The sequence below is a fragment of the Hippoglossus stenolepis genome, chromosome 18 (genome assembly GCF_022539355.2).
Source record: "Hippoglossus stenolepis isolate QCI-W04-F060 chromosome 18, HSTE1.2, whole genome shotgun sequence".
NCBI lineage: Eukaryota > Metazoa > Chordata > Actinopteri > Pleuronectiformes > Pleuronectidae > Hippoglossus > Hippoglossus stenolepis.
In genome coordinates this window covers 7,981,962-8,126,140 of record NC_061500.1, presented here as the reverse complement: position 1 = coordinate 8,126,140, position 144,179 = coordinate 7,981,962, and the positions used below count along the sequence as shown (strand labels likewise).

Genomic DNA, 144,179 nt, shown 5'->3' with positions numbered 1-144,179 from the left:
AGCTGAGGAGTAAATGAAAAATGTGTAAATTGCAGACAACCGCCAAAGCACTTTGACTGCAAACAGAACTCCCGCCGTGTCAGGCCTGTGAAATGTTTTGACAGAAACTGGCAGCTTTGCCACTTTATCGTGTTACAAAGTCAACTGTGTAATCACAATATCTCAGGTGGTTATATGTTTTGTTTCTCCTCTTTTTTCTCTCCTTTCGGTCAAATCACTGTGAATTTCTGTCGGTTTCCTCCCAGCTTCTCACAAACGCATGTGACATAACTCGCTGCGGTCTCGCTGCGCTCGGAAAAGTGAGCTTAAATTATGCGGACTGGAATGATGAGCCACGCAGACGAAACTTAACGCTATCTGTTGGCTAGACCTCCGGTATTTTAAACACTCAGGTGATCTGTTTTGTTTGATTCCAGAATAATCTGGGTTTGTTTTTCTTAAGGAACCTCAAGCCAGTTCCGAAATAACACACAGCCTGAACACTGTGCGGTTATGGCTATTTCTGAGGGAGACGGTGATGTGAGTGCTCCTGTCAGGAGAGGAAATAAAACCATTATGGGGCAAGAATAAGCTAAATAACACTGTGAGTACACGTCAAATATAAATGGAAAATATACTTGAGAAGAAACCCAGTCAATGAAGCGAACAAAAACACTCCTTTATCTACTCGATATGATTTATAAACCCAAAAATTTAATAAATACAAAATAAATTTTGAAAAAATAAATTACTTTACCAAAAAATTGCATTTGTGAAAATATTTTGACCGTGTTAAAATCAGAAACAGGCCTGTGTTTTCTCAGCTTCAGTCGTCCACATGGGCTTTGATGTGGCCACTTAACACAGGATGATACTGTTGTCCACCACATCAAGTCTAAACCAATACCTCAACGCTCCTCAGAACACATGATATACAGCAGTTTCTACTCCAACCCAATATCTTCACCAGCGCTGGCCAAGCAAACTGCACAAGCAAGAAGTGTTTGTTCTCTCTCAAACATCATAAAGGGCCGGAAATATTCAACCAAACTCGAGGACAAGAACAAAATGTAAAGGAAATAGTCTGATCCTTTCAAAACCACAAGTGGCCTTAAACGCAGCAGCCAAGAAGACTTATTTGTTTTTGAATGACTTTTTTTTTTATGCGTTGGGTCATTGTGTTTTGTAGTTGTATGGTCAAATAGAAGACTTTAATATTTTCACTTCATATCTGATTTTAACATTGGTGGTTTGTATTTTTTGAATTCCTCTATTTTTCTTTTGTATCTTTTATTTATTTTATCGATTATTTTACTGGAATGGATTTCGGCTGTTGCGACCACGTAAACTGTCATGTCACAGTGAATTCAACACGTCGTCAGTCACTCTGTTGCCATGGTTTCAATGAGAAAACTGATCTTCATGTTCAGACCTCAACCGATGCAAATCAGACATTAAATCATAAAAACAATACATAACAGGGCTGCTTGTGCTTTATGAATTTTATGTCTTGAATGTTGCATTCATTTTTCACATTAAAAAGAAAGAGAATTGGTCGGGTTGAAAAAAACACAGGAAATTCGAGGGCGCGTCCAAATACCTTCGCTAGGGACGTAGAATAAAAAGAACCATAAACCATCTCACTGAGGAACCGGAGTTCATGACACAAGCTTGTCCACAAGTGACAACATTACACAATACAGAGCGAGACCTCAGCGGGTCTGCAGGCCAACAGTAGACCCACTCACAGCTGGTCACCGCGTCGAGGTCACGATGTGAACAACCGCAGTATAATCTTCAAAAAAGCCCCCGGATAAACAGTGGAAACATTTTCACAACCTCTTTTAACCTTTAGGTTCAGCTGGAGTCTCACGGACCGTGTTTCCAAAGGGGCTAGCCGGGGGATGACGGGAGGGGCTGTGTACGTCCCTCTGTGTGAGGTAGTTGGGAAGATTATTTAGTTAACGAAGCCAACGTCTACTTCTCATCGTCTCCATTTGGCTCCAAACTGACCATTTGTTTTAATATCAACTTGTGTTTGTTGCACTTTGAAAGACGTACAATGGTGGTTTATTTCAGAAAGTGTCAAAGCACAAATACTGAACTAGCATGGTTTCCGTCGCCCTACGGGACCTTCTTCCTGTATCTCTGTTCTTGTTCCCGTCCCAAATGCTTCCAACCAATAAGCAGAGTGAACATTTCTCCTGTGGTTTGTAGTGGTGCAATTTGGTTTGTTAGGATTTTTGTGTGAAACGAAACCGAAACAAGTAAAAAAACTGTCCAAGTTTAGAAACTCATCAGCCGACTTGGACCAGAACAAATAAACTGTGGGTGTGAAACCGCCCTGAGAATCAGATGACAAAATCAGACAAACAATAGATGAGGAGCATAAACTACAGCAACCACCACAACACTATCATCCAATAAAACCATCACTATGATCCATAAAAGCTGTAGATCATAAAATGTTGTATTTCTGAGTTGAAATGTACTCTAATGGTAGATTTTCATGTACATTATGGATACGAGTCCCAGTGGAGTTCCATAACAAACCCAGTAAACAACGTAGTGGTCTTTATGAAGTGGTTAATAAACAGTTTCTTACAGTTGGGAGGCCAGACTGTGTTTATATGAACTCTGAGCTCTGTTAGTGTTCTGGTTTGAGTTTGAATGGAAAAAGACTCTTTTGGCTCGTTTTCACCAAAGTTATTGAGTTGTTACACACAGGTGTTTGCCCTTGGTAGTTTCTTAAAATATGTTGATATCAGAAAATGTCCGTGCCTTTTACATTAAATGGACCGTGTGCAATTTGCGCTTTCAGTGTTGGGTCATAAAAGTTTTTTCTTTGCACGTGCAAACATAAATTCATAATAAATATGCTGGGCTGAGATCCAGGGCGGCGCATGAAGGGAGAAAAAAAAGAGCATTTGACAAATATGTAACCTAAAATATTGATATGGAAAATTGTTGGATTAAAAAGTAGTTTTAAAAAGTTATAATTGCAATTTAGGACAAGTACAAGAGACCTAATTGTTTGTATGTGTGTACATGTCTACATCTGCGTCCTGACGTGTGTGTGTCTGCAGTGACACAAGGCAGGCTGCGGTTTCTCTCCATCCCACTTGCCATAAACTCTGTTGCCATCTAAGCCTTTTGTTGCAGCCTGGCCTTTTAACTGGCAGGCAGACAGGCTGCTTCTTGTAACTGGTAAAGGGGCCATAAAAGAGCCTTGCGCTTTTATATTGACAAACCACATCAAACAGGAGGAGGGAAAACGGTTTGAACAGGTGGACCGGCCGTAAGCGCAGCACAGACCGATCTTATTTTGACCAATCGCAGCTCAGAAATGTTGACTGTGGTGCAGGGAGATGGACCGTTTGGAATCTGATTGATCAGTTTTGCCCTGAGGTACATGCCTCTGTGAGTAATGCTCTCAACATCCCAAGCCAACATGATGCACTGGGAGCAACAGAAATCTTCTTGAAATTTAGAGGTTCAGCAACAGCTTTTATCAACCAAATGTGGGAACTGTTGGGACGGATTAATGCCTGTAATCTTCGGCCAATGACTACATTTAACAAAAAGAAACGAGGCCAAAGACCATTTAAAAGACAATACATACAAGATGGCAGATTGTTTGTCACTGCAAAACATTAAAAACGTATAAAAGCAAAATTATTTTAATCAAATGCAAAACTGTTTCTCACTGCGCTTGCAAAGAAATGAGAAGAAGCACTGGGACACAAAAGTGGAAATATACGTGTTAATGCAGTGAGAGACAGTTTCTGCGTAAAGAGGTTCAGAATGAAGATTCACAGCTTCACTCCTTCATCTTCATCACTCTGACCATCATAAAAATCACACCAGGGCTGTAGAATGTGGCAAATCTGTCTGAGGATGAGGGAGTTGGAGTAAGGGCAGGGAAAGGCCATCTTGTCTAAAAGCAGGTATGATTTATATCAGCATTGAAGCTTAAAGAACAAAGTGAGGGTCAATTGCTTGGTCTTTTAGTTCACTTCTATATCTATAATTTCCAAGCTCTTCCTGATCCACTGTTTCTTCCATAACATCTTATCCATGTGTCTGAGCTGCATCCACCTGCAGTTATTCTTGGTAAACCTTCCACTATATGTCTATGTGTTTGTGGTTTTTAAAGTTGTCCATTCCTCATTACTCCAATAGAAAACTGTCTAAGAAAAGCTCTAGCAATACTCTGTGTAAACGGTCTCCCGTTCTCACTTTATCCTTTTGACTATTCCTGCAACCAGGCCCCACTTCCCTCTGGCCCCTTTAGCTAATCCTCTCAAAACCCCTGATAGTTTTATGGCTTGGTGTAACTGACTTTAGGATGAGAGAAGAAAGAGCCGGCGACCACAGCTTAAACCAGTAATTGGTTCAGGCTTGAAAACTGATACGGATGCCTTGACCTCTTGCCAGTCTGGCAGCCAAAAAGCCTCTCTCCGTCCTGTCCGTGTGCCTGCCTGCAGCTCCCCTGGTCAGAAAAAACAAACAGAGCGGAGAATTTTTTTTTCCTGGCTTACACCTCGGTCCCAGGGCATGCAGCCCACAAGCTAACCAGCAAATGAACAGGGGGCAAGAGGCCAGTCTGAGGTCTGACAGTCGCACAGTGAAGAAAAGGGGCAGACAGGACTGGGGTTCACTTGTGAGGAAGAAAGTGTAGGTTTCTGCTGCAGGATTTAAGGGGTTTGAAGCCATTTAGCAAAATTATGAAATGCAATTTTTTGTGATGCATGCAAATGTAAAACTTCATATTCCATGATAAGTCTTTGCACATTATAAACTGGCAAGGTTTTCTTGCACGGTTAAGGAAATCTTTTTGATACGATTTTGTGCTTCCCTCGGGTTTGTATCAGGATTGTCATGGGTCGATGAACAAGAAAATTATAATTTGTCGGAGCACTAAACTGGACCCTAAATATTTGTCTGGTATGAGAAAAAGAAAATGCCAGCAGATCAGAAAGAAATCTACAACATACATGAATGCAAATGTATCGGAGGAACTGATCCTCACAACATTTTGACATGGTTTTTCTCTCTGTCCCCTGCTTTAACAGGTATTTTGGAGATCAAGTCAGTGGATGTGGGAGTGGTGGCCATCAGGGGCCTCAGCAGTAACCACTACCTGGCAATCAGCAAGAAGGGATTGCTATACGGAGCGGTGAGTCACAGTTTGTCGCCTTCTTCTACCTGATACTTGTGCATCCACAGTCTCCTCTACTTTTCACAAGAACACTCACATGACTATTGAATTCATCTGCTGTCGTTGTCAATAGAAGTGATTCAAAGTCCTGCAAAGGACAGTTTTCACTCTGCAGCTTCTCCTCAATGCTTTTTAAAACAATGGCTGCAAGACTCTATTCCAGAAATAGGAACCGCAGTTAGTCAGTGTGAGCTCTCCTCTCTGCTACCTACCTTTCCTCCCCTCTCCATTCAGAAACAGGAAACACAATCCTTCAGTTTCTCTATTCTGCTTCAGTCCCTCTGGGGAGAGCAGCCCTTGTTTCATCCCTTTTCTATCACTCTCTTTCTCCCTCCTTTTCTTCAGCTCAGTCTCTCATCCCTCCTTTTTACCCCCCCTCTTTTCCTGGCTTTGAAAGGACCCAAACTTTCAGCATGTCTCTCTGGGGCCACACCACAGATGAAATGACACACGGTAGAAAAAGAAAGAAAAAGAGGCATTCTGTTGCATGGCCTGAAACTGAATTCCCATGACGTCTTCTGCCCGGTGCAACACAAACCACAGTAGCACGGCGGTGAAGGGCTGGCGTTCGATTTCACCTGATGGGTTTACACAGTAACTTCTTTATCCAGTGGTAATCAAATGAAATCATTGTTTCATTATATCGCCAGATTAATACATGTGTGACACAAAGGATTATAACTGGATTTAGGTTTTTACCATGATTCACTTTGTACAAAACTCTCAAAGATATTAACAGTGAAGGATATTCACCGAGTAATCTGGGATATACATTGTATTTTAAAAGTCTATTAGATGTAAAGATGTTTTACTTTTTTACATCCGTAACGTGATTAATCTGCTTTACTAGCACTTTAATTGAAAGGCAGCCAGCTCCCACTTGTTGTTTGGTCATACCGAGCACCAGAGTTAGTTAAAAGGCTGCACAGCGTCTGTGAAATATTCTCATTTTGCTTCGGGAACATTCAGTTTTACTTCTGGAACCAATTTGAACAGCTGTGGCCAGAGAGAGAAAGAGAGGGAGACTTAAAGTGTGTGTGTGTTTGTGTGTGCGCGCGAGCGAGCAGGAAAAGTACAATTTTACTTATGAATATCAACTGCATATAGTTAACTCGCTGTTTATACGATATTCGCCTTAAGCACCACTGCAGCTTTGAGTGAACTGACTCTCAGATCATTTTCTCTTCACTTACCAGTGGGTGGTCACTGTGGTAAAGCTCACAAACATGGTGTCATGATGCTCTTTGTTGGCATCGAGCCTGAAACCTTTGAGACACCACATCTCATGGTAACCTCTCTGGCCCTGTCCCATTCCTCACATTGGATACTGGTCTTAAGCAATGTCTGGGCCATTTGTTGATCCCTGTTGTCACAAAGTAAATTATCAACAGGATATTGTCGTATGACAAGATGAAGAACTACAATGAAATAAACATTAGCGCACATGAAAAATATCTTACTTTCCAACAAATAATCACAAATTTCTTGGTGAATTTGGGACAGTGTTAATGAAATTTAAAGATCAAGAAGAACCCACAAAACGCACGGATATAGGAGAAGAAAATAGGAACACTGCGGCTCCATTACAGAAACAAGTTTATTCACTTTCATTTCAGTGAACCAAACTGTTCAAGTGATGTTTAACAAATAAGAAGCCACAGATGTAACTAAGCCTCCTGTTTTAAAAACAGATCAAGTGTTTTTTTACAAACACTGTCTGATAAATATTTGGCAGTAGCCATTCCAGACAGATCTGTTATTTTTAGTTTCTCTACTCTGATTTTCACGTCTCCCGTGTTTCTCCTCCACAGAGGGACTTTGGTCCGGACTGTCGTCTGATTGAACGCATTGAGGAGAACAAGTACAACACCTATGCTTCGGCAGAATGGCGCAACAAGAAGAAGCACATGTTTGTGGGATTGAACGCCAACGGAAAGCCAATGAAGGGGAGGAAGACGCGGAGGAAAAACACAGCCACTCACTTCCTGCCCATCGTGGTACAACCACGGTGATTGGACGTGGGAGAACTCTGCAGACTGTAGGGTACTGGACTTATCTGGAGTTATAGTGGTGGCTTTATTGGACAGATCTGAGCGGGATCTTAATGATGCACTGAGGAGGACAAGAATGGAAACCTAGAGACATTTATCTCTGTTGGATAAAGACATTTCTATTTTTAAAGAAAGAAATAAAATATATTGGTATACAATGTATATATTATTTTCTGTTTTAAGTTATAAAGTACATAGGCACAGTAGAAAATATGAAAAGAAACTGACTTCTGTGCCAAAATGTGATTTAGTAACTCACATTTCTAGATTTGTGTATATGTGAAGCGCTTGACTGGCAAGAGATGAAAATGAAATGACAGGAGGCAAAGATGCAAGAGAGGAGAAGAAAGAGGAAAGAAGAGGAAGTAGTGATCGAGAACTGAGTGATGGAAAAAGAGAAAAGACAAGAAAGGAGGGGAAGAAGGAAATGGCAGAGCTGAGAGGATTGAGTCAAGAAAGCACCACCACAGCAGCAAGTCTAACGCTATCATGGTTTTCCTTTAAATTTATTTATTTTGTGTAATATTTAACAAAAAAAATCAAACACACAAAAAGGACAAAGTCTTGTCTTTTTTTTTTACCATTTATGCTTCTCTTTTTGAATACTAATCATTTAAACCTGAATAAATATAAAAAAATAACATATTTGTCTTTAACTTGTTTGACTGCGTTTGAATCTTTTGCTCATATTTTAAACTAGAAGGGCGCTCCGAGAGCACGTACATCTGCCAAGGCTAATTCCACTTGATCGCCTGGTAAAAACAGTGTTTCCAATTAATTATCTAGATTGGCAGTGTCACAGTTGCATGATGAACTTAAAAACGTTATTACGTCTTCTCATAATAATCCATCCACAGCGCAATTTGACGCATGCTCCCGCTTTCGTCCATGAAGTTTTTACCATCTATACAGACAGTCCGACCTCATAGTTACAACTCTATCACACAAGAATTTGTCCTTCACCCTGTAGCTGTCACACAGAATCTGTTGAGTGTGTTCATACATACGCCATAGATTATCGCCATAAAGTGAATGGAATCTGTGGGAAACTTCCTGGATCCGCACAAGAAAATAGGCGCTTTCCTGATCCATACTTCATTGTTCCAACAAGTTTCAAGGTTATCCCTCCAGTAGTTTTTGTGTAATCCTGCTCACTAACTGACAAACTAAACAAAAACATCACCACTTTTGTGGAGGTGTTAAAAAGCAAAGAGAAACAAACACATTAACAAGATTAATAAAGTTTTCCAATTACTTGTAGGGGTTCCTGTTTTCTTTAAATATTACCAGCCCTGTGTTGATGCTGTACTGGAGGTCATTAAACAAAGCAGTGCAGATTACATGTCTAGATTACGTACAATTATTGAAGTTAAAATCTTAACTCAAGGTCCGTTTAAAATAAGCCTTTTCCCAAAGCTTTCAGCCACATGGAATTAATCATTTAATGCCATTACCTTCGTCTGGGCAAACTAAGCAAATACCATCTGCTGATGAAGACCATACAAGCTTTTTCTCAAGCTTCTAACAACATCTGACAGTCTTCGTCAGCAGAGGGGCTTTGCTTAATTTGCCTAGATGCAGAAAACTCCATTCAGTGATGAAACCAGTGTGATTGAAAGCCTCAGAGCTACTAGAGGAACAATCAGTTAAGATTATATTGTCAAAGTATTATAAGGTCAAGAAAGGCCTTTTATGTGCAAATACTCAAATATATTGGCTATTCCAAAACATCAGAGTTGTCCTTATCCAAGTAATCAGGGTTTACAACGAACTGAGTAAGGCAGTGAGGAACTTTTATAAAACCAAGACGTGAATCTGTAAGAGATTAAGACTTTTGAAAGAAGCCCAGCAGACAACCTGGTTGATGAGCTCAGGGGGGTTTAATTTCTCGCTGCAAAAAAAACTCTCTTACAAGTACACACAGCAAACATGGCTTCCTGGAGGATAAACACTGTCTTCATGTGATAACAACAAAGATTAAACAGGCTTTGGAAATGGCCGACAAACACACTCACATACACGGGCGGCTGGGTAAAGAGGTGTGTGCATCAGTGTGGTCTAGCAGCTGGGAAAAGCCTCCTCCTTGACCTTACTTGTCTGAAACCTGTTGCTGTGCCCCCCGAGACAGAAAGACACATGGAGCAGGGCATATGGTATAACGTAAATATCACTCCCTTGTTTATCACCTGATTCTAATTAACTATGATGTCATGTTTTCTTTATTCCTCTCTCGTTTTCCCCCTTTTTCCTTTAAACTCCTTCTCTCGTGTTGTTGCTGTCCAGGTCCTGCAATTTTACCCCCCCCACCACTGTGTTTTTTGTCATGTCTTGGTAAAGTTCAGATAGATTCCAGAAATAGGGGGATCAGAGCGAGAGCAAGGTTATCTCACACACACACACACACACACACACACACACACACACACACACACACACACACACACACACACACACACACACACACACACACACACACACACACACACACACACACACACACACACACACACACACACACACACACACACACACAACCCTGCTATGCCCAGGGCTGCAACTGTTGCAATTTGTTCATTGAATCCATCACTTTCAACTCTCTGCCATCTGTTTGTGTGTGCGCGCGCGTGTACATGTTAATTTCCGAGTATGATGGAGCCCTCCAGAGTTGGTCTATCCCGCTGTGTTTATTACAAAAAGGTCCTTGATCCTCTTTTTGTGCTCAGGAATCCTCGGTGTCTCGCGCTCATGTCAAAACGTGAGTAAGTATGATGCATCAGGGGGATATTCAAATTTCCTTTCATCCTCCCAGGGCATCTAGTCCTTTGTTTATATGATTACTTGGGTGTTCTGTAAACGACATATCAAGTACAATTACTTTGAAATGTGTTCAAGACACTGATCCACCCCCTTCTCCCTCCCTCATAAAGTTCAAGGGCTGGCATTCCTGAGCCAAGATGTCTTTATTATTTGGTGGTACAATGGCAGAGATCTAAATATCAAAAACCTCCCATTTACATCTTTATTGGAACATTGGGAGTCTGGGTTCAAACTAGAGATATCTGAGACAAATTCGTCCACTTGTTCATTCAGAAAACTTGGAATCAAGTCTGCATATATATCATGTGTAGACCTCTTGGAAAAGCTTGATGTATTTTTATTGCAACTTTAACATGACTTAATGTGCTCTTGCCTTTACCCGTAATGCATAACAAGGCCAGACTTTAAAAGCGGGGGATTTATTCAAGACAGATGTTTCACACTGATTATCAACCCCAGTGACATCTGAGTTAGTCTGCTCAGCGGCACCGAGCCACACATCGTTTCTCCCGTTTCTACAGTGCGCCTAACATGTTTCTAAAAACTGTTTGCCAATGTCATTTTTTAGTGTTGTGCTTGGGTATGTTTGGTTAGTGTTTGGTTTGTTGAGGCATGTGGCGAGGCTCAGTATGCGGTTTCTGTTTTGACTACATCAGGATCTATCGGACCTGTGTCGGACCTCAAATGAAACATACACCATTGGCTTCACACGTTCACAGCTCCTCTGTTTGCTCAGAGAGTCTTGTGGCCGTGCGACCTGACCGCAGCAGCAGCTGTGAATATTTTACATCCCGGAGAGAGAGAGAGAGAGAGAGAGAGAGAGAGAGAGAGAGAGAGAGAGAGAGAGAGAGAGCCAGTGAAGGGGGGAGAGAGGGAGAGAAAGAGTGAGAGAGAGAGAGCAGGGTTGTAAGCTTTGAATGGGTGGGTTTGGAGGGGAGGTGAATAACAGAAAGAGCTGCAGTCCTGGGGGCATTTACAGCAGTGGGGCGGTGGTGGGTGGGAGGGGGTGTTTGCTGAGAGGGCAACGGTATGGACGAGATGCCAAAGGGTGAGAGGAGGGGGTGAGTGGTTGAGAGGAAGAAGGGGTGATGGGGGCGATTAAAGGAGTTGCCAGAAAATTTGGGGTTGGAAGGTGGGGGGATGGTTTAAAGAGGTATTTGCAGAGGTAAAGAGGGTTGGGGTGGGTTGGCTTGGGGGCAATCATTGGAAGCAGACCAAGGGAGTTCCTGGAACCAAGGAGGTGAACCAGGAGTCCTCCTCCTCCTCATGTTGAGTACTTTTACTTAATTTCTTGTCCTCTGCAGGCCGACTACTTGTCATTGTCTCTATTCCTCACCGTCAAATAACGTAACCTCTTTAGCCTTAAGTGATACTATTTAACATGTTTTTATATTTGATCATGATTCAAGTTAAAGCCATCAAAAAACCCTATTAGCTTTTTGTCTTGATGTGGTGGTAATGTCACAGCCTTCAAAAACACCATGTAAGGGAGTTGTAAGCTGCCATTTCCACTTAGACTGTATATGAAGATGGCCGACACGTCTCCATTTCCTCCCATTGTACAAACATTTAGCTAAACTACCCCTGATACTGGTGTCGCAATCTTGCACTCAGGCATTATTTGGAGTCTGTGCAACAGTGATTGTGGTGTGACCCATACACATGATCGCCAGACAGTCTCAGCTGTCAATCATAACATTTCAGCCATTTTTCTTATTAATACCATATTTAATGGAAAACTAAGAACTTGAACATACATCAGTGTGATTAGAACGAGCTGAAATGATTTGGTTCATGTCCAATCCACTAACATGAAGGAGGTGGGATTTATGATCTGTGCTACAGCCAGCCACCAGGGGCTTTTGGCTTCACTATTGGGGAGCTGTCATGTCGTCCATTTTTAAATACAGTCTATACTTCCTCCAAAAAGACTGTTTCAACCTGCTGGCTGCTTTGCACTAAACAGCAGACGAAAAAAAGAGCGATTAGACGACTAAATGTTTAACTTTCTCCAGGGGCTATAGAGCCTGAAATTTCACTTAGAAGTCGGAAATCAAAACGAGGCTGAAAAGACAATAATTCATTGACAAATGCATGTCTACAATTGGACAGAAATGCAGCTCAGTCTGCATCTGCAAGAGGTGTGAACATTTAATCATGATTTTGTTGTGCAAACCTCTAAGTTATCCGCAGATGCAAAAGCATAACAAGCTGAAAGCTTAGAAGTAAAAACTTAATTTTTCCCTTTTCCCCAAAGGATCCCTTTTTTTTCCTTTTACTTACGTGCCAGCAGATTAAACACACTTCAGTTTAAATACATAAATATTGTTCCCTCCATCTTATTAGTGAATGTGCTTTAACACACAAACACACGTACAAACACGCCGTGTAAATTGTATTTACATAGCGCTATATCATAACAGAAGTTATCTCGGAGCACTTTTTATATAGAGCTATTCAGGACCGTACCTATTTACAATATTATTTACACAGACCAAATATTCCCCTGTGAACAAGCACTTGGCGACAGGGCTTGACAGCTCTGGGCCGGGCGGGTTGAGAGAGACCGAGAGGGGGAGGACATTCAACTGAAGTGAAACCTGACAGCTGAACGCTCCATCTCCTCTTCTACTTTTGGAGACTCTGGGAAACACAAGCAAAGCTGCATACTGGTAGCACAGTGCTCGAGCGGGGTACTAACTACTGTCACATCTATAGCTCACCCCCCCGGCTGTCCCTTGACACAAACGCACTCGCTGCTCAGCTTTTTCCATACCCCTTTCTGTCCTGGTTCAGAAGCGACCCGTACCTGGAGCGCAGCCTATAGCCCCAGCTCCATCTTCACATCTCCTGAGAGCTTCAAGTTTCCTGCAACAGGTGGCTCAAACATTTGCCTTGGCGTGCACTGAGGTGAGGCCTCTGTTTATCGATTCCGAAAGAGTGAGGAGAGTCAGGAGCGGGAGGGAAAGACAGAAATCAAGACAGAGTGGAAAAAGAGCCCAGATAAAGTTAAAGCATGTCGGCAGGAGAGAGGAATATTCTAAGTGACTGACACAGGCGCCCTGAAATGTGAGTCACTTAAGTAGCGCGTTTCATCTAAATGCATTTGCTACGTGGAGATAGAAACAAGAATGTAAACATGTATTTTGTACTAATATGTTAGTCAAGGCTTTGATAAACCCCTAAAACATTTTCCAGAGACTGAGCCAGAGCAGGGGCCAAAACCCCCAAAATCAGTCTCCTCTCCTCCTCCCTCCTCCTTTTTTCTATTTTTTATAAACTCTCATATCTGCCTCACTTAATCAATTTTGTTTCTCCTTTCTCTCCTCGGTTCTGTTTTACTTCTCAACTCCTTTCCTCACCTTTACTCCTCCACCCCTCGACTCTCCAGAGGAATATGCCTGCAGTCTAAATGAAAATATATTTGTTGTTTTTGTTGGCCTTCTCTCCTCCAACTCCGCTGGCATGATTTAGCCATAGACCCAGGGTCGCTGGAAGCGGCTGTGGCAGCAGAAAGCCTCTATTAGTCCTTGATCACTGGCTGCCTGACAGCAGAGTCAACATGCAGGGCATTAGGGCCTGACATGGGATCAAATAAAGACTAATTTATTGGGTGCCTGTACATAGTAAAACCACATTAACCGTTCCTCTTCCCTGTTTAGGTTTTTAATAATTAAATTATCTGAAATGAATAAATTTTTCTAATTAGGTGAATGGGGACTTTTTTTGTACTCTAGCAGAACATGAAAATTGAATTAGTGGTATATTTTTATAAGGTTTGAGAGACAGGCAGCTGATTAGAAATAATAACGAGAATGTTACTCAGTAGAGCCCATAACCTGCCAAGGCCCAACAGTCCCCTTATATTCAATCAAGCCTCACAGATCAGCACCCTAAATATGCCAGATCTTTTTTTTCATCAAGATCCATGAATTATACCCTGGTGAATCTGTAAAAATGTTTAAAAAGTGAAAAAAAACAAGTTCGAGAGCTTTTGGGGATAAGGGCCAACACTGGTGTCAATGTGCCGTAAACAAAAACATGTGATTTGTGCAGCAGAATTTGTCATTTCTTGCCTCCTGCATGCTCTGGTGCAACCCATCGCCTTCATTTTCCAGATATTTTCTTTTCGTTGTGAACACGTCTGGCCTGGACAATCTACTGCTGTGTTTTTAGGTATGAAAACGGACCCAAATTTACAGACATTTTCCAGAGGCCACGTCTGAAAACGGCTTTGGATGAAGATTCTTGCATTATCGCCATTCAGAGCAGGTAGTAACAATTACAATAGACACTTTTTAATGTATATCAAATTATGTAAATGTTTCTTTCAGGTTTTGCATTGGAAGGTATTTGCTGATTTTAAAACTATCAGGTGGATTTGGCTGGATGTCATGTTTACATAGCAGGGTGCAGAGTTTGATACAGAGCACTGGAAGCTGTTATGATAGAAAATACCTTCACCATCTGCTGCTGATTCATACAGATTTAGCAAAGTGTTTAAATTAAGAGGATAACTCTTCCTGAGGGCTTTTTTAACAAATCAAACATCCAACCAATAATGTGAAGGTGTTTGGAGGACGGATTAAAGCATTTAGACGTCACTGCTATGAACCAAAATTACTACACACTCAAACTGATGACAGAAATATAAAAGCCAAGGTTATTATAATTGTTCTCTGTTCCTAATTATGTGCCACACGTACCTCAGTACCTCCAGTGCACCTCATGATTCACACTTTTTTTTCCACAGACTAAACTTGTTATCCTCACTGAAGAGGTTGTTTTAAATAGATTTATTAGTTTGCAGGATTTTTCAAACAGTTACTAAACAAACTTAAATGATACTTGGTTGAACATCAAGTAATGGGACGGGGGTAAACTGATTTTGATGAGGATGGCGCGGGTATGTGATCATTTAGATTTTATTCAAAACCACAGAGCTATAATTGGGCCAGGATGTTTCAACATGTGCATAGTCATTCTCATATTTAACAATTATCACCTCTCACACTTTTGTGTTCCCCAAAAGACATTTCAGCGCGTACTTTGATGCAGATCCACATCAATAAAATCTAAAAATAGCTTGGCTTTTAAGTTCTTGGCTTGTTTTTTTTTTTTCCTCATACACATGAAGTTAGAAAATTATAACAACCGATGCAATTTATCTGGTCAGTGCATTGGAAATTTAAGGAGTAATAGTTGTGTGGTGAGCGTGAGTTAAGTAGGAACAGAGTAAATGTGCTCAACATGGCAGAAGGAGTGAGTGAGTGGGTTTTCTGTGGTATCGTGGTGAGTTTAAAGACTCAAGTACATAAATGAAGTATGTATTAAAAGGGTAGAAAACTATGTTAATTTTAAACAAACTTTATTGCAAAGGTTCAGACATTCAGTTTCATTCAGAGTCAAGTTTATAATGTGTGTAATGTGCCAACCCTAATACTGCATCCAAAATGCTCCCTCAATTAACCACTAACTCATTAATACTGATCAGCTATGACTGCAGCAGCTGTCAATGCAACAGTAAGAAAAGTAACTGGCTGAAGAAGGCAGAGCGGCTGGCAGAAAGCTCTGCATCATCTCTAAGCCTGATGGTACTGTTACTGTCAACTTCTTAACAGGAATGATAACCACATGGAGATGATGATACCACAGTGAAGTCTCTGGGTCTTGAACGTAATATTTTGATTTCTGTCCAAATGTGAATTATAATGTCTCATGTTCCCCATCACATATTTTGCTGGCAATTACATCATGTCCTTTGGAATCTTCCCTATTTACCAATACTCCTGAGTGGGAGTTATTAAAGTGATTTCTTCTCTCAGTTTGCTCTCATTGACCCCCCCTCCAAGCTCACCTCCTACTGACTTGCTACAACTGAGCTTATTCTTGGAGACTCTTGGACTCTTTCATGACACACAAGCCAAGAAAATCAACAAATCTAAAAACGGAGCGTCTCAGGGACCACAAATCTTAAAACTTGTCATATAGTACATGATCATTTACACAGACTGTCGGGCCTGACAGTCGGTATTGAATCAGAGTAAAAATAGCCTGGTATGATTTCTTGGTAATAAGAAATGAGTGCTTTTGCATTGAGAAGGTCTGCGAGTGGTTTTGATGGCATAGTGCAGCCGACAGCTCCAAACCTCAGCTTCAGGACTGTGTTACATCACATAGCTATGAACACCAGGAGTGTTTCATGAGTCAGGTTTAACAGGATTTTACCCATTCATGGCACTGCCAAACAGCAGATGGATATTTAGACTTATTTTTGGAGTACGACTATTCCACACAGTCATCCTCTTTACATTGTTTCTTGACAGGTATAAGACATTTGCAGGAGAATACACAACCTGTGCAAGCTGAAGTCTTAAACTATATGCATCTCTGAATTTACCCTTTCCTAGCCTTCTAGTTTGAAGGTAGTTTGATTTTTGGTCTGTGTAATACTGTCAAATAGTGGGATTTGTTTCAATTTAAAAAACAGACCAAGAAAGGTCAAAGTTGATTGGAATACAATCAGTGTATGAAGATGTTCTCAGGCCTTTGCATTTTCCCTTATAATAAATCAATTCTCTGACTTAAAAACTCTTTATAATCCATTTTGCAGTGTCCCCTAAATATAAATTGTTTCATCAGAGACACAGATTAAGTTGCAAACATGTCTCATGTTACTAACAGGACCATAGACCAGACAAAATCATGTCAACCAAAGTCCTGCTGGGCCCCAAACAGAGGTAATCATGAAGAAGAGGAGTCCTGTGAGGGTTTGTTTTTGTCGTCTATCTGAGCGCACACATGCATGACTATGCTTGTGATCCCATCTGCAAGGAGCCCACAGAAACACTGATGAGGATTTCAGTGATGCACTTTGGCTTTCAGCACTGCAGAAGAATCCCACTGATGTCATATTCGGCAAGTGCTTCATGCCAGTGTATCATTACCGGACTGGAGCGTCAACTGATCTCTGTTATAATACAGGTTCAAGATGCTTCAAGGAACAGCACCACTCACGTCCAAAGCAGTAATTCATGAGGACAGAATGTTTTGGGATCCTGAACTAGATTTATTTGTGTAAACTGAAATAATAGTTAAATCCTAATCAAAAGCAGCCAAATAAATGTGTTTGATGAATTGCAAACAGAAAACCACCATCTCCACGCAGAGGAGCCACACACTATTCTAATGCTACACTTGCAGTTGCATCTATCAAACTCTGATCTGCACCAGTTACTAAACAAAACCGTGTAATCCATTTATATTGTAGCAGCACAGTTCATTTGACTGGCTTTTGTTTTCATCCATTAGTTGTAGTTTTAATAAATGATAAAGGTGCAGTAGAGGCAATGTGATGATGATGTCTCAATGGTAAGAGCACCCAAAGTGTACATATTACAGTAAAAAAAAAAATAAGGCCCCCTCCTGGCAAATGTGAAACACATGTTGGCTCCATATGAAAGCAATAAACAGCTTCTGGCCCCATGTCTTCAATTCCAGCCATCACACAAGGAAAGCATAGATAATAGCAATGATGACTGCCCAAAACACATTTATTGCATTTAATTATTTAGTATATGGCGCTTTCCAGCCCCTAAGGTTACACGAGACAGTCGTTTGCCATTGATCACACAGTTTGAAATCCTAATCAGAGTCATATGCGACACCTCAGTGTAATGAGTCAATCTCAGAAGTTGTTTATTGTCATACTGGCTTATGTTGAGAAACTGAAATGCGATATTATGAATTCATTTGACATTTTTATTAGCTTGGGTTCAATAATGTAGTTTATATTTTAAAAGTTCAAATGTTAAAAGCAGACATACACTTGTACAAAAGAATATCAATTATGCATCATATTCTTCCATGCATGTGTCCACTAGAGTTAGCATGCTTGCTGCTACAGTAGCTATATCGCGACCTTAGCTAACACTGGCTAGCTAGTGCCCCTCGGGTGTCCCCACAGTCTGGCAACCCAGTTCACACATGGACACACAAAACATGCTACAGCTTTAACAAATAAAACTGAAGACAAACCGTTCAACAATACATTCTTGCTCATATTTTTCTAGACACTGTGGACAATAGCACCAGACATTAAAACTTCAAAACTAAATAGCACAACGAGAGAAAACAAAAGGAAAAGACCTTCCTGAAAAGATCGGGCTTTATTAGACTGTCAGAAATGATGGCCGGCTAATAGGAACCGCGGGTCGCTGGAGAGTTGTGGCCCGAGGATAATGGAGTTCGCTTCACAATCATTTTTTTTTTTACTGCAGAGACAACAGTGGTTATGGCAGAACAAGAGTAGGATCGGCAACCACAATGTCACTCAAAGCACTGTGTCCAGACTCTGTTTGGGTGCATGTGTGTGTGCAAAAAGGCATTTTTATTTGTTGTAAAAGTGCCTGAGATTCATGTCCTTCTGCGAGCATCAACAGTGTGTGTGCCTGTGTGTGTTTTGTCTCTAATCCGTCAACTAACCACCCCACTGTTTGATCACTACAGCATCGGGACTGCGTGAGGACAGCGGTGGTTTAGACTGGTATTCTTTGTCTATCCCCTCAGGTCACCTACAGATCCAGATGTGAGATAGCTTGTAACCTACAGTGACTCTGGTGGAGACCTCCAGCAGTTCAAAGTGTTTTGAGTTTGCAGCTGCCGAATTTGGCGGGAAGTGTAATTTCGCTGGAACTGGTTAAAGTCGGTTGTACTTGCGTGTCAAAGTCGTTTTTTAAACTTGGGAATGCTCGTGTGTGTGCTTGTGTGTGTCCCATAAAGGATGTCAGACTATTTCATAAAGGACTCCTAAACGCTGCGCAGCCGCCGGCTGTTTGTTTAGAGAGAAAACAAGCCGAAAGAGACAGAGGAAAGACTCTTCAATTTCCTTATCTCTGAATATCCCTGGTAAGTGTCCAATATCCTTAGTGTGTGTGTGTGTGTGTGTGTGTGTGTGTGTGTGTGCATCTGTCTTCTCCTGCAGAGTCCAGTCTATGTGACCTGCATTCACTAGCAGCCTCTTTTGCTTTGCTTTCCATAGTAACAACCTCCATATGGCGAGTGTTATGATGTTGTGCTTTATCTTGTATGAAATGGATCAGATAGAGCTGATGACTGCCTGAGCGGTTCCACTCTACACAGCCCTTTACGTCATACACACAGAGTTACTGATATGCTGTACATAGTACTGGTATAGACACTTTACTGAGAGCACACGCACACACACACACACGAAAACAGCTTAAAACTCACCGACTTTTCTGCTGCTGACCAAGACACCAACAAAAAAAGTGGTAGACAAAACAATACAAAATCAGTCCAACAGCCACAACTAAAAAACAGCCCACAACATACTGGCTAAAAACAGTAAAAAAAACATTAATGATTAAGATTGTTTAATATACACTAGCCCGTCACAGTAAATCATAAAAACCACTGTATGTAACTATTGCTCCATAGGTTTTTGTATATGCTTTCCACCTGGATGTATTTTGGTTGGAGAACATACAGCTGTAGCTACAGCATGGTATGTACACTTCTAAACATACTTTCCCGTTTAAATTTCAATCCTTCATCCTGCTCTTTACATCGAGCTCATGTCTGTACCAATCTCTCTGCTTTAGTGTCCTGCTCATCGTGCTCGGTCTGCAGCTGCCCTCACCCTGACATCGCACTGGCCTGCTCTCCTCCTCCTCCTCTCTCTCACTACGGTTGTTTTATTAGCAGAGCTCTCCAAGCCAGATGTAGTCTACAGTCAAGAGTTTATCTTACCTTGGCTTTAAATACTCAGGTCCTCCACATGATTACAAAGTCAGGGACAGAACAGACTTCAAACAAGGAAGGAGAGAAGAAGAGATTAACTGAGCACCTAAAGATGACACTGCATTTATTTTCATGTGCGTACACCCTGAGGTTATTCTACTAGTGATGAACCCTCAAGATCAAATGACGATCACCACTTTGGAAACAGTGTAGATGCGTGAGGAGAAAAAATATTGTGAACAGCTTTGTAGTCCCTCATGTCATGACACTATCATGTAGGAGGCCCAGATAAACTCTGAGTTTCCCACGACAGGAACAGGACTACATTGCCAAAACTATATGAATTCAAAATATTATGTGACATGCTAGCCTGCACACAGTAGACATGTTTGTTTGATTAAGATAATAAGACAGAAAAGGCGTGTTGGTCATCAAAAGCTGGTGCAGTCTCTGCTGCATGCCACTGCAAAAGAAATCTGTATCATTCTGCTCCACAGTCACTCCACAAACTGGACAGAACACTGACTGTTAGATTAGCTTGTGTTTCCCACCCTCAGAGGTGGTGGAGTGTTTCAACAAATAACTCCACAAAACTATTTATGGTTCACTGCAGTGATCCATAAATCAATGCACAAAGACATCCAGAGAAAAATTGTAGGATAACGTGATTTACGATGCGGGAGGTACCCTCCAGGGGGTTTCCCTCTTTGGATTGTTACATGTTTGTGGCCAAAAACCTTGAGGTGTCTTTGACCTGTAATTAAACAAAGCTGGCTGAATGAAAGGTCCGAGCGCTGCTGCCACACTGAAACTCCCCACAGGGTTGTGATGTGGTTGTGCTCCCAATTCCTGTTCAAACACAAGCTAAAAGTTGTTCTGGCTGAATGGAGGCAAAGCCGAACATGGGAGTAATAGATGAATCCCACAGTGACTGTTGCAGCTGTGTCTTTGTACTTATGAATGGAATATACACAATGCCGTGAGAAACATGCAGTATGTAGAAAAAACAAACTCATACAAGATACAGCGAATCATTGACAGGCCACGAATACCATGTTAAATCTGTAGATATCCAACATGCAGCTGCAACTACAGTATAAAACTATAGCTTTTACACCACATGTGAATAATCAGGGCCAGCAGGCTGATTAAGCATCAGAGATGAGATGATGATTGACCTAATGCATCAGTTTGTGTCCCAAGTAAACATGCATGCGTTTAAATGACGCAAATGAAACCGTATACATGTTTGAGATGGTAAAAATAATGCAATATTTTGGCAATGCCATTTTTTGTGTTTTAAGTTACATAAATATCTATTATTACAAAAGAAAACCAAATTATAGACAAAGTGTAAACCATTATATCTAATTAGAATTATATCCAGATGCATAATTATATATTGTCTGCTTTCATTCAGTTTGTAACAGAACCAGATTGGAAAAATAAAGGGGATTTTCAGTGATGTTTTGTTCATCCAAAAACCCTGAAACTTTACATTTCAACATAATACTTTAATTTGTGTGGAATGTGTCAATGCGTCACACGGTTTCTGTTAATCCTCAATTATGGAGACGCTGAAAAGGCAGGCGTGTTGATAATTACACTTTATCCCAAAAAGCCCAAACTTGATTATGAAGAGTGTGGAAATTCTTTAAACAGAGACCTAATAAAACGGTGCTCTGGACTTGTGGTGCTCTTCAACACAGAACCCGTCTGGAGGCAGCGTTTTATGGCTCACAGCACTCTCCCTCTCAATAACTGTCCATTTGCTTAGAATTAAGGGCAAAGTTATATTAACAATCATGAAAAAAGAAAATCAAGTAGAGTAAGAAACCAACATGTTCTCTGTGACGATCCTGGGCTCTGTTTCAGTATCAGTGGGGAACCTACACACAACCAATGGCTGCATTGTTGAACGTGTGTGTGCGCGCATTTGGGGATGTCTGTGTTGGAAGTGTTGGGTACATGTATAATAACATTTAATATGAATGCTTCTATGAATATTAACTTAGCAAATCAGACTAAAACTTTTAACTTCACTGATTAATAGGTAAAAGTTCAAGTTTTAAATGTTCCTTTATTCATAGATTTCATGTTAAAATATTTTCACTGAGGAAAATAGAATAAAAAAATCGATAGAATAATAAAACAAATATTGTTGGACTAATTGACCAATCGAAAACACAATCACAGCACTAAGCATAATCTCCAACTCTACTAACCTCTTTTTATCAACTCTGCAAGAATCATGTGAAACAGTTGGAGTCTATAAATGAGCCATAAAAGTACAGTTGATCGCTCAAAACAAACCTGTGACACATCAGAGAAACACGAAGACATGAGATACAAGCTGCTGTTGCAACTTACACCTGCAAATACATTTACTCCAAATTCTTCAGTTGAGAAAATGAATAACTAATAATACTAATGATGCATATGTTATTTGGACATATTACCTCAATTGTTGTTTTTTTTACTTTGGTCATATCGTACAGACCCAACAACCACAAAAAATAACTGGCATTTCAATAACTAAAGAAATGTCAGTAACAAATGGATCACTGGTTTAACAGACCCCTTCATGTACTCTGTAGTGTCGATTGAGAGGAAATAGAGAGGCCAGAGAAGTGATGACAGGTGACAAATCTCACAAGCATCTCACAACAACATGGGCATGCCTCCATACATTTGTGTTCCTTCGAATTGACTGCAGTCCCACTATGGACGTGACACATGAGACAGAAGCAATGCGTGGAAAACTACAAACACCGGCGTATCATCCAAGTGTGAAGCATCCTACAGTTCTCAGCCCAGAGCCTTGGACCAACCTGCTCATCAAAGACAGACCGGGAATTACCCTGGCCTGGTGAACACACACACATATACACACATACACAGGTCTAATGAGTCCCAGCTGTGAATGGTTGCGTGATCCAGCAAGACAACAACTAATGTGGAGAGGAGGCAGGACATGTTGACCTACTAAAGAGAGAGAGAGAGAGAGCCGGAGAGAATGAGAGGGAGATGGAAAGATGGAGGGAAGGTGAGAGGGATGAGAAAGAGTGAGGAAGTAGAAAGTGCAAAAGACGAAAACACAGTTAAAGCGATTTACTACAGAAGTACCAGTGCTGACAGATCAAATGAAAATACTTCATTCCACAATATTTTCTCAATATTGACAATGAAATATCAATAAATAAATAAAACACATGCATATAGTCTCATCCCTCAGCAGCGGTTGGAGGGAAGTGCATCGATGTCAGTTTAACTGCTCCTGACAAGCACCGTAGTGAGGAGAAAAACCACTTCGCATTTCCATGTGAAGATCTTACATGACTCGGATAATCATTGTGAACAGGAATATGTCTCTCGCAAAGCTTTAAACCAGAGAAATTAAGGAAGAAATGGAGGCTGAATGTTTGTGTTTGAACTTTACATCCTTTATTTCATTGTGGTGTTGACGTCTCTGCACCAGAGAATGTGCCCATATCCCCATAAAACTTCCCAGTACTGAGTGTTACTGCCTGTAAAGTCAGTTTTTCATTATCTGTCAAAGGAGCAACTGTAGAGTTTGTAAGTTAAAGTCTACAAATCTTGACTTAACGTTAAAACAAAGCACGTTTGTTGGGAATTTGACTTTAGTGTGTTTAACCTCTGTCTGAGAAGGCGTAGTGAAGAAAAGCTTCAGAAGCCAAAGAACAGAATCTCTACTGGGTCTGTGCGATATGACCTGAACCTCATCTCAACAGAGGCCATTTCAAATCAAGGAGACAATACATATCATTGCTTGTTACGTGTTACTTATTCTCTTCCATGTCCTTGCAGATGCAAGTTACTTCCTTCCACCTTCATGAATCATGATCATTTGCCATAGTACCATGAGTGGAAGCCTCTTATTACGTCCGACTCTGGGCTTAAAAATCAGCCGAAGACTTTCTCTGTACTGTTTGACATGATTCTTCTCTTCTTTCTGTTGTGGGGACCAGTATTAGCATTACTTTAAAAGTATGGTTTTCTGGTCCGTGTCAGACTTGTCATACCAGACCAGACCACATGCTAGAGAAGCAGCCCCTGTTTTATTTATGAGCTCCTTGTTCATCTGTGTAGAAGAACTCCAAGTGTCATCTGGAAAATATCACTGCTAAGAGTGTGATAACATGAAATAGACAATGGAGCTTAATATGGAAGACGTTCAATTTTCACATGATATACATCCTCATATCGCACAGCCATAATCTCAACCAGGTTTTTTGTCTAAGAAATTAGTTGTTCATATTACATCTGTGCATGCAAGGAACAGAGAGTTTGAAAAGTCATTCTTGACCTCAGACAATAAAATCTTGTTAGAAAGCCTGGGAAAAGCAATATGTTGAATTTTATTTTAGACAATTATTATTGCATTTTGTTACTGCAAACATCAAGTAACCCCCCCATATGGGACAATGGTTGATATGAAGTGCAGAATTAGTATTCCAATGGACAAAAAAAGTTATTTCAGTAATTAAGAACGTATGTTCAAACTTTAAAAGCCTGATAACTGAATTCCATGCATCTGCAATTCATGACAAAGCAAAAACCAGAACGGAATTTTATGAAAATGTAGGACGTGTTATCTCAAGAAATATCTCATGTAATAGTCTTACTTGGTCACGAGGACCACTATCAACAAGGAATACAATTTCAGGTGAGATCATGATGACCACATGACAATGTAATCTCTCAAAACCCACAGCTCTATTCATCTCTCTCCTTATCACTGCATGTATCCGTCCATACAAGTTATATAAGAATAGTTCTTACTCTCAAACTGGCCTGTGGAGAATAAAAGTTAATCCATTTCGACTGCGATAAAACAGAAATGTGTCAACGCATACACGTTATTCTCAGCGAGTAGACTGGACGTCGACTACTCAGCCAGCAGAGCTGATGATGTTTAACTGGCAAACTGCTCAAGAAGGGAAACCTGAGAATGTGAAGCTTACACTAAAACAACGACTGTGCAATGCACTTTATTTGAGTTTGGGTGTATTTACATTTGAAAGTTATCAGATGATTAATCCTCCATTGACCTAGATGACTAATGTATATCAAACATGTAGGTCACAAGTATGAAACTGGGAAGCTGGAAGATAAATGTACTTTTCCCAGAGTGAAGGAGTTGTTTGAAAAGACCTGTTGATATTATTATACTAGATACTGGTACTAAGTGACTTACATAAACTTACTGATGCTATCAGGCTATACACCATTTAAAAGTCATTCAAATGTTAGCGCATCTGTAAAACCTCTGGTTGTCCTGTAAACAATTAAAAATAAATATCATTGCTTCGGCCTGTTAGATACAAGATCTGGTGCCACTTTGGCAACGTTTTTCTCAGTTTTCTTGCCATATATATATATTAACGATTCCGTTACCATACCATTCTTTGTGAAAAACTCCAAAAGCACGAGTAATAGTGGTCAATATCTTGCAGAGCTGCGTCGCACCTGTCAGCAGGTGAAAACAGCTGGCTGAGATAAATACGTGTAGACTCTGTAAAACAAAAACAAATAATGCAATAATCACCTCCCCGCTAACATTTTAAGAGGTGAAGTCAACCACACCACAGCAACTGGTCAAAAGTGGTCTAAAACATACACTCGCACACAAACAGGTATGCACATAAATATATAAACTCCCTGTTACAGTTGTGCATGTGCGCACACATGATTAGCAAACAGTCACGCTTTCAGATTTGGCCACCCAACACTTATCTAGCTAATAAAGCGTTTGGGTCGCAGCCCAGAGAGGGCCTGGGTTTGAGGGGCTGTTCAGAGTAAACAGAGCTTTAAAAACAATAACAAGTCACTTGTGAAAGATTCTGATTTTGCCGCTCTGTGGACTAATAAACTTTGTATTAGCAGGCAACTTTATTGGGACCTTAGGGGAATCGTGTGGAGGAGTTTGCTTGAGGAATGAGGCCGGGATCAGATGGCCTGGTGTCAAACATGCCCACAGATGCGTAATCCCGAACACATAAAGCACATTTCTAAAAAGCTAAAGATCACTGTTAAACAAACTTAGAGGTCACGTGTAGAACAAGTCAAAAGTTGTTTTTTTTTGCCGAAGAAAACGAGAAGTGCTGATGCAGCTAAACGTTTACCACACAATGTGTAATCCTTGTGTTTGGATTAGTTTGTAATATCAACAGCTTGACTCCGCTGTTTATCTAGTATTAGTCAGTGTTTTCTAAATCTCTAAAGTTCTACATCGAAAGCTGGTGAAAGAAGCGCCAACATAATTTGGTCACTTATTGTCCTTAGTTGTGGCGCCTGTGCTGCCTTTATGAGCAACAAGCGAAATTTGTCTTCAGATTTGTTGCAATTTGTTTCCTCCAGTGACGAGGTTTAGTTTTCACCCGTGTCTATTTGTCAGTTTGCTTGTTAGTTGGTTTATTGGTTTGCTGGATTATGCAAAAACTACAATTCCGAATAAGGAATTGTTTAAATCACTTTCTGTAACTAGGATTTCTGTTAGCAGGATTTCGCAAAAGTTCCTTGGAACTAGGAAAGATGGAGTTTGGGTCAATGACGCATCCCATAACTAAAGAGATAACATTTTATTTATTGCAATTTTCAAATGAAAGTTAAAATTCTGAAGAACAAGCAAGAGCCCTAGTAAACACAGACGCACTTACAAACAAGCACACACAGCAATGTTCTCTCCTTCGGGTCACCCCGCCTCACCCCAGTCTCCACAAACCAGGGAAAATTTAAATGAAATAATGTTCACACTGACATAGAATAAACACATTCTCCATCCAAAGAATGAGCTGGGAAAACAGGCAAGAGGCGCAGCTAGTGAGGTGGAGAAGGATTCTTCACACAGAGAATCGCCACAAAAGGCCAGGCAAGCTGGAGGCTGGAAGATGTAGCCACAAAATCCTGGCTACACAAAAAACAATCATATGGGTAGAAACAAAAATCTGCCTCGATTAGTTTCAATGCAGAGCTGTAAAATTAGAATGTCTGCCTAGAAACATCTGCTGTGTTTTTCCTAATCCAAGACAGCAATGCCAATATTAATACACCACTTAGAACACAGAGGCAATGTTATTTCAACTGGATATTGAGTATCTGTATGTGTGTTTGCGTGTGTGAAATTATATCTAGAATTCCAAAACGACCCCGAAAGGCCAAGTTAAAAACCACACACACAATGGAATCTGCACTATGTTGGTTTTGTTTTGTTTAATACCAGATCCCCAGTATGAGGGCTGACAGGACAGTGAAACAGGAGCTGAACAAGAGCCAGACAGAACCAGGAATGAGACCAAAACTTTCTCACTCACACCTTCCTAAGTCTCCGCCGAGGTGCACTTCATCCGTCATATTTACAGCGATCTTGAAACCATCTCTCAACAGAGGAGAGGAACCTGGGTGTACACTAAAAGGAGGTCGTCTTAGGGTCTACTCGCGGTACCTTGTACCATAGAAGAACATCTACACAGGGGACAACGTTTGAGGATCTATTAAATCAGCAAGTAAACGTTACCACAGAAACTACTATATTTGGGCTCTTAATAAATTGATTAAAATAAAGTGTTTCTGTAAATAGTAAAGATCACCACTTGAGTTTGACCAATTAATCTGTTGGCTAATTAAAAACAGGCCGAAAGGAACTTTGTTTGCTGACGTGTCAATATGAAGACTTATTTCATGGAATAAACAATGATGCCTATATGAGACAATACTGCTGAATATGGAAGAAAGAAGGCTCTGCAATATTATGTTCAGTGACGCATTACAGCCAAAGTTTATCATTGAATATTTCTTGTGTTTTGATTTCAGTTCTTATAGCTCCGTGTTCGACTAGGTCTCCATTTTGGACAACTGCCTCATGCAAACAACTTTGATATCATTTCAGGAAGTAACCTTAGGAAATGACCTTCTGTAAAGGGCTATACAAACAATGCTGATTTTGATTTTATGTGAATGGCATGAACCGTGGTCACTGATGGGAGAGCAGAAATGATCTGTGCCTCTCCACATCCAAACAGACAGGCAGGTAATTTTAGATGCCGGGAGAACAAATTGGCCTGTTCACCCACACAAGTCAATCAAGGGGATTGAGGGGGAAGGGAGAAGGAGTCCGAAACTAAGAGAGAAAGAAGGCAAAATGAGGGATAGCAAAATGATTTAGTTCAAACGAGAAAAAATGGGTGATCATAGACAAAACGAGGAAGGAAAAAATTTAAAATCTCTCTCCATCCTCCCACTGGTGGTCCATGTTCCCACTGTCCGCGCTCTTGATTTAATTACCCAGGTAGGAGTGAGATCAGAGCAGCAGTTCAGCACTAAGCTTCTATCAGACCTGAGAAACAATAACAAATAAGAAATTAAAGAGTTGAGAGAGGAAGGAAAAAAACTACAACAAGTACGAGGAGGAAGACTGAGTGAAGGAAGGAGAGAGAGAGAGGAAAAGCAGAAACAAGGAGAGCCGGTGGTCCATTTCCCTGGTTCCAGATATATTTAATTACCCAAGTAGGAGTAAGTTCAGTAGATCAGCAGTAGGAGTAGCAGGCCTTCATCAAAGCAGCAGTCACTGCTTATTAGAATATTATTACAGAACAGCAGCAGCCAGCCAGTGGGCTGATTACTGACTGGGCCCAATGGGAGGCCTCATTTGACTGGAATGTATGGAGGCTGAAATGGAGAACAGGGATAAACACAGAAATACCATTTATAGACCAGACGTTTTGATATGCTCTTATAAAGCTTTGCGTCAGGAGGAGTGGGAGTTAAAGAGCGGGTGTGCTTTTCAATTACGCAATGAACTCTCAATGGTTTTGAAAATGCGCGAAACTACAAAATTAACAAGATACACAACTTATATTTAGAAGATGATTAAAAGATATTACTGTTTGTAAAATGGTTGATGGGTGATTTCATGATGACTTGCACAACTTTATTAAAAGACTCACGATTGCTTTAAACACCTGATTAATAAAGTGACTCAGCTTCAAAACTACAATTAGCGAAGCCTATATAAAAGATTAAATATAAGAATTAGGTAAAGGTAACAGAGTGCAGTGTGGTACAGTATCCATCTTTCGGATTCATTTACTTTCATTTCTGGAGCATGACCTGGACCAAAATGTAATGCATGGCTTAGATAATTGGATGGAAAACTGTTAACAAGTAGATCCTTGAACATGGTTGTTAAAAAGTCTGGTTTTTGCTCAAATCATTCTGCTTTGTTAGTTAAATGGTCAAAGTCATGAACAAGGTAAATATGATTTAACTTTAATTAGACATTGAGCCTAAACTCTGAGTAGGTGAACAACAGAACTGATCTATGAATACCAATTCTAGGATTAAACACAAGTAGAACAGCATGCTTGGTAATTAGCATAACCTTCAGGAATTCAGATTACATCCCCTCCACCAATCAGCACAGAGACTGCAGGTTGATTGGTTGGGTGAAATTAGGCAAAGCGATGCCAGATATTTATCCTCAGATTTGATATGGCTAGTTGATATGGTCCTCCACTGCAAAACCCACACACATACACACAAGTAAGCATGCAAGCCGACACATTACATCCCTCCAAACTCACGCACATGTAGAAAACATAACACACCTAGTGTGGTCCAACCGACGACCACCGTGACTGAATGAGACACAAACACACCAACCACAAGCAGTCAGGCTTTCCTGACTGGGACTGGGTCAGATAAAAGTTTGATTTGGTAAAATGCAAAAAGTGAGTGAGCAAGAAATTAACACATGGAGCAGAACACCAGTAAATAGGGTTAGGGTTAGGTGTTCATTTCTGAAGTCCTATGATTAAACTCAAATAAATAGAACAATGAAGCACAGATGAAACTTCCAATGAACTGAATCCAATGTCTCCTCACTCCTTTCCTTTATCTCCCCCTTTAATCTGCCCCATGCAAACACAAACGGCACCAACATGAGCACATACCAAATATGAGGCACATCATGTGTGTAAAGCCCAGGCATGGAGCGAGTCAAGGTTGGCCTAATTGGAGGTTGTTTGTATGTCTGGGAGAACGTGTAAATGATGGAGGTAAGAAGAAAATGAAGGAAAGGGAGGGAGCAGGTGGCCTCCTTCATCTGGACCACAGCTGTACACAGCATGACTCACACACTCCTACCTTGACCAAAAGACACACACACACACACACACACACACACACACACACACTTGGATGTACAACACACGGAGGCATATGCAGACATGCGCGTTCCAACAAATTTGTAAGAGCACAACACTAAAGAACCTGGAGACATCTTGAACCGGTCTACAAGGATCTCCATGTCACCCGCTGACGCACGCTTTGATGTGGAAGACAACACATTAAATGAAACATTCAATTACACAAACAAATATTCACATGTAGTGTTTTTGCTGCATCACTGCTCATTACACAACAGGAAATGTCTAACTACCCTAAACATTTTAACCATGTTTACTACTAAAGCTCCAGAGCGTTAGGAGGAAGTAGTCTACTTTTAATTTATCCGACATTATCACATTTACCATCAACCTTAACCGTCTCCACTCTGCATCGTCATGGAGGACTTGTGATGAGGAAATTTAGATCTCAATTTAAATGCCTGAAAATTATTCATCTCATCACTGGATGAGAAAATTGTTTAAAACATATCAAAGTACAGAACAGAAAATCGTCATATATCTGCTCTGTTGTCTTTCTGGGGTTCAACTATGGGCAACAGGTTATTTTGATGTGTGTGCGTACATGTGGGGGAGAGATGGGAAGGCTCACCCTCCAGGGTGTAGTTAACGTCCTTTGGAGCTCTAACCTTTTTTCCCCCCTCTCATTTCACTCCGATTCCTGGAACACTTAACGTAGCACACGCATGAGCACGCATACACGCGCACGCACACGCACACACACACGCACACGCACACACACACACACTTACCTAGACCACAGCGCTTACGGACAACAAGTTGGGCAACAGCTCAAAATGCTGTATTCAATTGAACCGGCAAATGACACTGACTCACCCCTGTCTCTCTCACTCTGAATCACTACAAACCATGTGAATGTTTCTTTGATTTTAATCAAATTTGGAGCAGTATGAAATCAAGAAGGCATATAGAGCTAATGGTTATTCCAATACTGTGTTTATTTGAAACTTAAGATGAAACTGTATTTTTTTCCCCATTTAAAATGAGCCAATGGAAGATATTTGTTCTCTCAAGGATCCCTTTATCATAAAATCAATCATAGCACCTCTGGTCAAAATGTCAGTTACTGTTAACAGGTAATTGGATTGGAATATATTAGCTAAGGGCAGTTTTATTTTCTAATTTAATGGTCTGCCTCCTTAAGAACTTAAATTGGTGTATAATTCAAAGTGTGTGTTAATATGGGAGCTGGCAGTTGGAGTTTAGCCACACACCCGTTGGCAAGGGCAGGCAATGTGGGTGCAGGTGAGTCAGCTGTGTCCACCCTGCATGAGCCTCCATCCTTGAAGTAAGAGTCGCACCAGTTGGCCCAAAGGTAATGGAATATAAATATTAGACGTTTCTTCAGGAAAAACTGCAGCAGGGTCGTCAGAAGAGAGTCACAGATCGGAGGTCCGGTAAATCTAAGACCAAACCTAAGGCATTTCGACTACTTAAACTTTCATGCCACATTGAAAGCTTCTCGATGGGTTATGCGGTTCACCACAGATACATGAGGGTTCATGCTGGTGTTTTGAAAAACAACTTAAAGTTAATTATTGTGTTTGGTCTTCGGCCGGCTGAATTTTAATAACCAAACATTTCTGCATTTTACAGATTCACAAAAAAATGCACAGTTGTCTCAGTTTTGTCTCAGGGGGGCCTCAGTGCCAGACGTTGAAAACCACTGGGTCAGGGCAGTGGTTGGGGCAAACTTGAGTTTTCCCTGATGAATTAATTTCTTCAGAACTTTGCTAAACCAACATGTGTGTTGAATCTTTAGTGTAAACCAGGGAAAAGTGCATTTTAGACCTCCGCTGAAGATTCCTTTCCTTCTCCTTGTAGACTTTTTGTCTACGTTTTTTTACACTCACTTTTCCACATTCTTCATGGCTTGTTGAGATTCCATGTCTTATATTGTGGTTTTCCCCTTGTCGAGATCGTTATTTGACTGAAACATGGCATTGCTCACATTCTGAATTCTTAACATGCCCTTTTTATGCTTGGATAAGAATTGTATTTTCCATTGTAAAAGGAAGCCAATGCATGTTTGTTTTGAAATTAGTTTGGCACTAAATCAAATCAGTTTGAACATGTTTTTTTTTATTATGGGCATCTTTATGATCTCATTTAAACAATGTTGGGGTTAGGGATTAAATTTCAATTTATTGTAATTGAGGCCGCATTTGTTATTTTATTGATTAATCTAATAGTTGTCCATCTGTCAGGATGTGGCTTTAGTATTTGGAGAACAAATTCCGGCTTCACATTTGGAATGTGTGTTGGAGAGGGCCCAAGGAAGTGCAGTCAGGTGGAATTTGAACAGGCAATCAGTTCAATATTGTTAAACTTATTGCCAACCAGCACTATGTAGCAATGGCAGGTCACTTTAAAGTTTCCACAAAAAAAGCGGCAGCCAGCATCACCACAGGCCAGACAAACAGCCCATTCCAAACAGGCACATTCAAAACAGGCACTGCACTAATATGACACATACGTCAAAAAAAAAGGTTTGAGTGATGCTCTAATACTGATTAAACTTAAGGAGAAGCTGCCTCTTGTAATTGATTGGGTAAAAAAAAATGAGAAAGATGACATGTTGAGCAACACAAACAAGACAATTAAAACTGATACAAAGCAGATTCATAGAAGAGCATAAATGTGTGGTGGCAGGAGAAAGCTGCATGGCAACATACTTGAAGAAAGTATGTAGAGTGTAACAGTGTTATAGTAGCTCCACAACCAAATACTCTACGCAGGCCTGGATACAGTCAAGTTATAGACAGCAACATTAAGGAACACAAACAGGCCAGAAGAGAAACAGCACCATGAAGAAAGATGCAGAACAGAGAGCCACCATCCTCCAAATGTCACGGATATTAGTCCAAGATAAAAGAGTATGCTGCTTTGCATAGAATGTTCTCCTCCTTTTAAGGGAAAGAGTTCTACTCTTACCGCGTACTGTGCCCATTTCAAACTACATAATGACTCTAGTTTGCTGTTTTGTCTTGGAGAAGCTTGTGGCCAATAATTGTAGTGTGGGGATGGGTGGATGGAGTCCAACATTGAGTGTGTGAATAACAGCAGAGATAGATAATCAGGCTGGCAGATGTGCTTTTTAAGATTCCTGAAACCTGACTCCAGTACTAATATCTAAACATTTCTCAGAAGCTGGTTCGAGAACAAATATTGCTGAAACAAAAATTGAGAGATTAAAAAGATTAAGTGATCTTAAGGCCAAATTCTGCTCTGACCTCTCTTTTGTTAATAGAAGTGCTTGTAATCATTATCACTCAAAAGCAGAAACATTGCTACATCTCAGTAATCAAAATGTATGGGACTCTATTGTTATCCAGGAGACAGACTTTCCAACAGCCTTGGTATTGAATTGTTTATTAGATAGCAGCAGTCACCTCCTCCCTGTTGTTCATTTCTCAGAAAGTAAAGGTAATCTGCCTGTAATCAGTGTTACAGACAGTTTTATCAATATTGATATAATCTTAAACTAAACACTAGTGCTAGAATGGAAAGTTTTCCCCTTGCTGCCTCCTATCCCTTCATTTCTTCCTTTCCACTCATCAAAACGAAACTGCAGCATACACTCAAATCAGGGGAAAATGAGACATTAACGACTGAACAAGTTGTATTTTACTTTAAATTCAATTTTCCAATGAAGGATTTAAATGAGTGAATTTCAGATCATGTGATTGTGGTTTTCAGTTTGGTTTTGCTCAGTTTTTTGATTCAGAAAAGGCACCAAACTATCCTCTTCAGTTCATGAGTTTCCATCTGGGTTTCTCCCACCTGCCTTCACCTCTTTCCCACCACACAATCTGTCCCCCCAACTCTCCCCTCGGTTACATCACTCCTCCCTCCTTTACACCTCCCACTCCCCTCTCAATGTCTCGACTCTTTGTCCTTTACCACGTTTCCATCCTTCCCTCCACCACCCTTCCAATAGCTTCCCCCCCCCTGCCCCCATCCTTTTCTTGATCACTCCCACAGTCCCATCAGTGCTTTCTTGAGTCCAGGCTTGCATATCCATTAGTCAGTGTTATCTTCATGTCAACAGTTCCTCTCAAATATTTACAATAGTCCCTGGTGGGGAGACATCCAGCCAGAGGTGGGATGATTCACCCCAAAGTAGCTCTGTGCCACTCACAAACACATGCATATGAGTAATGGGCCCCAAAGTGTCCCAAAACATGTTTGGTACACTGAAGCATTTGACCTTTGAGAAAGGTTTTATAATGTAATTTAAAAGACGGGAAAGAACAAATGACTCATCTACGATTGAACGGTAGCAGAAGAAACAATCATAAACCCGCAGTCTGGATTTCCTTACGATAATGAGGAAAATGTCAATAATGATAGAAAACAATGGAGTCTGTACATTTAACAACACAAATAAATATATGGACCTAGACCAATTAATGCACTGTCGTCAGGTGTCAATTTATTAGGACCACCTAGCTAAAGCTAATGCTAACAGTTATCCAATAAATCCTCCTTTATGAAGGTTATAATGTGCAGTTCCTGTGAAAACACTGATCATTCAACTGCATTAAATTATAATTATTCATACACAATTCAATTCAACGGAACAATTCTCAAAACTTGAATAGTAATCAGTAGAGTGCATAACTTTGCCGGGGCCAAACAGTCACCTTATGAAATCGCAATTCAAATTCACTAGATCAGAATTTTATTTAGTTTGACACTTGTACTCACTTATCAGTCCTGTAAACATGCCTAATTCTTTCCATCAAGATCCATGAATTATGAGAAATGAACAAATGTAGAACAATTTTGAAGATGGTGATAAAAACAATCCTGGATCTGCACTCAAGTTTAATGGGTTCTTCCCTGACTCATCCTGCATTCTTCCACCGAGTTTCATGGTAATCCATCAAGTAGTTTCTGCGTAATCCTGCTTACAAACAAGCAACCAACAAATGGCCTGGGAAGAAAACATAACCTCCTGGTGTTGGTAATGACGACTGTTGAATCAACACCTTTTAAGCGGTTTCAAGAACTTAATTATAACCTTCACGAATCTACGATGTATTTTGCAGGACTGTTGTATTAATTGGCTGAACCGAGTTATACACTGGAAAGTTTTAGAACCACTGTTGTCAACTAAAGCTCAGGTCCCTTTTTTTCCCCAGTAAACGCATCAGTGTCGTGTTCTCTGTATGATTCTGCAAAAATAATAGTCATTATAAATTTATGTCAACATAAAGTCATATAAAAGTCTGAGACAAACTAACATTCACAAATTCAGGAAGGAATCCTTCATCCAAGTCTTACATCACTGTTCTCGTCAGGCCAAGAGAATACGCACAAGGCATCAGTGACACACTTTTTCTAACCACATGTGGGGCAGTAGCAGTAGCTGAAGCAAAAGACAAAACAAAACTAAAACATACAGTTTGAAGTGTAGACCGGCAGTGGCAGATAGGCCACCCCAGGTTTACCACAGTTATGTTGCACATGTACACATGTAACACGTACATTCAGGGACACCCACTGCCAAACGTACACAGAAGACATGAAAATAACAATATTTAAAATGTACAGACAGGCAAATGTGAACTTGTGCTTACACACGTATACACACACACACACAGATGCACAAACGCATACACAGGCACGCAACAAAAATATATCCAGAGTGAGTCGGCAATAAACTCATAGATAAACAAGATGTTGGAGGCCAAAGAGTTTATTTAACTCTCCCCTCTTCTCTTTGTGGTGTCTAATTGGCCCATGTTTGACCTCCTGCCCTACTTTTTACTTGCGAGGTTGAACTGTAGGGCTGTCCACTACACACACACACACACACACACACACACACACACACACACACACACACACACACACACACACACACACACACACACACACACACACACACACACACACACACACACACACACACACACACACACACACACACACACACACACACAGTTTAAGAATCAGTCTCTTTATCGTCAGATCATCAGTTGACTGGTGTTTCTTGTATACGAATTTAAAGATAACACAAACCAACATGTGATCAGAAGCTTGGAAACACTATGGAAATATAACATTTAGATTATTTTTTAATAACTATAATTCTCCTTTGTTATACACCTCTACCAAGGACGTATATTATGTATGTTGGTTTGTTTGCTGGCAGGATTGCACAAAAACTACTGAACAGATTTCCACGAAACTTGGTAGACGAATGAGACATGGGGCATAAAAGGACCCATGGAATGTTGATGCAGATCCTGACAATGGGGCAGATCCAGGGCTTCCATTACCATGTTTAGGTTTTACATTTTTTCCAGAGAATAATTCATGGCTCTCGATAAAAAGAAAATTAGGCCTATTTAGGGGACTGATGTGATTGAACTGAAGGGGACTGTTGGGCCTTGGCAGAGGTATGTGCTGTACTGAGTGCCATTCTAGTTTTTTTATTCTTTTTTCTTTCTGACAGGGCAAAACAAATGTCATTCCTCAAATGATCATAAACAACCCCTTGGTTAGCCCAACTTCTGTGAGGAAAAGAAAAATAAACGTTAAAATTATTACCAAACTGTCCATTGGAGGCACAACAAAACTGTTTGTCCATCTCCTGGCAAAACTCCAATCAGACCATAGAGTTTCAAAGCATGTGCTCATGGGATTGTATAAATAGATGGGTTTGTTTTTTATATAATCACATCCAGAATTTGGAAGAGAATGCAGAAACAGATGAAGACGACCGAAGGTACAAAGTCAGTCTTTTTGTATTACGGTCATTATGAAGTCATCAGCTCAGTTTTGATGATGATGATGCACCTTTCAGGGTAGTCTTTCAGTAAATGCTGCACTGGTAGTTAACCTTATACCTTCATAGACTACAGAGTAATCAAGGAACACCCACACATCAACGTGCACGTGCACGTGCACACACACACACACACACACACACACACACACACACACACGCACGCACACTCTCCAGGCCTGGTGATGAGCTGGCATGTGGAGCGATCCATGTGCATGCTGGGGTGTGAGGGGTAAAGTTTCAAACACACGGCCAACTCTGTTCAGACACACCTGCGTGGAAAATTTGGAATGAATATCCAGAAGTGATGTGAGCAGATGACAGAAGAAATTATCTGGCAGCAAATAAAAGAGCTTAGCTTTGACTATTGCTTATTCGACTTTATTGATAGTCCTTATATTTACCAACAGCTGAATGCATTTTGTATACAAGAGCACTTTTGGAATTAATAAATCATGCATGTGAGCCAGTGTACAGTATGAAGGGGAACCGTCTCCTGTTTCACTCTTAATTCAGATTAAAAACTGCTTGCTCAAAGACTTGGAGTTTGTACCTTCTCCATTTTTGGCTCAGTCAGTCTTCATACTGTTCATCAATTCTCTGACCACATACGGTGCAATGTCATATTCCTGTTTCTTAACAATTTAGAACCATTCTCTTGAAAATTGTGCCAGCAAAATCATGCCGATATTGTTTCTAGACTGCATCACCGACACGTGTAGACTGAACTGTCCAACATCATCGCAATACCAGATTTTATTTGGAGAGGATTTTCCAATTTACAGAGTTACAACATTCTGCTTGAGCCATTTCCAACTGATTACGCAAATGTGATCAAATATGCTGCATCTGCAATTGTTAATACTCATATACTCAATACTAATCATCCATTGCATGGTATTACTTGCCATTTGCATTGTGGATGGGTTGCACGCAAACTGTTGAATGCAAGCTTGGCCAATGTGTCTTTGGGCCAACATAATTGATTGTGGTCTCTATCTATCACTCAAAAAGACGAGAGTTTCATGATTCGGTGCATATTTTAATCAGGCACAGAATCAAACACGCATTGTGCTGAACAATATATTGCACTCTCTGGAAACACCACATTAATTAAGAGTTTAAGATCCTAAGCTGCAGATTCAGATGCTTGATGTGCCAGGTTTTGGCAGCAATAGAGCAAAAATAGAAGACAAAGTATTAGAATTCATCCTCTGTGGACAATCAATGCCTCTGCGAATAAAGTAAAATTCAAGAAACTCTGCACAAACTTTGCACATAGCTCTTCTGCTCTATGACCATGATGCTTCGACTGAAAGAACTAAGGAACATCTCATACTGATGCTAGAACACACATCTGAAAATGGCCACTTAATATTTCCTATTCTGCAGCATTCTCTTGGCAGACTGAGTTGCAGCAGTGTGTGGCCCCTGCTGCACAAACACATCCGAAATTCACAAAAGCCCTGCAAATTAAAATGTATGACCATTCCATATAGTGAGTCATCAAATGAGGGCTCCCCCAACTCTATTGCATTTTTCTCTTGCTGTTTTTGTTTCTGTATTCTGGTGATGGGCTTATGTAAATGTTTACATAGCAAATAGCAATATCAAGCTAAATACTGGACTGGTATACCAAATGTTACCACTGGGTGTCACACCCAGATGTTCCCTAAAGGGTTGGGTGGTAAGCAATTTCTGACACCATTATAGCTTCCCCAAAGGTTTACTATGATATAACCAATGTTAAAACAAATTGTAGGGCTTTAAGGGAGTTGCCAATCGCTGCTATACTGTTTCTCACCACAAGTCAGCAGCAGTGCACTAACCTGCTGATTTCCGTCTAATTTGAATTAACATCAATATGTTTTTGTTCATTTTGTGCAAAGCACGTATGCATGCAATCTGTGTGTTGTGAGACATTTTGAGACACAACTGTGGTCGGTCAGCTACGTTGTTACTGAATTTCTTCAAATAGTGACCAGAGCATTTAGTTACCTTGGCTACAGAAGGTAACAGGACTCTTTGATTTCATGTTTGTGTTCCCTTGACTCATTTCGGTCACTGCTGCTGTCCATTTCCATGCAGCATTCATCTGCATTCTCCATCTTCATTGTTTCCATACAAGACTTAATCTTACCTCCCTTTGCATTTTCTTTGCTATAAAACAAAACTTTTGTTTTAAATAGGACATTATGCCAAAACAACATCTTAGTCTGTACGGAGCAGAGCTCAGTGGCATTTGCCATCAGCACTTTCTATAATATCAGTTATCACAATAAATCCCAGATGACATGTTTTTTTCTGATTAAAGTATGTAAAACATAAGTTTTCTCAGGGGGGAAACTCTTTTGTTCATATAATGTTATGTATTTTGTTTGATGTCTTCTGAATCTGTCAGTGATTGGATGGATTGCTGAAATTCCCATATAGCACAACAAACAATAGAAACTTTGAAACCTTTAACAGAAACAAAGTGGACTTAAATAAATTGAAGTACTTAACAATATGCTGATCAATGTTTTGTTAAAAACGATTATACAATTACCAACTAAACAAAATCAGTCCAACATGTGCGTGACAATTAAGCAAGACGGCCTTGTACCATCTCCTCTTGTTCCGTCTTTTCACCCCTCTGCTGGCACGGGAAATCTATTGTCCATCCCTCACACGAGGACACGAAACACCCACAACTGCATCATCTTCTTTTATGTGCTTTAAGAACTCATGATGATGTGGGTATCACAAGTTTCCATCCACACCCTGATCAACCATTCACACGATTATATTGAAGACGTCATCAAACCCCGCCCCCAACTGCATCTTACTGTCATTCCTTTACTGATATAGTGCTGCCCAAATAGAGATCTTTGTATACACGGTGTCTAGCCACTTAATACACATGGTTAAGACTGAAGTGCTGGGCTTGGTCAATCTAAACATTACAACCGGTGCATGTATAAACAGTTAAAATGAAAACAGCAAGTATTTTGTCAAACCCAAATTGCTGTATGTAACTTATGCATCCCAGCACACATACAGAGAGTAATTTAGTAATGATAGATTTATCTTTTGACTATATTCATGTGGTGCAAAGCTGCAGTCCTATTATTTGTTCGTACAGTTGGATAGACAAGGGAAACGCTTGCTTTGACGCAACAAATTTCATTCGGATGCAAATTAGGCAGAATCGCTGCAAGAATGAGATTGTTTAGTGGTGTGAATAAAGATTGTGATTAAAAAATAACAATCATGCATCCCATTAATATTGTAAAATGATTACTCAATAAGCATGAAGTCCAACTAAACGAGGGACTGTCGTCACATTTTAGTGGTTGGCTTATGTCCAATGTGAGGTAAAACACAAGTCCAAAATATCAGCATCAGTGTCTCCCTGGCAAACAAACAGGTTCCATCAGATACCCATTGAGACTGTGTGATCAAACACTTCATGCAAGCCACTGATCACTGAATGGGCCACCATACAGCTGGGGAGCGTTCAAAGACTCTCAGGTAGGTAGGCCAGTGAGGTATGCTGGCTCCTGCCGTTTCCCCTCATTCAAACACCCAAACAAACACGCACATTCAGCTGCACACACACAAGCGGCACATTCCTTCTATGACATTAGCGCTGCCGAAATAAGGTGCTCAGGTGTTTTCCCTTTGTAGTTTTACAAACACTAAGAAAGAGACAGAAAGTGAGTGAGGCAGAAAAAGAAAGGTATCTGATGTTTTCCTTTTTCGGCCTCGGCTGTGAAACCTCATCCCCCTTTCATTCCCTCCTTCATTGTGTCAGTCGCTCTTTTGTGTGTGTTCCTATGAGGCCCCCCTCGACACTGAAGAGGTCATCCAGTTGATACCTGAATCCCATTGAAGACACTTTTCTCCAAAACACACACACTATCCTCTGTCTCTCATTTTCTCCCCTTCTGCTTTGTTCTTTTAGTCACCTCTGTGCCACCCTAACACAGATACACAAGTCACACCACAAAAAAATACACCACAGAAAACGTGTCAGAAAACACTTACATCACCATTGAGAGGGGGCGAGGGAGAAAAGAAGAGTGGGAGTGAGGGAACAGACATCAATCTGCATCTTTTTCCCCCTTGTTCCTGCCTCTTGTTTGCATTAGCAGTAATAATAGTACAGCTGTTAGTCATAGTGGCAGTTCTAACAGTGGTAGAAAATATATTCATTAGCAGCAGCAGAGCAGTCAGTTGTTCAGAGCAAAAATAGTGGTGGTTATGATAGAAGTGTTTGTAGTCACAGTAATCAAGGTTTTTCTGACTGAAGTTGTACATCCTTGGTTTAAAGATGAGCTCCAAAATGTTCCAGCAGGTTTTTATTAAGAGAACTGTAAAAACAGATCCTCAAGGAACCTTTTTATTTTAGGGTGCACTGTCCTAGAATGCCCTGCTGCAAATGTAAAAGCAATCTGTTGCCAAGTCCATACACTAAACATGGAGGATTAGACTTAATCCACAGCCAGCTAAAAATGGCCATAAAAAGGCTTGAATGTAAACATTAAGGGCCCCTTTTTACACCAGGCGCAAAGCTGTCTTTGTAGTTGTAGACAGGTCATTTTCCCACTGTCCACTTTGTTTAAATAGCAAATGCACATGCACCCATGGGCCTGTTGGTCTCTTAAAAATGGAGATGTGGTCAGGCACTTTGTTGATGCATTACAATCTTGAGGCAGCAGAAAGTGACAAAACCTGGTCTCAAGCCAGAAGCAGATTTATTATATCTTCATCGGCGGGTACACAGCATGTTTACACTGTTCTCGCTACACAGATAGGTAGCGATTTTTCACTTTGATCCGTCTGCTCTGCAGAGACCCAGACAAATCTACCATTATAAAATGTATTTGTCAAGGTGAAAGCATACCTGACTTTTAAAAAGGCAATGGAGGATGGCATTCTGGTTTGGTGAAAAATATGCCCTGAAAGCACCAATGATTACTAGACTTTTGAACCATGCCTCTGGTGCAGAGACCTTTGCTCCACTGTTAAACCAGCAAAAGGGGATTATGGCAGACACATTTGCTTAAGAACATGTGCTTACATTGTTAAAATAGAGTCCTATGTGTATATCTGAGCTGAAAATAAAATATCTTACGACACAAAGTACAGCCCATGTTGTTAGAATGAAGGCAGACACCGGAACATCGATGAGCATATGCGAGTCTGTGTAAACCGGTATAAATCCACAAGTAAGCGACAGTGCGGTGCTTTTGCGTCACATCATCGAGGATCAATAAACATTCAAACAGACCAATGAGACGGGGTGTTTAAAAATAACAAAAAAGACCATGGCAGCTTTTACTGAACCACCATTTCTACACAAAGTTTAAACACACAAACCCCTTGCTGAGACAGAGCTATTCAAACTACCAGCCTATAGATGATGCATTTTACAACCCGACAGGCCCAATTACACACAGTGGGGACTTGGCAAAGTTAGTGAAGGTTTGACCCCAACCTCAGACTAAGCTGTCTGTGTTGCTTTGTGGGTAAATCTAAAACCTTTATGCAATAAATATAAAAAGGAAATATGTTTTCTCACAATAAACATTAAACAAAAGGAAACTGAGCATTACGACCACATTCAGCATGAAACACTGGCAAGTCAAATTGGCCTTGTTACTGTTTTACTTAGTCAGCATACAGGACACCTTCGGTACCTTTACCTAATACAACAGCTGCTAGTTTGCAATGTTAGCTCTTTTCTTTCCCACTATAGGCTATCTTGAAAAACAAGGTCAAGGAGGTCCCTGTAATTAATGTTAGCCGAGTAGCTAACTTGTTAAATAACTCAAGTGAATGACTTCATGTGCAGCACCATGATGGACAGCCACTGTTGAGTGGTGGCGTGGTCACACTACATAGGTCACATAGCTGTTCGTCAGATGATGTCCAAGGATAAAAAGCATTGAAATACAAGTGCAATACAATTCTCTAGATCCCTGCATCATACTTTAGTGGATTCAGTTGTCTGTCTGGTTTGTTAACATTATTGAAGAATCATTGTGTTGAGTAAACATTTTGTTGTATCGACAATATAACAAACCCAGCTATCCACACACATTAATGATCGAATGAGAGTCGATGTTCGTAACATTGTAATCTCTTTGCAGTGGATATTTAGGGAAATTATTTCTTTGCTTTTATCAAATGCACCTCAGAAAAAAAAAAGTTTCAGGGTTACCCGAGTGGAAAGTACTTTTCTCTTCCACTTGCCCTATTACAGAATCCACTTGTCTTGGACATGTGGACAAGTTTTAAAGTTTAAGTCTGGTATGTAGTGACTTAACTCAAAACGTCTCATACTGGAGGACATCAGTGGTTGAGCATAACAGCGACAGCGAGTCTAAATTCACATCAAAGACATGCAGCGTAATTCACCCCTTAATGTGCATATATTTGGTTTCCGAACAATTCAGCGTAAATACGTTTTGCATTTCTTTTTTGCCCCAACAACTCTCGCCTGGCCACCAGACAATAACAAACTGATGTGAAGTGGTCTGGGAAGATGTTTCAATGAGCTTTGTCATGCCTCTGCTTAAATGGCACATATGCTCACTCACACACACGAAAACCACTCTAAATGATTCCCTTCCTCACTTCAGAGAAATTCTGATCCCCTCACTTCTTACCAATACATTAACCACCCCCTCACCTCTTTTCCACTTTTTCTCTCATTCATCCCTCCTAACTTCAACAATTTACATCCAGAGTTTGGGAAGCAGCTGGACAATAAAAGCAGCTTAAAAGGACACACTCCCACCATGTTTATGTTAGCCAGCCCTAAGCAGCAATGAAATGGTAAAGAGGCCAGTTGTGTTGCTCGCTGGTCAGGTTCGTGGGTCTACACTTATCTCTGGCTGTCACAGTCAAAACAACTTCAGGACAGTCAGGGCCAGACAGTGTACGTTTGTGTGTGTGTCCTCAGGACGATGTATCCAAGACGCCTGGATCTGGGGGTTTTAAGGCTTCTCCAAACAAGCTGTTAAGACGATCAGATTAGACATTAAGGAAGGGAACTTACCCGAGATCAAGGATGAAAGATTCCTCTTGTTTAGAGGTCCACAGTTTTTAACCACAGACCGATGGCACACCATCTCTCCACCTGTAGAACAAGAATAGTAGTGCTGTAGTGATTGATTAAAATGTGGGTATAGCCTACTATTTCATCCTTAGAACCTTTATTGCGATAATGGTGGATTACAGAAAGACATGTTTTTACTTATAATCTGTCATAAATACACACAGTATAATATCTCAATGTTGGATTTTCATACTAAACATGGCTTAGTGGCAGGGATACACTTTAATTAACAAGGTGTAAAAATTAATCCCTGCGAGACTGACCAGCTGAGTCAGTTTGGTTTGCAGCCAGAGAATCTTACATAGTCAGATGTTATGGGAGGATCATAAAACCGCAGTAAAAATCCAATCACTAAATCTTTATTTGCCAATGTTCTTCTTAAATGGCACACAGAGTGAATATTCAAGAATACAGACTCCCAGACTGGAATTATTGGTACTGAAAAACAACCTGTGTTGTGTCAAGAAATATTCGAATGACAATGGTGTAAAATGATGCGACAATGTACCCAGTCCCAAGAAAACCCCTGAAATACTGCTTGCTTCAACCAGAGGCTAAACCGAGGGGCTGCATAGCAGACACAACATAAAAAAGGACTTTATGTGACCTGTAAATCATGGAAAGCTTCTCTGGTGGAAACAGAGCTGGAATGAGCACAATAGGTCAACCTTCATAACAGTAAAGCATACAAGAGGGCTTTAGTTTTTGGCAAATGCAATACGGTACATCCAAATTAGGCAGGAGAAGTCTACTGTAAGACAGCATCATGATGACACTAAAACATATAGACAAAGCAAAGATGAAGAGTTGCAGTGTACATGCATTTTTAGACTTCTTGTGCAAGACGAGTCTGAAAAAGAAATGGAGTAGAACAAACAAGTTTTACAGTGCTAATCCCAAGGCCTCACATTTAGCCTAAATAAACTGCCAACAGGGGACACACTGTACTAAACTTAAATTATAGTGGGTTATTAATCCTGTTTAATATTTATTATAGTGACATCAATATGGCATCTTTAAGTTCATGATATAATGCGCTTGGGGTTGTAACATTACAGATGTTAATTCCTTTAAATCTAGCAACTTTAGCCTGATGCCTTTCAAACTATAATGTGGGCATATTTTTCAGTTGAGCATAAATAAAAAGAGCAACGGGCTCTAATGAGCCACTGCTGTGAGGGTACGAGAACAGATTTGTCTGATTTGGGACCACGGTTTAAAATGTCTAATAAGACCTCCTGTGGTGAGGTCAGGCTGTACATCTCCATATCGCATGTGAGCAGAGCAGCAGAGATACAGCACGTAGTTCATGTTTACCCTGACAACTGGTTGGAAGGCATGTTAAACACATGTTGTTCCTGGTATAAAGATTTGTTGGGGAAGTTTCATCTCGTACTAAAGCCACATTTTCTGGTTTGATTTTGACACACACACGCACACACACCCACACCAAATCTACATCATCTGTGATGGGGGAGCATCTACAAATCTCTCCAATCACACATGGTTTCATCTGTACGGCTTTCAGCGAGGATTACTTCATGTACACAGGGACATGTGCGCTCCCTTTCAACTGTGGGTTTGTCGCAGTGATGGTTTTAAGTGCTGCTGGGAAGCTCCCTGCATAATACTCCAGACCAAGCGTTGACTTAAATAGTCCTGGTTGAACCAACAGTGCTGGGAAAACCACTTGGTTCTTACTGTGGCGAGTGAGGGAAGTTGTTGCTGTAGCAAGCCGCGTGTGGTTCCAGGGGATTTAGCAGCAGGGTTTGTTAAGACAACTCACGAGGAAACATTTGTACGTGAATTCAGAAAGTGTATACGTTCATATTTGGTGTGTAGACTAGCATACAACAACATAAGCATGGCACAGATTAGACAGTAGAACATCTTTCCAAAATCCACTTGTTATGCAGCATCAGAGCGCAAAGCTACACAGACTTGAATTAAAAATGATATACAATTAATTCTCCAAAATCCTAGGTTAGTCGACTGGAACACTTAACGATGGGAATTGGTGTAATTTGGTGGAAACAGTAGTAAACAGCAGAAGGAGCATAATGAGATGTAGTGAAGTAACAGTTTCACATATTTCTTCAGTGTTCAGCTGAATGTAAGGTGCTCAGCATCATAACACAATAGTGTTTAAAGACTAAAACACAACGTTAACACAACTCACCAGCAGCAGTACTGACAGTGAGCAGACTTTAAAGACTAAACACAATGTTAACACAACTCACCAGCAGCAGCACTGACAGTGAGCAGAGTTTAAAGACTAAACACAATGTTAACACAACTCACCAGCAACAGCACTGACTAAACAATATTAACACAACTCACCAGCAGCAGCACTGACAGTGAGCAGAGTTTAAAGACTAAACAATATTAAACACACCTCACCAGCAGCAGTACTGACAGTGAGCAGAGTTTAAAAACTAAACAATATTAACACAACTCACCAGCAGCAGCACTGACAGTGAGCAGAGTTTAAAGACTAAACAATATTAAACAAAACTCACCAGCAACAGTACTGACAGTGAGCAGAGATTGAAGACTAAACACAATATTAACACAACTCACCAGCAGTACTGACAGTGAGCAGTTTAAAGACTAAACACAATATTAACACAACTCACCAGCAGCAGTATGAGCTCAGTGGAGAAAGTCCTTTAGTCCATTGTTAGTTAAAACATGGCAGTGAACACAAGTGATGTTTGAGGCCCACACCTGATACCATGACTCCTCACTTTAACACAGCAAATACACAAAAACTCCTTTTCTCACTTAAAGACGTAATTTAGTGATAAAACCCTTCCTGGTGGACGCTGGACTTCCGGATTAGCTTCTTCCCTCGATGCTACACAACAACAGCTGTGTTAGCATTTTGCTAATTGGCTAATTTATCACGCAAATCAGCATCACCTGCGCAAAATGCAGGTTGACATATGTACAAACTCTGTATTTACAATATACAATGTATACAAATCAATATTTCCATTTGTGTTATTTTACATATTATTACCTATTTTGTGGGTTTATTTGAATAAATTTAAGTTTATAGAATATGGTGCATTATGGAGAAGAAAAAATGTTTCTCGACTAACTACATTAAATGGTGCATGTCACTGCTGATAATGCATTTTTATTATTCAGTCATATAATATAATATAATATAATATAATTACCAACTGGGGAAAGTGAGCAATTCAAGTTAAATTCTCCGTTCATTGTTGTGTTCCTTCTTGATGTTAAAAGCCGATACCACTTGTGTACTTGCACTGAATTAAAGTTTTAAAAGCAGGATTAGCTTTTATGTTGCGATAATTCTACTTTTACATGAAGGAACCTGAATACCAGAACACCAAAACACATTCTTGGTATAAATAATTCAATCACATCAAATTGCATGCAAGGCCGGGCAAAACAAAGTGTGTTTTTCCAGGAATGACTGACTTTGCTTGTATGGAGGAGGGATGGAGGCGTATTGTGTCTGCAGCCTGCTGGTTATCTGGATAAATACTGGCTGTGTGACAATAGAGCAGCTTGAGCTGAGGAGGCTGTCACCTCAGCCCTTATCAGATCATGGATCTTCATGCTCTCACACACCACAGACACACACATGACCTTTGACAGCACTTCAGACCCTCTTCGTGTTTATTTATCAGAAATAAAAGGAAAATTAGATTAGAAATTACTCATTTTCAAGAAAACAACAATTTCAGATGGACGATGCACATAAAATAAGTCGTCATACACACAACAGACACAAAGTCCTTGGTGGTAATTCCTCCAGCTGATCTTTTTGTATCACTATCGCTGCATCTCATCTCTGCTGCGGGAGTGACAGCTCTCTGATCTGCTCCCGGCCTGAGAGCAGATAACAGCCCGTCTGAGTGCTACTTGTTACAGGATGAAGCCACCCTCATCGCACACACATGCAATCCTCATCCCCATAAATCTATCTACGGTCTAATCTGCTCCATCTCAGTGGGCACCACTCCCCTCCTAAGTGCCTCCAGTTCACTCTCCCCTGCTGATGAATAGCAATCAAGTGCCACTTGTGGGTGAAAATGTCACACAAACTCATATTTACATTTCGGTCATTATCCCAACCCTCATGGCGGACTCATGCGATCTTATTCCGTCGCACGGGGACACTTCAGGGTTATGGAGGTGTCTTCTTCTCACCATCCCTCATCGAGGCCGAGCTATTGTATTGATACCTTCATGTTTTGAGAGAGGCTGGGTTCAGGAGGGCAAAGAGTAATACAGTATATTTTTACGAGATCATCTTTGAGCAAAAGTGTGAGTATGTTCTTAAAAAACATTTTATACTTATAGTTATCTTGAATTGTTCTGGATTTGTTAGTTAGCAGAATTACACTAAAACTACTGGAGGGATTACTAAGAGATTTTGTGAAAATATGCAGAATGGGTCAGGGATGAACCTACACTGGGTATCCTATGGTGATCAAGGTGTAGATCCAAAAGTTTTTCCACTTTCTTTCACATCGTGAGATAAGGTGTTTTTGACATTCTCAGGGAATAATTCGTGGAGGACTGTTTGGCCTTGGCAGAGGTATACGCTCTACTGAGTGCCATTTTAGTTAGGATTTAAAATAATTTTCCTTATTTTTTCTGGCCAATGAACCTGCAGTTTTGGCACCAGTTCACCCCTGTCAGTAGAAAACTCACCTATCAAAGTACAGACTTTGTTGAGGCTAAAATTCCCCTTGCACAATATGTGTACGTTACTTGGTTTACCCTCTTTTTTCGAGCAGCTCTGCGCAGATGAACTGTGTGAGCCAGTGTGGGTACAACTCCTTCCCCTCACGATCCATCATCCAGGTAATTGCAGCAAATATTTGAGTTTTCAGACCCTGCCGTACAAAATTGGGCAGGTAGCATTACCATCAAAGCTGTGGTAGACCTCAGGGGAAAGTCTGCAGATCAACTTGTTTACCATAAGGAATTTCATTTGCATCTTTAAGAGATTTGTCAGTAAAAAAAATAAATTAAAAAAATAGACTCCTTCAGGCAACATTTAGTGTAAATACAGTTTTATTAGGAATGAAAATGTTCCATGAAAAAGAAAGGAGGGGTGAAAACACATTTACAGTACATTTCATCTTTTTATCTCCTTAACATGGTGCACGGAAACATCGCACAACTTCAAAAACCCTTTGTTGCTCTGCACAAATACGAGGCCTCTTTACAAAAATACTCTCCTTCAGAAGAAACACGATAAGGGCACATGGGGCGTTTAGGGCAAAAGTATCAAGATTTTCTATCCGTCTCAATTTGATCAATCACTCAAAAATGGCGACAAGCTACAAATATTAAGCCAACTCCTCAGTCGAATAGTTCCTTATGACTGCGGTTGTTTGTGTTACTCGACATGTTAAAGTAATAAACCTACATGAGCACTAATGACATCTGCAGCTCTACACTAGCACAACAAACAGCAAACTGAGGTCTGGTGGTTAAAAATGTGAGCACAAAACAGAAGGCAGTTGGTCAGGTTCAGGACACAAGGTGAGTGGATGGAAGGCGACTGGTCCGTTACACATCCTGTTGCAGATTTAGGAAAAGCTGATTGGTCTGATTGGAAGGTCCTGTGTAATGCTATTGGTCGTTTTACGGAGAGGTAGGATAGTTGTCATGGTCAACGTATCAGGTCCCAAGATAACTAACTTCTTACAGTACAGTACTTCTTACATGGGCTCTTCTTCCTCAAATCGTGAACCAGGATAAATTCTCACCAATTCATTTAATGCATCGTGACCATTTAAACCCAGAAAAGGCAAAGACAACAAAAAGGATGGCAGCAGTTCAACCTGAGCCAGAAATTAAACTCCATGGGTTTTTAGTTCTAGTTGAGCTGTGTCAGGACAGGTGTAGAGTGAGGAGTCTTTCTACTCAAGTGGTTATTTAGCAGCCAAACCTTTTACAATTGTGCCGTAGAATCTCTTCAGATTGAGAGTAAAAGGGGGGAGGATTGGCACAAGTTTATGTTTATGGCAAATGTGGGAAAGAGAATGATGAAATGACAACCTAAGTGTAGACATACTCGCATAATTCATGTTTCGCTTTTAAAAATGTGCATGGTTGTTGTTTTAGACTCGTTCTAGACTTCACGCGACAGTCATTTTTAACATCTGGCCCTACTTTACAAACCCTTCATTTCCATCGAGAGCAAAAATATCGGAGTGGATTAGCCTCATTCACCTTAAAAAGAAAAAAAACCTTCTTTACCGCAAAGGCCGACAGAGCATCACGTGTACTGTACCATCTGAAATCACACGGGATGAAGGGGACACAGGATTCCAAAACATACAATCCATTCAGCTATCAGAGCTACGTCAGCGTGTGTGTAGGAATACGTATTACAGGACAGCTACCGTCTCAAACGTAGATCTGTTTTGGTTTATTGCGTTTAAAAGCTGGATAGACGAAGTTTGAATGGATTTTGGAAGTTTTGGATCCATGTGACTGTTTAGAGGCAAGGGCCACAAGACACACTCAAGTGAAAAGGAAAAAAGCAAATAGCACGACTGTATTTCTACAACTCGCTATGGCTCCTAAAACTTGATCGCATAGACATTTTTCTAGGTTTACGATGACTTTAAGTTCCAATACAAAAATCTCCCAATGCAGTATAAAACTGGAACCGAAAGAACTTTACAAAAATGTTGCACTATTATGCTTTTTTTCTTCCACTTGTCGAGAGAAAGAAGGTGCTGAGAGGAGAACACACCGTGTCTGACATACGCATGTGAGCAAATCGATCTATTGGAGAAATAATTAACTACTTTACTTCAACAAAAACAAACTCGGGGGGAAAAAGGCAAAGACGTTTTACAGTGTGGGGACATGTTAAACGTTAAGTTCTCTCATTCCTCTGTCTGGGGTGGTTCACCTTCACGTCTTTCAATTCATCTCAAATTTCCTTTTAACGATTTCCTACAAAATATCTTAACAGTGAACTGTAACATATCTAACATCTTAATGCATCTACATTTCTGATTGTTGTTTTAGATCTATGTAAGACGACACTCCACGGAGGTGTTTGTGAGATCACACATGGACGTTGTTGACCAACCCTTCCTTTGATATCTGGAAATAAAAGAAGCGATAAAGAGAAAGATCTGGATTCAAGTACATTACCACAAGGGGAGCTCTAATCAGAAATCTACAGTATCTGCATTGCCTGGCTCCTTCTGCACATGCATTTTCTTTTACAATAAACTGTTGCTTCTTATATTTACAGATCATAGGAAGGGTTGACCAATCTTATATTTAACTTAATGATCATCTTTGCTGACCTGATGGAGTCACAGTCAGACAAAGATGATCTTAATGCTGAATAACTCGTTGTCGTATTCCTTCCTCGTTCCATGTGTGCTCTTTGTGGAGGTCTCAGTGGGGGGGCGGAGCCGCCTCACTGGTCCTGGGTCTCGCGGACCTTGGCTTGCAGGGCGTCGCAAGTCTTCTTGGCGTCGCCTAGCAACATCGCAGTGTTGGGCTTGTAGAAGATGGGGTTGTCGACAGCTGCATATCCCACACCCAGGGAGCGTTTCATCACGACCACCTACAGGAGCAACACAACCACATACATCACATGCTATCAGCAACCAGATGAAAACACACCAGGTTCACCAACTGTCTCTGCCTCCTCCCTCCAGACTCGCTCTCATGTTATGTCTTGTATTAGCATTAACGTGATTTGATTGGCTAGCGTCTGTCCTATTTCTTTAAATGTGATTTAATATGCTGCTTTGAAAAGCAAATCAAAGGAACCCCGATGCAGTTCGGCGACACGTGACGTCATCCCATTCAAAGTGAATGAGCAGCGTTTCCATTAAAGCCTCCAACACGTAGGCGTGAGTGCTCTGTAACAGCTGCTTTATTACATATTCAAAGTTATTTTCAAGCAGTTTGACTTTAAAAGTTTAACTGTTGTGTACGTACAAGTAGTTTATGTCAGTGAGTGTTCTCACGTGACTCATGCATGCATCACATGTGAGTGACTACTTTAATGCATTAGTGTGATTACTCATAAGCCCAAATTGAGTGTGTCTGTGTTTTTTGTATCTGTGCACCTGAGTGTGCATCTCTGTGGGCGTTTATACGAGTGTGTGGGGTGAGGCAGAATGTCCTCTTTGATTTCCCCAGAGCAGAGTGTGTGGAAACCAGTGGGAGCGCTCTCTATAAATCCCAGATCTCGGAGCGCTGCCAGTGCGATGCTCTGAATGTCGTCATTCCACAGCGACACAGGCCCCACTAATGGGATCAGGATGGGACTGCACCTGGAACTGCAAGACTCTGTCTGTGTGTGTGAGAGCATGAGTGTGTGTGTGTGTGTGTGTGTGTGTGTGTGTGTGTGTGTGTGTGTGTGTGTGTGTGTGTGTGTGTGCGTGCGAGCATGCGTTTCTTTAAGTTTGAGTGCATCTTCAAATGGAGGCCCCCCTCCATGGGTGTGGACGGCAACATTCATTTAAAGCAATAAAACACAGTCCAGTTGTTGTAAAACCTTCAATCCCTCTTTATCTGTTTTGGGGCTTCAGGACAACCTCATTATCACACATGCCTGTCCCAGATGTCTCACCTGCTTAGACTTCCAGACCTCCAGCACAGGCATACCAGCGATGATTGAGTTGGGATCTTCCTGTGCAGCTGAGTTGACTGTATCGTTTGCACCAATCACCAGGACCAGGTCAGTGTCTGATTGGACAAACAACAAGTTCATTAAAAACAGACCTCATCTTTATCCGTTTACATTTTTTCACCATTTGACTCTTTCTTCTGAAATGGCAATTTCTTTTTAATTTGGTAATATATTTTCTTTCCATTCATTGTTTTAATCATGTTTGGGAGTCAACAACACTTAAATTCACTTGATCTTCAAATCAAATTACTTTGTCACGGTTTTGTAACCACCTAAAACAATGTTGCCAGAAAAGTCCATGTGCTGGTAAAAGCCCAATCTGCTGCATATTGTCACATTAACTTCCAAGAATCATCTGGAAATATTAACTACTGCAACCACTGAAAAACAGGTGGTGGTAATACTTTAGCCTCATTGCTATAATTTACATTATATAAACAGTGGGTGAGATTTTAAACTTATCTGAAGCTAGTTCCTCTTAACATACAGACTGAAAGCAGGGGAAACTCCACTGCAAACTCACAATTGTACACTGCATTCTCGAATAAAAGTTGCAGAAAAAGCCAACACATTGTGTCAGAGTAATTCTAAATGACAGATATTGACGGCAGGTACGTAAGCACATGAGAAGAGATCAATCTTACCGGCGAAGTCCTCGTTAATCTCCTCCATTTCCAGAACAATGTCATATGGGACACCAGCTTCAGCCAACAGCACGTTGAGCTGACCAGGCATACGTCCAGCCACCGGGTGAATTCCAAACCTGAGGAGACATCAGGCTCATTTTTAGTCCATGAGCACAGTCCTCCCTCTATTCAGACCTGTTTTTTTTTAAAAACACTGTTAACGTTAACCTCTTAGATCAGATAGAAAGGTGTGAATAAGGGAGAAGAAAGATGTGAGGTGGTTAGAGATCAAAATAAAAAGGTGTCGGGCAGAAGAGGAGACGATAAGATGAAGATTTTTGACAAGTGCAGCTGACAAACACACACAAACTCTTCTACCATCTATTATATATTATTTATGTGTTTGCATGTGTGTGACTGGGTATACATAGCTCTCAAACTCAATTAGCCATGTCATGCAATCAGTGAAGGAAATAAACACCAGCCACTGAATTCTAGTAGCTTGCTCGTTCTTTATCCTTCGAGCCACACGCCATGTGACAGACCTGTATTTGGAAATTGACTCTCTATGAGTCTGGTGAGTTTAGGCGGACACAGATCGCAGATGGCCTGCTGCTTCTGGGATGTATTAGCTGCTGTGGCTGCTGATTGAAAAAGTCAATTTCTGCACTCTGTGTTTTTCTGTACAGTCGAGCGTATGATGGCAGTGGGAGGAGGCAGGAAGTGTGTTGTGGGTCTTTATTCCATACAGTTGATATACTGCAGTGTCCAAGGAGGAGGAATCAAATGGCAGGAAGCAGATCAAGATGGAGGAGAAGAGGTGTAGAAGCAGTTCAGAGGCAGGTATGAAGAGAAAACAAAATTGAGATAAATCGTGGAAATGCTTGAGAGTTAGAATCCAGAAGAGAGAAAGAGCAAGAAAAAGATCTGGGTGAAGGAGGTTTTTTCTCTTTTTCACTGACCACCCACTTTCCTATAATCAAGTACAAATGCTCTAAGTAGCAGCAGCTGCTCAGTCAGGATCAAACGACTGAAGACAATTACACGAGCTTCCGCTGTACCTTTCCTCTCCTCTGTTGCATTTCCCTTTTTGCTCATGCTTTATTTGCACACAGGTCTCAATCTGTCCTTCCTGTCCCATCTTCTTGTCAACCAGGCCAAAGCTTCAACTCTTCTTTTCTGTCCTTCATGTGACAGTTAACATCTTCAGTAGAGTACATGCTTCCATGTACATTTATCTATACTGCCCATATATATATATATATATATTTGTCAATCCACCCATCTCTGTGTGGAGCTTTTACTAAGAATATAATATCAACTACGCTGATTGACCAGGGTCACCCATGTCATTCCAGTTTCTTTTGCCTGATTAAATGAATTTAAACCTACCTGACTTTCTTGCCAGCCTCTTGGAGCATCTTCACCAACTCAGCGATGGGATACTGGGCCTTTGCAGCACAGAGTCCATAACCTGAAAGAGATTTTAAAAAAAAAACAACGGTTAAGAATGACCTGACGTCACAACCTAGTGCTGACTACAAAAGTTGTGTCATGATTTGTTTGTACAAGACAAGACGGCATGTTTCGACACCGATGTCACAACGGCTTCTCCAGGTCGAGTGGATCTGTGTAACTTCCTGACCTCACTGTGAACTGTCCAGGAAGCTTTTGACAGTTTTCTAACATGTTTGATTTTGCTGTAACCAAAAACACAAAATATTTGGAGCGCCACAGGGAAAAGTCTGAGGCAGGAGATGATAATCCAATGACAGCGTAGGAAAAGGGAAGAAGGAAGCAATGGATGCCCCCAGTCGCTTCCCATACATTGAAGCTTAATACTGCTTTCATCATTTGCCCAAGCTGCAGGTTAATGTGATTGACAGATGATGTGGTGGTGCAGGTAGAAATCAACCTTTTCAACCGGACAATAAAAGTTTAAAGGTGGATTCACATCCTTTTTCCTCCTAACGGCAAATGGTTCAAGCAGGTAGAATGTGGTTGTTGTGTCATTAATGCTGTGTGTTTGGAGCAAGATGATAATGCGTGTGTCTGAACAGGACTGACATTTAAATATTAAACACATGACCAAGCTTTAAAATAATTCTGTTAAATCTTAGAAATAACCGATGAAAGATAAATGTCAGAGGATTTCACTGATCAGGACCCAGCGCTCGGAGATTTTCCAGACTTGGATTTCTTTCACATTCAATAAAACTGGAGTGTGTAGTTGATTTTTATCACCGTCTCTCACACAAACACTGTCACACGGTCCAGTGGTGTTTACAAGCCTTGTCACAACAACCAGTCAGAAATCATGTTGTTACAACCACCACCAATCAAAATGACAGTTTCAAACAGGAAAAAAAAAAAAAAACTCTACTAGAAACATGGTTGGCCTGTCTGCAGTACAACAAGTTAATGGTTTTTGTGTTTTTCCCCCATACATCACAATTCTTTCATTCCTTGTGCTTCCAATATTCTCTCTGGAGTTTCTCCTATAAGAACAACAAGTGGACCCAGACCATGGAGAGATGGGCCAGACGAAGCCAGGAAAACACTTATGTTTATCAGGCAGCGTCTTAACCGTTTCCACAGATGTCAATCAGGCAAAGTGACTGTGACGGCTCCAATTAGGGAGACTGGTCAACATGGAAACAAGGGGACTGAATGAGAGCCTGTGCTGAGGAACAGTACTAGTCTGACTACTGACTACAACAGCAGAGAAAAGAATTAAGTATTCAGATGGCACAGATTTAGAGAATAATCTTCGTTACACACGCTGGCTTGTGTGATGAATTGACTTTTGCATAATTTTTTATTCGCAGAGAAACTCTTCTTCAAGTTTAGAGGCTTTGTGACACCTTGAAGGAGAATAGAAATAGTAGTGAACGCATCTGACACACAATCTCCCGCTGCAGTATTCTTCACCTGTGAAAAGCGAACTCCGAAAAATGTCCAGATTCAATACACAGGACATATCCCGAGTTCATGTCAGAAAAAGTCTTGACTGATCTTATTAAAAGTGCTCAAATTTGAAAATTACCTCTTATGATTTGTTTTTAATTATTCTAATCATCACATTTGCATTGACATGTCCAGCATTTTGTTATGTCTCATCTCGGTGTGGTATTGTTTGTAGTCCATTTTAAATAAAAGGCACCAAAGAGGGAAAAAAAGCACCATAATTTTTAATTTCCGCTCCTTCATGTTTCCCCACACTTTCCAACTCCACAATTCTTTGGCCTGTTTTTGGTTTCAGCTGTCAGATGTGTTCCTCTTTTACTTAAAGCAGCTAAAAAACAAAAGATGGTTTAATCTACATTGGATGTTGTTCTGTGAAGCACTTCTGTTCCCGGCTCTCAACCATGTGACCACTTAAATTTAGCAATTTTTATAAATTGCAGCACAATCCTCTCAAGAGTTGGTTTTTTGTATACAGGCACTCAGCGCTGTGACTGGAATCACCAATTAGCAGGCTGGATGCCTTTAGTCTGTGTTTACATGTACCCACATGAGTAAAATAACTGTGTGGAACCATGACTGGTTAACAACAGTCTGGTGAGAGGAAAGAACTGTCACTGGGCCACACAGTGATGGTTTTGGGACAGCAGCTCCGAGGACTGCTGTTGTTGTCCAAGTGGGAGGTTCACACGTATTTAGAGTCAGATATTGGAAACATGTGAAATGAAGAAAACCCATGTAGCTGGAACAAAGGTTGGACCCCACACTCCAGCCCCCAAAAAGGAAATAGGAGCCAGTTTTGAAAGTAGAACTTGAATTGTCAACAAAAATTAAACATACCCTCATCCCATAGAATTTTCCCTTGACATTGGACATATACGCACTGTAGAATGTCTATTTACCATGGACAGACGACCACACAGAAACCTGTGTGGGTGTGTGTGTAACCATTCTACCATGACTTGTCAATTAACCTAGCAAAATGGTGATGTAACATGGGTCAAGAAAAGGTTAAATAAACAGAACACACACTTCGCTAATGCTGGAGAAAAAAAAGTGACTGGCAAAGACAGAGTACCATGTTTTTCCACTCACGTACAAGACCTCTGAAGTGGGGCAGGGGTGTGTGTTCTTGTATTTGTGTGCGTATTACCTGGAGTGATGATTATGTTGTGGGCGTCTTTAATCATCTCGACTGTCTGATCCACGTTAACCTCGGTGTGTGTGCCTGTGATCTCCATGGGCTTTCCTGTGCCCGTGGAGGACGTGCCATAGCCCCCAAGGATAACATTAGCCAGGGAACGATTCATGGCCTGAGAGGCAAGAGAAGAGATTTTTGTTTATCATAATCCTTGATCACACTTTGCTTTGTGTTTACAGCGAGTTGTGGCGAGCGGAGAACATTTCAAGGGTTAATTTCCTCGTGAAAACACACACTTGAGACCTGGGATTTTCCTCAAATCCGGAGATTACACCATCTTGCTATAACATTAAACTTAGAGTCCCTCCTGGTGGACAGGAGAGGAACCACATGAAACAGATGTCCCATCTACAGTGACTTATCAAATGCAGTGCTTTTAAATGTTCAGTGGTGCTGAAACTCAAGACAGCTACATTTTAGTGCACGTTCTTCTTTAATCTGAGACTGTGCTTCACTCACCACACACATGATGTACGACAGGATGGCTCCAGATGAACCGATGAGAGCTCCGACGATGGTCAGCAGGTTGTTATTGAGCAGGAAGCCCTCAGCACACAGGGCCCAGCCTGAGTAACTGTTCAGCACCGTGATCACCACGGGCATGTCAGCACCTCCAATAGCTGATGTCAAGGTTACACCCTAAAAGGGGAGAAGGAGAAACGGCAGGAGAGAGGAGTTTCATCTATTACTGTTGTAATTACATTAGTTTAATATAGTGATTAAAACAGGTTTTAGTAAAGGGCAGTTAAGAGATGAAGTGATGGTTTAAGGACAGAAGAAAAAATATAATTAGGTATGAACACATTTTCTCCACAATGATGCACATAGCTTAATAGGATGGTGTTTTTTTTTTTTTATAAAAAAGGCACCAGTTTCTCTTTCACAAGAGACAAAATAGCTTCAAGCTTGAGATATATATATATATATATATTTAAATAAATTTGTGAGTCACGTATCATCTGACATTTGTTTTTAGGAACATGACGTAAATTACACATTATATTGTACATTGATGTATAACTGTAAAACGATCTAACCCAGGGGTTAGTCAAGTAACTGATTTCTCCAGTCACACGTAAATACGCAATACAGCAGAAATGTTCAAATTGCAACTGTAAATAAATAAATAAATAAATAAATAAATATATATACACACACACATACATACACACTTAGCTACTGTAGTAATAAAATATCATTCTTATTCTGCTAAGCATTTTTTCATAAACATTTTGCCACTCATGCAAGACATCTGTCTTCATTGTTGGCCGTGGACATCTTTGTCACTGAAAAAAATCTGTGGCACATTTTCAAGTTAAGCAAGACTCCACACTGGTGAAGCCCGATATAATGAGATGACAAGCAGGAACGTGGCAGATTTACAAAGTCAAGCCTGTTTGCCAGTCTGCCAGCCAGACTATTAACAGCTTTCAGCTCGACTCTGAATGAATTTCTGGGCAGCTACTGTTTCCTGTGCCTCCCTTCTGTTGTCTCTTTCTCTCACATATTACAGCCAAGTCTGTCTCCAGCATTACATTTTTCTGACCCTTTTATTCCTTTTCCCTTTCCTGATGTTTATGAAAGTCTTTTAACAACATTCTTACATGTTCAGTCTGTCAGCGTGTAAGAAAATTCCAATCCGATTTTCCTCCTCAACGGCCTCAACAAGAGCAAAAACAGACCTCAGAAATACGAAAACACATGGCGTACCATGACAGCTGAGAGAGCAGAGACAGATCCGAGACAGGTGAGGCCTGTGGTGTAGCTGGGATCCATCATGTAGGGAATCATCCCACCGACACAAGCTGCCATAAGACTGGCGTTCAGAGCATGGCGACCAGGAAGCATCAGGGGAGAACTGCTCAGCACGCCTGCATGGTGAGAAGAAGGATGACAAGGAAAAGAGAAAATGACCCACAGTGACTAACAGCAAATAATCGTGTATTTTTCTATTCAGCAGTGAGTTTTTCCTCAGCAGCCTCCACTGGGGGCTTGACATAAACTTAAAGTCATGCTCATGCATAATGTGTCGTTATGAAACCCTTGCAGCAAACATGGGAATTACAGTGTGGCTGCCAGGACTGGTGCCAGCACATGAACCTGATGAACCCATTTACGCTTTCATTCACAGGTATGAAGCATCAGGTCTTCCCTTGTTATACATGTATAAAATCAAGTTTAGAGTTTTTGATTTAATTCAATTAATAAAAAACTATTATCAAATCAATTCAGGAAACTTAAAAAGGAGTTTAGGCTTTTTCTTTGTCTACTTGTGCCGAATATACATTATAATACCATAACATCGATACAAGTACCGTCTGTAAAGTGTAAATGCTCATTTATGCTCCAAATTAGATATGTATATGGAAACAGTAGGAGCCTTTTGTATATATTCTGCTTTAATATACAATTAATAAATAATAAACAGACAAAACGAAGCAATACCACCAGAAATCTAGGGGGGGCAGTGTAGCCAGTAGGTCCAGTGACATGGCCATAGGACACGAGGAAGAAATTTCAACAATGGCAGAAACTACCAGCATCTATACATCTTCAGCTGCTACTGTCGCCATGTTTGTTGTTAGGAGAATGCCTCGCCTCTGTGCTGCCCTCTAGTGGATGTATTGCTTGACAACCAAGCCTTTGAAAAGGACGCATGCAAAGTACATCTGCAGTGATGGTTACATTGTTTGAGGCGGATGCATCTCTTTTCCTACATAAAAAGGCCTTAAATGAGCCTGAATAATATATTAACCACACGAGTGCTTCTCTCACCTTGCAATTTCCCGTACGCCACCAAAGAGCCACTGAAAGTGATTCCACCGATGTAGGTGCCGAGGTATGCGACTATCTTGGTGAGGTTGGCTGCAGGATCAGTGGCGAAGTGAGGGTATTCGATCATGTACTCGGCCACACAGGTGAGCACAGCAGCCAGTCCCACCAAGCTGTGGAAGGCAGCCACCAGCTGGGGCAGGTCAGTGATCTGGATCCTCTTAGCGATGGCCAGGCCTACACAGAAAAAGAATAAATAAGGTTCATTGGCCCTGACAAATCCAAAGACAAATGGTATGCAAAACACAATCATATGCACGCACACACACTCCGAGGACTGCTGGGAAGTGGGTCCATCTGAAGGACCAGGTGTTGCTGCTGTTGTGGAAGCCTGTTCGGGGGAAATTCCTCGTTTGTGAGTGGTTGAGTGGGTGTGTTTGTGCTTGTGTATAATGCAGGAAATCTTGCATCGTTTCTGCAATCGGAAAAAGGGCTTTATTGTCTGTGTGGACAGTTCAGTCTAGTGTTCATCTTTGTTACTGGAACAATTAGCATTGAAATGATTAAACTGTTGTGAGCGAGTGAAAGTGAGTAACACACGGGGATGACCACGTCGACAAACCTCCTGGGTCTGATGGGAAGTTAGTCACGTTGTGTTTGATGTAAACATCACAGAGAGTCTCTGCTCAACACACCTGCTGCTTCATCTGGCCACGCTTAGAATACATACTCGCATAAACATTCAAAAGGCAAAATCCATGTCCACTAATTTACAGACTCTCCATCGTGTGCGATACATTTCTGTAAATTCTTTGCCTGCAAGTCTCCCTCTGCTACTTGATGTGAAAAGCACAAAAGACTCACCAGCAGTGCCACCTACAGCCATGGCTGCGCTCATTTGTGCCAGGAGTTCGGGACTCGGTTTGAGAGCACCCAGAGTGGCAATGACCCCCCCGGCAACTCCCATCATACCCAGGGTGTTACCGAGACGGGCTGTTTTCTGGTTGGAAAGACCAGCCAAAGCACCGACGCAGCACAGACCCGAGCCCAAGTACATCATCTGGTGAGAGAGACAGAACGGAAATAAGGTTACAGACAAGAATGGCGGGACCACACTATTGAGAAATGATTCACTTGGAAGGTCCTGCACAACATCTGGGCAAACAGAGAATACATTTGGAGGATTATGAGCTTTTACATGGACATGGGTTGTTTTGCATCAATTCCTCTGACACTATACATGTGGACAAAGCATAAACATCCTCTCACACCTGTTCAATGTTATAACCAGCATTCAGTGCAGCAGCGTAGCCTCCGATGAAGACGCCACCAGGAAGCAGGTAGAGGTATCTGTGCTCGGGAGGATCGGTGGGACGCTTGAACATGTCCAACATCTTCTTAGTCACCAGGAAACCACCTGGGTGAGAGACAGAGAGAGTGAATCCACCTGGACAAAAACTGGTCGTAACAGTTTTTTTAAAACATATGCAGAAAACTGATTTAAAAAGACCAAGTGAGTAACTTTGTAATGGCTGAGAGTCAAAGCACCTGAAGTATATTAATATTTCTAATTTTAGAGAACAGGCCAATCGTTAGAAAATGATGCCAAGCACAATAACCAATGTCAGGAATTTAATGACTCTACATCAAAAGTGTCAGATCGGGACCAGACAGTGTCTCACCGCTTTACAGGAGGAGATCACTTTACCTTGTGCATTTCTCCCTTTTCCCCTCTGGCATGACTGCAGCCACGTGCGCACACACACACATGCACCCATACGTACGAGGGTGAATCAGAGGGTAGCACCTGTTTCTTTTCAATTTTAGTCTTAGTCTGCCCCAGTTAAAACATGTAATAACAATCTGACTATTATTATTGCAGACCAATCTGTGTCAATATATTAATATGGAGGAATGTTCACGTATTGAAAACATGGCAAAGCCAGTATCCACTCATTTCTTTTCATTAGTTTTCCCCCCAGAATGGTTCTGCCTGGCACTATATTAAGAACAGTCGCAAGAATAAAAGCAAATCAGTTAACACCATCATCAGGCCTAATAAAATACATCTGGAATCCCAACTAGTCAATTATTTTTGCAGTCAAAAATAATGTCAACATTATTTTTAAATTTCCAGTTAATATTATTTTACTATCGAAAGGAACCAAAAAGGTCCTATGGGATATTTTACAAATGCTACTTTTCTGTAGAGATATCTCACCTGTTAAGTATCATTAGCAGCACACGTGGTGGAAGTTTGATTGGTCACAGATAAAAGTTTAAAATTAGAATAGCACTGAGTTGACGTGTACCTCTGCTTAGAGGTCAGATATTCTAAATGATTTATTTCTCATAAAAACTGGATGTGCCCCTTAATCCGCATCTGCACCAAAATGTAAGATTTTTGTCAGGACCCACGACCCATCCCTCCACCAAATTTGATAGAGATCAGTTTAGTTTTTCATAAATCCTGCTAACTAATAAACCAACAAACACACAGATGATAACATAACCTCCTTGGCACAGGTAATACAATGATTTGAGTTCACATAGGCTACAATGCTCTCAATCTATGTGGACATAGAATAATGTCAAATTCCCTTCTGCAGAATAAACAAAGAGGAGGAGCAATCATGAAACTCAGAAATACCAAAATATAAATATCACCCTTAAGTGTTGGGGCTCATTTCCTCAAAAGAGAGCATAGGCCATGTGATTTACAGCAGATGTGCACTGTATGTTGCAGCTGAAATAACACATAGAAATACATGTGCTTGAGACAGATGAAAGTCACTGTATTATTAATTTAAAACAGAGTTACTGAGAAGATTTAGCTCAGTGACTGAAACGAGTGGCCGGGTGCAATAAAGAAAAACACGGAATCTGATAAAGTCTGGTAGCACAGATTGAGATTTGGATTGTGCAAAACTCAAGATGTTTAGCACAGCCAGGTGTTTTCCATGGATTTCCACATCTTACCACCAGCACAGAGACATGGAGGGAACAAGAACCTACAGCCAGGGACACAGACACACAAGCCGAAAAAATTCAGGGTCTGTTTTATTGAAGCCAAATTTCACTATTGTGTTTCGGGCCCTTTCCATGGAATTCTTGTTTTTTTCTTTTCCCAGGGGTTCATGGGTAATGTGGTGTACCACTCAGCAATGTGTGTGGAAACAACCCATGGAGGACATCAAAAATGAAATCAAACAATGGGTAAGCAACTAGGTATGTGTATGAAGGCTGTGGTGTTTTTCCTTTTGTTAAGGGATCTAAAACTTGGTGATGCCACAGAGCCTGGAGGGCTCGTGACTCGCGGCACGATTCACAGTCTCGTCTTGAACTTAAAACCTTGTGGTGTCCTGCATCTCTCACAATAAACTCAAACATGTTTTGGTGCAGCCTTTACAGACACACATACATACATGGGGAGAAACTGAGCCATTAGGCCAGTTAGTCTCTGCTTGTGTCCAACTGTGTGCCAATAGAAGACATTAAAACTTAATTCATGGCTGAGCACTGGTGGCACATTCTGTTTCCCAGGACCATTAGAGAGTGATGAGTACGATAATGACTCCAGGAACACTTGTCATTATGATGGGAATTATTAAGAGCAATAGCAGGGGTGAATGTGTGTGTGGTCCGAGCAGGTGGGTAGAAAGGGCAGCTGCAAATCTTGGTCGAAGTCATGTTATTGTATAATCAATATAAAACGCTTCAATCGTCAAACTAGGTAGATATTTTATTGGCTGAAAGTTGCTGTAACTGGCCGGGATCACTGCGAGGTGTCTACGTGCGGAAGAGACTCACCAGCAATGTTGACCGAGGAGATGAAGGCAGCGAGCACGGCCAGTGACTGAGCAGAAGTTGTTGGGGTGTAGCCACCTCCCATCAGGGACAGACCACCCACAGCCGTCAGACCTGCGGATATTTTAGTATTCATGAACCGCCATTTTCATATTACATTACACAGGACTGTAAAAACCTCAGTGAAGATGTTACAAAAACAATATTGATTCAGGCACTGCAGGATTGCATCTTATTGGGTGATAAGAATTGAATAACCAGCACATCTATAGAATTGTTTTATAGCTTCTTGGATTTAAAATGCTCTGTTTGCTTCTTAAATTGGAAAGATACAGACATTTTTAGATGAAAAGAGGAACATAAAAGAAACAGAGGGTGTATGCGAGTGTGTTTTACCGAAAGAGGGTGAGGAAACCTTGATACCATCACTCTTGTAATTACTTACAGGCAGCGAGATGCAACAGACAGCAACGCCAGAGCCAGCATTCACACTGACTTGTTTGTGAACAATTTAAGTTGAATAACAGGTAGAGTGTGTGTGTGTATGCCTGCGAGTTAGTTTGTGTTTGAAGTCAATCATGTTAGATTAGACATGAAAAAAAATGAAAAAAGGCAAGTTTGACCTTCCCTCACTTGTCTCCTTTTTTCCTCCGACAAAAATCAGCTTTATAATTATGTGTGTATATCGGCTTCTAAACAAAGCAAGTTTCAAACGCTGCCAAACATCATTTCACCACTGCTACGACATAAACAAACTAGTTTTAAATTTCCATTGATACGAAAGCGGCGACTACAACAGGAAACATGCTACGTTACTGTGATGAGCAAAGGACGGGACAGGAATTCACGGGGAAACCAGTTTGACAGGCATTTGTATGTTTGGTTTCTGGAACAAAAATATCAATAAGTGTGTCAGGCTGCGTCAGTTTTCTCCACATGCTAATGATTAGCATGTTTATACTGCTGACAGATGTAAGCCAATTGCCACAAGGTGAACTCATAAGTTCATATCTACTGGTAGACATCTAACACGTGACCTCTGTATGCCTTCAAATACATGATTGTCAAATGTAGCTTTCAAAAGCAGATATACATGCACACAAACTCACTTCATTCGATGTGGACAGCCTACCCAAACCCTAATCTTTAGTGGAACCTCAACCTGGAGATACGAAACACGGTGGCGTGCACAGATGCTGCTTCTTTTCTCTCTGACCTGGTGGTTTGTGTCCTTTGATGGAATTAAGAAATGTGCACTGTTTTTCAGAAGTACGATGTGCCGTTTTCTCTTGTTCAAAGATTTATAACTATTATATTCAAAAAGAACATTTTGCTTCATCAGAACCAGGCTTTGGTCCCCATTAGGAATACTGGTCCTGACAAGGTTAGCGTGTTTACCAGAAGGGCCCCAGTAAGGGGACACACACACACACACACACACACACACACACACACACACACACACACACACACACACACACACACACACACACACACACACACACACACACACACACACACACACACACACACACACACACACACACACACACACACACACACGGGTGAGTCAGAGCTCTCAAGTAGATTAAAGCTTTTCTACCAAACAACAGGTATTAAGATGTTCTTCAATGAGCCACTGGATATGAAACCAGCATCTGAAGAATTTAAGATGTCACGACTGGTTGTAACACAATAATCTCCCCATGAAGAATGCAACTGTCCCTCACTCAAACCCTAAATTCCAACATGATTCCCTAATGTCTGAGTGATTGTTTGAGAGCGAGTGTGCCTTAACGATAGCTGGCACAACAACACAACTCTGCCGGTCTCACAGTTTCCATAGCCAGGGTCAGTCAGTGACAGAAATAAAAAAAATAATACCATTAAAGACCTTGGGTAATATGAAAGGAAAAATACCTGGACACAGAGGAAAGGGGGAGAAAAAAAGAGGGGAAGAAAGGAAGGCAGAGGAGAGAGAGAGAGAGAGAGAGAGAGAGAGTAAAACCTCCCAATTCTTTCATGTGTGGTCTCAGTTTCTACCGATATTCAATGTCTTCGTGGCTTTTTGACTGATCCTATTATAACGTGTCCAAAATGTGAAAAAAATACCCCCAGAAAACATTGAATGATTGAAGCTAAGTAATGTGAAATGGTGAAAAGACACATATACTGACACAGGGAAACAAGTAGAATGATTCAAAGATGGGAATGTGTCACCAATAAAGTTTTAAAGACAGTGAAAACTGTCTCTTAGCTGCTGCGACACCACGACTCAGCTCTGGTGTCTGGCTGTGAGCACGAGTAAACGAGCGGAGGACTCCCCTGAGCCTCAAAGATCAACGCCAGTGTGTTACTTCCTACCCTCAGTGTGAGTCTTCGAGTGATCAAAGCTGTGAGAACACACACGCAATCACCTTCCTAACCTCTTAACCCCTCTGTGTTAAGCGACAATAAGGACACAATCTTTAAAGTTTTTATTTGGACTAAATGGCAGTAGCACTGGAAGCAGAGACCTGCTGCACTGATACGTGACTCGTTTGATCTCTGAGGTGGGGTTTTATTCGACATTTTAATGTTTAATACTTTAAAGTAGTGTCTACTTTACTTTAATGATGTTTTGTACTATCTTTGATTCTGCTTTTCTGTGATGGTGAGTTTAAGACATTTTTCCTTTTTGGGGCAAATAACATTTGGATTTTCTTCTGTCAAAATCTTATTTAATTCAATTTAGTGCATGTGTACTTGTTTTTCATCTATATTTTTAATAAATTGTATTGGTTTGGTGCGATCTCTTGGATTTGTACGTGTATAGAAATCATAGGATCAGTGCCTTTATCCAACTAACCTGAGATGGCGTTGGTGACCGACATGAGTGGAGAGTGCAGAGCGGGAGTCACTCCCCAAACCGTGTGGTATCCCACGAGGCCGGCTAGGCCAAAGGTAGTGACAATCTGCGTGAAGGCAGCGTTTGGAGCCGACAGACCCAGACCCAGCAGGGTGGCAAAACCTGGAACAGCAAGAGAGAGACAAAGTTAAAGGAAGTAAAGGAGAAGTTCTGGTAAAGATCAGGAACAGATTTTAGTTTAAATCTGTATTCAACTGAGAAAACTAAACAGATTTGTTAAGCGTGTTCATGTGATTAATTTCACCAATTTCATAGTTATACAACAGTAATGTCAAGAGTCTCCCCAAGGAAAGAGAAAACACTTCATTGAAAATACACCTTTATCTGAAGAAATTTGAAATACATATTTGCTAAATTTATATTCTGTTCACAGAGAGTTTTGTTTTTATTTCACATATTTTGACACAGAGATTGGTTTGGGGAATCCAACGTGGATCAAGTTTCCCTCCCAGCAAAGCCAAAGTAAGAGTAAATGGCCTGAAGACATGAAACTCGCCAATATTTCACAAATAAGGCAAAGAATCCAGGAATGTGGCATAAAAGAATTATTTTGGGAAAGAACATTTTGTTATTTTTCCCACCATGTTTCGACATATCTGTGCTAACAGCAGCACATTGGTTGTCTGTAGAATGTGGTAGACATTGTATCAACCATGTTTCCTTCATTTCCTACTAGTTTATCTGACGTGTTGATTTTTGGTCAAATATTTTTTAAATTTAGTCACTGGTATGAGGTAACAAACTTTCTTTACCAGACTGTCATAGTCAAATAGTTTGTCTATGTCCATGACAGTTGATATAAATATATTAAAATGTCTGCGTTACAGCCCAGGTTAATGAGCAGCAGGTAACCAGCACTAACCAAGTTCTCACTCTTTAAAAAAAAAAAAAGAGCGCTTAAAATCAGTAGCTGTGTGGTGGTGTTAAGTAGTAAACTACTCCAGCACCTAAACAATGTGTGAACCATATTAACTGCATGTGGTGCACTTACACACGGCACTGTGTGGCACCACTGGAGCCACCCACGACACCACAACTTCAAAACAGACACTCCACACGACACCGTTTTACAATGCACACTTCCTGACACTAACAGGGTGTCTGTGTTTGCGCGCTTGTAATCTCCCTCTGTCACTTCTCGCCTCCCGCGCACATTCCTGCAGCTGATTATTAACGTATCCTTCACCTAATGGCAGACCTGAGCCTAATGAGCACTTCACTCAGATTTACCGTCATCCTGATTTTCTCTACTTAGCCACAACATTTTATTTTAATGACACACTCAGTTTCAACGACAACCACTGACCTCCAGTGTACATGCCAGCCGTGGTGAGTGTAGCCCTGAAGGGGGTGATCAGTTTGGCCTTCTCTGCCGCCAGCTCCTTTTTAGACTTGGGTTTAGGAGGAGCTGCAACGGGCACGTTGTTGGGCTGGGGAGCGGGGAACAGGTTCTTTCCATTCTGGAAGTGATAATAAATAGAGAATGGTTACAGAAAGTCGTGGTAGTTGGGGCAACCATTCTTTAGTTCTATCAACAATATCAAGTGACATTTATTATGAGGTGATTGGTAGTCGGCTTTTATTTCCTGATCTCCTTACCTGATTGTCTGAAATGACCTCTGTGAAAGTCAGGCATGGTGAAACATTACACCATGCCTGTCCAGATCAAAGTAAGCTAACTAATGATGAGTGGCTACAGTAACTAATATCTGTGTTTCTGTATCATTTATAAAAGATGTGTGACCACTGCTTTGATCAGTTATGAGTCTATCAGATCACCTGAGACTGATTAGACTAAACCATTTCCAAAAAGCTCAAGTCTGGCAAATCTTTGACTCAGATAGTCTGGGTTGAAAAACATGGATTCTGAAGAAATACAGTGATTACAGTAATTGTAGCAGAAGCATCTCACCTGATACACAATCAGCTGTGAGGCTTTTCCTCTGTAACTATATGACCAGACATATGCTGGACATTTACATCAATAATGACACTCTTATTAAAAATTAAGAAATCTGATAACATACATTACATAGGGATAATATTTTTTTTCAGAACTGTGACCAAGAAATAAAACTTTGTAACACTGTTTCCTAATTTAAACAAAAAAAGAAAACAAGTGAACTGGCAGTTACTACTGATTTCAACATGTTTTAACCTTTTCATTCATAACCATCTGTCTGTGAAAAGCTAATACACATTTAACAGGATAATACATTTTTTAAACAGTCCTTTATAATTTAAAATCTAAATCTTCAGCATTTAAATATCATATTAGGTGATCATGGAATTGTATTATTGAAATTAAGATTTCAAATATGTCTGTTTATATTGACAAAAACACAAAATCAATTTGATGAAGTATGGACAGAGTAAATCCTAGTGACAGCTTGTTGATTAGCCACAGTTAGACTGGAAAACATAAATTAATTCATTACAGAAATTAAGGTATAATTATGCCAATAACAATGAAATAAAATTAAGTTCTCAAGAGTAGATTCTGCCAGATATAACTGTCATATTTATATAAGGTAATTGTATTTACTGCAATTAAAGATCTTAATTTTCCTAAACATATGAAGTAACAAATTCTAACTGACGAAACAATTTGACTAAAAAGCTGAATTTAGATGTTAGTTTCAGTAAAACAACAAAGACAGAAAAACATGTCTGATATACTCAAGGGCAAAACGCTCCTGAGAGAATTGTAAGTGAGGATAATGATGTGTCCAGGGTGACATCTAGTGACTGCAGCGAAGACCTACAAGGCCTTTCTAATGATTTCCAACATGTCTGCGTTAATCCTCAGCTTCTATCAACATGCACGAGTGTTTGAGTGCTGGCTACACGCAAATTCGTACCTGCATGACAACAGATCCCCTGACAACGTGATCCATGGTCCCATAGTCAAACGCCTCCTTGACATCCAGGTTGAAGTTCTCCGTGCCGGGGCTGATGGCCCGCACCAGCTTAGTGATGTTGTTGGAGTACAGCGTGCTGGACTGTGTCGGCAAACGGCTGGGGAGGTCTGTGAAGCCGATATGCGTCACTCCCTAAAAAAATAAGCTACACTAAATTACAAGAGCAGTGACAGATGATAGTTGACATCCTCGAAAAGCCATTAAAACAACACAAAAAAAAAAAAAATCATATTTGGTATGTATGGCTGCACATGTGAACATTACGTGCACTGACCTGGTATACCGACAGCTCTCCAGGTACTGTGGTCTCAATGTTTCCTCCAGCCTCAGCAGCCAAGTCCACCACCACTGACCCGTCCTTCATGCTCTCTACCATTGGCTTGGTGATCAGGATGGGAGCCCGCCTACCTGCAAGGTTAAAATAGACAAAGTGGCATCAAACATTTAATTCATCTATTTTTGTCACATTAACTTCAATCAAATGGCTAAAATCAATATAGAAATATAGGGGAAATAAAAAGTTATTGTTATAACAGACTTCCGGGCCACATCGTTAAACATGTTCACAACAACTGAGCTTACTGTTGATATGTGGCCATGTATAAAATGCACCCTATTGAAACCCACAGAGTAATGGAACAAATGTGAAGCTGCTGGAAAATATGTTGACACATCCCAGTAAAGTTATTCCATGACATATAGCCCACGACTTCTCCCTTCTTTCTGCATTTTCTGACTTCTTGCCCAGAATACACATTATGTGATAATCCAGGACCAGTGGGAGAGGCTGTTACAAGCCCTTGAGTGAGAGCACAGTTTAGTGGAAATGCATCCTTCACTTGCTACACCTACAATCAGTGTTTACGAAGTGTGCGTCTTCTTGCTTTGTGCATACCAGGGATAAGAGCTGTGCTGATGAGAATGTCCACGTCCCGACACTGTTTGGCAAACAGCTTCATCTCGGCCTCAATGAACTCTTTAGACATTACTTTGGCGTAGCCTCCCTGGCCCTCTCCTGACTCCTTGAAATCCACCTCCAGCGGCTCAGCACCCAGAGATTTAAACTGCTCCAAAGCTTCAGCTCTGGGAGGGAGAGAGAGACAGATATTATCCATAGGTCAGCCGGCAGTGAGATAATAGTTAAGTACTTATTGTAAAACTTTCAGTAAAGCAAACGGAGGATGTTTTTCTTTTTGCTAGAGAAATCAGATCCACGTGGAAATTATACCAGTACAGTTGTTTATCTTTAACACTTTCCAGCTTATCGGTTTCTGCACAAGTATTTAATATTAAATATTTGCAGCGCTTCAGACACTGTTGCTGTCAATCAAATATCTAACTTAAAGGCAGGGCAGGCAATGCTGGAGAAACCAGGAAAAGTGGATTGATTTTATAAAAAAGTGGAATGCAATCAGTATTCTTTTAATTTGTTATTCACATATATCATATTCACTCTTATATCAGAAACAAACCTGGTATCAAATCCTCTGACGATGGCGCCCATGGCTCTGGCAGTGCCAGCAGCCGCCAATCCAGCCACACCACCTCCGATGATCAGCACCTTTTCAAAAACACAAACATGAGATGAGCTGAAAATACAGTCACATAACCTGTTCAAACTTAGAACTAGTATAGACACAAACACTTGTGATTATACAACACTCATATTATTCACCTTTGCAGGCGGCACTTTCCCGGCTGCTGTAATTTGTCCAGTGAAAAAGCGACCGAAGCTGTTAGCTGCCAGCACCACAGACTTGTACCTGAAATTACAGAGCACAACAACACAGGAAACACAATCAGAATACATACAAGTATGACTGTTCCTTCATGAGTTTGAACATGCACAAATAAGAGGAACAATGCTGTTATACGTAAATGTAAAAATACTTTGTCACCATAAAAACTGTCAACACTTGAAGGCACCATGTACTGTACATACCCTGCAATGTTTGCCATGGAGCTCAGGGCATCAAAACCCTGGGCGATGGTGACTCGTGGAACCTGGTCCATAGCCAGGACGGTGGCTTTCTTCTGGGAGAGCATTTCCATCAGCTCAGGGTTCTGAGCCGGGTAGATGAAGCTGATCAACGTGGCTGCTTCCTTCATCATTTCCACCTCATGGATGTCCAAGGCAGGGTTGAAAACAGGAGCACGGACCTGGAAGCAAGAATTGTTGGTCAGAGAACAAAGTTGAAAAGTTGACTGCCACCCCTTCCACCTGCAGCACTTTAACCTTACCTTAACCACCACATCAGACGCCAGAACATCTTTAATGTCTTTAATTGTTGCTCCAGCCTGGGTGTACTGTTCGTCACCAAATTTGGAAAACTCTCCAGCTCCGGACTCCACAACTACATTGAAGCCCTGCTTGATGAGCGCCTGGACGCCAGCGGGAGACAGCGCCACACGACGTTCATCCAGGAAGATCTCTTTGGGGACACCAACTGTGAGTTGCTTGTATGGAATACCTGGAGAGGCAAAGAGAAACAACCCAGGAGGATGTGAAATAACAGCGGTTATATTAATAACGATAAAGACTTTGCATATTTTAACAAAGAGAGCAGAGAGAACAAAATTATTATTTTCATGCAGATTCCATTGCAGCTTCAAGGAGTTATCACCTCAGTAAATGACAGAGTTTATACCATAAATACTGTTTGCAGTATGTAGTGTCCCACAGCAACATTACTAGATAGATGGATAGATGGATAGTTTCATTCTGTGGAGATTGAAGTGTCTGATCCAAATATCACATAGAATGTATCAACGGACAGTCACAGTCAGCAGTTTTAATCTGGGTCCACAAACAGATTTTTGCTGTTCTAAGCACAGCTGTTTCAACATGTGTGAAAACCAGAGATCAGCTTAATGTGTGACTGACACTAGTAAAGGAAAGAAAGAGGGGAACTAATGAACAGCAAATTCATAAATGAGTCTGACAAAAACACGTTAAAGTGGCTTTAGGATCTTTTGAGTTCTCTGTCCACGTCTAGTCTGCAAGCAGCAGGTCACATGTTGGGTTGGCGCCTATGGAAAATTCCACTGCTGCTCTCTACCGCTGTCTCCTCGTCTATATATAAACACCAGAGGCTCTGACAGGCTGCCTTTCCTCTCACCCTGCACTGGTGACCTGTCCTCTAAAAACTGGAATTTTACAATAAACTTCACAACACAAGGAAATAAAAAAAAAAAAAACTGGCTGCAAGCTGCACATTTGATTTTGGGAGACTTTCAAGCAAAAATCCTCACATGGCACCATTGGTTAACAATTACTGTGTCACATTATGAGATGGTCATGCATTGTCCTCAGTCGTAAAACAAGCAGTCATCTTTTAATCTCTGCCACAGTGCGACACAGTTTTTCACCTTATCCCCCTTTGGAAGTGCAAGATGACTGAATTAACAACCACTCTAAGTGCTGTACACTACAAGTCATTTATAAATGCTCACATTGATTATTTACCATCTGGGACAGAGTGAATTATGTTTGAATTATGTTCAGAATGAGTAGACACCAGACGATACAACCACTCACCACTGTAACCCTAAAAACCTTATCTCGTTTCCACTGTACAGATTTGAACTTTAAATGCTGCGGATGATCTAACAATCGAGATAACATGATAACCTTTAAACCTCAACATCTTGACTAAAGATGATAACAGTGTGGGAACTTCAGTGTCTATAAATAGACATACTAAAATATAAAAAGCTCAATGGGCCACATGTAAAGGTTTGTATGTTGGATTTCATAAAATGTTTTCATTTCAGAGGATTCCGCTTAAGGTATCCTGTTGTGGCCACTGAGACGTGCTACTCAGAAAAGCAACAAACCACCACAGCCTCAGTTTTCAGTTTGAATGAATGGTTAGGGGTTAAGATGGCAGATTATCATAGATAGAATCTGCAAACCAAAGACCAAAAATGATCGTGTCCCACAAACAAGTGCATCTAAGTCGGTCAAGCCAAAAGTGTGTTCATAAAACACAGTGACAGTATGTCCACATCACAGCTGACCGCACACCAACACACCGCCTCACTCTATAGTGTACTGTACGTCTATAGGTTCCCTAGAGGTGAAAGTATAGTGTGTGTTCCCCCTCCTCTACTAGTCTGTGAGATTGTAACCTGATACTTGTGTGTCCAGAATAGACGAAGCCAGCTGTTACTGGAGTCGACTGAACTGCAGGAATCACAACCTCTACTCACCGTGAACCAGGTCACCAGCACCTTCAACACTCAACTACAGAGAGAGAAAGGGGGCGAGGGACACTGGCACAACCCAGCACATAAAGATATGATGCACCTGCAACCGGCTGGTGCTGGCTTTTACTGCGCACACACACCCACTCTGTCTGGTGAGCAAGAACAGAGTGAGGGCATTGAAAATGGAGAATAATGCTGCATTAACCTGAATGTGACCTTGGAGCAAACAAAGTTAGCAACCAAACGTTTATAACAGACTTCTAATAACAAACATGATTTTATGTTTGGTCATATTTTTCTCTATTTTGTCTAAACAGTGGATTAACTTCTTCATTACAATGACATTGTACAGACCTTCAAATGAAAGAAACGAATGAAGGAATAGTCACTTCACTCAATCAGACTTTTTTTTTTATTCACCAACTACCAAGGCCAGCAAAGGACAATAGTATGAATACCCTGCCAAGCTGTCCTCTTTAATCGAGAGTAGGAAATATAACCTGATTTAACACCTGCACCTACTTCACAGGTACAGTACATGAGAAAGGTCACAGAATCTACAGGTGGCTCTGCTTCCATCAGTCGTAACACATGAGTTACAAGTGTTTTTATTTCCAACAGGAAGAAAATCGGCCTGGTATCATTGAATAAAACAATCCAATTATGATCCTGTTTCTTTATAGTATTTTTACTATCAAATAACATGCAGATACATCTAAGTGCATGTAAACTGTCCTGTATTAACTATATTGACCTGTTCCAGCTCTTCCCTGCAAGGCTGAACAGAAAGAAGAAAGTAACAACCCTTGAAATATGAAGAAGAGCCATCTAATGTGAATTAGCTTATTCCTAATCTCACAATGTTAAAGCTCATCTCCCAGTGAAGGCTGCAATAAATCACATATCTAAACCCTGTTATATTGGCTCCATCGTGGCTGGAACAGATGGAAATGTTGCTGTGACAGTGCAATAGTGTGCGTCACCGTGACAACCTCCATGCTTTCTATCTGTATTGTACATAAAGGACACATGTTGTCAACTCAAACAACACTGAGCTAATTTGTAATGAACGGGTGATGATTTCTATTTAAAGAAAACCCCTGTATTGCATAGCTTTGCACTGACTTTAGTTACAAAACGTGCGTCAATGCCAAAACCTGTGTGTACGTTACCTGGACTGACGCATCGTCCAAGAGCTTGATGGGTCCTGAAAAAGCGAAGGCATGATGATTGGATTGTACGGCCAGCCTGCAGCTTCACGCAAGAAACCCCACTGAACACGGGGGCAGAGCAGTTGGCCGCCACAACACGAAGGAGGCTCGCCATGGTGCACACACACACACCGGGAGGAGCTCAACAGGACAGGCAGCACTCCTCCTGGGGAACAGACAGGAGAGACAGGTGAGAAATGAGGGCACAGACAGACAGCACAGACAGGGGGAGGGGGGGGTTGTGGGCGAAGAGGAATAAAAGTGAAAATAAGAGTCTCAATACGTTTAGGCTAGCCTTATCAGCTAATTGCACACACTTGAATTTGAAAGAGTTGAGCAGAAATATGTTCCACCCTGTTCACTTGTAGAAAACCACATATGTTTGACCTTCTGTTTAAACAGGTCACATTCACTGACATTCCTTCCTGTATTTGCACATCCAACACATATTCTGTCGGACGAATCCTGTCTATCCGAGGTTATTACTATTACACAAAGTATATATGAAAGAAGAAAATGGTTATTTTTATATCCACATATTAACAAACTCAAGGTCAACAGTCACTTCTTGAAACTGCAGACGACTGAAGGACTCTGAGGCAGTAAAACAGCATGAGGGACTAGCATGTTGACCTAAAAGAGAGATACTAGGACAAGGACAGACTGGAGCAGCTTAGCTGGTGAAGTGGAGAATGAACCAGAATTAACTGGCAATAAAAACAACTTTGTGACTCCACGTGTCCTTGTTTGATAGTTTAAGGTCAAAAACACACATTAGTTTGAAAGTCAAATTCATACTTAGAATAATAACACCTTTATTCGATAGTGTTGACATTAGAATTAAATGGATGAGTTAGTCAACTGTCAGAAAATGTATTCTTAAATCATTTTAGTAATCGTTTTATCATTTAAGTCATTTATCTTTGGACTCTCATGACCTTGACCCGGTTATTTAGATTGAACAATGGACTATTTGTATAAATCATCCAAATATAAAATACGATAATACTAATTGTTAGTTACAGCCTTAGAGGTGGTTTTCCACTAATTAGCACAAAAGCACAACATAAAAAGACATTAATAAACTCTAATTTGTCATGTCCATGTATTTGAATTAAAGGATCAATGTTAGGGCTGCAAGTATCAATTGTTTTATAATCAATTAACTGGCCGAAAGTTCTCTCAATGAAACAATAAACCTTTTTATTATATAAAATATCTGTTATAATTGCCCAAGTTCAAGTCAACACCATATAATGTCTTGTTTTGTCCAACCAAGCGTAAATCTCAAAGATAAATCAAAATGTCTAAAACAGTTATTTGAAGATCACAATTCCTGCCAATTAATGTCGTGCTGCGGCTCCATTCAATTCATCCAAAACAATAAAGCTGCAAAGCACAAACCCTTTAACAATCTACCAAAGCATTTAAAAGGAAAATGTCATTGATAGTGATTATACGTGATTATACTTTTGATGAGATGACTAATTGTTTGGATGATAAATGTCCATCAGAATTTACCAAGTCGTGTCCAAGTGGCTTTTTTGTGCAACTAACAAACCAAATATAATTTATTATTGATCATAGAAAACAAAAAGGAAGCAAATCTGTTGATCAACTAACTGATTAATCGTCTTTCAGCTCTACTTAAAGCAGACTATGATCTTTTAATCAGAGAGGATTAACTCTGGCATTAAGACCCGTGTACGTGTGTGTGTGTGTGTGTTTATGACCTGATATAAAAAGGGGGGAAATAAATGAAAGTAACACGTCATCAAAAATATGAATGACATCCAGCTAACGGTTTGCTAACATGCTGCTAACGTTAGCACATTGAACAATATGAAATAAATATGAAATACATATGAAATAAAAACCATCAGTGGTTGAACCCGCGTCATAAACCTCCGCCTGTGACCCAGTGTGACGACAATAAAAACAAAAGGCTCCAGACAACAACACAAGCGAAAGCGTGTGTAAAATGGTGGATTTAGTGTGTTTTTGATGAACCAGAGCAAAGTGTACAAACCAGCACTTGTGTGTTTTTGTCTCCTCTCACTGCGGAGTGAGCAGGAGGAGGTGGAGCAGGAGGAGCAGGAGCAGGGAGCGGGGCTGAAGGCTAAAAACGAGCTAACGTGTTCGCTAGCCGCCGCTGGCTAACACACACACAGACACACACACACACACCCATGTCTCCGTTAGGGAAGGAGACGTGCGAGTGAAAAAGCTGCTCACACGCACACGAGGAGGAACAAAGCGGAACATGTGCAAAGGAGGAGAATCGGTGCAGGAGCAGTTAGCGGAGGAGAAGTGGACTGACCTTTGCAGACGGTCCCGGCTCGCTGCTGCAGCTCAGGAGAACTGTGTGTCGACCCGGAAGATGAACGCTGCGGCACCCGGCCTTCGGTTATTATTGGGTCGTGTGATGATGATGATGATGATGATGATGATGCACCAGTGTTTTTCATATTTTATTTGTATTTTTTTATATTTATACTTTATACCACAGAAAATTCCTTGTCTGTGTAAACCTGGTTGGCAATAAAACTCGATTCTGCTTCGGGTTCATCTCATTTATTTGATCACTTTTTAACTTCAAGAACTTTATTCATTTACCCTTTTGTTAACTTTTTTCCATGCACACACACACACACACACACACACACACACACACACACACACACACACACACACACACACACACACACATTTGTACTTCTGTCTTAGTGAGGACCAAAAACGTTTATTTGCAACATAGACTCTTACATGTGCAATGATACTTGAAGATCTAGACTCATATTTATCAATACTCATTTGCACCTTTTTAATTGCCATTGTTTTCATTTGCTTCTATATAAACACAAGAACATTGATTTTTAGTTATATGTTGGATCATATCAGAAATGACGTCCCAAAACTGAATCATGCAGAAGATGCACATTCGCCGTACTTCCACTGAGGGGCGCTATTTTACTATTTTTATCCACCAAGGCCTCAGATCTTTTGGATTCACACCTTTTTATATATAGTCTATGATTCATACCCGGGGCTTCCTCTATTAGAGGTGACACTGTTCCACCTCAACATAAAACAGGCCAGGGTAGTAAAACACAAGTCTCATATATCTACACTTTTTCATATTTTATCATGAATTCATTTGATCACGTTTAGTTTTTAGCTTCATTGCCCCTGAAATTAAGGCACTGATCATCTGATCTGTTAAAGTGGAGAAGCTGCTAAAAGCTGATTCATCACTGAGGTTTGAAGGGTGTTTCTGGATGCTGCATTACTTCTCCAGATCATAATGACATGAGGTCACAGACGTGAAGTCTCGTCTTTCCTCTAACAGCACGTGCACGCTGCCTCGTTCCTCCAGTGCTGACATACTATATGTTTAGTTTGTGCTTTTGTGGGTCAACATGTGTTTCTGTGCTAATAAAGACACATGGCAGGTGATTATGGTTTTTACTTTTAATAAAACTTCTTCGTCTGTATTATTCAGTAAATCTGTTCAATCTGTTCAATCTACTTTGTTCACTTTTATATACTGTATGAAGCAGATCTCTCTCTCTGTCTCTCTTTCTCTCTCTCTCACACACACACACACACACACACACACACACACACACACACACACACACACACACACACACACACACACACACACACACACACACACACATTGTATATTTATCCTATCTAACCTAAACCCAATTCTCAACCTAACCATAAAAGCAAGTCAAACAGCCCATTACAGGTGGGCCAGAAAGCGAGGAGCAGCCAAAATGTCCAAAGATATCTGTACAATTATACACACACACCCACACACACACACACACACACACACACACACACACACACACACACACACAGGGATCATCTGTTTCTCTTTATCCGGCTCAGATTGTGGAATGCATTGTTACTACGTCTGCTTCTCATTGTGGCCCTTCACCAAAAAGACAGCTCTTCTAATTGCATTCGCTTTGCGTTGCACTTCTTTGATTTTCTTCGCTTTTAGTCTCTGTCCCTTTTCGTCTTCCTCCTCTGTGACATTTAAACTGTAAATCTAACCAACACACGTGTCATTGTGATTCCAGGAAGCAGGTGGAAGAACATTTCTATGTTTAAATCACTATTTCAAGTCAGTTTAAAGGAAACCACTGACCTGACTGTATTCAAGGTTTCACTCGTGTCCGTCTTCTATTCTCAAATCAGTTACCTCTTCTTCTTATCAGAAGTGATAAAGTGATGTGTGTTTTCCATGTTGTTGTTTGGAAAATTAAAGCTTTAGTTTGCAACCACGGTGCAAAACTACCAATTATGGGTTCCCAACTTTCATGACACTGTAAAAAAAAGAAAGTATGGATTCAACATGGCTTCACTGCCGTCTTTCACATCACACACGAAAACATCTTTCTCTTGGATCAGAGTCTTGTTCCAACATTTTATGGCTTGAAAACCGATTTTTGTAGAATTTATGGTGACAGTTCCAGCGAATACATAGCAAAGAGTAAACAATAGGATGATGTCCCATGTGGATTTTAAGAGAACTCACTGCATCAGATTCTCAAGGAATCGTCTCACCTCCCTATTCCTGATGTTTTGTGTCATGTTACTTTAAGTTTAGTTAAAAAAACAAATTCACATCTGTTTAAATTTTCTACTGCACTAACTTCTACTGATTTCAAATGTGAATAAAGACATTTGTAGCGGGGACGGTTGTGGGAGGGGAGACGTAGATGTTCCAGTCAGAGAGTCGTCACAGTTGACTCACCTGTGGGCACGTTTGACCCAGACTTTGAGGTGTGAACTATTTCAGACGGCAGCATCAGTTAACCCGTCAGGTTTATTTATGATTGCTGCCCTTTCTCTTCATTTAAAAGCTTAAGTTTCAGTTGAAAACAAAAGGCTTCGGGCCACTTTCACTTTTATCCTGCCCCCATTCAGACTGCAGTGTATCTCCTTTCATTTTACTTTACAAACCCACCTCTGACGGAAAGGGACACATGTTAAAATCAAAACAATCTACCATCGGTCTTCACCGTGTGTAACAATACAAGTCATTCTGTATTTTACTGATCCTTGCAGTGATGTTGCCTGTTCACTTCCCTGACACGTGTGAGGTCAAAGGTCAGGGATCAGCCTTAGCACCCTTGAAGCAGGTTGGGATTAAACCTCTTGATCAATGACAGAGAAACAGGCAACAATGAAATGAGAATGATTTTGATTGTGTATGTGAATGCATACTTGCAGTTATTCGGTATATCTGATTTTGTGCAGAATTTACTCTATGTGAGGGATTTTTCTATTTGATAGCAAAAGTCAGCTGAGAGAGAGAGAGAGAGAGAGAGAGAGAGAGAGAGAGAGAGAGAGAGAGAGAGAAAGAGATTTTTGAGTAAGAAAATGCTTTGAAGTAACAGAGAATTCCAGGAGTTTCCTGTTAACAAGCCTCGGGTATAATGTGAACCAGGAGTGTGTGTGTGTGTGTGTGTCTGTGTGCGAGCTGAGAAAAGTCTGCCCAGTCAGTCTCTGGCTGCCGGTGCGAGCTGTTACCATCACTGCAGTCTTTTCTATCCTCTTATTCCTTTGAGAGTCATTCCAGATTGGGTCCACCTGTTTTTTTTAAGGACACATAATGATTCAGTTGTCAGTGGGGTTTGGAATTTGGAGTCAAAGTATGTACGTGTCTTTTGATTCCTTTTCTTTTTAACTCTTTGAGTCACTTGCATCCATCTCGTGTGTTTTAGAAGCAACACTGCTGCCCGTGAGGATTTGTGAGATGAGATGGTGACCAGTTCCAGCTGATAGACAAATAAACCAACCAACCGTGTCAGTAAGGATGTGTAATTACTACACCTCACATTTGCACCTGCTGTTGTTTGCGGTTTTGTGGAGCCTCAGCTTCCCAAGTCTGCTCTCCGCCTGGCCGGGCCCCGGTCGCAGCGAGCCAAAGGATCAGCTGGACCCTAATGTTCGGGACTGGGGGGACTATTCGGACCTCCCTCCGGGGATCGAGCAGGGACAGAGGTTGGATGAAGAAGTACAACACGCAGGCAACAGAGTTGCAGGAGAATCAACATCAAGCCTGGCTCCTGAGCTGGATTTCCTGGCTGAATTTGCAGGTAAGAGAACAGATCAGCTGATGTGTGTCTTGTGCGTCTTCCTACTCACAACCTCCTTCAACCCTCCAGGTAAAAAGCGACTGTGGGTGATAACAGCCCCATCGCACAATGACCACTATCTGCATATGATGGAGAAACAGCTGGAAGAGATGGAGCAGGTACTCTACTGATTTATTCCCTCGTCAGATCAATAACCTTACGTGGGAATTTCACTCTGAACTGTTTTCGTCTCACACGCAGAAAGTGCTGAACTGTCGTCTAGCAGAAAGAGACACCTTCATCATCACCATCATCCAGAACGCCATGATGGAAGGTCGGATACAGAAAACAACTTTCCCGGGAGAAGCCATGGTCGAGAGCCTCGACCCGGACACAGTTACCAGGCTGCTGCACTACCTAGACCTCAACAACCAGGTAAACAGGCTGCCATGAAAACAAACCGTTTTTCCTTTGTAGTTCACCTGCTCTTGACTTCTTCTTTTCACTCAACACCCATCGGTTCAGGAGCAAGGCTTCACCATGCTGGTTCTGAAGAAGAATCTGTACGTCAGTGAGCGGTTCCCCTATCCGGTCCGAGTTGAGGCGATTCTGGAGCTCATCGATCAGTTCCCCATGAGGAAGCTGGAGAAGATGACCAGAAAAGGAGCCAACATAAGGTCCCATTATACCACTGTGTTCTTCACTGTGCTAACAGAAAACTAAAGAGTGCTTTTATAAGGTCATTCTGCACAGTTTACTATTTAACAGGTGGGGATGGAGTGAAATTTGACAGTCACATAGTTCATGATCTAAAGCTGATTACTTAATGACAAATATTATAGTAATTCTAGTTTGCACTTGTTAAAACTGCTGAACATATTTTGTGTTTAGCTTTATCATGTGCCAATTTTCACATTTTTCCGTCATATTAACGTAATGCACAAATTTTCCAAATGTCCAGCAATATGAATGATCAAGATGTAAACATGTATTATCCAAGTGACTCTGCTGTACAATGCAAGTTAATGGTTTTTATATGATACTTTAAAGAAGTTATTTAGAAGAAAAAAGAAACCCAATATGCTGATGTTTTTTCTTTTTATTATTTCAGGTGTAGCCCTGTTAAAAAGAAGGTTGTGGTGAAAAGGAAAAAGATAAAGAGGAAGATGGTGCTGAGCTCTCAGAGGCAGGGAAATAGGACTTCTGTGGGGGCGCTACCAAGAAAACCTCTGGACAAAAAAGCCGCTCTGAGGAGTAAGATCCAGGAAATACTAAGCGGACGGTCGAGGTTTGTTATCCGTAAGGTCCCTGCTGCGGGGTCCACGAGGGGAAAGGCATCGAACAGCGGTGGTCGAGCCGCTGCCAACGGACTGGAAAAAGAGAAAGAGCACAGTTCTCCCTCTGTGTCAAAGAGCAACGAAGAAGTAAAGAAGCCCAGGTGCAGTCTCTTCATATTCCTTGACAGCTTTTCAAACATAAACGGAGGAGTATGAATATTGTGATTTCCCTGAAACCACGCTTTGGTTTTGTGAAACCATCTGGTTTGTCACGCCTCCCATTTACACCAGATACGGATTATTTTCTTGGCACTGGATGAACTTCAAAGTAAAGCTTTTGTGTTGTATTGCAGGGCCGAGTCCACCGTGGAAGAAGATAAGAAAACACATGGAGGGAGAAACAGTGAGGACAAAAGAGAGCAAAACGTAAAGGACGATTCACAGGAAAAACCTGGCTCAAAGAAGAAGGGAAAAGGAAAGAAAGGAAAGAAAGGGAAAGGAAGAGGGAAGAAGTCCAACAGAGAAGCCAGTGATGAGGATAAAGCGGCCTTGAAGGACCTTTTGGAAAGTTTAAAGGGAAACAGAAGGTTGATGGTGAGAACTTCCTCTTTGTGCAGCCTGTTACGGCCTTATCTTTATTACAAATGCATGCGAAACCCTGGACAAATTTGACTAATGTTCATGTTTTATTAGCTGATCTCAACGCCCAGCAGAGACGCGACGCTTTACATCCAGCAGAAAGAGGAGAATGAGAAGAGTCACTGTGGCCTCGCCATCAGGAAGATCACCGTTGCAACCATTGTGGAAGGCAGTGACGCCACACTCACGCTGCAGCACTACCAGCTTGGTAGGCAGTGTTTCTATGTGTGTGTGTAAGAAGTTGAATATTGGCATCCAAAACATTTCCGTTACCATGGTACTACAGTACAATAGCCTGGATCTGTCACACGGACCATGCTCTTTTGATGTGGTTGCCAAAATTTGTTGTTGTTGTTTACATGCTGTGGGACCGTCTGACTTCCAAGACATCAGTCAGCAGCGGAGCAGCAGCGGAGCAGCAGCTGTTAGTGGAAAACAAAGCGTCGACAGCCATGCTGGTGGTTCTGTGAGGTTGTAATCAGGCACTTGAACTACAAAGGTTTTAGCTAAATGGTAAAACAGCTTTGCTAAACTTGTGAGCATTCTGACATTTGCTAATTTGCAGTAAACAAAAACTTTGGGGGAATGTTATTTGTCTTTGCAGGAGGAAAAGTCGGGGACCACCAAAGTCATTAAAATTCCTTATGGGGGAATGTATGAATGTGGGAACCTAATTTCATGAGAATCAATTCAATAGGCTTGGATGGATTGTTTCGATTTATACATTCATTGTGTTTTGCTTAAAACCACAAAAATCTCTTGGTGGCACAAGATGACATTGGGATTCATTTCTCAGGAAAATTCGTTCCTAGAAAAAAGATTTTAGGTCAAAGAGTTGCAGGTACTTTCGGTTAAAATGCAGCTATGTAGTGTTGTGGTTGTTTTTGGGCTCATCACACTATTCCTGTTGTTTTATTTGCACACGTTCATTAATATATTCATATGTATGTGTGTGTTTCAGAATCAGAGCCTCCACTCAGTGACGTGTCAGACCAGCTCTTTGGTTCAGGCCTGATCTCCCTGTTGAGAGCTGAGCTCCACCTGTCATCCGCTGACCTCTTCTCCATGACCGTCACAGACTACGACATGAGGCCTGATGTAAGAACTTCTTTTTGCCTGCTTCTCTCTTCTTTCATAATCTAATATGGAAAGAGGAAATATGTGACAAACTTTCAATGTATCTTCCCCCAGAGAGTTTTTGAAGCTCCCCCATCGAGCCCTGCTCTGTTCGAGTACATCGATAACTTCCCCTCAAGGCGCCCAGAGAAAGAAAAAGAGAGGAAGAGCCCCACAGTCTGCACCAAAGACAAAGAGCCTGGAGCAGAGAACTCCCTGCTCAGGTAAATTACCGTCATTCAGTGATCAATATCTTCAACTACCCTCGAGGCAACGTCTGAGTCCCTTTCTTGCTACTAGGAAATCCAAAGTAGCGTTGTCAACTGAAAGTAAAGTAATGATTAGCATTTATTTCATATCAGAGTATGAGAATGGTCTTCCATTGTGCATGAGACATGAGACGATAAAACTTGACTCACTCTTCTTTATGTACGTTTAGGTTCATGTCTAAGAGGAGACTGCTGCTCATCTCTGCTCCCTCTGAGGACGACTACTCCTTCCAACAGCAGCTCACTGCTCTCAACGGACAGAAGTGTCACCTGGGTGAGTCCACATTACATGACACAATCAATGTATGAATTAAAATGTCATAGATGTGCTTAATGTGATGAAAATAATAATTGTTATTATTCAACCACAATTTGTTTGTTTATTTGAATGCATGAGCTGCTGAAAGACATATTCTTGGGTCTCTCCTCAGGTATTCGCCACTTTGCCATGTTAAAGTTGACTGGGACTGGAAACAAAGCGTCAGGAACTGTTGAGTTATTTCCACTTAATGGTGAGTCACAGTGATGTGGGGCAGTGAGGTGGATGTGCCTGTTTATGCAAATCTGCTCCAAATGGGTCCAATGGGAAATTTCTTGGGTCATGCCCTCCACAAGGTTTCATGGAAATCGGTGTGGGTAGTTTGACCTAGTTTGAGTGGTAGTTTCATGTTGACAGCGATGAAAACATCAACAAACTCTTTGGTGGAAGTAAAAATACTATGTGAACATACATAAAGAATTTTAGATTTTAGGTCGATGTGCCATGATCTTCAACAAAATAATGTGAAACTATTTTTCGGGATTCAAAGCTGCACCAACTTTTGCTGTGGTTTGTAAATTTTCCTCTGTCTTCCATCCTCCAGGTCATAGTCAGAGTGAGGTCGAGCCGTTATCCCGCGACATGGTCAACAACATGAGAGAGCAGCTGAAGATCAGCAAGGACTACTTCAGCATGCTGATTGTGGGGAAGGACGGTGACGTCAAGGCGTGGTTCCCATCCCCCATGTGGTCCCTGGATAGCGTTTACGACCTGGTGGACTCCATGGAGCTTCGCCTCCAGGAGGAAAAGCTGCAGAAGCGACTTGGGATCCACTGCCCTGAGGACAGAGGGACAGGAGGCAGTGAGGCGGGACACTATCACGGCTATGGTGACGAGGAGATGTACTCATATCACCGGTCGGAAAAATGATGGGAAAAAGGAAAAAGGAGGAGGCAGTGGCTTGAGGATCTTAACTCTTGAGATGAGACGGACAGTACATGAACACAAGGATTTTATACATGAGCAAACTTATAAAAAAATGGCCTCAAAAACTCGTGACTGAAAGGATTTGATGTATTATATGTTTTTTATGTAATAAAATTGCGAAGTGGAGAAAACTGAAAATAGTTGAATGTTTAAATACGAGAAAGTCTTGATTAAATGAAGCATATGTGCACTCGTCGAAAAACTCTGTCTTTGTTTTGAAGCAGAGGAAGAGGAGGGATTTCCATACAAGGCCGAGCAGTTTGCTCATTGGCAACACATCTGTCCAATCTTTTCCAAATACATTCACTGCGTAACATGAGAACACAAATGGAAAGTTGCTGTATTTTATTGGAACAAATAGTTTTTTTAAACATCTGTTTTTAAAGACCTCGGGTCAGTAAAACAATGAGTTACTGATGCTGGACTCAATATGTTTTTGCACATTTTCCATGGTACCTTCAATCCAAGTTTTCTACGTGTTCTACAGTTGCAACACGCATTAAGAAATCTTATCAAATGAAGTTCACTTGCTGCACCGGCAGCCAAATTTGCTTGTTCTGAGTAATAGCGTGAAAGTATCCAGACAAAATGGAAGTAGAATTGTAAACTGTAAACTCCACAGTAAGTGGTCGTAAACTTTAAAAAAAAAAGCCCCAGAGAGCAGAAATTTACGTCTGGATAATACTGTCTGTAACCACTTGTCAGTTTTCTGCATCAGGCCCCAATCATGTTTTTGTATTTTGTAAATTCTAGCATTTTGAACCTTATACTATTTACCAAATGTTAGCACGTTAACATGTTAAAGTAGTAAGCATGGTAAACATTACGCCTGAGCATGTTAGCATTGTCACAAGCATGTTGGCATGATAATCTTAGCATACAGCTCAAAGCAACACACTGTGTGATGCAGAACACACGGCCACATCCTTTACTGCTGTTTCTAGCCATCTCATTCAGCCTTGTCACGTCATTGTCACCTTAAATAAAAGGGAATTTAAAATATATATATATATTATAATAATATATCTAAAAATATAATTGACATTTTTAGCTGCTTGAGGATGAACGAGCATCGGTTGTTGAGTACCGAGGGAAAGTGCAGGGAGAGGCACAGGCAAATCCGTGAGATCAAAACACACTGATAACACAGGCTGTGACGCTCACACACACAAAACACATACCACTGAGAGAGGAAGTAGATGTAGACAGAGGCAGAAAATCCCTCCAACGCAAACACACACTCACTCATTCAGGGTCAACCAGTATCGCTCTCGCTCGCTTCCGACAGCAACAGAAACCCACACTGACACTGATCAAACACTCTCCACCGCTTTCTCCAGCAACCATCCCCTGGGATTGCTGTCCTCAATATGGTGAGTACAACTTAATAATCAACTAAAACAAGATAAAATGTTCACCTGACAGATGTTAGAATTTCTCTGGATTGAGTAAAAGAAAAGCTGCTATTTGAAATGTTTTGACATATTTACAGACTTCTTATGAATGGATATTTCTTCATACTTGTGTACGAGATTTTGCAAGCATCAAGATCGGAGATGAAAAGCTGCAATCTTTCATATGACCTCAACAGAGCTTAGAATAAAACTTGTCTTAATGGCTTTATATCAAATCTTAGATCTGCCTTGGATATCGAAGACTTTAACTTTTGACTTTGTTTTGACCCATTTCTTCACAGATGTTGTGTGAAAACAGTAGTAGTCACAGGTTGCGTTGGTACTTTTTGGTTTTGGGCCAACTAGATTAAGCAAGGCGACTTTTTGCCTCCACTTTTACATCACAGTGGAAAGAGAGATAGTGGTTCCTCTTTGCTCTGAGCAGAAGAGCTCTGTCTTCGCCCTGCTCTGTCTCTGCAGCCCATAAGACTTTAAATGTACAGATAACTACAAAGTTCATGGCATTTAATGCACTAAAAGAATAATGAACTCCCACATGCTGCCTATGCATAATAAAATGACTCTGTCTGAAGAGAGTTGTTGATTGATATTTGCATTCATGTTGGAATCTTATCGTTCGTAGGGTTTTTACAACATTGCAGCATCTCACGATTAGAGAAGCAGTAACTGTAACTACAAGACGTGTTGGGTAATTTTTTGTTGATGAGAAACGAGAAGCACAAGAAGGGAACTTTCCTCCGTTTCTTTTCCTCTGATTGAATATTCTGAATATTCAGTATTGTCACACTTTGTCACGCCGCTGCTGAAAGGTGTCGCTGACAACTCTGAAGTCACAACCCAAATTCGATCAAATGTTGCTTAAGATGCAGTTGTTAAAAAACATACAACTTGACGGCTTTCTTCCCGATGAGGATAGCAGCCATGGGGAAACCAAACTGAGGCCAGATCACGTTCCCACCACAAACAAACACCTCTGGCGTTTAGGACCACCTCCTCTAAAATGTCGTTACTGTGGTTACTGTGTTCACACCTGCCCAAACAAGTGTCACCAAGCAGAGTCTGATTTAGCTGCACCAACAAAACACTCTCATTTTGGATGACGGCTGTATAAACTGATTTAGCAGCATGTTCACAGCTCTGTATCCCACTGCTCTTATCTCCACTTCCTGTTCAGGTGCTTCTGACTCTATTCAGACCGGCCTTATTAAAATAGGTGTGGCTTTATAAAACAGCAGAAGTGCTGATATCAAAATGGAGGAAACCTACTTTTTAGGGGCCCACTTAGGATGCAACTTGTGGCTGATAATGCATCTCCCCATACATTTGCTCATTCTGCACTCTTCTCAGAGGAAAGACACCAGATAATGAGATGGCATATTAATTTGTGTCACAGCTGAAGCTGTAACCAATATGTTTCAGTATAATTAACTATTTAATATACACCAGAAACCAATATGCTGCCACGCCATGTCCAGCCTAATGCAAATATCCACTCCTATCCTTTGAGGGTCGCAGGGGGAGCTGGTGTCAGGGTTCACTCTGTACAGGTCGCCAACGTATCACAGGGCTGACACGTAAAGACAAACATCCAATCACACGCACAATCACACCAACTAACTTAGACCAATCTGCATGTCTTTAGGCTGTGGGAGGAAGCCGGAGGGCAATAACTACTAACAGACAAATTTGACCTTTTGTTTACAACGGGACATTTGCACATGATAGATGATCACCTAATGCCTTCATATGAAAAGACAAACAAGGAAGTCTAGAAAACTGTGATTGGACAAGTAATAAAACTTGTTATAAATCTATTAAGAAGTGTTATTGACAATAAACGCTCAGTATAGCAAATGCTTTCACTTCTAGTTTTAGAGTATTATCTGCGGAGTTCTCATGCTTTGTCACGCATGTTACAGCTAAGATTAATTGATGACTCTAAATTTGAGAATTGTGATTAATGGACGGCCTGTAGCTCTTTAGTCACAGCCGTGTGAGAATTTGTGTTTGTGTAAATGAGAAACAACCAGATCACTTATTTCAGTAACCAAAGTGAAAGCTGGAATATCTCTGATTGGGTAAAACGTTTGTAAATAAGAGAAGGAAATGTCTTGACGGGAAATAAGGTATTTTTAAAGTGTTGCAACTGGGTTTCTGTGTGAATCTTTGTGTCAATGTAATTAAGAGTGTTTCTTTTATTCCTCTTTTGCTTTGCCCCACAGTTTCTCTTTAGCACCTTTAGCTTCTTCTTTATTAATCATTAACTCTGCCTCTGATCCGCTTCCATTCATTTCAGGCAAACAAGTCTGATGTAAAGGCCATGAAGGCTCGCTTCGAAGTGAGTGAGTCAAGCAATGACGACACTTCACCGGCTGGACGTACTAAACAACCCCTGGGCCCCACTCTCTCCTCCGGGTCGACCACACTGACAAAGAAACCTCTCGGGCGAGAGAGCTTCTCGGGCAGCGCGATTATAATTCCTCCTAAACCAGCTTTCCTTAAAAATGCTGTATCCCCAAGAAATGACACAGTGGTCCATGAGCCAAACAAAACTATAGCCCCGACTAGCAGGTTTGCCAACACACAGGATGACCTTAACGCCAGAATCAAACCTTTTATAGGTAATAAACAGCAAATACCCATGAAGCCACATCTGTCAAAGCCTCCTGAAGCTAAAGCCCCCATACAGAAAACTCCTCTCAACAAGCCCCCCCTCAGCTCCACCCTGTCCGACGCCAAACCTAAACCACCTCCAACACTCACCTCCAAGCCCAGCTGGGTAAAACACAACACTGGGGGTGTGCCCTCCACAGCCAGCTCCGCACTCAAAATACCACCTTTACAACAAAAAACGAGCAGCAGCCTTATAAAACTATGGCAGCAAAATGAAGATAAGGCAGGGGCAAACATGGACACCGCGGACAAACCTTCACCTCAGACAAAGCCCCCGTCCAACTTTAGGGCTTCTCAGAATGTGTCCAACAAGGAGAAGGACAACAGCGAGCAGCCAGAAAATGGTGGAACCAGCAAAGCGCCAGGCTCTGCCGCTAACTCCGTACCTCCTGCCAAACCTCCAGCCGCTAAAAAGCCTAGCTTGAAGCGGTACACCAAGGACTCCCCTCAGCTTGGCACCGATAACGGTGTTGCCATTGGCCCCAAGCGTAACCCTCTACCCAACAGTTTAGCTTTGGGTACTGCTCCTGCTAAACCCAACCGACCCCCCAAAGTCAACCTGGAGAACTTCAAAAGAGGTGCTGTGGCCTCTGAGGATGGTAAGTTACAGCTTGGTTTGTTTAATAATGACTTAGTGAACAAAGATGCTGATTATGAGAAGCTGGAGCTCCAATCCGTGCACCAATATCAATATTTAAACAATTTAATCAATCAACACTATGGGGCAATACATCATTATCCTATATACGAGGTGCCTATTCACTGTTTAAGTGTAGTAAGGGGCACTGCCAAAATAATTACACCTTAACATGCACTATCTCAAAGATGTGTGATCAGTAAACTTGAACTTAACTCGAGCAGGTACTCTTAAAGGCCCTGTTAAAGATATTCACCCTCCTAATTTCAATGAGTCCCAATATTGGTCTTGCTCGATGGATTCTGAATAGTTCCAAAAGTATAAAAATATATTCAAAACAATTACCTGATAAATTGCTTTCAACTTTTTTGGCCAACAAATTGAACAAATATAATGAAACAAATATTTACAAAGCGTCAGTGACTGTTAATAAGTTATTAGCAAAAACAATTTATGTGACTTTATGATGCTAAAGCATTACTGAGGACATCGTTGTTCCTTATTGTTGTTTCAGGGATTTTTCTGTGGTTTATTAACCTGAGAGAATTTACATTGTACAGTTTCGAACAAGTTAGACATGCTGGCGTTTGTAGGCAGCTTCAGATATTAATTCGACAAGTATAGTCGGCCTCTGCTGGTAATTCAAGAGATGACAGGTTGCAGGCACTTCCACATTGGCTTCACTTCACAGACTACATCCATTTTTTGTCCGTAGATTGTCAAATTAAAAAAAGAAAATAATTGGACATATTTCTCCACAGCAATCTGGAGAAACAGCATTTACAACGAAATGCAGGGAGATGAATACATAAAGTAAAGACCCAAAACAGAGGAAATGTTATATGTTCATTCCTACAAAATATTTTGGAGTTGCTCTGCATCAGGAGTCTCAGTATTTCTAAATAATTAGTGGTCAGGTCATTGACCTTTCAACTGAGATCATGTGGAGATGTAGTGTTGCCGTGTCTCTCAAAAAAATCTTGACCTCAATTAGACTTTTTTTTTTTAAACAGAGCTGCAGAACAGAAAATTTAAATACAAGTATATAAGTATAAATCGTCATCACGCTTGACTTTTACCATTAAGAATGGGAGGAAGTTTAACAATGTGTTGACTGAAAAACAAAGGGTGCGACGGAGGAGGAGAGTTTCAGGTGACAGGGGTCAGCAAGCAGAGAAACACACGTGGCACCAAAGGCAGAAGTGCGTCAACTATATCTGGCCGTTTAATTTGAAATGGAAAGTCTCCCCGTGTGCGACAAATATAGCCAATCAAACTCTGCAAAAGGTGTCGGCATAATTTCTTCTAAAATACATTTCATCCAGTCACCAGGCTCTGTGGGCGGAGCCATGCGGGTGTTACTGTGATGCAGGGCACCAAACAGTCCGCAGGTCTTGTGACCAAAAAGGAAAAAGGAGAAGAGAAGGGCTTTGTCTTGTTTTGCTCTCTCAAGTGCATTTCCTCTCCATCTCTAGCAGGACAGAGTGTGTGAATACATGTCAGAAATGTGCAGAGGGGGGCGGGCTTCAAACCTGTTTGTGGTTTCAGTGGCATTGGTAAGTGCAAGCTGCAGCAGTTGAGGTTACTTTGGGTTATTTGACCAAACAACAACGCAAACAACCTCCTCGTCTGCAGAACTGCACCGAAGTTACGTTATTATTTCCATTTCCAATGTGTTCTTTACATATCCGATTTTCATTTTGTATATTCCGTGCAGTGTGAAATGTGTTCAAGTTGGACAGAAGTAGCTCGACAAATGCTCCGAGTGTAAGATAACAGACCAAAGTGACAGTAACACTCTTAGTTCTGCTATTTCACCCGCATCAAGTTCCTCGTCCAGTTTCTCCTTCTCCTCCCCCTTCACTGTCCAGTCTGACAGCTGACTTTCACCACATGAGGAAGTAAGGGATCGTTTTGAGAGAGAGGCTGTTTTTAGACGCACACCTGATCAGCATTTATTTCCAGTCAGAGGTGAAGGATGAATTCTGATGTTCATCATAAATCAACTGAAAAAATACTGGAGGACAGAAGATCGTGGCTCCACAGGCACGTCCTCAAACGTTTTACCTTTTGTTCCTCATCATGATGTCCTCTGCTATGTTGACTCTGAAAGATTAGTGACCATGAACACGAGTCAGGTTTAAAGATTGCATTTCTTATGCATTGTGTCTTAGAGCATCACTTTTGATTTGTCCTTTACTCATAATTAACTGCAGGGATTTGTTTTTTCCTCTGGCTTGATGGTTAGATTTGCTCCAGGGTGGTGGTGGTACTATGGTCAAGTAATATACCTATGTTCAATACCTATGTTTGAGCTGCTTACACTTGAGTATTTCCAATTTGTGCTGTTTTATATTTGTACAACAACAATTCAGAGGCAAATATTGATACAAAACCTATGACGAGCTTATATTTGATAAAACATGAAGCAGTGTTATGGATTAACTATTTCAAAAGCTTCTTGCAGATTCAGGTAACACTAATAATAATAATAACACAATATACAGGAGCCATTCTGCTCCATATTGGCTACTTTCACTTTTAATACTTTTAGGTACATTTCTGTTTGATTTTGAATGAAAGACCTTTACTAGTAGTTGAGTATTTTTACATTGTCTTATTGGTTCTTGTAGTTTTCTTTCTTATTTGTTTGTTTTTCATGAGCTGATTTAGTTCGACAAGAACACTTCTGCTTCTGGCTGTAGATCGTCACTGACTCGAGATTCTCAGGATCGTCCACGATGTGCATGAGCAAACATCTAAAAAATGTTGATACTTGTCCGCTTGACTATTCCCAGCCTTTGTAAATGGGACACTGCCATTTCCACATAAATCACAGAAATGATAAATGCTGCGGATGATGGTCCATCTGGCTTCATGAGACAATAGTTGTCTGCGGCCGCAGGAGGACAGTGTATTACAACATGAATGCAAACAGGCCGTAATGGGACACAGAGTTCCACAATTAGTGTCTATTTTTTAGCTTTAGTTGGTTAAACACTGCTTGTCTTGATTCTCCTTATGTCACAGCACCGCTATACACAAAGAACAGATGTGAGACAGGTTTCACTTCTCTATTTCAACACACAGGTCCAGGCACCTTGGCGAAATCCATCATCCCAGCTCCTCTTCCAAGTAACCACCGCAACCATGTGATCCCTCCTCCAGCAGCTCAGGCTGACTTCCCCAGTCTTCCCCCACGACACCCTGGATCCATGTGAGTCACACATTCCTGCACACGCACACAAACACACTTAGTACATGTTGCGAATAAAGCTTCAAACTAAAGATCAACCCTGACTGTGCTTTTCAGGATCGAACAAGAGGAAATCTACGATGATCTTGATGAAGTAAACAGCAATCCTCCACCTCTACCACTACCCTCAGGTTCAGATATTGATTATTTGATCAAATGAAATGCATTATTATATCCTATATAATGTCTGTCTTACTTCTTACTTCCCAAGTTTTGTCTCCTTTGTACGAAACTTAGCGCATAAAGGTTGTTTTAAATAATGCCGTTCCCAACATTTACAATTTATTCTTCCTCCTCCGCAGGTCACCCCAGTCAGTGGGCAAAGGTGAGCCACGGTGTATTTCCTTCATTTACATACATACAAATTTGCATGCAGGTATCAGAGGCAGACACAAGCACTAGGATGTGACTGATAAACTCTGTGGAATATTGACACTGCAGCCGCATGAAAAGATACAGTGTCACAAGTAAATAAGAATAGATAAATAGTGTCCGTAAGGATAAACTAAAGTGTATGTATAGAGCAAAGGGGTGATTCCAAGTTCGTTGACACCAGAACACGGAGAATCAGATGAAAAATGTTAGAAATTAATGATGTGAAATATCAACAGTATGATGGGAATTAATGGAAAATAGGTTTTTACATGGTTTACAGAGGTATATGTGTTGCAAGTTGTATGAAAGACACACAATGATCAGAATTCTAGGTTTTAGTCGCTGATTTGACTTCTATCTTCTCCATCCAGGAGGGACTTGAGGATGATGATGACGGAGACACGTATGATGATCTCGACGAACGATGGTGAGAGAATGTTTAGCTGTTTATTTTGCCATATTGTTAAATTTAAAATATCATAACTCTATATTGTGTATATGGAGGATTAGATAATCTTTTTTTTTTTTACTGACACTAGTTGGGGACTTCATGTGTTTCTGTTAAGCCGGAAACACAATGTGATCTTCACTGGCTTTTGTGTATTTTTACAGATGCATCACTTCAATTTGGTTTCAGTCCCAGTTCAGCTGTGTCGTACTTTACTAACACTGCTCTCTGGTGGTTATTTTGCAATACTACAACATAGTATATTAGCAGAATTCATTAGATTAGTTGCCTTAATTTCTGTACTGTATGTATGTGCATGTGGTATTATTTTTTTATTCTAGTACTCCATAATAAGTAGTTTTTAATTCTGTAATCTCAAAAGCTTCACATCATAAAAATACATTTGTTTTTCTATCAAACTCAGCACTCTCTCTCTCTTTCACTCTGAAGGGAGGAAGTTGAACAAAAACAAGAAAAGCAGAAAGAGAAAGAGGCAAAGGAGGTGAAAAAACGACAGGAGGCTGAGAAGAAGGAGCAGAAGGAACGGGAGAAGAAGGAACAAGATGCTAGAAAGAAATTCAAGGTGAGGAGAACAAGACTGACACGTGTTACATCCACGTTGTTGCATTTACAGTATGTGAACATGCAAACACTTGAAGGTCTGAATATTACTTTTCTTAAAACATGACATAATCTACTGTATTTTTTTCAGTGTACCTTTTTAATATATGTTTGTGTCTGGCTGTGTGTGTGTGTGTGTGTGTGTGTGTGTGTGTGTGTGTGTGTGTGTGTGTGTGTGTGTGTGTGTGTGTGTGTGTGTGTAGTTGGTTGGGCCCCTGGAGGTCATCCAGCAGGGTAAAGCTTGTGTGGACTGCAAAGGCAATAAAACCGACCTTCTTCTGAAGCTGGGAGACAGTCTGGACATCTTACGTGTCCAAGGAAACCCAGAGGGGAAATGGTTGGGACGGACTCAGGATGGATCCAGTACGTTCACATGTTTAAAACTCATCTGACTCCTTTTCTTCCAGTACATGTTGTGACATCCCTTCAGTCCCACCTGGAATAACAGGACAAAAACAAACAGTACTTGTACATGTGCACTGTTATACGGCACGCCCTCTTTTACACTGTCCATTTGTGCAAAGAATCCTAATTAAGAGCAATAATTCAAATTCCATTTTGTTCTTTGTTTCTAACAGTCGGTTACGTAAAAACCGTCTCAGTGGAAATTGATTTCAACTCGCTGAAGAATCGTTCAAGTCAGCAGGAGTCCGACCCTGAAGTCTACGATGACATTGATGTGCTCTCCGCTGATAACAGGTACCAGGAATATGAAATGAAATGTTTTACTCCACATTCCGCGATTCTTAGTTTGTAAGAATCAGGAGAATTGAAATGCAAAGAATATTTTCTCAATGGAAAAATATTCCAAAATGAAGTTTTAAATAAATTATGAGAAATCAAAGTTTGAAAATGAAATTGATATAATCTCTTCTTCTCTCTCTACAGTGGCATTAAGGGACCAGGAGGTATGACTTCAACCTGACAGTGTTACCACTTGTTTTGTTATATTCAGTTACAAGCTTTACATTGAATCAATGTCAAGTTAGTTTCAGAATAAAACATGTCACCGATTAAAATATGTGTGTTTATCTTGTAGTTGTCCTTCCGCCGCTGCCGGGAGAGGAAGGAGAAATATACGATGATGTTAGTGATCCAAACCTGGAAGGCAGGTAGGAACTGATCCATCGATTTGGAAGAATTGGGTAGATGGATAAAAAAAGTGTTACAGCAGTTTAATCTCTCTTTAAACTTTTCTGAAGAATAAACGCAGGCTGGTAATGTTAAATGGTTAAAAAGGAGGGATTGAAAATTACACATAAATAAATGCTTTATAAATTTCTAGTCCCGTGGACTCCAGGGCTTCCTTCGTGAAGTCGCGCAGCTTCCTGCGGATGTTTGAGCGGAACAATCGTCTTGCCAGCACTAAAGTGTAAAATACACTCAGTAGTAAGACTGATCACAGATCTACTGTCCACTGCTGTTGATCTCTCATCTTTCGTCTCCTCTCAAGTCTCCTTTGAGCGTTGACTTTCCTCACAGCTCTACAACAGATCAACAACTCAATTACGCCGAAGGACTCAAATTGACAAACTGACAATTGCATGAACAGAATCGTTGCGTCTGATTATCTGTGATTTTACTAATAATTATCCCGCTGTTTCCTTTTGCTTGTGTTGGTATGATCAGAAAATCAATTCTGCTAACACATGTTTTAACAAGTATACTCTTTTAATATTGTGCTGTGATTCATGAATACTACTCATTTGAGCTGCCTCAAATCGTATACATCTACTTCAATGTTATATTTTTTGGTTGTGTCTTGCCAGAGTACCTCCACCGAGCCAGTTCGCTGCACAGGGGAATTCAGGTAATGCTCACTCTGATCATACTAACATGTTGTGTATGGATACCTAATGAGGAAAATACACTTGTTGCTCATTATGTTCCTTCCTCGGCTTTTACAAAATAAATCTTTGGCCTCTCAGTTGAAAACAAAGTAGAAATGTTCTGGTTCGAATCTCCAAGCTACCACATGTAGAGTATGTGAAAGTGCCCTTGAGCAAGGTTATAAAACGGACATCTGGACATACACAAAGGGGTTTTACAGCGACGGTTTCATTCGGTTTGGTATGTGTGCTGACACTAGCTCATATTACCACAGTTAAATAGATACTCTCGTTAAGTTACTCACTTTGCTGACTTCATGACACTTCTTCATTTTAGCCTTTACCAATTAACTGTCGTAACTTGTGGCCACAGTGACTGTTGTTCAGCAAACGTCTCACAAACGCTCCTTTGACAGCTTGTATTTTATCTCTAAGAAATATTAGAATTGATTTATATATTTATACTTCAACTTAAAGTTTCACAAGCCAAATTGTGAATCAACCCCACACCTCATCTTTATACCCTTTACAACTCACAATGTGTTTTTGTAATGTGTAGTGTGATTAAAACATGCTCCCTCTGAAAGCATGATGATCTCAGGTGCCAGGTGAGCATTATTTGTCTTTTTCCCTCACTGACTGTTTCCACACATCCCCACAGATCAGGCAGAGGATGAGGAAATATACGACGATGTTGACTCTCAAAATCAGCCTCCACCTCTGCCCAGGTACAATTACATGGATCTCAAAAAACATCGAAGACAACAGTGTCCATCCAATTTACGACCGAGAATATACTTCACTAAACTTGTTACTGTTTTGGTTTTGTCCTCTCGTTTGTTTTATTTTGTCTCCAGCTTTCCAAACCTAAAAGGCAGAAGCAGGAATGAAGAGATGGACCCGAAGAAGCAGAAGAAGTTTGAGAAAGAGGAGAAGGAATTCCGGAAAAAGTTTAAAGTCCGTTTCTCTGATTTTAAGCATAATTATAAATCCAGTCCTAATAATAAATAATAATAAGGTTAAACTTTATTCATTAAAATGACTTTTGCTTTCCAGATATTTAGCTCGAACCTTTTCACAAGAATAAAGAAAAGTTAAAAATGTTTTGTCAGTCACATACTTAAGAATAATATATCATGTCAATGTCTTTCAGTATGATGGCGAGATCCAGGTGCTGCACCAGGTGACCATCGTCCACACGCTGACCAATAAGAGGTGGAATGGGAAAGAGCTGCCAGTCAAAGCAGCCGAGCAACTTGACGTCATTGTTGAAGCTGTGGACAACAAACTTATCTGTCGGAATGAAGAGGGCAAATGTGAGTGTTTGCTGTTTTTATATATGTTCGTTGGCATCTGATGATACCATAAAAAACTAACTTTTGCTTTTACATTCTTTGCTCCCAATCTCTGTCTTGTTAAACAGTTGGTTACGTTTCAACGGGCCACATTGTTACAGAGTAAGTATCAGAAACAATTGCACATTCACACACAGGAATAGATTGACATCTGTGCTGATCCCTCTGTTTTTCTTTGCAGCGATGCTGATATCTACGATGACATCAGAGACGGTACAGTTTAAATTAATCATTTTTATCTCATGAATAAATTTCGGCACAGTGACATACACTAATTCTAATTTTCTTATTGTATTTCCCAGACTGTGTTTATGACAACGACTGAGAAACATCCTGCACTGGGTTGAATGTTTAACACTGATGTTTATCACGTTATTTATTACGTTTTATTGATGATACACTCTAGAAGTCCACCTGAGAATCGGACTGATTTGTCATTTCATTTTCATGCCATTATTTATTATTAGATATTTGGCATATTGGACATGTGGGCAGAATTTGAAGATTTGAAATCCGGCTGGCAGTAAAGTCCTTTTGAACAATTCAATCCTTTTAATTTTTATTTCGAAAAAAAACAAAAAAAGCTTGATGTTGATATGTTACTTGCAATGTTTTGGGAAACCTTTGTTGAATCAACAGTATTTCCATATTTCTGTTTTTATATTGTACCTGTTTCTCCCCTCTCATGTATGCATCTACTGTGTTGTTCAATAATATCATAAGAATAGCAGCATGTTTAAATGATAGTTGTAAATATTACTTCCTACTTTGTCATAAATTGCTGTACATGATAAAATACTGATCATAACTCTGGTTTCTTTGTGTCGGGTTTTAAAATGTAAAATAAACTATTTGAGTGTCAAGGTGAAGTTTTGTTTAATAATATAAAAATGTGACAAAAAAAAGACGTGCAAATGAATGAAGTTTGAAAGACTAATTAGGAACCATTTCATTCTACTTTTTACAATTCAATACTTCTGCATTCCTCATGTTGGAGTTTCCTTTGCATGTTTTGTACAAGAAAAGGGATCAGTGACATCTAGTGGAAGCCATTATACCACTAAACACTGAGAATTGGGTCAAAGTAGTTCCAGTAAGAGGTTTGCTGTGGGTTTTTAACGAGGCACCTAAGACATAAGACCAAACTCTGCACTGAATCACAACTTTTGGCATATTATCCATACATACTCCTTTTACACTTACCGGTTTCCCTCAGAATGACCCAGGTGAGGTGTTTCAGATGAGTGAGGTGGGAGCCACGTTTTGTCACAACTCTGCATGGCAGCAAAAAGAATCACATGATGAATTCATTCACAGATTCTAATCAGCAGCAAAAATAATAAATCAATTAGAGGCCGAGAATTGAACAGAGGCCCTGGAATATAAACAGGCCACAGACACACAGATATGCATATTAACTGAATGTGCGCTGTTTCCAAAGTGGGTCAAACTTCCTAACACTGCAAGTGTCCCATATGAGACCTAATGCATTCTGCTGCCACTTATGAACAGATATATTGTTAAAAGTAAGAACTAGATCCACTAAACACTGGGTGACTCTGAGAACTGCAACATTTACTGAGTGAACAGCAGCTTCTGTCCTATGGACGACTTTGTGCAAAGATTATTCTCCTACGCTGGAAGACTAAGGAAACTTTCAAACATTGGATAACAACTTTGACTGATACTCTCAACTTGGAAAAAAATCAGATTCCTTTGTGATAATATTTTTTGAACTTTTTAAAATTTCAAGTAATGCGTCACAATAAAAGTATTTGAGTAAAAGTAAAAGTATCTAAATTAAATGTTTCATCAATATTCAAGTATATCAAACTATCATAAACATTGTGTTAACTTACCACTGATGCAGAAAAAGTGGATAAAATAATTTAATTTAACTACCACAAAAATGTATAACACATTGTTAGATTAAATAAAAAGATAACTAGGTGGTTCTTTTTAAACAATCAGATCTTAACATTCTGAACAATAAGTAACTGGATATCTAATTACTGAGAGTTGTTAGTATCTGATGATTCACAAACCTTCATCCAATCTGAAATTGTATCTTCAGTTTCCCTGTTCTGAAGTAAAAATAAATACAAATAAAACAAAGCAAACATAAGTCAAATAAAGTTGGAAGAGGACAAGTCGACACAACGTTTAAAGTTTAGAAAGAACAGATTTAACTTAGCTGCTAGCTCCTCTGTCAAAAGAATAAATAAAACTCACTTCCGCTTAAACCGGAAGTCACTTCCTCGCGTCACGATGGTTCCTCCAGTCGCAGTTTCTCCGCTCATCAAGGTAAAAACACAGATAACACGATATTTAAATATGATTCTTATGTTTCTTTAAGTTTAGAGGAAAGAGCTCACAGTAGAACTGTCGTCTCAGGATGTGTAGCTCTCAGCTAACTAGCCACCGGTGTTGGTTGTTGTGCTAGCATGCTAGCTAGTGTCTGCTAGCAGTGACATTGACAGGTGAACCGCACTTACGATACAAACCGCTGCAGAAACACTGGATCTTACACATCTGTCTGAAGCCAGACTCCTGGTTGTTGTTACTGGTTGTAGTGTGTTAATAAACCCAGTGTGTCATGTCAGTCAGGTTATAGAGAAACAGCGTTAAATCCGTTTAGCAGGAAGGTCAGAGACTGAACTTCGCCCCACACACTCACTGCAGAGCCTGGTGTTCACTGATCTGGAGTCAGTTTGTACAGAGATCAGACATTTTAGCTCTCTGCTGTTTAAAAGAGTCCAGTCACAGAAACATGATAGTAACCTTCAGATCACTGACATGTCCCAGATGGTTAGTTATAGTTGTTTTACTGGTTAACACTTGTGAATCATGTGTATTTCAGACGGCCAGGTGGTCTGCCCTGCTGCTCGGCGTCTTCTATGGCAAACAGAGGTTTGGTGAGTAGCTTCTGTTCATGTCTGAACATAGATTCAGATTCATACTTTATTACCACACATCTGTGCCCAGGACAAGACAACAATCACAGCACAACACATAACAAGGGAAGAAACCAAACACATAAAAACATAACATACATCTGTTGACGTTAAATACAGAATACAATGAAATACATTAAAAACTAGTGCCACTAGAGTAAGATGTCCGGTGCTTCAAAATACACTAAAGTACAAAAAAACAATAAAATTCAGAGGTAGTTATTGCTTTGCAAGCTTTCAGATTCATATCTACATGGATTGAGTGGCTAACATAGGGCTTCTCTAATCTACAGTATATCACATCTATTGATCTTAGTGTATTAGAAATCTTCTTACTATTACCTGTAGGATGTGCACATGACGATGGAGTCCCCAGTTATCAGTAGAATATTTTGCACACTGCATCAAGCTAATTTAATGATCTACCTTGACTCCACCATTAAGTATCTGTGTCGTTCTCCTTTATCAGACTACCTAAAGCCCATTGCTGAGGAGGAGAGGAAGGTTGAGGAGGCGGAGAAAATGGCCAGAGAGGAGCAGGAACGCATCTACAAACAGCTGTCAGAAGGTAACAAAGACACACACTTCTTTTTTGTCTCCACCGGCCTATCAAACAAAGATTGTCTATAATGTGCGTTATGATAATGTGACATCACAAACTGTTTTGTTTACATTTCCCCCTCTTGTCTCTTTTCTCTGCAGCAAATTCTGAAACCATCCTCAAGTGATGTATCTGTGGACCTGTATCCGTGTGTTTCAAACCCAATAAAACTTATTTTTCATGTAATCATCAAAGTGTTCTTCTGTTACTTGTGTTTTTTTTTTTTATGTGGGTTTAAGTTCATACTAAAATAACAATAACATCAACCCAGTTAATATCATAAAAATCAAGTTATTATTCAGTTTAGTTTGTTAGTTACAGTTCAGCAAACGTGTGTGTGTGTGTGTGTGTGTGTACGTGTGTACGTGTACGTGTGTACGCACGCACGCACGCACACCTGTCCTTCAGAAGATGAGCCTGGGGCTGGAGCACGGTTGTAATCCTGGCCTAGTTTAGCAGCAATCCCAGGATTGGGGTCAGGGACCAGTTGTAGAAAGTGCAGTGTGGACAGAAATGTCCCCTCAATACTCTTGTGTGTTGTGTAATATCTTAACCTTCATTATGAACTCTGCATTGCATTATCGCATTAAATAGTTCATGCTAGTGCATTATGATAACAGTGATGGCTAGGAAACTACGAGCAGTTGCTACATTTGACTCAAACTAAATGCGTCTGTTTTTAATTACATTTCTGGCAGATAATGTGGTAATCAATATATTATCATTTTAACTTCTAAGTAAGTTTCACTTTTAATATCACAGACAATTAATTCACTCAGATACCTGATAAAAATACATTTTGCTTTATTTGGATCTTCATTGTACACATGGATCACATAAAGAGACAAGCTTGAATATACTGACCAAAAGGTAAATAGACTATTTAAAAATGTTAAGGGTATATCCACAACATGTTAATAATTACTGACTGTATTTCCTAATACAAGTTGGTCATCTCTGATAAACCCATTTTCATATGTTGATAATAAATAAGGAGACAACAAAATTACTAGATGACTAATTTACCAGTGCCTGTTAATATCACTAACATCCTAATTTAAAAAAATAAGCATCTATATATCAACTAAAAAAATATTTTTTCTGTATTTACAGGGAGGGAAAGATTATGTACAAGTTTTTACAAGAAGTTCAGAGGCTCCCTTGTGCTGTTTCAAACAGCTGCGTTCCCCTGGAGCCTCTGCAGAGACCGATACACGATGGGCTGGTTGTTCAGAACCATGCCTCAAAACAGATCACGGTTCAGATCTTTTATGTTTGGAGTTTGAATTAGATCCATATTTTTCTTTTCATTCCCCCTTCACATGGAAAAAAAAGCCATTGTTGCATATTGTGAAACAATGGCTGCAGATCTGGAGTGAGTCCTCAGGTTGTTAACTGTAACTGACTCCTGCTCCTTTTCAAGAAAGGTACATTTTATTATTTATTTTCTACTTTTAGTAGCAGGTGGAGAAAGATTGTTGCTCCTGCTGCTGCTCAAAAAATTTTACTCATTATGTCGTCCATAATAAAGTAAATCTTATCTGACCCCAGCAACGAGTCTGGGTTTCAAAATGCTGCAAGACATTCGTAACTATCTATATTCATAAAATGAAATAACAGCTACCCTTTCAGATGTATGTACAGTAAGAAGGCATCATGAGAAAGCAGCTACAGGCTTGTTTGCTGACGGTAAAGTTAAACGTCTATGACATTTTTATGAAGCAAAGAAAAGCTGAGCAGCCCTGAGCTCCCCCTCTACCTTTGGCTCTCTGCGATCAAGGTAAACAAACTCTCATTTTGTAAATGATAGGTGACTGGAAGGAGTGAACGTGACCTCATCATTTTGGAATATATGTACAGTAGTTTAATAACAGTTCTATCTACCCAGGATCTGGATTAAGATTCTGAAAAATCGAAACCTAATGAACATTACATTAATGTACAGTCTGCTAGAAACCAACAGGATAAACAGTCTACAGTGACTTGGACTGGAAGGTTCACGTTTACATAACTTCTACTTTATCCTCAAACATCAGGAAACGGTATGAGGGAAAACCTGAGATTCAAAATCCACCTCAACTCTTGATTCACATTTCAATTTGAAGTTATGTTTGTGGCTCATTTGCTTACTTTCCCTTCAAAATAAAACACTGCTCTTCCTGGTGAGGATTCTCTCCTTGTTCAGCTTTGTCATTTCTGATCAGAAGCAGTTTTTCTGAATAAATATTATTGGGCTTTTACACTCACTCAAGTCTTGCTGACTCTTTGCATTTGTTTGCTGGAGCTGAGACAGATTGAAGGTGAAGCTAAAGTCCGTCTGTCAGGAGCTGCCCATGTGCACAGTTTCTTCCATTTTTCTTTGACCTTCTAGCACACGGAGCAGGTCTTGGAGCCTCCACCACCGGGGTTGTTTGCAGGAGCTAGTGAACAAAGAAATGATCAGAGAAAAAAGTCAATATATTTGTGAATCAGGCTAAAAAACTGATTAACACACAACTATTTAACTGTACAATTTCAAGCTTCAATGTATTTTCGTAGGCTACTACTCTACCAGATGATATACCAGACGATTGCATTATTCCACAGAATCACTGCACCTTTACTGGGTGCAGCCGCCTCTCGAGCAGCCTTCTCTTCCTCTATAACTTTGAGTTTGGCTTCATACTCCTCTTTCCTAGCGTTCCACTCCTTCCTGTTGTTGAGGATGCCGTCCAGCATGGGCTGGATTTGTGGGTGGAAGCGAGAGAACTCCTGAACGGAAAAAAAGGGGAAGCGACAAATTACGTCAATACAAATAGTTAAAGTTTAGTCAAGGAGGTTTTTCTTCATGCTTTTTGATGTTACTGTGAACATAATGTGAGGGGGTTAGTAGTCACATTCCCCCATTAAAAAAAACGGTGCTTCTATACGGCTTCGCTTTTCTATCGCACATCATTCTCACCCTGACTTAATAGCAGTCAAGGTTGGGCTCTGGGGATCTAACCATTCTGATACGTGGACGTCCCACTCTACCACCTGGGCGGTTGTGGCTCAGGAGGTACAACATGATCTGCTGCCCTTTATTTTTTCAGACCCATCTTGTACACAATTTCACAATCCAAAATAAAATGGACCGGGAACCCGCCCCCCCAAAAAAAACGTAAACCAAAAACAGCACAATTGTGAATCATTACCTTGTAGACAAACGTGCAGACAAAGTCAATGAAACCACATTGTAGTTTTGGAAGATCGGCTGACTTGTTCCTGTCCATCATGGGCTGTTGGGAGGGACATTGACAAAATAATTAAATTAAAAACAATCAATATAGTTGTATTAGTGCTGCACACAGTTTCAGATTGATGCTCATTGTTTGAATTTGTAAACTCACAATGGGTTGTTGTTCTAGTACTGTCCTCTCCAGATCACCCTGCTCCCAAAACTCTGCTGCTACAGACAAGGCAACCTGAGACACAACCACACACACACACACACACACACACACACACACACACACACAGAGTCAAGATTGGAGAAGCAGCAAACACTCAGCGAGTTTCTCTTTTATTGAATGTTTGAGCTTCTCACCTTGCTCTGTACCTCCCAAGGCTTCGTGATGGCGGACAAGTCACATGCGGTCATCATCATGGCCCTGAAACGAAATGTGTGAATCAGAGAAACCTCGTGTGTGTGTGTGTGTGTGTGTGTGTGTGTTCGTGTGTGTGTGTTCGTGTGTGTGTTCGTTTGACTCACATGAGGATCTCTTTCCTGGTCGTTTCTAGAGACATGAAGTCGACCCACTTCTTCTCGTCCTCATACGTGTGGGAAAGGTCCACGATCTTCTGGAACATGGTTCTTTTCCTGGGAATACAAGGAAAGGAAGTATTTCACTGGTATATTCTTTACCATATAGACATGAAGGTAGTAGAGAGCAATAAGTAGGAGTCTGTTCTGACTTGAAATAAAGAGCCAGGTCCGTGGCGATGATGGCGATGTCCATGAGATGAATGACATGGTCCACCTGTCGCCTGTGGAGGTTCTGGTAGATGTTCAGTGACTGCAGGTGAGAGGAAGGGAGGGAGGTGGACACCAGTCATAGTTAGCCACTGTAGGAGATGACGAGGTTTCAGTGATGCATGAGTTAAGTTGTTCTTTAGTTCACATCTTTTTCTCACGTCATCATTCAAAAGGAACTTTCCAAACTCTAGATGGTGCCGTTCCAGGATGGAGGAGCCATGGAGCTTGGCCATAGGGTTCCCAGATCTGTTGGAATCAGAAATCAATGGGATTAAACATGAGATTAACAACAATCACAATCAGCTTTGAGTATAAAGGCTTCAGTATTGACAATGGGAGTATGAGTGTAGGGCTTCTAATCATTTCTTTTATTCCAGGCTGCTGGTTATAGTCCCAATGGAATAAGTTTTATTTGCAAAGTCTTCATGAATCGTTAACATCACATACACATACAATAAAATAAATTTGACTTAAAAAACAGGTGTTGTGTGTCTGTATAATTTGGGGTTTAATTTTGTTTCTACTGTGAAGAAGTTCCCATCAGCACTTACTTGACTTGGTACAAGTTGTTTGTCCCTCTGTGATCGATATCATGCAGGAAGCCTGCGGTTATCATGGCCATCACCTCCAGGTCAGTGTAGTATCGCTTCAGCATCCCCGTCTGAACACACACACCCACACACACAAAGTAGTCCAGTAAAACAATTACACACACCATGGTGGAATGCAGTAAAGACTTTCAGATATCAAAGTTGAACATTTATATGCAGAAACCTAAAAAGCTCCTACTGTAAATAGAGGTGAACTTAATAATACCGTTAATAGCGTAAACATGGTCTGTCCAACGTTGAAGCCGTGACGCCAGTTGTGGTAGGTGATTCGTCTGTAGCCTTTACTGACAGAGTACAGGAACCGAACCAGCACCTAAAGTGAAGTGTAGAACCAACACTGTGAACCTGGAGCTGGTGAAATCAAGACATAACAAACCTGTGGCACACAATCTGGAGAGGGAATATTAGTACGTGTGATTATTTGTTGGTCTAGATCACCTCTTGAGGGACCTGGAACTTCTTGACCACCCCGACCTCATAGTACATCTGGATCGCGCACTTCACCAGCTCCATCTCTGTGCAGTTAAAATCCGAGAAGTGGAACTGGTAGACCTCGAACTTGTTAATCATCGGAGGTAGTTCTTTTTTCTAAGAGAGGAATGAACAGGAAGCAGAGTGGGATAAAAGCACTGGTGTCAAACATAACAGATTTAGTAACTGACTTGGTTTCTTGCAAATGCGATGTCACACTCCCACAAACTTGCACAAGTCAAGTTTTAGTTTTACCAGAATGGCAAGAAGCTCATCCTCTTCACACGCTGCAGGTTCACGGCTGTAGACCTCTCGGGTGTTCTGGGAGAAACGAGAGGTTGTCATGTGCATTGGTTGTAAAACAGTCATAGTGAACAGAGAGTGTCATTTTTTTCATGAAACACTGTTGACAAGCTCAGTAGACCTTTGACAAAGGTACATACAAATATAAATCTAATATAGAGCACTGACCAGGACATTCTGAATCTCGTCATCCCGACATTTGACATGGTACAGCACCATGTCCTGAGCGATTTCTTTCCGGTTCTCCAGCTTGTTCATTTTGTCGTAAGTGTCCGTGTTCAACACCGACCAGCCCAGGAACTGGGTCAAAGCCTGCGAGACAAGAAAGAGGCTCAGCTCATTGTGAACTTTACATTTTATGTATTTATCCACAGACAAACACAAATAAACAGGAAAAAAACATATTTCCATTGTATCACAACATTACAGGAGTGATTAGTTTTACCTCCATGAGCTGCTCATCCTGATCATCAAAAGGCTTTCCATCTTTTCTGTTGTAAAAAGTGGCCACACCCACTATCTCTTCTTTTTTGTTGACAATTGGCAGCGAGAGAACATTTTTTATGGTCCAGCCACTGCTGTCAAGAGGCTCAGTCTGCAAAATAACAATAACAATAATAATTATAGTAATAATATACATTTAAATCTTATAAATAATTGTAATAATCTTGTATGAGATCCAAGGAGTGTTCCTCTTCAGTGGAGTTTAGCCTTTCTTAGGTCTCTTACCTGAAACTGAAACGTCTCATCAGCGGCTGCGTTCATAATGTTACAAATCTACGTAGTAGGAAAACAAAAAAGATTGATCACAGGGTTAAATATGCAAATAGTTAAATTTGGTGTTAACTGATTCAACATCTTTTTGTAAAGTGTAAAAACAAAAACAACTCACAAATCCGCTCTCAGCAACATAGGTTGGCAGCCCGCTAGACAAGGCCCAGTGATCTGCAGGTGGGCTCCTGTGGGACAGACCAGTGAACAGACAAGTTAACAGGTATGTGATGGTCGACTGACAATCTGCTCTGATCAATGCATTCGTCATTGTTTTTAGTCTGTGTTTACGATCACTGAATAAAATTAGCATAAAATGCAATTTTCTTCAATTAGTCCTGAAATTCAATAACTTAAAAAGGGGTATTGGTATATTGTTGTCAATCATTCCATCATCACATGTGGAATAAATATTCAGCCTGAGGCGAACGTGACAACATCGTTACTTACGGTATTACTTTGATGTCTTCTTTTCCGTGTAATATATAATCAATCACTTTGTAGAAAATTACTTCCTGGAGAAAGAATCAAATGTAGAGGTCAGAGAAAGGCCATCTTCAAATACTTTAGAGCGCTGATAACACTGTAAGATAAATGTGATGAAACAAAAGTACCCTGCCATCTGGAGTTATGGGACCAGAGTACGGTGGCTGCTCGCCCATCAACACAGGCCAGATGTCAAAGAACTCCTGGGAAGAGACACGCACAGAAAAGTGCAGAGGAAAGAAGTGACTTCATGGTTTTAAATACATATATGCACACAATTTGCGTAATGTCTGTGAGCTCCTCAAACACCTTGTTGGCCGACCAGAGCAGCAGCTAGGGAAACGCAAAACACACAGTATGTACGCTCATGTGCAGCGTTTAATTCAAGTAGTGCAAATGCAACAGTATATAAAAAGAGTGTACCTGTCCTTTACGTGTCTCGCAGTTGTGCAGGTAACTCAGATGGTAGATCTTCAAGTTCAAAGAGGCGACTTTCAGATACTTTAAAAAAAGCTAAATGGACAAACGAGAGAAAAAGCAGTTTAAAGGCACCGTAGGACACAACAAACATTGTGACTTAATAATATAAGATGCAGTTATGTTTGATAATATCAAATATGAAAGGCTGCACAAAGACAAGGTGTGATTTAAAAAAAACACTGCACCATAAATGTGGGTTTGAATCAGTCCGTGATTTTGCTTGTTCCAGAAACAGGATGTGGTCAGAGGAGAGTAAGATGACTCTGTGTTTTTTTAATTAAGTTAATTAAATATCATGACAAAACTGAAGCAAATAGAAAGTGTTATTATTTACAATCCGTCTTTGGAATTTATCTGTTCTCATTCTACTTGTTTCTTTCATTATCTGTTGATATTTGACTGTTTTAGTGTATAGGCCTAAACAGTGAAAGAACATTATAATGTATTAATTTAATGATGATATTCAGAAAAGATAACAGCCCTGGTAGCTACAATGTATAGTTTATAGTTTATTTATATTCTCTTTCATGCACCTAATTGAGCATCAGCTATTTGGAACAGTTTGATTCATGTCTGTCTATTAATTATTCCATAAATCTGCTGTCCACGTCTCTTACTGACCTGTCTTAACCTCAGGCTTATTTCTATTTTTAGTTCATTCCTGATAGGGATCACCATCCATGATGGATTAATGACTCAACCTATGTTAAAGGGGACATAGCATGCCCATTTTACCACAAGTTGATATGGTTCCTTGGGGTCTTAATGAAATGTCTGTAACATACTTTGGTCAAAATACCACAAGGATCATTTAAAACAGCACCCTTTTTACCCTGTCTAAAACAGCCCTCCACAGAGTGACCTGTTTTGAGTGCCTGTTCCTTTAAATGCTAGTGAGCCAGCTCCCCTCCCCCCCCCCCATGATTTTAAACGATATAAATTACATATTTTATATGATATAAATGATCAAATATGCATCCCATACTTTGTATTCCCTTCTGTTGTCCTGGAGTTTTAATTTTCCCAATCACATAATTAAATGTCCCCTCTGCCCATCCACTACAAGCACACAAGCAGATAGACAGAGAGAGAAAGAGAGGTGGGGGGCTATGAAGACCATCATTTACCCCGAACCCCGACATTCAACGGGTACAACAACAAGCGGAGAAAGCAGAATCGCGGGCTGACCAGCGCGGAGAAATGCGCGTCCCGTGTGAACAGCCAGGCGGCTGCGCGCTTGAGAATGGCGCTGCGCTAACAAAGTGGAATTTTCATGATATGTCCCCTTTAAACACACGCCTCATCGGCTCAAGGGGAATTCCCCTCCAGCTGTGGTGACATCCTTCATCAAAATGTGATAAACTATCAATGCTCAATTTCTTCTGATTGAAGCCAAAAGCAGAATCAATAGTTTAGCCTCTGTATTATGTTCTGTGTGTCTGTTCTGTGTGTGTTCTGTGTGTGTTTTCTGTGTGTGTCTTCTGACGTGTAGTCCGGACTCACGTCTTCGTCCTCGGCAGTGAAATGTGGTCCGTTGGTTTTGTTCAGAGCCATGATCACAGCCACCATGTCTTTACCGTTGAGGATGGGTGTGGCCAGAATGTTCCTGGTCTCGTATTCTGTGAGCTCGTCGACAAACGAGCTGAAGTGCTGGTTCTAAAAGAGAGAAAATATTATGAAACACTCTTTTGTGCACACACACACAATTTATTAATATTTTCATGAATGTATTTTGTTGTACATAGGAAGTGAAGTGGGGCCTCTAAGCTATGTACATAAATCAAGTTTAACAAATTACTTATGATAATGTCAAGAGGTAATCATTAGATTTATTTCCTGCATGATTTACAAAAGCAAAATGTCCCACAGTCATTATCAGCTTTCTGCTTCACAAAGCTCATAAAGATGACACAGTATTCATTTAAATCGTGGTACGATACATTATTAGTGTCTTCTGATAGAAAGGTGCAGTATAACATGGACACACGGTGCAAAGTGAACCAGTTTTGATCTGTTTTAGATTCTTGCTGACTAAATGCCAGAGGCGACTAATCCACAGCCAGAGCAGAGGCTGATGGGATCTGGAAATAAATGGATTATGTCTGAAGGGGGATTTACACCCTCACTTGGTCACAAGTACAGCTACGTGTTACTGATGCTTATTTCAGTTGTCTGCAACCAGCAGGCTCTGTTATGAATGTGTTGAGAATATCATACTTCATGAAAACATCTGGATTATTAAGGACAATGGCTGCTCCTTGTCTGTTTCTTGTTATTGTCTCATTACCTTTTAATACATCCCATAAAAAACAAATGAGTCGTCCTGAGTTTTGTCACTTGAACGTCATCAAGCTGACACAAGATATGGTAAAGTCTTATTTTCACCTAGAAGTGAATTTACTATCAGATATAGATTTAAAAAATGATTAAGATTTCTGAAACTTTGCCATAGCGCTGTGATTCTGCTTTGTGCTGCAGTATATCAGTGTATATGCTGATATACACAAATGTTGTGTATATGCTGATGTACACAATCTTTGTGTATTTGCTGATGAATACAAACAAACTGCTCCGAATGCAATTTTAACTTATCTCCATATCACATCTTCAGGAGAACAACTACGGGCAAACCCATTAAAACATATTTAATCAATGAATTACGATTCTTTCCTGCTGGTAGAGAAATTAAATTATAAATGTTAAAAATGTAAAGTGGTTAAAGTCAATATGTGTGAGATGTAGGAATTGAAAGCTGTGGCACCACCTGGTGTAAATATGATGAATTACACTGTGATAGCATTATCACAGATAGTCCAGGTTTAAGTTTAGCTTTCATTGATGGATTTTCTTCCCCCCCACTCCCCCTCTTACCTCTTTGACATTTTTCACGTTAACATTCTTCTTGGTCTGGGCCACGTTGCCGACTATTCCCATGTCCAGTGGATAGACGATCTCGGAGTCCGGCGGCACCACACAGTCCTCCAGCTCTGCCGTTGCGTTGACGTTGAAGAGCCTGGTGGCGAGCTCCCCAATGCCGTTCCGCTGCCGGTACATGAACAAACTGCACCGGTCGGCATTGATGAGCATGCTGATTCTCTTCAGGATCTTGAAGACCACTTTTTCCACGTTGATGTTCTCCTGCATGTCTTTGATTAGTTCGTACATTATTTGGCTTTCCTCGACCTTGGAGAAGAGGAGAAAAAACAGAGACACTTTTAGAGTTTGGTCTTACAGAAGACCAGAAGACTTAGGCCAACATAATAAATACAGACGTTGGCCAGAGGTCATGCTGTAATGACAGGTTCCATTTTTTCTTCAGAAACAAGTAGAAGAACAATTGAATTTACCTGACTGAGCTCCTGGAGCTGGCTGAAGTCGATCTGTTTCTCTGCGAGTCCCGACGCCTTCGAAATGGAGGCTGGGCTCATCTTCTTGGCAAAGTACTGTTTCGCAAACGCAGGATTCCCATTGAGGAACTTTTCCACGTCCTCCTTTTGCACACTCATGGCTCCCTCTTCCTCCTCTTCTCCCAAATGTCCCTGTCGTCTCCCTCTTCTTCAGCCCAACGCTGCTTTACGTGAGCTGCATCCAACGGCTCCGAGTGGAAAAACCAAGCACAACGACGCACGCTGTTTGTCCAGTTTATCCCCTAAAGAGGAGAAGAGCAGATTTTACCCATGTGTCACAGAGAAAGTAGGGATCAGATGTGGGCTCATTCAAACTAAAGGATAAAAAAAGATAAAATCACCCGTGTTGGTGGGATGAGCGCAGCGAGAGAGGGAGAGCCCTGAGGACAAGGCGGAGGGCTGAATCCAAACAATCCCTGTGTCATCAGCCGATAGTGCTGAAGGTTAGCGGGGATCTGCCGATGCTAAACTTGTCAGCTGATCATCTAGTAACAGATATGTGGCCTGATGATCCAGCCCCTCTGTGTGCCTCAGGACATTCACTGTACCTTTTTAACAGCACAAATCAAAGTCTGACACCTCCAAAATACACAGTGTTCACTCAAACACATGTTGCGTTCCACTGAAAATGAAATAGATGCCGTAATGTACTGTATGTAGAAATTATGACAGCACAGCATCATGTAACTACAGCAACACTCAACTTCCCTTTTCTTTTTTGCACTCCACTGCAAATCGAGATTCATTACAGACTTAAAAAGATGACATAGATATTAAATGTATGTATCTGAATGCATGTCTCTTTAAGTTTTCGCAATGTGTTCACCTTAATTTCAGCAGATATGTCATCTGCTTTGATATAAACAATACAGGAAAAGTCTAAGATACACTAAACACATCCATGCATGTTTTTGTTCATCATATCTACAGTATATTCTCCATATTTTTCCTTTTTCTATCTATCATCTACTTTATACTGTGTCAGGGATGTTGGTCCATACTGCACAAGCTCTTTAAGTCCTTATTAAACAAGGCCTCTCCTGGCTTAAGCCCTATTTAGTTAGGCCACCGGCTGATTATCTCAGCCCCCAAACTCTCCCACTTTCTCCACATGCAGAGTCTCCACAGAAATGACCACGACAGTGACTCGGGAGACTCGGGAGTGAGCGCCACAGATTTTCTGAGAAGACGGAGAGAGAGAAGTCAGTGAGAGGCTGGATACCGATGTGACAATAATGAGATTGTACTGTTAGTCATAGTCGGACTGGCCGCAGTGGCCAGTGTTCCCATGGATGCAGCAGGTAGTCACAGTGTGGACAATGTTCAGTGGTTCTGTGTAGAAATGAATCAATTTGTTTAGAGCAGACAGAACCTGTCTATAATCAGGTTTCATAAACACCTTATACAAAGGGTCAGATAGATAATCTGCTTCCACCATAATAGATTAGGTCCAGTGTGTGTGTGTAAGGCGGCCGAGACGGCTCAAACAAGCACATTAACAGAAAACACGAATGTAAAAGCCACAAAACTGAAACACAATCATCGCAATTACTTTCATTTGTGCGGTGAAGCCAGTCGCTGCTTAAATTGTGATGCTTGTAATTCGAGGTGTTACGGTACGGGTGCCTGTCGCAGCCAAAGAAGAAACGTGGACGACAACACCTCAAACGGACACGCATCTTATTTTAAGCAACGATTCACTTGACCTCACACGTCCATGACTTGACCTCAGTAATAAACTCAGCTGTAACTGATGCATACTGGTTAGAGTTGAAGTCTGTCTTTTCCCTGCAGATCATTGTTCTCCCTCCAGCTGCAGCACCTGTAACCACCTCTGTGACGATGCAGCTCTGCTCTGATTGGCTGAAGGCTTCACTAACACACCTGACGTGTTTTATGTTTTTATTCTAAGGAGTTCCGATTTAATTCTCTCCAAAGAGGATGAGATGTATTTGATCTCTTTCTGACAGTTGATTAAATATTCACACACGGCTTCTTTACACTATGGTGTTAATCTGCAGGAGTGAGTTTATTTCAGGAGTTTGGTGAAGTGAAATAAGTAATGATCTTGCAGCTAGTAACTCTATCTCTCCGATTTTTGATGTTTTCTATTTAAACATAAATTAAAAAATACTCATTGAGGACGAAACATACTTCACAAAGAAACATGAATAGAAATGTTTTTTTTAGAAAATGTGTAAATCAAATAATGATAATTATTAAATGTTATAATTGAGAATATTTTCTACTGTACTTACTATGAGTGATGACAGCAGGTAGTGATTACTACATATATCCTACCACTACTTGTAATGCTGACATGTACCACAGGAAGGCAGCAGACTCACATCAGACTCACATACCCCTGTACCCATGAAAGTGTCGTGGAAATTTATCATGAGATTTGAAATAATGAGTTTCTCAGACCGGAGTTGCCTTAGAGTTTTAATTATTGGAAAATTCCAGGAGACTGTCCTGTCTGCTTTCTGTTCTGTATCTCATTCATCACATTGTATAAAAACCCTCCTTTTTAATTTTCTTGTTGTTGCACTCTGAGCCATGTTGCTGGCTGTGTAACCCTCTGCAGAGCTAATAATTAAAACTCTAAGGCAACTCCGGTCTGAGAAACTCATTATTTCAAATCTCATGATAAATTTCCACGACAAAAGTCCTCATATACCCCTGGTTCATGTTGTTACCACATTTGCTTAATTGCATGTGTTTTTAGGAGTTTGTGGCAAACACAGAATAGTAATTATTACTGTCAACCACTTGGTAGTTTAATTTGGGGGCATATTATGTGGATGAATGCATCAAAGATCCCGAGCTAGACACTAACTGGGGTTAATATGGATCCATGGTCTTACCATACACCCATAGGCCACCAGGTTGCCCCAATAAAGACAAACTTTGACATAATACGCAAACAGTTATTGGAAATGTTTTCGATGACTCCATACAGAAGGAAGCTTCAAGAATTTGGCTAATTGAAAATACACAGTAAAACTCATGAATTTCTTCTTTTTGTAGCTACAAAAAAAAGAGTCATAATCCCACATAACAGGAAATATCTCCACGTTTTGTGAGTGAGCACTTTGCAGTATACGCTTAAGGTTTCAGGCAGCTGCAGTTGGTCCAGTGGATAAAGATATAAACGTAGTAAACATGACATTCAGCAGAGGAGAGCAGAACATCCTCTCAGCCTGGGTCCAGCCGAGTTATCAGCCAAGTCCTGACCTGAGGCTCGGAGGAGGCTCTGGTGATGGAGCCGTGTTTGGACTCAGGCCAAAGGGTCAAAGGTTAATTTATATAAATGGTCTTAGAGGATCAATATATTAACTTACCATCAATTATTACCTTACTGTAAATGGCCTAATTAATTTTTACTTTATTTAAACGCATTGAAAAATAGAGGAGTGGCATTTCTGCAATCCCACTCTGACAACGAGGAACGAGACACAAATCTCTCACAGTATTGTCACACTTTAATGCTCAGAGCCTGGTGCACAAGACAAAGGTTGGTTTGTAATGTGCACACCGATGGGAAGCTGTTCTTTCTCTTTATACATTTGGCTCCTTCCTCCCCCTCTGGTTGAGGGTTAGGGTTTCTAAGTCAAAGGTCAGGTTCTGCTGATGGCATCAAGGCAACAAGGCCATAGTTTAGGCAATCAGGCCAAGATTCATTCAGTTGTACAGGATACAGCGTGATCAAGGTTACATTGTCTAAGATTCAATCATGATCAATCAAAGGGGAAATTAACATGATTACATTGTGGATGATAACATTTAAAGCAAAATAGAACTGTGAAAAGAGTAAAATAAAATAGGTAAGGTAGATTTTATTCTGTAAAGCAGCCTTAGGTTTCATGAAAGGTCCCATATAAATCCAAATTGATATTATTATTATTATTATTATTATTAATATACATGAAGTGAACTAATTTCTCTCATTTGAAATTAATAATGAATTTTTTTTACATCTACAGCTCAACAGGAGCCACAGTACAGAACGAGATCAGAAGATTGCATTTAGTAAAACATTATATAGTCGTCCCTGTGATTCAGCCTGGGACTGTGAGTGGTGCACAGGCTCAAGTGTGGATTCCTTGAATGTGTAAATAGGGCTTTACTGACTGAAAAGCTGTTTGCCAACAGTCGCTGTGTCAGGAAAACAAAGACGTAAACACCAACTTTAATTTCGCAGCGTTTAATCGTATTCTCTCGTTGATCCCACACAGGCTCAGTGTTTTTTAAAGCCCAGTTTCACAGACGGATCAGTGCCATTGTGCGCAGCCATTTCTGAGCCAACTGGCACTGTAAGGGCTATGGCTCAGCAGGTAGAGCGGGTTGTCCACAAACCACCGAGTTGGTGGTTTGATTCCACATGCTGGAGTGTCCTTGGGCAAGATACTGAACCCAACATTCACACAGATTCACATAGACATATGAATGAATGTGTGTGTGGGTGAATAGCAAAAACTGTACCGTAAAGCATTAAGAGTGGTCATCAAGACTAGAAAAGCACTATATAAATAATATTACACTTAAAATCTTCTTATCAAATGGAGCTGAGTTATTATTGGTATTGTGGCATCTAATATTTTTTAAATGATCTCTTCATCCTTATAATATTTGTGATGCTCCCTTTTTACCTGAGAACACATGTGAGGCTCCAAACTGGTTAAAATGATTAAATTGGAAAAACCATCTCTTTAATCAAATCAATCACATCCTGTATTTCGAACAAATGCAAACTCGTTTGTCAGCTCTGGCATACGTGTGTTTGTTTTCTTTGTGCTTCCAGTCAGTTACATAAAGGTCTGAGTGTTTTCATAATAGGTCTTGGGCAAGTTTGAACATAGAAGCCAGATTACGGTTAAGGATTTGAACCCAACAGGATTACCTCCAGGTTTAAGCACCTTATTTAGCTCCAAGCAATGAAACTCAGCCATAAGCTCGTCTGTGGTGTGTGTATAAAAAGGCAGCGTCCAACACACAGGCCTCAAACTGGTGAATAACCACGTACAGAGCTCCAGTTTTAACCACTGTTGATACTTTGATCCAAAACAGGTAAGAATCTGATATTCTGTTTTTGTGCCACTCTCTAGTTTTGTGATTTCTTTCAAAGATTGTGAGATCACTTTATTTCTGATCAGTCAACAATCATGATGCTTTGTGAAATCGCTGTTTGAATAAAGTTACATTTCTAAAGTGGAAGTTTTTGAAATGACAATTTAACAGATAATTGTACGGTTTTTTCCACAGCGTTGTATTGCACCAGCGTAACTTGAGATCTAATGTTCGTCTCATGGTGGTTTTATATATTGATGGTGCATTTATAATATTTGCAGTTGGTGGACTGAGTTTGGTTATAAATAATGAAACTTTTCTTTAAATTCAACAATTCCATGATTCCTCTGGTCATTATAGAGCATTACACTCTGTTTATCACAGAATGGGATCCTCTAAACTGGCCCTGCTCCTGGTCCTGGTGTCCTGCGTCGAGCGCTGCCTGTCGGCCTCCTGTGTCGTGGACAGCTTCTCAGTCAAAGAGGACTTTGACCCCAAGAGGGTGAGTTGATTAAAAACATACACACACGTACATGGTGTTTCGAGAAAGTTTAAAAACAAGTTCTGACTTTGTTTCTCCTTCTCCTTTCCGTTGCAGTATGCAGGGAAGTGGTACGCGCTGCAGAAGAAAGATCCCGAGGGTTTGTTCCTGCAGGACAACATCTCAGCCGAGTACACCATCGACGATGACGGCTCCATGACCGCCGCCTCCAAGGGACGTGTCACTCTGTTTGGGTAAGAGGGCAGCGCGTGATTTATCAGACATTATCTGCAGATAAAGAAATGACCAAATTCACTCTCACCAAAGCAAAACCAGTTGGTCTCATCTCCTAAGCCCCCTCATGTGAGGGTACAGGGTCCGTTTAGACACAAAGACCCTCTTGGTTCTTTAAGATCTGGGGAGGGGACCAACTCAAATATTCAGTTTCCAGGGCCAGAAGTTAAGAAGGTGCTCAGGGTCCACATTTTCCTGGATTATGAAGGATTAGGTAGAAAATGCAAATTAGAGGAGTGGGATTATACACAGGAATGTGGGCTCGAATGTACTTTCACAAACAGAAAACAAGAACCTCTGCTGATTTAAGTGAAGTAGAAAAACAATCTTCAGTTGTTAACTTGTGTTTGCATCTTTGTGCTGCAGTTTCTGGGTTGTGTGCGCCGACATGGCCGCCCAGTACTCTGTCCCTGACCCTGCTACCCCCGGCAAGATGTTCATGAACTACCAGGGCCTGGCCAGCTACCTGTCCAGTGGAGGTCAGCTACATGCACACATGTGCCCCCTCACATCCTCCTTTCACATCCCCTCACTCCTTCTCACTCTGACTTCTCCTCCTCCTCCTAACAAGGTGACAACTACTGGGTGATCGACACCGACTACGACAACTACGCCATCACCTATGCCTGCCGCATCGTGAAGGAAGATGGCAGCTGCGATGACGGCTATGCCATCATCTTTTCCAGGAACCCCCGCGGCTTTCCCCCCGCCATCCAGCGCACCGTGCGTCAGAAGCAGGAGGACATCTGCATGGTCGGACAGTTTCAACCTGTCCTGCAGTCCGGAGCCTGCTAGAGAGAGAAGAGACACAACTCATAGAGAGAGGAGAGGAGGAGGGGGGGCCGGCAAGCTGCAGTCTAGGTGGCCTGAAAGCAAGAACAGGGAGAATGAGAGAGTGCACGTCAGAGAAAGACATGTGCATGTGAGAGTGATCGTGTGGAGGGAATGGCCTTCTCTCATTCTTTTGCAAAAGTCAAATAAGTCAGACGAGGGAAAGTGAAGTGGAGACAGTAAAGTAACCTGCACGTGTCCAATCACAGCTTTGATTTCCAAAATTTGCATCTGTTTTTTTTTTTTATCCATTTCCTCTTCTATCTCTCATCTTCATTAGTTGATTGTCGAAAAGAAATGTCACCGTGGCTGTGGGGTTGTGAGTGAATGTGAAGATTAAAATATTTTTCTAAACATTCATTGGAGTTCTGTCGTTTTTGAAGCTGCGGCGTTCGGTCTCACTTTGAGAGAAGCACACACACTGAGCTTTAAGAAGTGTGTGTACACATTAAAGCTGTGGTCATGAGTTCAGACTTGTAAACATGTCACACTTTGGCCATGTAATCGACTGTGATCCCTCCTGAGCTCAGGGAAACGCAACCAAACCAAACACAATGTGCACTGAGCAGGAATGGGCTTATACTGAGATTTAGAAACTTTAGTCCTATTATGCTAACTGGAGTGTGGGGCCACTCAGCGTGCTCCGTGGGTCAAAGATCACGCCAGGGGCCTTCAGTCTGAACAGATCTAACAGGCAACATCATAACTGTCTTTTAATATATTATTCCATCATAACAAGCCTTTAGTGCTTGGATTACATAGATGACTGGCTCTATGGTCACAGGTTAGAAAAAGCATTTTGATAAATTCTACAGTGAGAGACAGTGAAACAGTAAGAGTCTGAGAGAGACATTTTCTTGAAAAAGTCAGAGTTACATAATTCTCTAAAGGTAAAATAAACAGATGTTATAAACATTTAAACAACCCTGTGTCAATAACTCCACTGACTTTCTGTTGTCACACCGTTGATGTAAAAAGTTGTTCTGTCAATGCATGAAACCGGAAGTGATTAGATTTTTCTGACTGATCTGTATACAGCATCATAATATGACTGAGAACTTGTTTTTTGCTATAGCAGAATGTGTCCACTAGAGTGCAGTCAAATCATGTCGAACATTCAACAGTACGCTTGAAGACAAGTGAGTTCACAGACAGTTATAATGGTCATAGTTAAGATTATTTCTGTAAAGGTGTAGATACACTTAACTGTTGGTAAATATTTCCATTAAAAAAAATGTATTGTAGAATTGTTATATATAATTCACCCTCATATTAAACTGCTCCAGCCAGTAGGGGGCAGATCTCACGTTGATCATGTTCATGCAACCAATGATACTTATCTGCAGATTCGCTTGTTTTGAAAACACCAGCAGAACTTAATCCTGAAATCTGTCCTGTTCATCTCTGTGGTCATTTTCTCCATTTTCTGATTATTCTCTTTTCCTTCAAGAATTTGTAAAAGTAAATGATTTGATCCACGTGCAGTTTCTTTTTTCAGTAAAGAGAGTCTATATCTTCTGTAATACAAATTCTATTGATGCACTAATATCAAGAAAATGACACCTGAGTCTTCCTGAAACAAGCTGATGTGAGAACGATGGAGACTGAATCTTTCTTGCAGGGTCAAACTACAGAGGTGCAAGAGTTAACATCAAAAGGTGCAACTCTCAGTGGTTGGATTTTCATTATTCAAATACTTTTCACTTGCTCCGAGTACAAAGGGCATTTTCATTTTCTCTAATACACACCTACACATTATATGAAATGTCAGTCTGAGCTGAATGTGAAAGTGTTTAAACAGTACTTATTATGATCAGAGGGGCCCAGCGTGAGTTCACCTCAGTCTCATCTGTATATCCAGATATATTTACCTGCTGTAAAGTCCCTCCTAACTTTATTTGTTTGTGCTCCAACCTGACTCGTCTCCGTCTCTGTTTTATGACCCTTTGAGTCGTCAGACTGGGAATCTGTCGGCTCTGTCAACTGACGGTGCCTTTATAGTGAGGGAGGGTCAACAAGGTGCTGATTAGAACAACCTAAAGGCACAATTAGTGCATCCATCCAAACTGAGGCTCCAGTGATTACACAGGAAATGTTTTAGATGTTATTTACTTACACATTTTCCGTCTCATTTTACTGTGGCATTTTAAAACCACGGCTCGTGTATAGGGCTGTTTATTTAAATTGTGATCTCAGGTAGTCTGTTGATATCGTCCTCTTTGCTGTTCCTCTCTGTTCGTTACGTTTGCTCTGTAAACAAAAAAAACTGTTTGGAAATGCCAAATACCTCCTTTGAAGAAATTGTTTGCACAGTGAGAGAACTTCTATTATTTTGAGTCAAGAATAATGATCGATTTTTAGAAACATTGTGACAATTTTGGGAAAAGAGCGAATACCGCCCTGCACGTGCATGGGCCATTCCATATGAAACGTTTTATTTTCTCAAGACTGTTCTTTGTTCATCAGTTCATTATCGTTTCATCTCTTCTTTTGACTTCTTTTGGATTCTTGGAGCACGGTGACCCCACTCCAAAAGGTCATGACCTTAAATTACAGGGCTGAGGGAGAACTTCATGACAGACAAAGTTTTTGTTCAGGTGGGACAAAATCATTAAGGGATTATCAGAGCAGAGGAAAAATCCTCAAATTACTCAAAATTACTTCAAACTTTATCCGTCTGCAGCTCAATTAACAATAACTCATGTTTGTGTTGCATTGTCACCACCCGACTGTCTCAGAGTAATTTTACTGTTCATTAAATCATTATTACTCATTATTAGATGTCTCAGAAGTATCACTGATGACTGACAGAAATATAACTTTACACCTAACCTCAGTGATGATGGTTGTGTTGACATATTAATACCAGCAGGACTAATTATAAGGGAAGTATTTCTCTCCTTGTCATCTCTGTTTTCAACGGTTGTCTGTTAATTAAACAATAATGCGTGACATAAAAAGTACAAAATTAGTGTGATGGTAGGAAATTTCAGAGGGGGCCACAGAGAACAGCGAGAGCCCCCATAAATTCTATGACTGGCTCTGTGCAGGAGACTATTACAAATAACTTTGTGCCATAAACTTTGTGAGTTCAGATGTTTGGTTAAAGACCAGGACGTCTAAATTTGTGTATGATATGTTTAGGGTGGTGGTCACTTCACTGTGTTGCTGTTATTTATTTGTATGCACAGTTAGCACGTTGTTTATAATTTGGATACTAAAAGAATCATTTTAAAAGATTAGAACGATATGGTTGGTATCATGTGTTTTTTAAGGGGTGGCCCTTTTGCCTGGGGCCCCCAAATCCCTGGAAACACTCCTGCCTTATAATAGATTGAAGACTGCTGTTTGTTGAATACTACTGTGGTGTTATACAACGTTTGCTTGAACTTATGTCAAAACAATTTTTACGCAACCAAGTCAACAGAGAGTGAACGTTAGGGAGCAGCATCACCACAACATCCCACGGATTCACTGTTTGTTGCCATTTGTTGAATTCAGTCCAAAAGTCATTAAACAGTTATTCCGAGTGACTCAATAACAAATAAGTAAACATATGATGGATTAATGAAACTTTTTATTCAGACATGGTACAAACACAGAAACAGCAAAGACGATTAAATGATCTTTTTTGTAAAGTAATGTATTAAATTCACTATAGTAAACTTCACCACACTAAGAAATAAATATTTTTGTTTAAGTAGAAGACATGTTATAAGAGAAACAGTATGAAGATGTAGCACTGGTTCCTCTCTCACGCACATTTAAACTCAAAAATCACTTTAGGCATGCAAAGCTATACAGTAGCTAGAGTAATACAGGGCAGGTTTATTTGTAGTTGCATCAGAAATAACTTTGGTTGTCACTGTCAACCTCTTTGTCTCTGAAAGCACATAAAAGTTCCTATTCAAAACAATAATTCTTCTGTTAAACGATGCTGATGCCTCATCTGCAAACCTCTAAATCTTCGTTTCCCCTCTTCCCTCCCCCCTGTCGTTTTGTTTTCCAAATCAAATTCCGTGATACTTTCTGTTGTTTACTCTATTTCTTGGTCTCCTCGATCTGCTCCACCTCGCTGGATTCGTCCACCACTTTGCCGTTGATCATCGTCTGAGTCACCACCTTCACGATCTTCCTGGTGCGAACATCAGGCTCCTCTGCACGGAGAGATGAGATGAGATGAGATGAGATGAGATGAGATGAGATGAGATGAGATGAGATGAGATGAGATGAGATGAGATGAGACAAGACAAGACAAGATGAGATGAGATTAAACAAGATGAGATGAGATGAGACAAGACAAGACAAGATGAGATGAGATTAAACAAGATGAGATGAGACGAGACGAGACGAGACGAGATGAGATGAGATGAGATTAAACAAGATGAGATGAGACGAGACGAGACAAGACGAGACGAGATGAGATTAAACAAGATGAGATGAGACGAGACGAGATGAATATTTTGGAATGGGTTGATATAAAATATGACAATATATAGTGTATATTAGATAAATGAAATCAGCCAAGACTGATTCGAGTGAGATTATATGAGATTTACACACATGAGCGTGGAAACTAAGATTGAGAGAGGATAGATGATCTAAAATGAGATTGAGAAGTTACTTTGATAGGAGAAGACAAAGAAAAAATATAAAAAATGAGAGGATGGGATCATGTGAGACAAAATAAAACATATTGATTGATACAGGTGGAGAAAATTGAGAGTGATGAGATGTGAGGTGGAAGAAGAGAATGAGAAGAAATTTGAGAAGAGAAATGAGAAGAGATTAGACATTAGAAGAGTTGAGAAATAAAATTGCATAGATATTTTAAGTCATTTTAATTTCACCTTTATCCCACATTCCTGTGGTTCTCATTAAAAACCCTTGATTTGTAAAAAGAAAACTGATTCAACTATTCTACTGTTGTGTCTCATGAAGACGTCACCATCTTTAAGTCTGTGTCGTCTGTGGTTTTTCTAATGGTGTCAGTCAAAGATGTACATTTTCAAAACACAGCGCGGTTTGTTAATCCTGCAGATTGAGTCAGTCGGACTGAGACCGAGTTACAACACTGCGATAGTGGCTCTCACACCCACGCTTGTTGCTACTGGAGCTGAGCTGTTGGTGGTGATTTCATTGTGTGGAAATTCATTAAACTGTCATTAGTCGTGGGCGTCGTGGGTGCGTGTGGAAACCTACGTGTCAGTCCCACGATGACGCCTCAAACTCACACCTGAGTCCATATAAGGTGTGAATCTTTACGCAACAGCTATTAGATAAAGATTTGTGAACGACTTGTTCATCATTTCAGCTTTAGTCACTCTTCACCTCCCTGTTGTTTCCTTCAGGTTGTGATAAGATGTATTCAAGATTAATAAATGACCTCTGTGGCCATGTTGCTGTATTGTACTATTGTATAATACAACATTATATAAAACTGTGATTGGGTGTCTTTATGTTTCAGTGATTCATTTATTTTATAAATCAGAAGGCAAGGACTCACTTTTCGGTGGAGGAGGAATCTCTTTGACTCTGAAGGGAGGAAAGAAAACATAGAATTAGCTTTTGGGCCTGAATACAAGAGTTACACGTTTATATGTACGGTTCAACGGGATGTGAACTATGTTTATTCACTTTCCTGTAGAGTTGGATAAAAATATTGAACAAGACGAATGATCCTGATGTAACAAAATCTGAAAATGTCGTACACATTTGTTTAATTTGTAGTTTGAATTTCAACCATTAATTTAAGCTTCTCACGTTTCCTCTCCCTCCAGCAGGCGCCTGTAGGTGGCGATCTCCATCTCCAGGTTCTGCTTGATGCGGAGGAGCTGCTCGTAGTCGGTCTTGGTGCGCTGCATCTCCAGCCTGAGCTGGGAGAGGTCGTCCTCCAGCTGGCTCAGGGTGGCCTGCAGCCGCTCCATCTCTCCGGAGTATTTGTGAGCGGTCTCAGCCAGGTTGCCCTCCAGCGCTGCAATCTGAGGAGAGGAGGAGAAAACAATGAAGGAGCTGGATATGTTTTGTTAATAGTCATTATATCAGTTTATACATTTCCGGACTGGCAACCAGGCGCCATTGTGAGCATTTATACTTGTGTGCTATAGTTTGCCCAGCATTTACATCGTTAAACACTAGATGGCGATAGCATTTCTTTGTCCGTGTGGATCATGTTGGAGATGATTGAACGGATTGAGACAGAAGGACAGTTCTTTGTTCTGGTCTGGCCACTGAGAGACATGGACGAGACCAAGCTGCCAAGCGGACCAGTCAGAGTCGTCAGGGTTTGTCCCTGTGACGTGTGGCTACATTTCATGTTAGTTGCACGTCAGGCTTCAGAGGTAGAAATTGGCCATAATGTGCGAATGTGATGCCTCAGGTTGGCTGGGTACAAAAGAAAAAGAAAAAGTAGTTCTGGCTTTTCAACCTCCTCCTGTGTTTATAAGAGGAAACCAAACCTCACATGTCCTGATTCTGAAATTACTTCCCAAACCATTATTAACAAATACCTGCGACCTGACGAGGCTCTGGCATCGACAGACACAAACACACGGTTACCAAAACCCACCCCCATACAATTTAGCAACTGAATCCAATGTGGCCTTGCATGACTTAGCAGCGTGGGAGTAGGTGTTGACTGTCAACACAGGATTACAAAAACAAAACCATGTTTCCCAGACGGCCACACGATACAATAACACGGAAATACACAAATTAAGAAACTGGTCTGACTGAGACTGGATCTGAGCATCTGAAAGGATTTGTTGTTTGACAAATCCCTCATAATACCAATATTTTTTCAAATCGTTATCTCGGAATTTTCATTAGAGTTTGTTTTTACAGCTTCCAAAATAACTTGCACAATTACCTTTGAAGGATAACACATGAGCCGTCTGCCTCTACAGTCCCTCCTGGCACCACAAACATATTGGCGTCTAAATTGTTTTGTTAATAGATTTTCCCCAGATCTCGGTGTCAATCATTTCTTATGCAACCAAAAGTTATGAAAGCAGACATGGTATGTGGACATGGAAACACCTTTTATCTATAGACCCAGCGTGTAGCAGCTCACCTGTTTGTGCAGGCTCTCCAGCTCCACCTCCAGGGTCTGCAGGAAGCGCTGCCTCTCGGTCAGCTCGCTCTGGGCGTCTCTCAGAGCCTCGTTGCTCTCCTTCACCTCGGTCTGCACATTCTCCAGCTGGAGAACACACGTACACAAAAAACACAACCATTTTGAAACATTTGTCCAACTTCATTCAGGCCATTTGGCAAGTGAGAGTAGACTTGTAGGTTCTTCCTTCACCTTCTTGTGGTACCACTGCTCCGCGTGCTCCTTGTTCTTCTTCACGATGCCCTCGTACTGGGAACGCAGGTCAGACAGAATGGTGCCCAGCTCCGGCCCGGTGGCAGAGTCCACCTCCACGGTCACCTCGTCTCTGGCGAGACGAGACTTCATCTCCTCCAGATCCTGCAGGAGGGGAAGTGGTTTGTGTATTTTGTGCTGCTTTGCCACAGAGTGTGTATGGTTGTTATCATCTTAAATTTATCATGTGCATAAATGTGCCGTATTTGCACAGAGGCGACATATGGACGCAGGAAGAGTTTTGTGAATTCTACACCACAGGATGGCAGAGAGGATGTGAGGGCGTCTTTATTATTTAGATGTTCTCCATCAATAGTTGATGGGGCAGAGCTCACCTTACACCCCCGACCTCACCCACTCCCCTACACACACACACAGCAGACACATGTTAATGCATGCTCAGTGGCTCACTCTCTCTTCTGTGTGACACTTTGTCACAGGCAGTTTGTTTTAATTGGATCTGGTCTGATGTTAATGATCTTCACACACAATTTTTCAGCCTGTGTTTGACGATTAAGGTTAAATAAATATCTGTGCACCTAATTGCTCGGGGGAAGCATGAGGGAAAACAATGTGATGTAGTTTCTAAAAGAAGTATTTATTTAATTCTTAAAGGCCTGATGTAGATTTCATAGGAGAGAGTGTCTAGAAAAAAGACACTGACTCTGCCTGAGAGACCGAAACACCATCTCACCACTTTCTTCACAATCTAAACCAGTTTATATAGTGAAACAAGACAAATCCAAAATACGTAAATATAAGTTATATACAGGATAAATGTACTTGTTCTATCGAGGATTCCAAAAAGCAAAAATTCTCAAGTCTTATTTGGTTAATTTTTTTCTCAATAAAATCACTAAATCATAGTTTGGATGTAAAATGGAAATTTAAAACCATCCAACATCAGATCGAACAAACACTGACACGGTGCTACTCTGTTTGAACCACATTATTGTCGTGTACCAACCCTCTTAAATGACTTGGATCAGTTCGCGTTCATTCCAGTAAGAGGGAGATCAGTCCCTCGTCTGGTGAGAGAGAGGAGGGGGTAGGTTTATCTAAGTGTCTCTTCTCCCCCCCCCCCAGAGGCCTGAACGCCTTGTATCAGCTGACTGGACAGAAACAGCAGGTTAGAGGAAACCAGATCCACCTGCTGCTTTTGTGTGTAGTAACCAGAGGAACACCACTCTCTCTCTCCTCCGCGCCTCCCTACACGTCTTTTTCTGTCCTCTCTTAAAAAGACCTCATGAGAATGTTGAATTGGGTCAGTGCGATATCAAGCGGCTTGTTGTTTTTGGGAGGTTGGAGGGCCAAAGGGAAAACGAGACCAAATGTCAAATGACACAAAGGTAATATAACTACGGAAGGTAATAAAACAATGAGACAAACAGATGTACCTCCTCGTGGTTTTTCTTGAGGAAGTAAAGTTCTTCCTTCAGACTGTCCAGGTCTCCTCTCAGGGAGGCGATGATCTGCTCGTGGTCGGTCTTGGCCTTTTTCAGAGCGACGCAGTCTCGCTCCACAGACTGACACATGACCAGCTCCGTCTCCCACCTCGTCGACGCAGGGGGAAAGAACACGGGACAGTGAGCGCGGGGACGATAGCTCGGAGTTTAAACTTAAACTCAAGGTTTATTTACTATTGCAAAAAGAAAGTTCTGTGTACATATACATTATAAAGCTCAGACGTGTCTGCCTGTGGAAAGTAAACATTAACACTGTGTCTACGAGAGAAAAGAACATTTGGTATTTTTTCAGTTTTTGTCCCTGACATTCTTTGCAAAATATCTATCGAAGTAAAACACGAAAGGCAAATAACCCAAACCAGTTTCAGTTCATCATTAATCACTCACTTGATCCTGAAGTCATCAGCAGCCAGCTTCGCGTTATCGATCTCCAACATGAGACGAGCGTTCTCCAAAGTCTTCTTCCTCACCTGACAAACATGGGGTAACTGTTAACTAGTGTATTTCCTCGATGCTTTGTGTGTGGAACTTAAACTATGTTTGCTAAACTGGCAGAAACAGCATATTTATATTGTGAGATTACTGATGGTTACAACACATCTAATCCTTGTTGAATAAAATCAAATTATTAGTAACTATTTCCTTTTGGTGAAACTAGTTTAAATAATGATTAACTTGGCCTTGGATCTGTTTGGTACAATATTAACTGGGTTGAATTTGGCCTCTGAGGAATGATCCAGCTCCTGTCTAGGGACTCAGTGAATTTACATGGAAGTTTTGTCTATGTAAAATTAACCAAAGTCACCTTTGGGCTTTGTGCATTCACAAAACTCCAAACTTGTAACCTGGCTGTCATACACACCTACAACACGTGCCTACCTCTTGCTCAACAGCATGAGCCTGAGCCATCATGGAATCAAGGTCGTGACCTTTGGGAATGCGGTCGAGCATGAGCTGTTTGATCCTCAATTCCAGGTCTGCGTTGGAGCGCTCCAGTGACCGCACCTGCAGGAAGACGAGAAGGAAGATGGGGCCGAATGATCAAAGTGTGTCCGTTTGCTAATAGCATCATTTCCTGGTATGTAGAGATAAACCCATCATGCACTTTGGCTGCTGTCCAACAGCCCAACAGTGCAGGGCTGTGTAATGTGTCCCACCTTGTCCAGGTAGTTGGCCAGGCGGGAGTTGAGACTCTGCATGGCTTCCTTCTCGTTGGCGCTGTTGCCGTGCAGGCCATTGAGCTTGATGCCAGTCGGCCCGTTGAGATCCTGGCCGATTGAGGCTGAGCGGGTGAGTGGGCTGGCCGCCGCGAAGGACACCGAAGCGCGGGAGCGAGAGCGGCCGGTGTCCATCAGGGAACGACTGGAGAAGGAGGGCTGGCGGCTCATGGAGAAACTCCTCACGGACAGACTGGAGGCCATGATGGGTGGCTGTGAAGATGCAGAGTCAAAGTGGACATTAGACAACGCTGAGGGTTGTGTTGGCGAGACGTGAAGAGACAAACACAACGAGAGCACAATCACAGATGTTGAGTCTGTCACATCTCTTGTGGGAGCGTTTCTCCGAGGAGAGAGTGGATGGATGGTTAAATTACGCAACTTCAAAAGCCAGACTCTTTTACCTGGCGCAGTCATTTACAGCTCGTGTTTCATGAGATCCGGCTGCAGAGAAGCTCTTCTGTGGCCCTCAAGCAAATGTGTTTTATTCTATAGCATTTGGCCAGACGTTAATGGAAACACAAGTAGGGCCTAATATTCGAGACCACTGAACGCCCACTGAGCACGACGAGTGGAGCCTCTAAACGAGTACATGGATCGCTGGAGGCTGTTCAGACTAACCATCTGCGTGGAAGAGATGACTTTACGGCCGGAGCCACTTCAGACTGTCATTCTCAGCTGTGCTCACAAACAACTTCAACTCGAGTCAATGTAAAATCAAAATGTAAATGAACGCAGTTCAAACCCCGGGTCGGAGAAGAGCCTCTCAGGGGGACTGAGATCGCTCTCATGTCGTCTGTTACTATGATAATAGGATCCATTGTATATTTAAGAGGAGACATGAAAACAGAAACAAACAGAAAAGATGAAACTTGGCTCAGAAAAAGGTTTAGACTAAATATATCTGGTTGAATGGTTAATGGAAATATTTAAAAGCCAAAAAGTTCAAAAGTTAGAGTTGTGCAAGCTAAAATTTGGCATTTTATTGAATACAAAGAACATTTTTCCATGATGCTACTTTACATAAATATTCCTATTTTCTTTCTTTTCCTTTGCTTTTAACCTCATTTGATAATAAGTTTAACATGTGTTTACATTACTTTCTGTACTTCAAGCAGGGCTCGTTGGTGTTTGGATGTCAAACATTGATGTGGTATCTTTGTCTGTGTGTATGTGTGTAGGCCAATGGGTGTGTGTTTGTGTGTGTAGGCCTATGGGTGTGTGTGTGTGTGTGTACGTGCTTGAGGTTTCGCGCATGCCTGCTTTTGTGTGTTTCTCAGCAGGGTTTCAGTGGCAGATTAGCGGTCAAGGGAACCTCTCATTCTCTCTGTCACCTGATCCCTGCAACACCGTTCCCACAACACTACAAAGGAGCCAGCAGGAGAAAGACGCTCGTTGTTCAGATGACAGATAGAGCTTTTGGAAAATGATCGGGAAAAATATTCAGAGAGAATTCCAGTTTCACAAGGAGGGACTTTGTTCTGCAGGAAATGGACTTTAATTTCAGGCATCTTTTTTTTTTATCATCTCACTGATGGTTGACAGGTAATTGTGCATTCAGTGTATCTGACAACTTTAAATGAAAGAAAACATTTGCTTGAGGAATTACTTTGAATTAGTTCTATGCTTTATTTTGATCAGTGCCTGATTGTTTCATAATTCCAACAAACTTAACTTTATCAAAAAGCTGAATTATTGAAAATGGATTTAATTCATCTTTAGAGGTGAAATTGTTATATAAAAATGAGCATTTCAAATAAAGCATCCATCTTACCTGGAGGTTGCTCGGACGGAGTCAGGATGGGATCCAGAGGAATGCAGGTGCTGGTGCTGCAGGTGAGCTTATATGCAGGTGTGCAGGACGGAGGAGGAGCTACGTCTGGTCAGGGGGTGTGGTTACTCCACCTTGAGAAAGAAAGGTGCAGATGAGTGTTGTAATTAGATTGTACGATGGCATGAAATCCATAATTATGGATAAGCACTTGTTTTTCAACTGTAAATATGTTCAAGTGCTTGATGCAGAATAATCTTCATTTCTTATATGTATGTGCTCGATAGTGTCAAGTTTCTATGATTGATTGGCCTCTAAACTATCACATACTGTACATCTGACTGTGCATTCATGTCCATTTGTTTGTTGTCAGCTCTGAAAACAGCTTCAAACTCTTCAAAGTTTGGGTAAAAGAGTCAAACGAAGCTAAAATATTTTTTTTATTTTGGGGGATTTTAAACCTCGGAGGCAACACGACTTGCTACAGAAGAATGAAAAGAAGAATTTGAAGAAGCAACAGATCATTGACATATCTCTGTATCAAGCTGTTACTGTACGTGAAATATGTAAAGAAACAATTACCCGTTACACATTCACATTTTAAGTTATATCTCCGGTCACCTTAAAACTATTTTTTTGCTCAGTTTTGGTCTCTACCAACGTCTGAGGGAAATATCTGTATCTCTGATTTCGAAACAATCCACCATCCCCATTCGCTTGTTTCTCAAAGTGTCTACGTGCTGTTTGTTTTAGTAAGAACTGCTGACTATTGATAATTGAGGCTGAGCCAAAAGTCGTGGTCCATTAATTCACAACAAGGAGCCGAAAAACACTTCAAAACCTGTTTCACTTGGATTCAGTTGAAACATTTTCTGTGGGTTTTTCATGGGGGACTCTTTTCATTACCTCCATCAGGGAGGGGTTTTTTCCGTCTGTGTTGTGTTATTTAGAAGGATTACGCAAAAACTTCTTAACCGAATTTCATGGAATTTTGTGGAGGGGCGAGGCATGACTCAAGGAGGAACCTTTTTACATTTTTGGTGATGATCTGGGTCAGAGGGTTGAACCAGTGGTGTTTGTTTCGGTGTTCTTTAAACTAGGGAGAAAGGGTGTTATTCCACATTTTTGGTGATTTCTAAGAGAATAATTAACTGATCTTGACAATAAAAAGTGTGTGCAATTTGGTTAAATGTGGTTTCAGAAGGGGACTGTTGCTATTGTAGTATTACACATAAGAAGTGAAGCTATTAATATTAAAAAGTTGACGGCAATCCTTATAAAAGGAGATCATTTTGGACAAGCTACCAACACACGCTCCTCTCTGACAGTCTGTGTGTGAAGTGGACATGCATCAGCCTCTCTGGTCCCAGTACAACACACCCAGCCCTCTCATGTATCTGTAGTAAAGAGCTCATTATGATCCCCATCTCTCCCCTGTGTGTGTGTGTGTGGTGCGAGTGGAGCCCTGCCTGCAGTTCTCTGTTAGTCATCTTCCTGTAACTTGACGCTCCATCTACCTGCCAGAGATAAAATATTCAACAAGTCACTGCGAGACAGAAAAAAAACGTCTCTCCTGCGTGAGGAGACTCGGGTCACATTGACCAGGATATCACTGAATGAACGGCTGGTGACAGTTTACATGCCGTCACAAAATGTGTTTAAAGTGAACACTGTTACTGTTGAAAACATCAAACTGATCAAATGTTTACTTATTTGAATTCTGTAGAACATCAATATTTACTTCCATTTATTGACAACACCGCTGCCACTCACTCTCACACGCACACACACAGACGCACACACACACACACACACACACAATGTTCTCATGTGCACTCTTGTGAACTTTGTCCTTGCAGAATCTATTTGAGATGCAGAGATATGTGTAATATTAATTTTGTTAATTGTTAATTTTGACTTGAATTTGAATATTACAATACCTGTTTCCCAGGTATTGTAATATTCAAATTCAAGTGTCTCAGCATTGAAATGTCTCTATTTGCATCAAACAAACACACACACACACACACACACACACACACACACACACACACACACACACACACACACACACACACACACACACACACATTTTGCTTCTGCAAGTTTAATTTGAGCAATTATTGAATTGTTATCATATGAGATTGAAAATGATAAAACATCTACATTTACATCTTGTCTGTCTGAGTTAAAACCCAGGTTCATTGTATGGAGAGATATTTTATGCTTTTAGACTGCAGCTGTCCTACAATACAAATAAAATAATTTATTGGAATAGTATATTGGAAATCCAGTGTTACAATATTCTTTCCATAAATCAAACCCAACTGAAATAGATTTAGGACTTAAAATCAACAAGGTAGAAAACAGTAAGAATTTAGTTTAAAAAAGTAAAGATTTAAGATGGAAGATGATGATCTTATGTTTTAAGATCATGTAGGAAGATGACATTATCCTACCTGGATATGTTTTATTAGCCTTTTAATGTATATTTATATATTTTTACTCTCCACCGGTTAATAACATTGGCCATAGCTGTGGTGTGTATTCAAACCAGACCACACCAGATCTTTCAGCTGGGATCTATCCCCACTGTGTGGTGCAGGCTGGTAAACACAGGTGAAGTGTACAGTAAACTGGTGCCAGTAGTTTCCAAAGGAGGGCAGCAACGAGCTGTTCTACAACACAGCTATTCCACCTGAAAGTCTCGATTTACTCATGGTAAGAGGAAAATGGCTTTTTGAATGGGTCTGAGTACAAATTCAAATGCAAAGAAATGTAGTATTTTAACTGTGTGGCTTTTTCATGAGACAGATTTTTGAGTGAAATATTAAAATCAATTTATTTATATATTTATTTTCTGCTGCAGGGCCATTAAATCAAATGCAAATGTATTTTATTTTTTCAGTTCCTGACATACTAGGATTAGCATTAGTTTGTATCGACGGATCCCTTGACAAAAAGGACACACGTAAACATTATAGAAATGAAGGCGTGTTGAGCACATTGTCAGGAAACGCAGCTAAATATGGGACACACATCAATCATAGTCAAACTGAACCTTCATCAACCTTTTCCTCCCAGCTTTCACTCTCTCACCTCCTCTCACTCTCGGTCCCTCGCTCGGTCTGGATCAGAGTTTGCTTGTTAAATAAATAAACAGGTGATTAGACTGGCAGGATGTCAGGATACTACTCATGACCCCACTTGACCCCCACTGACCCCTGTCACAAGTGATCATGTGACCACACCGGCAAAGTGCAACGCGCCGACGCAGAGAGGAGCGAGTTCACGTTGTGGATCTGACGACATCCAGGGTCTTCTCTCCCAAAAGCCTCGAAGAAAACAATAAACACTTTGGGCACTGAAATATGAAGGTGAATATGACATTTACACTGAAATCAGCTTTGACAGCTTAGGACACGAGCACAGCGTCAAAACACAGAATCCGTCAGTCAGTTTGCAGGGAAGATACTACAAAGTCTTAACAGAGCACGAACACACGCACGTGACAGTCGGCCGTGGAATATAAAAACATGCAAAACGCAGAATCTGCTTTGGAGACGAGCTGATTTGTGAGTTGTATCGGGTGAAGTCCTGGGGAAAAAAAGGAGGTCGATGGAGAAACAAACTTCACCTCTCGACGGTCATTTTGCTCCTGAAGTGATTGTTTCCTGTTACAAATCTGCTGCTGGCAGAGTGCGCTGACACTCAGACGGACGGACACGGATCAGCAGGGAGCCAAATCAGAATCAGGTCAACCCACACTAAAACATTATCGTATTTCTCAAGTTGATCTACAAAAACTAAAATAAGGGTCTCTTCTCTGATAAAAAGTTAACTTTAAGTTGGATTATAAAGCTCAGTGGATGATTTGGGGGCTGATGCAGTTGATGCTACAAACACAGACACAACTTCTCTGCTGTGTAGAAACGTGTTCTCCTCACCAGCAGAGAATAACAGGCCTGTTCTCAGCTGCAGTGTGGATTGTGGACTGTGGATTTTTCTGGCAATCAGCTGGAGTTTCAAATGTTTTATTTTTGCTTTAGTGTGAGAATTTTTCCTCGACTCAGAGAAACTTAATCCTCTTGTTTTTCCTACGTATTTCTACATCATCAAATTTGGAGATATTTCGTTTTTACTGGACAGTGATGAAAAAGATTGGAATAATTGGATGAAGCACATGTTCCCTTACGTAAAAGTCACAATGCAGAATATTGTGTGTTATAGAAATGACTTTTCAACTGATCTCAGCACGATCAAAAATAAAATCTATACATGTCAAAATACTGTCAAACTATTATAAATAATGCACATACTGAAGTTAGAAATAACATCCTGGTCATTTTTGTTATGTTAAAACCTTAAGCTGTTTTTTAAAGTACTGAAAAAAAAGGCATCATTCCATCCCAGCAAAACTACTGTTCTAAATACTACTGCTGTGTAGTGTGTTAGAACCAGTGACTCATTAAGGGTCAATGAATGTTGCCCAGTTCTCTTCAGCAGCCAGGAATCATAATAACATCAATCTAACAGGTCGGGTGAGCCCTGCAGGACCAGTAGGACAGTTTCACAATATAATGAATGATGGCTGAATTCCATTTATCTGCTTCAGTTTCAGGCTCCTGGTTTTGTGCATTCTGTGTCACACTTGAATAATACAGAGCCATTGTTGTTACCCTGCAGTGTGCGTCGTATTCTCTGTTTTCTCATTCTGTTAGCTGTAACTCTAATATACTCATGTCCTGCATGCAAGTGTCTACACTGAACTGAGAACTGCAGATCACAGAAGTATGATTTTATATCCCAAAGCTTATCAGCTGTCCACCACACCACAGTTTCTCACAGTTTCCCCATCGAAAGTTTAAATCTGAGGTAACGAATGGTGGTAGATTCGTCATTGTGCCAGTTCGAGGCACTTGAAGCGCCGCTCCACTCCAGACCCTGATTGATGCAATTTGGGCCCTTAAGTCTGTGTTTGATGGGCAGACTTCAGTCCACCAGCCGCTCTCTGATAAGGAGATAAGAATCTGTGGCCGAGAAATTACGCTCGGATAACGACATATGTGTGCAGCTCTGGAGGCCGGCACCTGCATCAGCTCTTTCTTTTCTCTCGCTTTAAATAACAGTTTCTTTTTTCCTCCCCCTCGGCCTGAGTGCAGGTTGTTTTGTGTGTCAGAAACACGTCAGACCACTCAGTGTGTGTGTGTGTGTGTGTGTACAGTAGATTATTATCAGAGGGGTTGGTCAGATTTAAGATATGGATCTATATGCATAGCTGGTGAGTGTATGAACAGTTGAAAGGGAAAGAAAAGTGTGCATGTGCGTGTGTGTGTGTGTGTGTGTGTGTGTGTGTGTGTGTGTGTGTGTGTGTGTGTGCGTGCGTGCGTGTGTGTGTGTGTGCGTGCGTGTGTGTGTGTGTGTGTGTGTGTTAGGAGGGAAACTTGGCTATGAACACACTCTTGTACAGCACCTGAGGGAGCTGCAACTGAAGGTCTGTTCACAGCTGTGCCACTGCAACAGATACAGTTCAGTGCCTTGCTCAGTGGTACCTCGGCGGCACTTTTTAAATGGAAGTTTCCGAGGCTCAGTTTTACTCCTTGTGTGTTCTGGATATAAATGTCATTTTATGTATTGTACCAAAGATTAATTTTAAAATAGCATTTAGTAAATTTAGTTTTTTATGATTTAGATTAAACACACAAACAACTGTCCATTATTTTGTACATATGACAATAACAACAAAATAAAATAAGTTAGTATAATAACGAAATAATCCATAATCCATCCATCCATTATCTAAACGCCTTATTGTCTTGAGGGTCATGGGGGGAGCTGGAGCCAATCCAAGCTGACACTGGGGGCGAGAGGCGGGGCACAACCTGGACAGGTCCATAACTAAGTTGTACAAGTACACAAAGACATGATACAATTATATACAAATATACAACAAAGCATCATGTCAAATAAACCAAGTAGTAGCCTCCATTTCAGGGGTTAATAAGTAAGGTTGAGTTAAGCCGCTGTGTGTGATATCCACCCACATGTGTCTTTCCCTTTAATCTGAAGTTAGGTCAACATCTATCAATCAATGCTTCCATTTGACATTTGGTCAAATGAGGCAACTTTTCGGATTTCATCAAACCAGTCAGTGACTGATGGCTCCTCCCACCAGGATGCTATAGTCAGATGCTCTCAGTGGGCCTCTTGTGGAGGGTCCCCCACTATATACAACCTCGTATTAAACTCCACATTATTATTATAATTTTCAAACTGCAGAACCAGTTGATCTCTGGGTTAACTGCCATGTGTACTGCACTGTGTATACTGCACCTGATGACAGGGTAAATACACAATGCAGGACAGGGGTCAGTCTGGAGGCCCAGCAGCAGATCTTTGCCCCCCCCCCACATTAGTCCTGCACTTCACCTGCAAGTCGCTCACTGCGGCTAAAGTTACTGCTGCATGTGGGAAAACAAATCCATGCACTCCCACTCATATATGCGTCTACTGCAGGTATTGTGACATGTTGGATCACAAAGTGGGACGAAAATCCAAATCATTTAAAAAAAAAAGAATCTGACACGAGAAAGGACGGTTTTGTGATTTCTGTTTTCAGAAGTGAAAATGACGGAGGACGAGACTCCACACCAGACAAGACACCCAAGACAATAATGACAAAGCTCTGTGATCCGCTGCTAATGTGATCATTGGATGTTTGTTTTGAGGGAGAGGGCTCGAAATCCGATGTTGCTCAGCTTTCCTTCATTTGGTCCCATTAACCGCTGGCAGCGCTCTTGTTTTTCCGTTTGTTGTTGAAAGAAGCCCTTTCATATTCATATTCCGAGACTGCAGCCTGTGTGTGCGTCTGTGTGTGTGTGTGTGTGCATGTGTGTGTTTGTGTGTCCTCAGGAATGATTCCATATAAAGTGTGCTCTATACAAAATATCACTGAAGTGCACAAAATGTAAACTAAAGCAAGAAAACACATTTCTCAATAAACAGCTGTTGTTATAAGGACTTTCAAAGAGCACTAATGCAGGATAAAACTAATTAAACTCACCTTTAATAAGTCAAGAATTGCATGACATTTAATTCTCTTCCTGATTTTGTCCAAATCAATTAACATCAACGGAAAATGCGTGTATTAAAAGTGAAATATTAATCTCGACAAGGCGAAACTTAAAGCTGTGTCATTACTGAGGGCAGTAAACTTTAAGTGCAGTTAATTAAGTAAAGTACAAGCAGAAATTCATATTTGAATTAAGACAATTTTCCACTGAATGGCATGTGTTGTCACTTCTTGAATGTCACCTATTAGCAATTAGCCCATACCTGCGCCTGATTAAAATAAATGCTCCTTGCATAGTTAAAGGGTTTGTCCTGCTAGATATTACGGTGTCAATTTTGACAACAGCTAAAAAGAAACTATTTTTTTTTATAGCCCTGACTGAGCGACATGATACATTTCAGTGCTTCTTGCTTGAAGTAAGTTGTTGATCAATATGCCCAGCGGGTGCGATGAATATGCACGAGGCGTCCGCCGCGGCGGCCCGGTAATTGCCGGTCGTCAGGGGTGGCAGGCACGGTAATTTGCATCTTGGGGATCCTGCAATCAGCGTTCTATTCATTAGCGTGCCAGCCGCTTCATCTGCTGGCCACTCAGAGCTGCCAATCTCGCCTCGGCAGCCAAAGCATTTGAAGAAAAGAAAAAAAAAAAGAGAATGGAAAAGTTTCAATTACAAGCCGTGGCGGCGGGTAGTGGTGTAACAAGTCTTAAACCCTATATTTAGGCTGTTTCATGCAGGTGATTGACTGTTTCTGCATTGTGAGAGAGAATTGGAGGAAAAGCTCAATGAAACGACCCTAATCTCATGTATTTCATATCACCTTTATCTCCGGGCGACTGTCTGCATTCACAGGGGGGAGAGGGCGGCGGCTACGGCGTCGTTGCCCATCTGAAGTGGGCCTTCAGTGCTTCCAGCGAGACAGTGGGGGGAAGGGTCACATGAAAAGAAAGATCATTATACCTCTATGAGAGAATGCTGGTATTCAAGGTTATTGTCTCATGAAGATTACACACAGTCTGCAGCCTATAGACTAACACACACGCTGGTAATCTATCATCGTCCTTGCAACAATAAAGTGGTGATTTCCAGTATGAAAGGATATTTAGCTGATATAAGGGCAACGGGCACCTGACACTTTCCTCACCAGCAGTGATCTCATAAATAAACCTGACAGCTCGTACGTGGACACACGAGACTTCTCACTTTTATTTCCTGTATCCACAGTTTGCTGCCGTCTCCTATTTGCTTTTCCTTTTTTCTTTTTAACCTTTACATTTAAAGAGGATGCACGACTGCTGGAGATCACCCAGAGGGATGTGTCACTGTGTGTGTGTGTGTGTGTGTGTGTGTGTGTGTGTGTTGTGTGTGTGTTTCTGCCAGCACTGCAGCAGGAAGGGAGTTCCTTGTGGTCCACTCAGAGGGTCTCAGGAGAAGCAAGCGCCAAAAAGTGTGTGTGTGTGTGTGTGTGTGTGTGTGTGTTTGCTGTGAATCTTCTATTGTTTTGCAGTGACATAGTCTCTGTTTCCTGCATCATAAATCTACATGCTCTCTCTCTCTCTCTCTCTCTCTCTCTCTCTCTCTCTCTCTCTCTCTCTCTCTTTCTTTCTCTCTCACACAATTTCTTTAATTCACACACGTGAATTAAAGAAATTCTAAAAAAGAAGGTATGCAAGATATCCGCAGCCATGCACAAATTTAAAAACAGGGAAATGATGCACAGATGGAACAAATAGCTCATAATACACTTACACACATTTGCAAATAAACAGCCGACACACACATACACACACACACACACCTCTGTGCAGACACAGCTCCTTTGCCCTGCCATTGTCTTACAGAGGAAGCCTGCGAGTGGAGGAGGAGGAGGTCGGATCTTGTCCTCAGCTGGAGGAAAGCGCGGGACGGAGGAGGCCGATGGAGAGAAAACACCAGGATGGAAAGAGGTGAAGGAGGAAGAGGAAGAGGAAAAAGAAGAGGAAAAGGAGGAGGCAGCGAGATGTTATTGCCATAAATTCAGATCTTTACTGACGGGGAGAATATAAGGTGTTGGAGATGAGAGACCAAAAGTCTCTGGTATGTTTGAATTTCACAGCTTTTATATCTTGTATCAAGCCAAATGAGGTTGTGGGACAAAAAACGAATAAATGGATCCTGTGTTAAAAGAAATACACACACACACATACACGCACACACACACACACACACACACACACACACACACACACACACACACACACACACACACACACACACACACACACACACACTGATGGCTTTATAATAGGGTCTACTAACTAGATAGAAGCACGTTTCATTGGCACAGAGCTATTTAGCTGATTAAAGCCACCACATCAACTATCATATAATATATCATGTGAGCGTGTGTGTGTGTGTGTGTGATTGATAGGTTATTGAGCTGATAGCTACCATGCTTGAGATGTGCAGCCTGAAACAAGGCAAATGGTAGTTGAATATAACAACATAGTTTTTATTCAGGGTTTCTGGAGGAGAAAACAGCCTGAGTTAAAAACAGAAATGACCTTTTCACTGGCTTTTAATTCTGTGATATTAGCAAAATATATTAAAGTGTAAACACAAGTGACATAATCACGCAATTAATATATTTTTATTCCGAGGAATAAGGTTCTTGTGAAGGAGAGAAACAGCTCAGTCGTCAAAGAAAAAGTGTCGTGAGAATATTTATTTTACTCTCTGACGACCTCATTTGAATGAAAACTGTAGTTGTAGGTTTTTTCCACACTAATTGTGAAGCTCTAGAACTGAAAGGTTGGTCAGATTTTACTCCAAACTGAAATACACCGACTTTTATTTTAATGCCCCCTTGATGTTGAAAACCTTTAGGTGAACAACCATGAAATTTGGTGGAGTATGTGTATGTCCACCTCAGGATGGATTTTAATAACTGACTTTTCACTCTTTCCTTCATCTTGTACCAAACCCTTAACAGAACCTTGTCTGAATCTAACCAGGACACTTGTTATGATGGACAAGTACAGCATTTGGCCATCACTGTATAATCCTTTCTTTCTTGAACGTGACAAACTGGGAATGTTAAATAACTCAGGATGGATTATATATATATATCAAATATATGAATATTTGATTCTTGGTCTCAACCCAAATCTGGAAACACAAATTTCAGACACAGACATTTGAAATCACCTTCAAATATATGAAATGTAGATAAGGAGACAGGAGGTGCCGCTCAATTCATAACAACAGCTTCTCCTTTATTATCTTTGCACCGCACCCGTATACTGTATCAATGAAACTCAAGACCTCTGTAATGACTGAAACAACACCATTGATTTGTCTCTCTCTCACACACACTCACACCACACACACACACACACACACACACACACACACACACACACACACACACACACACACACACACACACACACACACACACACACACACACACACACGCGCACGCACACACGCACACACACACAGGGTAACTCCCTCTCTCCAGTGACTGAAATAACACTATAACTCTTGCCATCATCGTGTCAAAACCCTTTTCAGTGTCAGTCTGTCTCAGCCGCCGTGGAGGACCAGACCTGCAGCTGTCAAAATTCCTCAAAAAAAGAGAAATAATAAAGTTGTCTGTGAAAAGAATCCTCCAGACACAAGCAGAGGAAAAGAGGAAGAGTTTGAAAAGAAAAGTGAATTCCACAGAGGTAGAATGCTGGGAATTTATGATGCTCCTTGTCCGCTCTACAACAACACGCTCTCGAGAGGTGTGAGCGGTACGCCAGCACCGTCACGGCCTCCTGGACATGAAAAGAGAGAAAGGCCTGGGGAGCCCTGGGAAACCACGGCAACCTCGTGGCCTGGCCCTCGGAGGCACCTTGACACGCACCTGTCAGAAACGTCAATATGGCTTTTTGTGCACGTGCACATGAGAGAGAGAGAGATTGAGAGGGGGCAGACAGGGAGTGAGCGGCGTGTGCAGTGCGGCTCTGTGGGTGGCAAAGGAGAAGGATCGCTGGATCTGACAGGAGCTATTTGACTAATCCAAAACAACAGCTGTAAGGTAGGGATGAGGGGATGGAGGGAGGAGGAGGTACAGGAGGGGAGGAGGGGGAGCAAGGGCTGTCAGTCGAGGAGGATTTTTTCTTGGGGGGGGAGAAAGGGAATCACGGAGAGGGAATATGAAAATTAATTCCGCATGTAAACCCTGAGGAGGAAAAAGAGCCTGAAACACCACAAATAGAAAATGTTGGAAAAAGGAAAGTGGAGGTTTGAGGTGATGTAAGATCTGCAGACATGTGACTGAGGGAGGGAAACAACCGGGGGGAGACAGGGTGAGGGGGACAGGCAGAAACCTGGCAGGGTCTCCCTGAGTTGAATCCATTTGCCTCCACACAGGAGGTTGTATTAGCACCCACTGCAACACAGGTGAGAATGATTATACACACACACACACACACACACACACGTATGGTCCACGCACTGGCGTTCATTACACATCTGGTTGAGTTTTGTTGAGGGGAGCTGCGTTGGGGTGGTCCGCGCTCCTCTAACACGTCGGCCCTGTTAACACGGCGGGCCACGCTGAGTCTGACACCCTGCGGGGCAGCATCTTAACATCTTAACATCTCTCCCTCTCAACATCTACCCTCCCTGTGCAGCGGCAGCAACCGCTCAGTGCACCAGGAAATAAAAAGGTCAAAACAGAAGGTTCGCGGAAGGTAACAAAATCCAAATGAAAGAAAGGAAGCAAAGAAAAAGCATTTTTCTTAATATCACTTAGTTGACCTGTTTAACGGTGAAAGAAAGACAAGAAGACATGAACAGTACTTTAAAGATATAATATGTAACAGTTCTTCAATAAAACGTCAATGATGTTATATACTTTGTTGACTTGTGTACTTATATTATCCAAAACATTTCCAACAATGTTTAAACCCAGAGGAATCCACAGTTTTATTCAAGCTAGCTAAGCTCTTAATTATGGTCGCCGTGATATCATCTTAATTTGTGGCTTTGCTTGTCTCTGCTATAACGACTGGGGCAAACTATGATGAAGAAAAAACATACCGCTAACCAGTTCGCCATTTGCTGCGTCATCCATGAACGTGATTTACACCTGAGTCATGTCAGGTAGATTGAGACAACAACTCCCATGAACCCATCGCTGCTTCTCGACGACATCGAGCTAGGTCTTTTGTTATCGCTATGATTGGGAGACCCCTAGTGGCCGAAGTTGCGTATTGTATTTCCTTTGCCGACACTATGAGAAAACCTGACCATCAATTATAAGACAACATGAGGCTTTCTTCATCCACAGGTGATAAATGGAGCATTGGATTTTCTGTTGCATTAAAATAATCAAGAAAAATCAATCATTTGAAATATGTGCGTTTTAATCTTCGCCTCTCTTCATGGCATGAATGTACAAAAACAAACATGAGGTTTAACTGGAATCCAGAACCCTCTGCATACTGAGACAGAGGTCTGCGGTTCTGGGTTCTATTTAACGGACTGAGGTTATGTTGGTTCTGCTCAGGGACTTGGCTGTGAAGCACAGTTCCTGTGGCTTTAGACCAAAACCAGGAACAGAAAACCTTCCCGTCACAGATCTTTTCTTCATGTCTGGCTTCTCTCATCTCGATGTTCGATGTGTCTGCTCGATTCCCACCCGAGAAAAACCGTGCGAGCAGAGGCGGGTTGTAGGTCCTCTCTGCTCCCATCGCTGTGGTGTATCGCTGGAGTATCTGAGGGTTTCACCGAGGTATTCCGAGGCATCACTTTGATGGGATCAGGCCATGTTTGGTCATGAATGTGGTTTTGGGCGAAGAGACGTGAGTGAGAGGGAACGAAAACTGACAGAGTTAAATGCTTGAGGGTGAAGGGCTGATGCTGTGGACGGCTCTGGCCAGACGAGAGCCGCCAACGTTAGGATCCAGGTGAACTGTTTGCCTTGGCCGAGGCTCTGAGGAATGAACAACCATCTGCATGTCAGAAAACTGACACATGAAGAAAGAACGCACACAGT

The 144,179-nt window shown here is 40.9% G+C and overlaps 7 protein-coding genes and 1 long non-coding RNA gene across 13 annotated transcripts in view; 4 read left to right on the top strand and 4 right to left on the bottom strand.

Annotated features, from left to right (window-relative positions):
- fgf10a (fibroblast growth factor 10a) overlaps positions 1 to 7,892 on the top strand; it is a 16,554-nt gene extending 8,662 nt beyond the window's left edge. Inside the window, exons 2-3 of the mRNA XM_035183965.1 lie at positions 5,055 to 5,158; positions 7,012 to 7,892. Of these exons, the coding sequence (XP_035039856.1) occupies positions 5,055 to 5,158; positions 7,012 to 7,212 (305 nt within the window). The 3' untranslated portion in view covers positions 7,213 to 7,892. The remainder of the gene's footprint in view (positions 1 to 5,054; positions 5,159 to 7,011) is intronic.
- LOC124855053 overlaps positions 1 to 46,823 on the bottom strand; it is an 80,382-nt gene extending 33,559 nt beyond the window's left edge. For all 3 annotated transcript variants that reach the window (XR_007034976.1, XR_007034977.1, XR_007034975.1), the window contains exons 1-2: positions 46,600 to 46,823; positions 43,904 to 43,984 (exon numbers count right to left, since the gene is read on the bottom strand). This is a non-coding gene — a long non-coding RNA (uncharacterized LOC124855053). The remainder of the gene's footprint in view (positions 1 to 43,903; positions 43,985 to 46,599) is intronic.
- A 2,183-nt stretch (positions 46,824 to 49,006) lies between these two features.
- Positions 49,007 to 77,661, bottom strand: nnt (nicotinamide nucleotide transhydrogenase). Its single transcript, XM_035184388.2, has 22 exons — positions 77,571 to 77,661; positions 75,212 to 75,416; positions 72,072 to 72,301; positions 71,773 to 71,990; positions 71,506 to 71,593; positions 71,303 to 71,391; positions 70,726 to 70,913; positions 70,105 to 70,238; positions 69,771 to 69,962; positions 68,216 to 68,369; positions 66,850 to 67,011; positions 64,005 to 64,115; positions 61,466 to 61,611; positions 61,059 to 61,254; positions 60,198 to 60,431; positions 59,133 to 59,293; positions 57,882 to 58,061; positions 57,375 to 57,534; positions 54,650 to 54,731; positions 53,276 to 53,394; positions 52,572 to 52,687; positions 49,007 to 51,554 (listed from the first exon to the last, which is right to left on the bottom strand). The coding sequence occupies exons 2-22, from the start codon at positions 75,363 to 75,365 to the stop codon at positions 51,405 to 51,407; spliced, it is 3,264 nt and encodes a 1,087-aa protein (XP_035040279.2). The 5' UTR covers positions 75,366 to 75,416; positions 77,571 to 77,661; the 3' UTR covers positions 49,007 to 51,404.
- Positions 77,662 to 80,712: 3,051 nt separating this feature from the next.
- Positions 80,713 to 86,036, top strand: ccdc80l2 (coiled-coil domain containing 80 like 2). Of its 2 annotated transcripts, XM_035185141.1 has the most exons (13): positions 80,713 to 80,925; positions 80,998 to 81,372; positions 81,442 to 81,530; positions 81,613 to 81,786; positions 81,877 to 82,028; positions 82,463 to 82,789; positions 82,982 to 83,222; positions 83,322 to 83,475; positions 84,229 to 84,365; positions 84,459 to 84,607; positions 84,823 to 84,926; positions 85,084 to 85,164; positions 85,516 to 86,036. In XM_035185141.1, the coding sequence occupies exons 2-13, from the start codon at positions 81,090 to 81,092 to the stop codon at positions 85,839 to 85,841; spliced, it is 2,217 nt and encodes a 738-aa protein (XP_035041032.1). In that variant the 5' UTR covers positions 80,713 to 80,925; positions 80,998 to 81,089; the 3' UTR covers positions 85,842 to 86,036. The 2 variants fall into 2 exon arrangements, with proteins under 2 accessions (XP_035041032.1, XP_035041031.1); XM_035185140.1 differs by having other exon boundaries at positions 80,713 to 81,372.
- Positions 86,037 to 87,093: 1,057 nt separating this feature from the next.
- On the top strand, positions 87,094 to 99,370 carry fybb (FYN binding protein b). 2 transcript variants are annotated; one of them, XM_035185138.2, is made up of 19 exons: positions 87,094 to 87,271; positions 89,610 to 90,585; positions 93,714 to 93,840; positions 93,937 to 94,010; positions 94,182 to 94,204; positions 94,626 to 94,681; positions 95,153 to 95,285; positions 95,527 to 95,686; positions 95,902 to 96,022; positions 96,212 to 96,231; positions 96,363 to 96,435; positions 96,609 to 96,695; positions 97,093 to 97,133; positions 97,814 to 97,880; positions 98,010 to 98,109; positions 98,306 to 98,468; positions 98,576 to 98,609; positions 98,689 to 98,720; positions 98,810 to 99,370. In XM_035185138.2, the coding sequence occupies exons 1-19, from the start codon at positions 87,269 to 87,271 to the stop codon at positions 98,830 to 98,832; spliced, it is 2,313 nt and encodes a 770-aa protein (XP_035041029.2). In that variant the 5' UTR covers positions 87,094 to 87,268; the 3' UTR covers positions 98,833 to 99,370. The 2 variants fall into 2 exon arrangements, with proteins under 2 accessions (XP_035041029.2, XP_035041030.2); XM_035185139.2 differs by lacking the exon at positions 96,609 to 96,695.
- Positions 99,371 to 102,849: 3,479 nt separating this feature from the next.
- Positions 102,850 to 113,084, bottom strand: LOC118098212 (rod cGMP-specific 3',5'-cyclic phosphodiesterase subunit beta). Its single transcript, XM_047344347.1, is given in 24 exon segments — positions 102,850 to 104,482; positions 104,660 to 104,813; positions 105,236 to 105,319; positions 105,431 to 105,505; positions 105,628 to 105,691; positions 105,793 to 105,900; positions 105,996 to 106,096; positions 106,215 to 106,302; positions 106,608 to 106,717; positions 106,873 to 106,980; positions 107,106 to 107,255; positions 107,394 to 107,459; positions 107,610 to 107,753; positions 107,887 to 108,036; positions 108,171 to 108,218; positions 108,334 to 108,400; positions 108,663 to 108,727; positions 108,827 to 108,938; positions 108,940 to 109,031; positions 109,122 to 109,211; positions 110,682 to 110,834; positions 112,050 to 112,361; positions 112,526 to 112,827; positions 112,927 to 113,084. Coding segments are annotated over 23 exon segments (2,553 nt in total). The 5' UTR covers positions 112,685 to 112,827; positions 112,927 to 113,084; the 3' UTR covers positions 102,850 to 104,429.
- A 4,410-nt stretch (positions 113,085 to 117,494) lies between these two features.
- Positions 117,495 to 119,619, top strand: rbp4l (retinol binding protein 4, like). Its single transcript, XM_035184822.2, has 5 exons — positions 117,495 to 117,655; positions 118,040 to 118,157; positions 118,254 to 118,390; positions 118,797 to 118,909; positions 119,002 to 119,619. The coding sequence occupies exons 2-5, from the start codon at positions 118,041 to 118,043 to the stop codon at positions 119,223 to 119,225; spliced, it is 591 nt and encodes a 196-aa protein (XP_035040713.1). The 5' UTR covers positions 117,495 to 117,655; position 118,040; the 3' UTR covers positions 119,226 to 119,619.
- Positions 119,620 to 122,820: 3,201 nt separating this feature from the next.
- si:ch211-243g18.2 (uncharacterized protein LOC559906 homolog) lies at positions 122,821 to 131,175 on the bottom strand. Of its 2 annotated transcripts, none has more exons than XM_035183948.2 (10): positions 131,082 to 131,175; positions 129,248 to 129,520; positions 128,970 to 129,095; positions 128,478 to 128,560; positions 128,022 to 128,178; positions 126,565 to 126,729; positions 126,334 to 126,459; positions 125,025 to 125,242; positions 124,768 to 124,796; positions 122,821 to 123,418 (listed from the first exon to the last, which is right to left on the bottom strand). In XM_035183948.2, the coding sequence occupies exons 2-10, from the start codon at positions 129,509 to 129,511 to the stop codon at positions 123,303 to 123,305; spliced, it is 1,284 nt and encodes a 427-aa protein (XP_035039839.1). In that variant the 5' UTR covers positions 129,512 to 129,520; positions 131,082 to 131,175; the 3' UTR covers positions 122,821 to 123,302. The 2 variants fall into 2 exon arrangements, with proteins under 2 accessions (XP_035039839.1, XP_035039840.1); XM_035183949.2 differs by lacking the exon at positions 122,821 to 123,418 and adding an exon at positions 123,610 to 123,884.
- Positions 131,176 to 144,179: the final 13,004 nt, after the last annotated feature.

Excerpts from the sequence above, each read along its gene's own strand:
- si:ch211-243g18.2 (XM_035183948.2), bottom strand. The coding sequence starts at position 129,511 with ATGGCCTCCAGTCTGTCCGTGAGGAGTTTCTCCATGAGCCGCCAGCCC. Across the intron at positions 126,460-126,564 it reads AGCAGTGGTACCACAAGAAG|CTGGAGAATGTGCAGACCGA; the intron begins GTGAAGGAAGAA and ends TGTGTTCTCCAG. Across the intron at positions 124,797-125,024 it reads CTGCTGGAGGGAGAGGAAAC|AGTCAAAGAGATTCCTCCTC; the intron begins GTGAGAAGCTTA and ends TCCTCCCTTCAG.
- ccdc80l2 (XM_035185141.1), top strand. The coding sequence starts at position 81,090 with ATGTGTAATTACTACACCTCACATTTGCACCTGCTGTTGTTTGCGGTT. Across the intron at positions 81,373-81,441 it reads TTTCCTGGCTGAATTTGCAG|GTAAAAAGCGACTGTGGGTG; the intron begins GTAAGAGAACAG and ends TCAACCCTCCAG. Across the intron at positions 83,476-84,228 it reads GCTGCAGCACTACCAGCTTG|AATCAGAGCCTCCACTCAGT; the intron begins GTAGGCAGTGTT and ends TGTGTGTTTCAG.
- rbp4l (XM_035184822.2), top strand. The coding sequence starts at position 118,041 with ATGGGATCCTCTAAACTGGCCCTGCTCCTGGTCCTGGTGTCCTGCGTC. Across the intron at positions 118,158-118,253 it reads AGGACTTTGACCCCAAGAGG|TATGCAGGGAAGTGGTACGC; the intron begins GTGAGTTGATTA and ends TTTCCGTTGCAG. Across the intron at positions 118,391-118,796 it reads GGACGTGTCACTCTGTTTGG|TTTCTGGGTTGTGTGCGCCG; the intron begins GTAAGAGGGCAG and ends TTTGTGCTGCAG.
- fybb (XM_035185138.2), top strand. Across the intron at positions 95,687-95,901 it reads ACGGACTCAGGATGGATCCA|TCGGTTACGTAAAAACCGTC; the intron begins GTACGTTCACAT and ends TGTTTCTAACAG. Across the intron at positions 96,436-96,608 it reads GATCCAAACCTGGAAGGCAG|TCCCGTGGACTCCAGGGCTT; the intron begins GTAGGAACTGAT and ends ATAAATTTCTAG.
- nnt (XM_035184388.2), bottom strand. The coding sequence starts at position 75,365 with ATGGCGAGCCTCCTTCGTGTTGTGGCGGCCAACTGCTCTGCCCCCGTG. Across the intron at positions 67,012-68,215 it reads GGCTGGCATGTACACTGGAG|GTTTTGCCACCCTGCTGGGT; the intron begins GTCAGTGGTTGT and ends TTGCTGTTCCAG. Across the intron at positions 64,116-66,849 it reads GGTCACCAACGCCATCTCAG|GTCTGACGGCTGTGGGTGGT; the intron begins GTTAGTTGGATA and ends AAATATCCGCAG.